This window comes from Cyrtonyx montezumae, unplaced genomic scaffold (assembly GCF_038088225.1).
Source record: "Cyrtonyx montezumae isolate F1298 unplaced genomic scaffold, pur_monq_1.0 scaffold_2, whole genome shotgun sequence".
NCBI classification, from domain to species: domain Eukaryota; kingdom Metazoa; phylum Chordata; class Aves; order Galliformes; family Odontophoridae; genus Cyrtonyx; species Cyrtonyx montezumae.
In genome coordinates this window covers 21234360-21378538 of record NW_027071936.1, presented here as the reverse complement: position 1 = coordinate 21378538, position 144179 = coordinate 21234360, and the positions used below count along the sequence as shown (strand labels likewise).

At 36.6% G+C, this 144179-nt stretch overlaps 2 protein-coding genes across 3 annotated transcripts; one reads left to right on the top strand and one right to left on the bottom strand.

Moving 5' to 3' along the window:
• Positions 1–29946: 29946 nt before the first annotated feature.
• NEIL3 (nei like DNA glycosylase 3) lies at positions 29947–46851 on the top strand. Of its 2 annotated transcripts, none has more exons than XM_065736572.1 (10): positions 29947–30108; positions 30925–31040; positions 34250–34384; positions 35509–35722; positions 36780–36854; positions 38703–38869; positions 42058–42227; positions 43135–43546; positions 45670–45802; positions 46631–46851. In XM_065736572.1, the coding sequence occupies exons 1-10, from the start codon at positions 29992–29994 to the stop codon at positions 46805–46807; spliced, it is 1716 nt and encodes a 571-aa protein (XP_065592644.1). In that variant the 5' UTR covers positions 29947–29991; the 3' UTR covers positions 46808–46851. The 2 variants fall into 2 exon arrangements, with proteins under 2 accessions (XP_065592644.1, XP_065592643.1); XM_065736571.1 differs by having other exon boundaries at positions 45628–45802.
• A 9858-nt stretch (positions 46852–56709) lies between these two features.
• Positions 56710–68675, bottom strand: AGA (aspartylglucosaminidase). Its single transcript, XM_065736570.1, has 9 exons — positions 68538–68675; positions 66918–67071; positions 66206–66318; positions 63911–64023; positions 62887–62998; positions 60814–60889; positions 60296–60403; positions 58052–58185; positions 56710–57261 (listed from the first exon to the last, which is right to left on the bottom strand). The coding sequence occupies exons 1-9, from the start codon at positions 68665–68667 to the stop codon at positions 57161–57163; spliced, it is 1041 nt and encodes a 346-aa protein (XP_065592642.1). The 5' UTR covers positions 68668–68675; the 3' UTR covers positions 56710–57160.
• Between the last annotated feature and the right edge of the window lie 75504 nt (positions 68676–144179).

The following is a 144179-nucleotide window of genomic DNA, read 5'->3' as shown; positions in this document are numbered from 1 at the left end:
CTATGTATAATATAAGGCTTATTTACTGCCTAACTTTCAAATCTGTTTTAAATACAGAACTAAGTTCTTCTTTTATTCATTCCCCCCCCCCCCCCCATAATTACATTATGCTTATTTCAAAACCTTCATGGACTAGAGGAAAATCACAACCCAAGCAACTTCCAACACGCCTTGCTGCTTAGATCATCATTCCTGTCCCATACTGTCAGTCCTGAGATTTCGTTTCATTCCAAGACAGGGCAGAATTCAAGAACTGCTGTGCCACATCAGCAGCAGTGCCTAGCTCTGTGTGCATGTTCTGAATTTCCTTAACAAAAAAAACCATCTGATTTCCCAGAAAATGCAATTCTGGATGTGCATATATATATATATATTTTAAGTACTGCTACACTTCTGCTTCTGCTCCCTTAATTGTTATGCTCTGCAGACTGCAAAGTGCCATCACCACCAGTTTACAGAGAAATGTACGTATACTCGGAAATCCTACCTCCCAGAAAAGAATGCCCTGCTCATCAGCTTAATGATGCAGTATTCCCTTCTGCATAGCAGGATTAATGGGGCCAGAAATTAAGTTTTGCAAGAGAAAGCACACGACTCTGTCTTAACAGTTAGCAAATGCCCCTGCAGTTTCAGAAGAAGCCAGACACAGGAACCCTTCAGCTGCAGCCTGCTGAGAAGTCCATTAATCTGCTTTGGAGTCCACCTTGATATCTACTTTGAAAATAGAACAGTAACTTTGATGCTTATTGATGCTTATGTAGCAGTGGCTACTTTAGTGTAAATTTCATCTAATCATATTATTTAGCAGAGGAGAATTTAGGTGATAGCAGTCTCTTTTCCTGAAAGTAAATTTCTTATCTTACACTGGCTAGTCACTGATTACAAGGAGGCACAGAACAAAGATCTGTAAGAAGAAAACTACTATCCTGGACTGGAACTCCTGGATCAGGAACCAGGATACAAATAGATGAATTGAAACTAGACTAAAGAATACTACCTTACTCCCATTTTCTCCTGGTTTAGTGAATCTTTAATTCTTTATAATGGTACAGCTTTCACGGGAAAGTTATTAGTATACAGATCTATGGGACAAGGGTAATATAGAAAAAAAAAGAAATTCAAGGATTCTGAACTTTACACATTAAAGGGGAAATAACTAAACCTAAGTCAATTTGATCAGATTCTAGTGCTTACTAGGATGAAGAGAAAATTTCATGTATTTAAACTGAGCTTGCCTGTATCACCACTACCCATTAACATGAAAATCATTCACACTGAGTGAAAGGAAGGACACAAGCACCTGTTAACAGGAGAAAACTGCATCCTGGAACTGTCAGACAGAGGAAGGTACTAAAATGGTCTGAGAGTTTAATCTATACCCTTTGGATAGCAGACCTTGTCAGGTGAAGAGATCTGATCTTACATTAAAAGTTGAGTAACTTAGCTGTCCAAGATGGACTGATTCCATTCGAGACATCTGATTTTGTCCATTTCAAACCAGACTCGGCATCTAACTCACTGCAGACTGAGAGGCAGAGCAGGTGCCTAAATGAGAAGTGGTACAATACACAGCACTGCCACACTGATATCCACTTGTAGATTAATTCCAGAGTTTATGAATTATTTCAAATACTGCTCATGTACAGCAGTACCGTACTGGACAGAGCCCTGAATAGGCACTGAACACTCACCTTATTTTCAAGGATGTTGTAGTAGACAACACAATGATCCCCGGAAATTCACTGGAAATTGTTAAGTTTGGTATTGTACTGAGTAGAGGAATACAGGAATTTAACCTGACAACAGGCAATTCAATGTTTTGATTATTTGTCTGCAGTATTTACACAATGGTATTTCTTTTTCACTTGCACTTACAGTAAAATACCAATGACAAAATTATCTACATGCTCAAAAAGATTTCAAGGTACAGTTTAGGTAAGACTCATCATTACCAACTAATTTAACACGATGATTCAGAAATAGTAAGGTGAGATTACAGAGGTAAAAGTTATTTGACCTCACTTAGTCAAAACAAATGTAACTTGATTATCTCATCTATCTTTTAAATCAATAGGTAGGAAGCATATTGCTTTACCAGAAGAGGCTTCATCAGTTCTAAATCTTCTGTTTACTTTCCCTTAACTTTTTACACTACAAAACTGTAATGACAAAACTATTGATTTTCGAAAGGACTACAAGCATCAAAGCAATGAACTACTACAGTTGTGAACTCTTAATTTTGCTTAATTTTTACAACCATAAGTTGGTTCCAAATGGCCTCAATTCCAGGCACTTACAGACTGGAAATAGCAACATTTTATTTTCATGCGTCTCCAGTCTCAAATTAAGTGTCTGTATATGCAAAGAGAACAATGCAATAATGCATGGTAGAGATTAATGAGAATACTACCTGGGGGAAAAAGCTTAAGCTTTATCTGCTTAAAGCTTTTCTAACAGTATCTTTCACATAAACATTACTGCTCATCCTTACAGAGCTATAACAAAATGAAAACAAACCAATTGAAATGAACTAATTAACTGAAGCAACCTAGACAATCAATCCATAGGCTACTTTGCATTAGAAAGAGAGAAATTTTATTCCTTCTTGGTGCTAAAGAAGATTGCACTTTAAGAAATGTTCCTCAGCTACTCATCCAATGAGACAGTCCAGGTAGGATATCAGCATGACCTTGCTTTTCTCTTGCTGTTTTCATACCTTGAAAGATGAGCTAGTTTAGAACAGAATTGACAGAGATGGGGTGACCAAAGATAAACCTATGCAAAGAACAAAATGTTTAAGATTGAACAGAGTAGGTGAAATCTATATGCACTCTCTCTCCTTCAAGAATTCAGTTTTTAACATAGTATCAGAGACTAAATTCTTATAGGTCATATAAAATACACTGAAACAGTTGGTATTTTTTTTGCAACTGTAAGTAATTTTTTCTTAATTAGCTGAAGTTAGAGAAATTCTAAGTATCTGTCTTGTTTAAAATCAGAAAAATCTCAACACCAAATAATAGAGGTTTAGGGAACAGAACTATGAAGTAAGTTTTGCAACATTTTTTCAGACATCAGTCTGCCAACGTGATTTTCCAAATAACTGAAAAACATAGATATATAATATTATAGATGGAAAGAAAAACAAATCAGATTATCTTACAGGTTCTTCATCTAGTGCTGTATTATGGATGAATTCTCTGAAATTCTTCAAGTTCTTGAAGACATTTTATTTCTCTTAACTCCTACATTTATAATTTTTAAAGTTACTGAAAGTTAATAAAAATACCAGGTAATTTTTGTTATTTGTTTTAGTTGTTAATATTGTGATCCAGCAAATTTTAAACTATGAACACCTAAGAGAATTTAGGAATTGTTCCTATTTGACAATCCAGAGTTTATGATACACCAAAATCAATAAGACTCTATTAACACAGTTGGTCAGGCTCATAATACAGGTTCTGTACAGAAGATCAACACTGAACAGATGATATCACACAAGAATGCCTGCCAAAGATTATCAGTATCTTCATATATTTTCTCCTATATAATTCTGTAAGTATTGTATGTTTAAGACTACTAAAGAATGTGAAAGGCCACAAATTTTTACTGAAAAAACAATAAAAATGAAGCTGTCTGTGCCTGAAAAAGTTACTAAAGCACACACTTACTTTGCTGGTTAAGTCTTTTCACTTTAGTCCAAAAAGGGAAAAAAAAAAAAATGAAGCCCAAACCTTTTGTATTCTTTTGTATTCAACCAGTAGATGTTGAACCAGCAAACAGTCTTCCAAAAATGAAGGATATTACTTTTCACCAATATTATTACCAAGTTATTCCCAATCAGCACAGTGTATTGTTACCCTGTCTGCTAAAGAGTTTTATATTAAAAGCATTTTATTGAATTATTCTAGAAAGATGCTAGAACTATTACAGAAAGCATTACCTGAGAAGCTTCCTTTGACAGTTAAATAATTTTATAACTATAAAGAATTAAAATTAACAATATGGAGAATACAAGGTAAAAAAGAGTAATGGAAATACATGGTGGTTAAATTCTGAACCCCAAAATAGATTTCTGAACTCCTCAGATACAGAACTACAATACAATTAAGGAAAATATGGAAAGACCAGTAGAAGTCAATGGGAATAAATGGTACTGAAGAGTAAGGCTTAGCTATACAACCTCACTGGAAATAACTATTCCCTTCAGCTGTGACCAAAAACATCATGAATTTGGTTTCCTAATGGAGGCAATCTGTTAACAAAGTAAGAAAATCAAAGGACTCTCCAAAACACAGGACTAGAGAACTCTCCTGGATGGGGAACCATAGCATCAAGCCTCCTTATTAATTCTACTGCTCTGCATTATGCAGAACTGCTAACCTTGAGTGAGGAGACTGACTGTTCAATTATTAAAGGGAAAAGGTAATCAGACAAAGGTTCTGCAAACGATGTTTAAGTTTCCAAATACTGAAGTGGTCATCATGGTGCAAGACAAGAGCAGGAATGATTATACCTCAGCTCACCTAGGATGCTGGAAGCCATATGGGTATCTTTTTTTCTTTATTCATTTATATATATCTTCTAAAAAAAATAAAATGGGTAGCTATACACAGGGTGCAATGAGTAAGTCTTTACAAAAAAGCTCATTTCCACAAAGAACATAAAGCAGATCTCACATATATGCTTCTTATAACTTAGTATTACAGACAACGTAGAAACTAAACCCAGCTATGCAAAAGCCTAACAACGATTCACATTTTTCTCTAGTCATATAAACTATGTCTCTAACAAAGTACAACAAAGCTTGTATTCTAGCAATTCATTTTAGTGCCTTTTGAACAGCTTCACCTCATTCTGAACTTTCCTTTGCGGTTCCTGCTTTGTAATTGAATAATTAAAAACATACTGTAGGGATATATCAACAAGAAATATAACTCTGCCAAAAAACATGCTTTGAAAAAGCAACTAATCTTTACAAAATGATCTTCTCAGTAACTACTTTTATATAGCAATAAATATTCTTATGTATGTATTTTGAATTAAAAATATTATTTCTTTCACACTGAGAAAATTCAATGATCTAGAAAATACCTTATGGTATATACAATTATAATCTATTTCTCATTTTGACTACATCTTCCTAGTGTCCAGGGCAAGGACAATTGCAAAATGCTGTAAAGACAGGTGAAGATTTATCTACTGCTAGTTCCACTTCACCACTACAGAAATAAAGACAAGATGTGCTGTCTGTATTATAATGACAGTCTTTGAAAACTTGACATATGTAAGCTCTGGATACTGAGGTGAGACAAAGAGTGGAAAGCTAGTTTTTTTGTTGTTTGTTTTTTAAACAAAGAGTAGAAACAAATTAAGTAAATCTATTAATGTAGTGTGAAAAAAATTGTTTGTTACATTGAAAAAGTAGCTAACAGTATTATATTTTTTGACAGACCATTAAGAACTTATCCAAAATTAGAACTGGCAGGAAGAGTTAAACTTCCCTTTAAGACTGTAGCTTCCAAGCCACAGCCTCCATTCTTTGATAAAAATGTTTAAAATAATAATTTTTAAAAAAAAAAAGTAATATCAGCAAACTATACTTTTTAACCTTGAAAAAACACTGAGTAACTACAGTAAAAAAAGTATTAAAGATGTCAAACAAGCATATTGTGGTTTTAAAAGGTCATATAAGAACCACGTTCTACACACACAAATCAGCACTGCCAATTGAATTTAAAAAAGCAGAGGAAACAGTGTGTTACTCCAAAACTGTTGAAAATGACAGACTATCTGATCTGAGCACCTCAAAGAGAATACTGTAGCAACCTTCTGGACAAATGTGTCACTCTACAACAAGTATCTAGCCCTGAAATAAGTCTTTATACAGAAACATGTACTGGTCAAAGTATACGGGTGAACTTGTGAAGAACCTTGTAATACATTCTTCTATTTTGCACTTCCATAAGATTTAGCCCACAAATTTTTCTGCAAAAATAAAATTGAAAGAATATTTTTAACTAGTAAGATGTTAGTGAGAATAAGTCAGTCATTGTGTGATTTGAATCTAGGGGGAAATCTTAAAATGATATTTAGAACCCTCAAAATTATTACTGATCATACATTCACTCCAGCCCTATTTATGGTCTTCTTTCAGAAAAAGTGTTTCACCTGTTCCATACAGCAATTTCTCACAACACTGAAACATTACTATGTTAAAATACTGCTTAAGATCATGTGCTCACGTCTCCCTCTAGTGCCTGCATCTGTTCTGTACACTTTTAACTGGATTTTTAAAAAGGTGAGTCAGTACAGACTGAAGTTTGGTAATGGCAACACAGAATTCAAGCCAGGAGAAATAGGATAGGAATGAAATATTTGCTATGCACCCAAAAATACTTGTTTGTTCACTTGGAAGAGGAGGGACGTTTAAGGTAAAGGGCAAATAAAGAAAATAAGAACGTAATTCTTAGTTTAGTCTCAGTGCTACTTCTCAATGAAATCTTCTCTGACTACGTTTTCAGTTAACTTCTCCCTTAGGTGGAAAAGCATGCTATTAAGTATTATATTTAAGCTTTTCAAGGTGAAAAACAATGCATCACCGTAAAAGCTGACTTGAAGAGTTCACGTTCACATTTTAAAAAGCCCAAAATTTGGTTTAAGTAGATTTTGAAAAGAGCTGGCTTCCTGAAATGTGAAAACCACAAGAATGTGAAGAGTTTTCCTTTTTTTCCTCCCTACTCCCTTTTACTACTGTTTAAATTACTACTGGCAGGAAAATAGGTAATTGTGTTTGCAGTACACCACATCAGTCATAACATCTACTACTATCAGATATTACACATACTAGTTTCTGCTGCTTAATGTCATATAAGATAAAGAGAAATAGACAAATTATTTTGAACTAGATGAAGATTGCTTCAATATCGCCATTCTCCAATACATTGCATTTGCAAATACAACATTTGCTTCACAGCTCTGTGGGTTTTCTGTTTGTTTCTTGGGTTGTTTTATTTTATTTATTTATGCATATGTATTTGCAGACTGCAACATAAAGGGCTCATGGCTCACAGAGCCAGTGTGGAATTACTGTAGCATTCTGACATCTTCTGTATTGAAAAAAAGTTCATAAACAGCCTACAACACTGAGTTATTTTACCACTATCAAAGTAAGTAAAATATTTCTGACTTCTGAATGTATGGATTTCTATTTTCTTAAGTTGTCTATTGCAACTGAAAAAAGATATTTGTTTTGTGCCAGCACTGAATTTGACAGAGCTCTCTCTCCAATATTTCATGCACAGTTTCTTTTGTCTTATTTTCTATAGTTGAAATAAAAAAAGAAAAAAAAAACTGGTTAAGTTCATAGCAAAAATTAGGTAATATTTCAAAACAATACTTTCCTGGGCATATCCATTCTGAAAAGAAAAACATTCTATTCTGCTTGTTGACACTTCTGTTATTCTTCTGTTATTTCAAGTAATTCTACACTCTATACTCAGCTTGCTTACTTTACAATTCACTAACTAAAATCAGCAGCCAGTATGTTAGATACATAGGTGAAATAATTCTACTGTGTGAATACCCAGGAATTCAAAGTCTTATCTGGTTACCCATCCAGTGAGATGGGTGAAACCATTTTACTTGAAAAGTATTGGCCCCTCCCAGGAGGCATTCAAGACCAGGCTGCATGAGGCTTTGAGCAAACTGCTCTAGAAGGAGGTGCACTTGCCTATAGCAGGGGGGTTGAAAGCAGATGATCTTAAGGGTCCCTTGCAACCCAAACTATTCTATGATATTTCTACTTTGACCTGATGATTTCCTGTATACCCATAATTCCCTCACATTTTACATGAATTTTTGTCAATCATTTTCTTTTGTTCAGTTTTTATAAGTTAAAGTAATATTTTTATATAACTACAAACTCCTCCTCTCTAGTCATTCTAGTCACTCTTCTACCCTTCAATTTAAAGCCTTTCTCTTTCTATCACGTCTAAATCAATATTAGAAGTAACACAGGGGTGCCTTCTGAAATCTGACACTACATACCCAGTCATTCTATGTGTATACAAATGAGACTCAGACATGAAAGCTAGGGAGAGTACTATTATATCAGTTACAGTACTCAACGAGAAATGGTACTTTAAAGAAAAATGTGGATGCTGAGACTGTACTAACCACTGTGCCCTCATGAATCCAATAAAACATTAGGGAAGTTGAAGTAAAATGTCAGATCAAGTGCTTTTTATAACACAAAATCTGTTTGTTTGTTTTTACAATATAAAAATGATTCTTAAAGATCTTTTCAACCAAATATCCCCATCAGAAGTACATAAAGAATAACAGCAAGATGCAGGCTTCTGTGCAGGGAGCTTTGCATGACTATGTGCTCTCCAATGCTGGAACAGAATCTGCTGTTTCTATCAAGAACATGAAGAAAAACCCCTACTAGTATCCCCTCTATGGGAATAGATACTCTGATGTCCAGTTATGCTCTCATCACCTACAACAATGAAGCTCCCACAAAGGAACACAGACAAACACACACTTCACTGTATTTAATACTGGACTTCTTTTGAAAGTTCAGTTAATTCAGTTATTTCTTCCATCTTGCTTCAATCAAAGGTTTGGGAAACAAGAGCAAAAGTCAAAAACAGAGTCTAAACAATCTCTTTCTTCACTCAACTCTGATGGATTGTGACAAAGTTCCTTTCTCAGCCCTTGCAAAATCAATAGAAGGCTCCATTGACTGGATCTAAACAAGCTCTAGTAAAAGTCATCAGATAATTAGATAACAAGTTTTCTAGTTCAGTCTGGTTTTCATTTCATTATGAAGATATCAGAAGATACAAGACCAAGGGAATTTAATCACTGAAGGAAGGTAGAGGCATCTCTCTGTGTCAATGTTTCTTTCTTACTGGGCAATTAAAATCCCTGAAATAAAATACTGTAACACTTGCTGGTGGATATATCAGTTACAACACATGCAGGAGATAATCAGCTGAGTAACAACTTACTTGGCATTCTCAAAACAGAAGCAGATCTACTGTCTGCATATCTGAATGCCTGCACAATACACAAACAGAATCAGACTAAAATCTTGACCTCACTAATCCTGATTCTGATAATACCATTCAAATAACACAGTTTGCTTACATATCTATTCTGTAGAAGGAAAAAACATCATTTTCCTCCCACTGAAATCAACCAGCTTGCTTTCTGTTGCAGCATATAGTATATATGGGTCAAGATCTGAACCTATGCTTAGATACTTGTATCACATTACTTCCTGTACAAATAATTGTATTTTACATTAAAAAAAAAACATTTTATATAGCATTGCATTTGGGAAGTCTCAGCTGTACCTATAAAAGTCATATAATCATTAACTGTCAACAAAACACAGTCGTTAGTAGAATTGAAATATTTCTATCTGTTCCAGTGTAGACTTTCTCTATCTTGTGAGGCCACATTGAGGCTAAGCTATCAATGAAGTATAGCAGTTGAAAAATTTTCTGCATCAGACAATTTTCAAGTCTGATACAATGTGACATGCATCAAGGCATGTATATTTCTGAACACATTCACATAGTGTTAATGATTTTCAGTATGTAAAAAAGCAAACAAAAGGACTACCTAATTTCACTTCATTTTGAAGCATGGCCATTGAATACAAAGTGTTCTTGAACATTTTTATCTACTTATTTTTTTACACTGTCAAGCTTTTTGTTTTGCTAGGAAGGAAGTAACTGTCAAAAGTTGAAGGTCATTTTCTATAGCACACACTCCTTTGATGGTTTAAGTCTCTTATGCTTTGTCTTTGTATTACTGGATAAATGCACACGCTGCTGTAACTCTTTATAGACAGTGCTTGTGCAGAAACTTAACATAAGGACATACATAACTGAAACACGCTTACAGAGAGTTGTTAACGTGTTAATTCTCATAATTGGTTACAGGGAAACTGAAGTATTAATCAGAACTGACATGACAATAGCATGGTGCTCCTCTCATTACGTGCATCTCCCCATGTATGAAAAAAATTATAAAAAGTATTTTTCAGATTTGAGCTGTGGAAAAATGAAGAACTCAACTGGAATATTGGACCCCTGGAATAACAGTATGGAATGTCAAGTCAGTGGCAGATTCCAATACTTATAAAGAAAAGTACTTTACAAATAATCTCACAGGCATCATAGGAAAGCAGAATGCAGCTTCAGGTGAATAAACTTACTAGAAAAATAGTTTTTCAAGTTGAATACTCATTGTTTGTCTTTTTCCACCCACATGTATGGAAGAGTGAGGATTTGACTCTTGCTAGCCAAAGAACCTGGCCATTTAAACAACAGCAACTAAACTGTTCCCTGCAAACCATCTTACAACATGGCAAGGAAAAGACACAGAAGAAATTGTGATTCTGAGTCAGAATTCTTTCCCTGACTGAAAGTGGACTTGCACATTGAACACTTCTCATTATCCCCACTGCATACAGTGTACCAGAGAAATACTATTTAGACAACAGATATTAGACCTTAAAATGTAATCAAGGGCAAACAGCAAGTCAGCTTTAACTGCTAACAAATACAGCTGTCTGAACACAAGTACCTCATAGAACCATTTGAAAAACCTCAGACAGAACCGTGCTATTCCAGAACTCTCTAGTTTCTATTGGAAGTCATACAAATTGTTCTTCACTAATGCTTGGCACAAAAATCCCTAGGTTTCTTAAGTCCATGGAATGAGGGAAGACTAAGCACGGACTACACAGGAGGAAACACTGGTACAATACTAAATTTACTCAGCTGTCAACACTCAGGCATTAAGTTATTAAGCTCACAGACAGGCCGGTTTTTGTCTTACATATGCTTTTAGAGAAAATACTTGCACGTTCTTATTATCACTCAACTCTCATGTAAAAGCAGAGTGCAGGCAGACTGTCCCCAAAGCATACATGAAGAAAAGATTTGTTTATCATTATGATCTCTTGCATAAAAACTTTCTAAATCACAGTTAAAAAGACAAAGAGATCTGCATTTGAAATCCTTCCTCCAGCTGTGTATTGTTCACTTGCCTGTTTTTCAAGGCATCCAGGAATTGGTATAATTAGACTGAAGGGACAATTGGCCATGCTCAACAATTAACTCTGCTAATATAGCTGGCATACCCAAATGTTTCTTAGGAGTATTTGTGTAAACATCTTCTCTTGATAATTCTCAACTCCACATTTCTTATCATAATGACTTGGCAGCTCCTTCCTATATCCTCAGTCCATCTAAGGTAAAGATATTAATAAAGAAGAAAATGCACCGTAATATATCATGAAAATATTGTGAAAAAGAATAGGATGACCAAAAAAAGCAGATTATGAATTTACAGCACTGCCAAGTGAATATCAAAGCTTATACTCATCTGTAAAGAACAAGTAAAATAATCTAGACTGATGAATACTTCTAAAATTGCATCTCTATTGACTCGAAGACAATTCAACTGTTATGTTACAGTCCTTAGATCATTTACATTGCTATTAGACTACATTCTATTCTTCAGTGAGCTAAGATTCAAGTTTATAAAGGTAATGGAACTTGGTATTTTAAAGAATTGGGCCAGAGACAGGAAACTTCGAAGCTCTCAAAGCACAGGAAGGGACAGAAATTTGTTAGAATAACAGAACATACTTAAAAATAAATAAAGCTATTTTGCAAAAAAAAAAAAAAAAAATGTACATGAAAGTTATACAGCTAGATGATGTATTACAACATCATCACCATCACAAAACATCAGAGAAAGGCATAAATAATTCTACCAGGAAGAATAGCAACAAGATTCACCTGTCACTACATTAATGAGACACTCATGTCCACCTTGTTTCCACTGAAATATAATAAAATATTACTCCTTTATTCTCTGTTATTACATTCTGCAGAGCAATTTTTCTCAGGTTTTTTTTTGTACTGTGCTTAACAGGACTGCTCCTTTATCATTATTATAATCATCAGGAATTATTCTCATATCCAAAAACACCAGCCACACAGAAATAACCGAAATGTCTGAATTGAAAACCATATTTAAAAATACATCGGTATGGACACTGGAAGTACCTGGCTCACTGAGTATCACTCTGCTTAGTTTGTTAGATTAGCACCTAACTTCCACATAACTGATGTCATAAATGGTATCATTCAAAAAACTGCATAACACAAAAGCTGAGTCCAGAGCTAGCAGGCATTTTCAGGTCACATCTAGTACACACCAACAGAAGTAACCTAGTTCCAAGCTTCACTGTGATGGCTATGACCATGTTTGTGGAGAGAAACAGCAGGAATGCAGCCATAGTCTTCCTATAGGAACATAGGACCTGTAACTTTAGTTATCCAAGTCATGATCCTTTGAGATCTCTACCTGAGTTCTGATCCTCTCTGGATTTCCTCTTGCCTGTGTACCAACAGGGTATTTTTCATAGAGATCTGCATTGTTTTGTTTTAGACCAACAGTGCACCATTTGTATGCATCTCCCCCCATCCCTACTCGCAGAGCCATGCATGAGATCACAGTTTTTCCATTTCTGTCAGAGGAAGCTCAGCTAGAAGGTTCAGCCCAGTTGTCATCAAGTACTCTCTATAGGACATTCTCAAGGGAAGAAACGAACATGGGCATGGTTGTTTTCTTTTAAACCTATGCTACACTGAGATACTTATAATCTAACCCACAAAGAGCTTCCTCCAAGACCGCTCTCAGGACTTACAAATACAAGATATCCAAAGAAGATTCCTTCAGGAGCTTAAGGATCTATTTCTCATAGGAATGATAGTACCCAGCCTAGGTGCTTTGATTACAAACTCTTTTTTTAATGCCTGCATTTTGTACAATACATTCCTCTCCTGAAAAACTGATTGTGTTTAGCTAGATGTCTTCAGAGTTAATAAACATTTTATCCAGACCTTTATACCAACAGTTTATTGCTGCAGTATTAATATGTCCTTGGTTTATACTGCTGTTCTGTTCATGAAGAAGCAAAACTACATTGCCTAACAGGTTCTACACAATATCAAGCAAAATACACATAGTAGGCCAAAAGTTACATACAAAAAGGCGACTTGAACTCACCCAACTGGTGGAATAGCTCTCCAGCCATGCAGCACTCTTTCTCAAGAAACAACCCAGGTCCCAGCAATCCTCCCCCTTCAGTGGTTAGCCCTTATATGAGTGCAGAGAAGGCTTCAACCTGGGTCCACCTCATCTGGGAAGCACAGGTGCAAACACAGCCAGCCACACCTCTCAATCAACAGTTCCCAAACAGAATATGGAAAAGTCTGCAACTTGTATGTGCTGGCTTTGTAGTTGTTACAGAATAATGCACAATGTTGTTATGTCTCCAGAAGCACAACAACTAAGAAATTAGATTCCATGTATAGAGTAGTAAGGGATGAGACAGATATGACTACAAGACAGGTAAACAAATATCTGATAAATATAGCTAGTATTTGAAATTTGCTGGCAACCACTATATAAGGAAATTCTGTGCAAATTTTGGGGTTGCTTAAGCTTGTGCAGTAGTACTGTTATGGCCTTTATGAAACAAATTAATTTCACTAAATACTTTTGTGATATGTTCATACAGTTATTTGGGCATACAGGCCTAATAAAATGATATTCATCTTCCCAACCAATTATAGAAGAAGTATGGGGAGGGACAGACAACATAGCTGAATATTCCTTGGTTGCCAGAACAGTAAGATGTAAAGCACTAGCACCTGCTGCATATTAGAGAACATCGCTTTCATTATAAAGCAAAGCATTTTCTTCAAGGTCTAAAAGTGTATATCAAGAAATAAAATTAGATGATGAAACTTTTAGAAGAACCATATTGTGCTGATTTGTCTTTACTAAAGAAGGACATCTTAATACTGAACTATATCTTTTGTTCTTATTTAAATACGGATCAGGCAACACCAGTGCAAGTTTGCATTCATAATTCCTTTCTGAAAAGATAATTTGACATGCTCTCCTTTTTCACTTCGCTGTGTATTCAGCTTTAGTTGCAAAGATCATTTACTGTGCTAATGCCTTTCCCCTTCAAAAATGCCTGTGCATGCCATGTCTCATGATGAATACCCATTTGTAAACAAAGTAGTGATTCATTATTATAGCTGAAGGGCATCGTTTTACCTGGATGTAAATTCATCATTTTTTAATGCTTCACAGCTTGATGCTTGAAATCTCATCAAGCACTCTAAAAGTTTTGTTGACATAGATTGATGTTCCAAACAATTAACTTAATAATGGCATCAACAACTAGAGGTTAGCTTCAACCAGAGAATGTGAGACAAGTTCATCCCTACTGTAAACCTAATGAAGTCAAAGGAGGTAAGCTAGAGTTCTATTTATTGCAGACAATGTATTTGACCTCCTTTTTTCCTGCTCTGAACTAATTTTATGTGTCTAGCTATACTGCATTAAGTATTCTGTAGAAAACAAATTGAAGATCGGGTCCTAGGCACTATAAACTGTGCTTTCTCAGAATAGTTTCAGGAAAAAACTAATAATCTACAAGTATTCTGTTAGGGTTAATTACATGTTAGCTGTTAATCACTACCCCCACCTGAGATGTGAAGATGTGGTAACTACTCACATGTGCTTTTCTTCTCATATGAACAGTTAAATAACATTCACTAAAACCCTCTCTGTTGCTTTCCTGGCTTATGGATTGAATCACGACTGTCTGAAAAAGAGCTTCTACAGACTTAAGAATTGTAATCATGACAACTGCCTCATTATCACTTTGCTATCAATCTTTTGACAGTGTACATTATATAAAAGAAATTTAAAAAAAAATCCGTGGCACTAACTTGAAATTGGTGATCTTGGTTTTTCCCTAGAACTCTAATAATTTAACAGTGAACTTGATGTTTTCTGTCAACTGATATAATCATACCTGGCAAAGAGAGCTTAGAACAGCCAGTTTCAAGCTGCAGACTGACAGATGAATAGTTTTTCTTTCTGAAGAGAGCCAGGTGTTTGGAGTTGCACGTTAAGGACTGAGGAACTGTCCAGAAGCTAAGCCATTTCAACTTCTCTTTGATAGCAATAAATGGGAGAAATTCACAAGTTATATGAAGTGCTCTGGCTCCAAAGATTACACTTTTCACAACCTGCCTGTTGTGTTTTTTGGTTTATATATATATACACACACAAATTTTATTATATTGATAATTTGCACACCCTAATCACTACTGTCCTCTAACAGAGTGATTTTAATTCAGATTTAGAACAAATTTTTTCCAGAAATATCACAGCATTTATATATTTTATATTTTATATTTTAATGGTACAGTTAAGGTTGCCATGTTAACACCACTGCTTTTCCATTGCAAATCTGCCACTAAAAAAAGTGCTTAGCTAAGTGATTTTCCTGACAATAGAAGACACTTCTATACACAGACAACTGCTTGCATTTGCCAAGTCAGTCACAATCATTGGTGACCTTGCATTTCTAATCCAGTTGTAGGAACAGCAAAAGCATGCATGTTAGATATGAAAACACTATTCAGTAGTTTAGGGATAATTACTTGGAATAATTTAGTATAGCTATTAGTACATTAGTAAAGCAAGCTCTGTGTAGCTGTAATGAACTTTGTCTTAAGATGCTAGGTATGATCAGTACGAGATTGTGCTCAAGAGAATCAGAAGTCATATAAAGTGACTGTACAGAAAGACTATTAGGGATGACACAGCATAGAGATGGAGATGATAATATTCCTTAAGAAGTCAAAAAGAAGAGAAAATATCAGAGAACACACTGACATACAGCAAGGTTATTTGTAGATCAACTTATGTTCCTAAAGCACAATAAGCTGCAGGGAGGACAAGAATGTATACACAAGCATATAATTTAAAGTCCTTTACCCAAAATCTTTCAGAAGTGGATGACATTCTTTGCTACTGCTCATAATTTCTGAAAAGCAATGAATGTAAATTGAAGGTTATGTGGTAAATCCACTTATTTTCTTTAGTTATATAAGAGCAAGAACCCATTTAAGAAAACTGAAAATGTATGAAGTTAAAAGACAGTATTTTGTAATGCACTTATTAAATACATTGAACTCTGCACCATAAATAATAATCGCATCAGCGGCAGAAAGTATACGTGTATATCTTTTACTACAGAAGACAGTAAAGGACCTGGCTCTGTGCACCCAGAGTAACTAAGTCTTTAACAGTGGTATGCATGTAGCTCATAGATTAGGTATATAGTATTTTCATGCTCAGTGATTTATAATAGCACAGAAACCAAAATTATCTGTATGGAATATGCTGTAGAAATCTTAGTGCTTTTGTATCGTACATGTTGCTTCTACTTCTAACAAGAAGTTGCAATTAAAATAGTTGTTCTTAGTTTGCACTGAGAATACAGAAAAAAAAGAAAAGTGGTATAAAACATGCTATGCCATTTTATAGACAACAATAATGAAAACATTACTAAGGCAATGAAATTTGCCAACTACTGATGAGACTCAGGAGAAATTCTTTAACAGATGTTTCCTACAACAAAATGATACTTTGCTTGCCCAGATTGTGATGATCATGAGAATTCATTATTTGATTCAATGATCAACACCTCTTCAGTAGTCTTATAAAAAACAAATTCTTGCAATAGATTTTCCTTCCACACAGCAGCTGGCAAATACATTTATGGCCCTGAGTCCCTTATGGCAAAGTTGTATTACAGCATTCTTGTGCTCATGACATAATTAGAATGGCATCAGTGCATCAGTCATACTCTGACAGAAGCACATCTTATTTTCTTTGCCTTTTTAGAAGCTACTATCCTTGCAGCGAGCAGTGACTACCATGCTATAAGCTGACCTGACTTCCAACATATTGAAAATTTCTACTGCTGTGCTCCAAGATGATTTATTACTATTTATTGCAAACTTACTTCAACAAGCTTCCTTTGACAGCTGTTATTCATTGTTTTTAGATGACCTCTAACCTGCAATGCACTATTCAGTATTCACTATTCCTTCTAGATAATTTCTTTTCTTCAAGTTTCATCCTTAAACGTTATTGAGGCATCTTTCCAAAAGAGATACTGAGCTCCAGAATAAGAATTCACTGTCAGAAATGAGGGCTTCAGCAGCTAAGACTGCAATTAGCCTATCAGAGCAAAAGTATAGTAGTTGGAAATAATAAGCTTAGAAATATGGAAGGTCAAATGAACATTGTTTTAACGCAATGTCCAGTATCTATTTGTCTCATGTTGTTGTTTTAATTTATTTTTAGGAGTCTTAAAATCTATGATCAGGCTAATAATCTTTTGTATCTATAACATACACTTAACCCCAACAACAGTTGCTCAGCTCACAAAATACACATGGCATGTATGACAGCAATGAAATGCATCAAGTTTTACAAAAAATGCTTTGAAACAATATCAGACACTAAAAAACTCTTGCCAAGGAAATATGATTTCAGATTATTAAAATGTTTTGAGTTACATTGTAGGGCTTTTTTTGTTTGTTTTGTTGTGTTGTTTTTTTTTTTTTCTTTTTCAAAATTGTTTAATCCTTTAATTTCTACTGATTTTCATAAAGAAAATAGCACAGCTCAATTCAGGTACCTTGCATGGCATGATTCTTGCTGCTTAGCACTGTATCTTATGACTGGGCTGAAAACAGGCATCCTGGGCCAAGACAAATGTCTTCTCTTAAAAATATACATCTTTATAGTAAACGTTTTTAATCAAATTAAACTTTTTATATTCAATAAGACAAATAAGGAGTAACTGTAACTGAAATTAATGGACCTTTTGGGCTTATAAGTGGCATAAGAAAAGATCTCTGAATTGCAACAAATGCTTCAGAACATACAAATCATCCCATTTAGGCTGGATCACAAGAGACAGCAAATCACCGAAAACTGGGTAAGTCCAGCAACACAGATTTTTCTTTTAATTACAGCATTCATCCTGGACAACAGTGAAATTGTATATATGAACTCAGCTTAACAGCTTAAAACATACACTTAAAAAAATATCAGCATGCCTTCCTCTTGCACATAAATCATGAAGTGCCACCTTGCCTTTGCAACCCTTACCTTCTCAACTGCTAAAAATTGCTGGCATCATTAACTCACTTCATATTATGCTATTTCTCTTTCTGTCCAACCTGTCACCTCCTCATTTTCTCCTGCATCCCATGGTTTGACAGATGCACTTGTAGGAGTGCTTCTCTATTTCTTGCCTTATTCAGATTCTGCTATATTGCAAGCTTCCTCCTGAGAGCGCTGCTGTACCATAAGCTGTTTCCTATGCTTATAAATACAACTACAGAGGACTCCCAAGCACCACAAGAACTGTAATATTGTGTCGTATGGATACACAATTAATTTCCATATTTCAAACGTAGCTTATGCTGTGTATGTTTATTCCTGATTCACAAAAACAACTGGCCTTTCCAAAGGAAAACATTCAGCCCAGATTACCATGGCATGGGCTGTTCTGTCTCCCTGACATGAGCAGGGAATACACTCTACACATACACAAACTATACAGAGCATTACACAAAAACTACATTCACAAATTCTTAAAAACCAAGCAGATTTATATTCTATGTTGCTTGATTTTATATGTTTGATTTTTAGCTACACTTTTGTGTACCTTAAATGGCCTTACATCAAAATTGGCATATAACAAATGAGTTTCACTTTACTTTTCAAGATACATTTAAAAGGGAAGTTAGACTATATTGGTGACTGGATGGACTGATATGAAACATTACCAAAATCACGAAACTGATGATACAACATTAGATCTGTAAGGAATTAAAGCATAATTAACAAGAAAAAAAAAAAACCAAAAAAACAAAACAAAAAAAAACCCAACCATAATTGCCAGCAAATCTTATAACCAAGCAAGTTTGATGATCAAGTAAGAAACCAAACCATGCAGCTAAAGGCAAGAAAACCCTATCTCGTGTAACTGTTACTCCTCTCAAGTTGATGACTCTTTAATTGAAAAACAAACAGTTTGAATGTGCAGGTGATACAAAGTTAACAATTCAGACGCCACTGCAGGTAAAGAAAACCTGTGTTTTCCCCATATTATTTTTATTTTCTTAATAGCAGCCTTTATTTTAGCCTGCATATCTTCTAGTTCAGCTAGTATCTTAAAACTATTTCTGTGTAATATCTGACAGTTTAATTGATGGTCTGCTTAAACCCTCTTCCAGATAATTAGTGAAGATTAAGACCAGCTCCAACAATAATCCCATGGCGCCTTAGCAGACACCTCTCCTCACAATATAATTCATCATATCTTTTGTTTGGACATTGTTTGGAAGATACAGCTGATGCAAAAGGAGGCCGCCCACCGGCTTAACTTTGTTAACCACAGGGAGCATGTTACAACAATTACAAGAAAACTTCTCTGATTTTATTTACTACTAGCTGAAAATCAGAAAACAGAGAATTTTGACAAGCTTTTAAAGAAGAGTTCTAAATCTTTGGTTATAAACACATGAGAGATAGTTCATAAATCAGATTTTCGTAAATACTTTGGATGATAATTCACAGAATCAGATCCCCGCCTTCCAAAAAGAAGCAGTACTGGATTACCTAAGATACAACTCTAAGTAAAAAAAAAGACTTAAAAACATGAACTTCCAGAGGAAACCAAGCTGTATTTCTTTGAGTAATTCCAACAAGTACACATTAGACTGAAACACACTTAAGAGATGTCAGGTTTCTCTGTATTTCTGAGGGCAAACTTAGCAGTAGTTCAACTATTTTGTACAGAGGTTTCTACAGATGAAGGATTCACAAGATAAGGTTTTTCCCCAAATAAAGACACGGCTAGCATTCTTACCTATGTGGTGTAATTGATTTCTTTTTTCTCACTGGTTGTTTGCATCTCTTCCTATACTGAACACTGTTGCTGTTTGATGATATAGCTTTCCTTTATGGTAAATCAACCTCCAGATGGTAAAAACATGATCTTTCACCCTTTGGGGAGAAAAAAAGTTATAAAATAAGACTACTTTGGTTTATTTTATGCAGTTATGTAGTGGAAATGCTAAGTCATAGCTTGAATCTGTGATTGAGCACCTGGTGGAAGGCAGAGCCAACCCAGGGGAGCTCAGATGCATGCAAATGTACCTGAGTGACCAGAAGATGTGGAGCCAGGATCCACCCCTTGCCAGACCTCATTTAAGGGCTAGTAGTGAAGGCTAGAGAATCTTTATGGAGATCTCTGTTTGTTTGAGTCCTTTTCAGGACTCAAGCAGATTTTTTTTTCCTCCTTATTTCTGTGCCTACTGCTGGTGAATTTTAGTAAATCCTCATTTGCTGTATTCTGGGACCTTGCTGCTCTGTTGTTGTTGCTGTGCTTTCCACTACATTACAAGTTTTTGGTTTGCTTTTTTTTCCTACTAGATTCTACTTATTAGCAGCAAGCATTAGTGTTTTCCTAGTCCTCTACTCTTCCCAATCTTTTATAGTGCTTATCCTTTTATTCACTGTTCTTCATAGCTTCTCTTTTCCCTAGGCTTAACTTCTCCTTAGCCTGAAACACATTGCATTCTATTAATACAAATATATAAACCTTTATGAAGTCTGTATGAAGGACCTCAAAACAGAAGTTGATATATTATAAGGAGAGTTCAGAACATCAAAAAAACGGAGGAATCCTTGTATTGCAATACTGGAGAAAAAAAATAATAAAAGCAATGCTTTGTCCTTTGACAGATTTTTAGTATCCTGTCAAACATTCTCCTTAACAGGTTATACACTGCCAAATAATCTTGTGCGCTCCTCACTTCACAAATTGTGAGGAACTTCTATTGCGCAGGAGCCCACCTCTTACTAGTATAGCAATTGAATCAGCAATTCTATATTGATAGTCCTCTGCCAGCACCTCTGAAAAATAGCATTTCAGTATTGGAAGGGGGGGGTTGGAAGGAGTTACAGTACATGTGGGACAGCATTTGAGATTCAGTTAATTGATGTGAAGAATTTTGCAGAATTCAAAAACAGTTGGAGAAATCTGGCTGACAAGCTTTTTGGATCTTGAATGCATAAAAAACAGGCAGACTGGAAGAGAGACTGTCAACCTAGTCCAGCCTGCTCCAAGCAAGAACTGTTCCCCAGCATCTTCCCTGAGGATGTTCTCCAAGGATGGATGTTTCATATACTACCTGGAAAGCTTGTTTATGTGATTAGCTTTTTTTTAATTTTTATTTTTAATTATACAGAGTTGAATTTTCACCTTTAAGAAGGTAGGGGAAAAAAACAAACAGTTGGAGCAATGTAGAAAGCACTACCTTTCTCTTCTGCTAAGCAAATCCTGCTCTCAGTCTAGTCACTGGTGGGGGCTGGAGCACACAAATACACTGGTGGAGCTCAGCTGGGCTGCCTGGTTTTTCAACAAACTTCCTCCACTGAGGAGACCAAAGCTAAATAGATATGGTCCATGTATGGTTTCATATCTGCCACTGTAAGAGAATTGTTTTCGTTTATATGATGGCATCCTCCTTCTAATGCAGTATTGAGTGCAGTTGGCAGTCCCAGTCACAGATGTACACAACTGGCTCATTTTCTGTGACCTATCACACTCCTGTAGACCCTGTCCTGCAGAAATGTGGTCCAAAGCTGCCTAAAAATTCAGGTACTGGTCTTGCTTTCAAAAAGAATCTTCTTTGCAAGCCAAGAATTCCCTGTTTCTGACTTTTCTCAATACTACGAAATACACTATTAAAAATACTTCACAACCACCCACTCTGAAACCTAGCAAGCGGTCTAATCTTTGACATTTGCTTTCTTTCCTTCTGCTTCATACTACTTCTTAGCCCTTAAGGGGAAAGGAAATAAATCCTGGCTGGTCCTTCTGCTCTTTCCAAGGTTCTTTTTGGCTTTCAAACCACGAACAAAATGAGAACTTAGCTGTAGCACTGATAGGCTGCTTCTTTCTAGCTAGGGGGAAAAACCTGTTTCTCTCTCCTCAAGGAAAGGAAGAAATTCATTTAGAGCTAAAGCTTTTTGTCATATTTCAAACCTGTCTCTAGCCTTTATCAAACTCATTCTTTCCTGCTATCCCTGACTGATGGTTCAAGAATTAAGTAGTAAGTATAAGGTTTTTGAACAAGGGCTTGTACAGCTTCATGAAGGAGCTGTACACCGCTTTTAAGCACAATGAAACAAGAAGTATTTCAGAAAATGAAAATAGAAATGAAGTTCATATGAAGGGACATCACATTATTTTCATGAGATAATTCAAGTTCTGTTGTTTTGTTCTTACCTAACTTACTGATGGGGTGGAAGATGATAAATAAATGCATGTACAGAAGCATCCAGTTTGTTTATTCATAGGCATTGTTTGAGAATCTATGAATCATGTCAGAGATTTAAAGAGATTACAGATTGAGAAGAGGTAACCTTCCTTCCAATACAACAGCTGTTATGAAAAATTTCCATAACAGTAGCTTTTAATTACGTGAAGAACTGCAAAGCCTTTTTAGCTCCATATCAATAATGCAGCTGTGATTCAGAAGTTGCTAAAGAGATAATTCTCTGGGGGTTTTTTTTGTTGGTTTTTTTTTTCCCTTTGGTCAATGCCAGTTTGTATATGGCCATGTTTTAAATCCTGAAGTCATTTTGTTTATTTTTCCCCTGAACATGGACAGGAAAAAAAAGTATAAATAATGCTTGGAAAATATTATTCTCGAAAGACTCATTCAAGAAATGCTACCAATGCTTTAACAAATATATTTAGAATAAAATCAATCAAAATACTGCACAGACATGGGGAGGAGGGGGGGAAGAATTGTAAATACCTAGTCTGATACTACTAGTAAGCCCTCAATATCTAAAACTGGCATAAGAAGGATTGCTTTTGTAATTTTTAAGACCCAGAAAAGTCAGTGTAAATTGCACTTCTTTATCTTCTGCTTTTCCTGCTTCTCTCTGCAACTGAATACTGGCTTTTGACTGCCTAACACTTACTCATTCCTCACTCCGAGCAGATGACTAGTTTGTGAAGATAATTAGAGACCCCTGCTATTCTTTCTAAGTCTCAAATCTTGAGATTAATTAAAATGGATTACTGCATGTACACAGGCAACAGGTAAAGACTTGCAGCAAGGTACCAGGAATTGCACTACTTGTGTAACTAACAGAAGAAAAAACTAGGTGCACACCCCTCAGACAGTTTCTGTTAATGCCCTTATTACACTTTCCACTATAAACCTTTCTTGCTTAGTTCTGTTTTTACACGTTCAGGGAGGACTTTGTAATATTGTTTACGTTTTTAAACAAAAATTCTCCCAATCTTTAATACTATAATTAAAACTACAACATATGAAGACAGCAAGCTCTTCTTTCCATGATCTTTTCCTCCTCTCTCTTCTTTCCTTGTGGTGTTACTTTTAAAAGTAAATATCAACAATAGGAGTATATACCTCAGAGCACTGTGTGTATAAATGCCATGCAAGAAAGCTATACAGAATGCTTCCACCCCTCTCCAAGCACCAATTTTCTCCTTTTTCCTGCTGTCTGTTTTAGCATGTAGATAGCCTAGGGGCACAGCTGGACACTTTTTCTTAAATATCTTAATGGATTTACTCTTTGAATAAACTACTGCAAGTTTTAAATATTGTCTTTCCTCCTCCAGATAAATACAGTAACTTCTACTTTATTTGGCAGGAGCCAGTGTCTGTCAACAGCAACAAAAATCCTACTAGCACTGAACAGTGTCTCAAGATGCAGTAGTTATATGTGCTGTTCTTAAGCTGCTGGATAGGTTGTCTGTACTTATTCCAAGAATATCCAGCTTCAATGAGATCTGCTGTTCATATCCTGAGGCATTTCCACATTGCTGTCAAACTTCTCCAAACATTTCTCCAAATGAAGTTAAACTATGACAATAAATCAGATTATGCTATTCTGAATGGGCAGGCAGAGGCACCTATCCTGATGGACCTGACTACCTGAAAGAAACTAAAGGATTTAATTGGGAGCAGAATGCCAACCTTGGAGAAGTTTATAATTTTCAGAACAAATCTATAAAATTTTCTTCTCCTTTTAATGAAACAATTTCTTAACACTTCATTTCTTAATTTAGGCTGGGTCTTGGTCCATTCTTCTCCAGTATTTCTGTTGTTCATGATCTGCAAAACTGTTTTTCCCCTTTAAATGAAATATTCTGGAAAAAAGCATTCAGGAAGGAGTTTGGATAGTGCTTTGTATGGTTATAGAGCTTTGAAATTACATAACTTATACGACACTGAACATTTCTGAGTAGATCTTTCTTTTTCTTGAGATCCACTTTATAACACCACAGAAAGATAATACATAGTCTCTTATAGCTTAGCATGTGAGATACCTAGGCATAACTGGTCCAGAAATGGGGCTTCCCACATTCAACTTTGACGGAACCTAACCCTGAGGATACTTAAGTTCCCAGGAAATTAAGTTTCTGTTGAGGTCGAATTTTTTCCTCCAGAATACACACAAGCATCAATACTTCAAGATAAAAGTTTTTTAGTACCTGCTGTGTATATGGAATTTACCAATTCATCACTACATGCCTTGTTTTTGGAGTCTGCTCCAAGATGAGGAATTTAACTCGTAAGCTTCAACAGAAACATAGTGAAGAGAATATTACAGCAGCCTCTGCAACTCTCTTTATGGATTAAAATGCATAGCAATAATGAAACAATATATGCAAGCTCAAAGCACTCAACCTTTTTTGGAACAGCACATGGATAGTTGGTCTGCTGCCACTGCCACTGGGTTATTAGGCTCTTTGATGCAGAGAGGAAGAGAGATCACAGAGTAAAATAAGAATATCCTGGCAGAGCTGGTTGTACTGTAGAAGATGAAATCTGAGGTGTCCCTGTGTAGCAGTCAGATGCCAAAAGTTAGATTTGATAACACAGATAATAATCTAAATGCCCTTGATTCCTGCCTTTGCTCTAGTTAAAGACTAAGTAGGCTATGCCAAACAAAAGCGCTTTGACGGAGGAGGCTGTGTTTGTAAAGTAAAGAAAAGGCGGTGACAGAGCCTTTATTTGAGATAAAGGCGCTATAGGACAAGATTCTAGAGAAAGGGGGATTAACTCACCCCTCCCGGCGACCGCTTAGGTTAAGGGATGCAGCCGCCTCGCACGTTGGCGCGCCGGAACTGGGCGCGTGGCTGCGCGGAAGCAGCGCCGAGAGGGGGAGTAAATAACGCGCATCGCGTTCTCAGGTACAGCTCTCTCTTTCGACGGCATAAGGCAAGTATCCAGCAGCTTGATGTAATGTAGCGGGGCGTACGGCAGCGGGTACAGGCGTGACTTCCTGCGTAGCTAAGACCTAATGAGGCCTCTCACCTACACCAGTGTCTGATGAGATGCCATTGATGATACAGGGAGTTCAGGGTTTGCTTTACTTTACAAATATAGCAACCGATGGACTGATGATTACTGAACTGTAGGCAAAGTGAATAAGTGTGCTTCCCTCTCTTCAAGCCTATGTCTTGTGGATGCAACTCTTTGATCTACACTATGTATGTATGCGGTTTTTTTTATTATTATTATTATTTTTATTTTTGTTTTATTTATTTTTGTTTTATTTTATTTCAAACAAAGCCTGAAAGTTGGGGAAAATATGTACAAATATTGGTATTTACAATCAATCCACATCTAATTTTCTATTCCTGACCAAGAATGACAAGATTACTCCACTGGAATCTAGTATGTCAAACTAGCCAAGGTTTTTAAAGCTTATTATTATTATTATTATTATTATTATTATTATTATTATTATTAGTTCATTTGTTGGGAAATCAAGAACTGACTCAGAGATAAGGAGATATTTTCACCAAGTGACTTGCTTACAGCCACTAATTTACAGATGGCTCTCTGTTAAACATTAGTCAAGGAAATCCTTGCACTGTTGTGACAGTATCAAAATATTGTACTATATACAATTCTGCATATAGTTTGCATCTTCTGTCTAACTCACATTCTGTTTTAGCTACCTAAATTACAATATATTAAACTTATAAACTAGAGAATGATTTTCTTGTTTAGCATATGCATTAGAATTATAAGAACACACTTCTGTGTGTCCACTTGTCAGCTAGTATAAACAGGAATGATTCTACTAAGACTCAACTATCCCTCTTACTTGCAAATATTTTCAGTCCATAATCCATGTTTAGTGAGAATAGTACATAAGCTCTAAAATTTTCCTGTGACTGCAGATAAAAAAAAATATAACAGGATAAATACAGGAAATTCCCAACTAAAACTGTCAATCACTACTTAATCATCTTGATACTTCACTGCAATTTTCAAAGCTCCTCCTAATATATATCTTTATTTTACAATGTGGAGCCGTTAAGAGTTACAGTAATGTGTTTTCTCTAACAGGACTTCTGACTCACAAAAGAGTCTCACCAGTCAAGACATTACTTATTTTGTGATAACTAACAAAAATTAATTAAACTATATCTCCATATCAAAATTGCATGACTTTCAAAATTCTCTAGCAGACCAGGAATCCATAACTAGAACACACTCCATGCACAATGTACCAATTTGGATTAATTGCATTAACAAATTTAATTTAGAAGGACGTTTTTTAAAGGGTTTAGGAAGGATTTCCTTAGGATTACATGATGAGTAACTTTGAGTGCGCTGAACTGTTTGTGTTAACTCTCTAGGCATGAAACAGATCAACCATCCATCACTGGAGGGATTCAAGGCAAGGCTGGATGTGGCTGTGGGCAGCCTGGTCTAGTGGTTGGCGACCCTGTCCTCAGCAGGAGGGTTGAAACTAGATGGTCTTTGAGATCCTTTTCAACCCAGGCCATTCTATGATCAACTATCCACTGCTTATTAATTCTCATACAAATTTTTGTCACCATAAATGGTCTATTTTTTAGTCTATTTTTGCCATACAGTAATATTCTCTTCTTTCCAAAGCTTTGTTAATTCCAAGCTTAACAAATGTATTTAAACTGTGTATCAGTGTTCTAAAGATAATACATTAATCCAAGGGAGAAAATGCACACAAAACAAATTGTTGGAGCATTTGGTTATTTGGAGCTCTACTCTGGCAGATTTATCACATCAATTTTATACTGAATGTCCTGCAAAACAAACTATTACAGCAAGGCAGGGAATCAGCGCTCACATGCAAGTTGGAAAATGGAAATAAATAAATAAAAAGGATATCTATGCTTTTCATAATTTTAGGAAACCTGATTTTTTTGAATAAATGTACTTTTTTTTTTATTTTCTAATGGGATCATAACTGCAGTAATATATCAGCTATGGCAGTAACAATATGAGTGTCCAGTTCTGAGCACATTGTTCTACAGTATGCTAATGTCTGAAAGTAAATATTGCAAATGCCAAACAAATCAAGAAATAGTGCCTGAGAATGACATTGGGAAATGCAACATGGGCAGCTGTGCAAAGAGCTATAATAACAGGACAAATTTATGAGCATATGTAGATATGCTCATTTTCTGCTACAAAAGAAGGTTTTACCTTGCACTGCAGGTGATTTGACATTATTTGCAGTATCCATCATCACAGTACAATAGAATGCTGGGATTTCATTGTTGGAACAGAAGACAGGAAGTAAAAAATAGCCAAATATTCAACTTACATTCTAGTGGAATTTATGTGCTACTTTGTTCATGAAATTTGCACATTTAATTACCTGTGGGAGAGATTATTTCTTGTGGCCATTGGATTTTTCAAAGTCAAAATAATGTATAAACAACTGCTGAAGAAATTACCAGCCACAAAATGTTATATTCTAGCAAAGAACTCTGACATAAATTAAACAAAAACTTTTATTTTGTATACAATCCATCAGCCACCTTTTAAAACTTGCTTCTTCCACTACACGTTCCCCATAGTCTAAATAACTTGGAACTACAGTGTTGAAATTTAATGGCAGCAATTGAGATTTTTCTGACTTGGAAAACTACTACTGCAAAGTAACTAAAATTATTCTACTTAGAACTCTGTAAAATGTGAGCAGTTATGTATTCCTATCTTGACTGTACATCTACATTGTTTAAAATCTTTATCAATTACTGTTGCTCGCTGAGCTGCAGTTATGGAGGTCCTTCACACTGGTACAAAAGCACTGATATAGAGCTCAGCACTGAGCGTTTGTTTTGAAACCATAAAACTGTCAGACTGGTATCTGTATCTCTTACTGTGCTGCCACTGCTCTTCTGTTTCAAATGCATTCCTAAATGCTTTTCTTAAACTAAAGGAAGTCCCAAATCTTTATCAACCACCACTGGACACTTTAATATAAAGCTCACCATCAATGTTCTGCGTGAAGCTTGAGTTCAACTTCTACTGAAAAAGTGCATGCAAAAGTTGAGTTATTGCAGATTCTGTAATTAAAATTCACTTTTGTACATGAGCAGGAATGGGAGTAGAACCTTATTAAATGGTTAGTGTTGGAACTTCTAATTGGAAATTAGATATGGAATTAAAAACTCAACCTGCTGTAACACATTGCAGAAGATATCCACTGAAACGTATCCAGTTATAAACTCCCTGATCACAAAATACAGTATATTTTATTTATTTAATTTATTTTTATTTATTTAATAATGGAAATTGTTAGTTTATTTTAAGGTGTTTATGTGTGAGTATAGGAACTTGTGTTAAGCACTGATTGCTAACTGCTTAGGTAAAAAAGTAAGATAGGAATGGAAGCAGAAGAATCAGTTTAAGTTTCTCCACATTTTGGATCTCTGCTCTCTGGCTATTGAGATTAATTCTCTTGTAGTTATTATTTAAAATTAGAATGCTAATAGAAAAAAAAAAAGAAATGTAAGGGGATTACATTTAGTGGCATATCCTAATTACATAGTAGCATATACTACAGTTATTCAGAAGCATATCTGAATTAATTTATATTTTTATTTCAGTAAATTTAATATCATTGAGTCACATCCTTTAGAGGGAAAAAGCGATCATCTTTTCAGGAATTGCACAAGTTGTATTCCAGGCCTGAGCCTCGATAGAAGACTGGGTGCAGACTGTTTATGTAAGAAATAATCATCACAGAGGTGCTTGAGTACACCTCACAAGGTGCATGTTAGGAAATGGCATCCGAGAGTCTACCTTTTATCCTAAGGTCCCTCAGTATTTCTTTAAGCTTGTGGAGTTTACTATATACATTCTTTCCCAAAGGGCACCGGGAAAAAGAATATTTTCTATGTGTAACCAGGCTTGAACAGGCTGCAAAAAGCCTGTTAAATACTGACTCCTTTAAGGGCAGAAAATGGCTTCCATTTGTGCATTAAGTTGGTTCTACAGAAAGATGTACTTGCAAGGCTGCTTGGGGGAACAAAAAGAAGCCTGGTGTTTTACAAGGATATGCAGCTACAGGACGAGGGGTAATGGCTTTAAACTGGAAGAGGATAGATTTAGACTGGGTGTTTAGAAGAAATTCTTTACTGTGAGAGTGGTGAGACACTGGAACAGACGCCCAGCCAGGTTGTGGATGCTCTCTCCCTGGAAGCACTCAGGGCCGGGCTGGATGGGGACGTGAGCAGCCTGGTCTAGAAAGAGGAGTCCCCGCCTATCGCAGGGGAGTTGGAACTAGGTAATCTTAAAGGTCAACCCAAACCATTCTATGACCTGAAGGCATTAGAATCGCATACTTAAGAACAAAAATAAGATATACCGTGTTGTTACAGAAGGATCTCGCAAAATAAAGCCTTTTGTTTAACGCTCGCGCAGCTTCCGCTCGCACACATGAACGCAGCTCCGGGCTCCAACCCCTCCACACGCCCAGCTTGGGCGGGGCTGCGAGAGCAACCAGCGCGCCAACGAGCCCGGCCCACCTCCCGCCACGGGTACGCCGGGACTTTCGCTGCCCGCGCAGCTGCGGCCGATCCCGGTAGCTCCTCCCTCGAGCAAGCGGGACATTTGAAAGGAAGGGGCGGGCAGCTACGGAGCGCTCGGTGACGCCATGGTGGAGGGTCCGTGCTGCGCTCTGTACGGGGAGCGACTGCGGGCGCGAGTGCGCCGGGGCCAGGCGGTGCGCAGCGTGCGGGGCAGCGCTCTGCCGGCCGGGGCTCGAGCTACGGTTAGTAGTCGCTCTTATGGTTTCATGGAGGGTTTCATTTCCTTCGATCCTCGTTATGTAATGCAGTAGCAGTTGCTTCTGGTTGCCTTTATCCCTCAGGGAGCGGCCATCTCGGGGCGCTCGTGCGTTGCAGCTCTCGGGTTTTTCGCCATGGCCGCTGCTGAAGCAGCACTGAGGGCACCCACGCTGCGCTGTCAGCGCTGAAGTGGCGGTGACTTAACCTGGAATATTTTGAAAGTCAGGTTTCTTTTTCATCCCTGTCTCTTCTTACTCTGGTTTCGTTTAAACGAACCTGAGTGGAATAAAGCAACAACAAAATCTTGTGTACTACCTTACTCGAGTGCTTTAATTGGGAAGGAAGGACAGTTGATGTGAGGGTGGAGTGAGGGTGCTTTCTTATTTTGATAATAGGCGGATGATGTTGATGTCATGCAAAAAAATAAAAAGTAAGAAAAGAAGGGAAGTTGTTTTTCTATTCAATTAAGAACTTCTAAGTTTATTTCAGAGCCCTTGAGTCCCTGTTCAGAAGGACCTTGAGCAGAATAAGCTGTCAGAAACTTTGTCTCAGCATTTGCAAAGTCCTCCACTTGGAACAGAATAAGAAGACAATGAGTTAAGTTACGATAGTAGAATGCCACTGTTATGAAGGCTTCCTTGGTAAATATTCTCATTGATTCTGGTAGAGCTAATTGAGGAGAAAAGTCTTGATGTTTAAATGGGAGGAAGAGTTCACGCAGCAATTTGCTGAATGCCTACTGATGCTGGTATCAAAGTGTCATAAATTCTGTTTTAATGTTTGTGTGTGCTGATTTTCAGACTGCTGCAAGAGAAGAGAAAACCTCTGATCATGATTTCCTTACTGGACAAGTTTTCAGGGGTGTGGAAACATTGGGAAAGGAACTTTTTATGTATTTTGATCAAAAAGCTTTGAGGTGAGAAAATGGTTTACAGTGCATTTTTAGGGGATCTTTTGTTCTTGTTTTTTGCATTTCTGGTGAAGTGTTATGAAGAAACTTCTGTGCTGCCTCGATTTAACTGCTTGAAACTTTGTCGCTTTCTGTAGCTGTTTGTAATGGAGTCTTTATTGTCTTAATGCTCCTGTCAGTAGCAGTTACTACAGTGTATCAAAAGATTCATCACTCAAAGCTCATTCTAGAGTATTTGTCTCGCCCCACTCAGTGGGTTTTGAGGGAGGTGAATCTTTTTCTGTCCCCTGAGTCGTGCCTCCCTAGTAAGCAAGGGGTCACTACTGCAACGGAGTCATCCAAGACTCAGAGGAATAATATGCATTAATTTATTGAGACCTTTCTTTACAACAACTACTTGGAGGCAAAATTGGCTAACTGGCTAGTTACAGTAAATAAGTATTACAAGTAAGGAGACTTTAGGCAATGTCTGCTACAAAGAGTAAAAGAATAAAAGAAGATAAAGAGAAAATATAGAAAATGGGGAAAGAGACAGACAGCAAAGTAAAGTGGTTCACTGTTCCTAGATCCAGTGATGCCTTGGTGTCAGGCGAGGATCTTCAGTAGTGGCAGGTTGTCAGAGATGGTGTTGCTCAGTTGATGACTACTAACAATGGTAGTACAAACTTGTAAGTCAGAAGTGGTGGAGTCAGCTCTTTTTCGAGTGGCAGCTTCTGGCTTTGGGATCTCAGCAGCAATTCCTTCGTTCCCATCTTCCAGGCCTTGCAAATTTTAAGTCAGCAGATAAGAGGAAGCAGGGAGATGCCAATTTGTATCCAGTCTTCATATCTCCCATATCAAGATGGAGTTATTTGCTCCTAGGCCAAGTCTTCAGCCTCTTAACACCCCTGTGCACTCCCTTTCGAAGGCAAACAGCTCCAAGTAAATGCTTTCAAATGTAAAATTGTCCACAGAGTGATGCTGGTAGTCTCCTGTTCATCGGAGAGTCCTTGCCAGTCTCAGACTGTATTACTTAGAGGTCCTGATCGTTTAAGAACCCATTAATGTTGTATAGCAGACTTCTAACTGCAGCTTTAAGAGGTTCCTATTTTCCAGATTTTCATCAGACAGCGTCTTTTCTCGGGGGTATATGTCGCTGGTGAGCACTTCGGCAACAAAGTGGCTCAAATAAGAGACTGACAATGCTGCATAGCACTAACTCTAAAAACTTATCTTTTTACTTTAAGACAACAAAAAATCACCATCTTACTAGTAGCTATCATTGAATAACAGATGCTAAGTTTAATTAGCGTTTTCGTGTATTTATAATTAAAATAAGAATTCTGTTTTACTTGATTTCAGCACATCAAGGTAATGAAACGGTGAAATCTTGTGATTTTCTTGAGGCTTTCTAATATAAATGTAGCAATGATCATGAATCATTTTTTCATGGCAACTAATAGTACCCACTTTAATGTTTCTTTTAAACTGTGTACCAAAGCTTGGTTAACAAACTATTAAGGTGAATGCAGTCTTTAAAAGGAACTTTCTGGAAGTTTTAGTGCATTCTCGTTTGATAGCAAAACGTAGCGTTTTGTTTATACTTTCCTTGACGCTTCAGAACTGTCAATAGGTAACAGAAGCAACAGCATCTGGAATAACTAAATTAACTGAACTGATTTGTGAATTGTGAGAACAGTGTGAGAACAACTTGAGCAGATATAAGCTGAAGGACAGGAGGCTTGTGTAAATGCAAGTTCAAGAACAAAATGAGGAAGCTGTAAGACTTGTTGTTAAGTGAAGATAAAAGGAAGTAGAATAGATATCCTGTTTTTGAAGATAAGATAGCAAAACAGATGCCTCAGCTCAATGTAAGATCAGTGGGAACAAATTTGGGCTGCCCCCTCTTAAAGGTTGGAGATTTACAGCAAAAATGATGATTACCTTTAATCTCATGGCCACCAGAGATGTCAATCATTTATTTGAATCTCTATGTCCTTGGAGTGTAAAGGATACATATGTGCTATGCCTGTAAGTATGTAGTTGTTTCTTTCTTTGGTGTGCGTGTTTGGTGAGTGATCTCCATGCACCCAGCACTGTAAATAAAGGGAATACCTGCCTGATGTAACTCAATGGCATGTCAAGTTACTTTGACAGTTTCCTTGGCAGCATTTGTAAAGAAGAAAGCTTTGGCCATGGATCTTTGAAAATTAATGAGTAAATGCTATAAGGGTGTTACATAAAGAGTTGGCTTTAGGCAGTGCCTGCTGAAATGTTGCCTTGACTTGATTATAATTATCAGGAAGGCTGGGCATTTTATATATGTGGCAAGGAGACATTAAAAAGGCAGACCTGATGCTGTGTTTATTTTGTCATGAGTAGTTTCATTTGTTAAATATTTTTGTGGCTACAAAATACTGCTCTTTTCCTGATATATAGCGTCTTTCATCTAAAAAACAGAGATAGTACCTGACTGTGTTGGTTAAATGTGTAATAAATAAAATTTATGGGCCCACAGTCAAACTTGGCCTTTGCTCAAGTATCCCAGTTCCCTGTAGAATATATAATATGTATGATGTCTTTAAAGCATTAGTGATCTGTAAAATGAATACTTCAAAGAATCTGTTCCACTCCTTTGCCATCTGTGCATTTTTCTGTTTATTTCTTGTATTAATTTTTAATTGAGCTACAGTTTTTGCTTTGGTTGCAGGTTAAGAAAAAATGAATTGTAAAAAACAGCTGGCAAATGTTAATTATGTTGTTTATAGCATATCAGTGCTACTTCTCATTGCCAACACTGTTATTATTATTAGAAGACTGAAATCTTTCCTTTTACACCAGATGAGTTCTGTGTCATTTATCAGAAAACCTTCTGGTGAAGTATCTTAATTTTTTTTTAACTTCTCTGAGGAATTAAGATCTATGTAAGGCTGTCAGGTCAGGTGAAATATTTCTAAACACAGTGTCCCAAAAAGCACGTCAACCAGAAGTTTGGATTGAATTATGAAGACAACCTACTATGTTTTGCAGTGTTGTGAACTTAGGGAGGGAAGGGATCTTCTCTGGAAATTGAAAGCTGCAGACATAGTCTGTTGCCATGTTTCCCTTAATTGCTAGAATTTGTGTACACACTTACTTGATTTGGTTAGGTGACAGCAGCTCGTAACTGTACAAACTAGACTAGCAAATGAAAATGTTAAGACTAAATACCCATAAGAACTTTCTTTCTTTCTAAGGATTCATTTCGGTATGAATGGTTCCATGCACATTAATCCTGATGGAAGCAAAGGCAGAAAGGAAGCATTACCAGTTTTGGAGATAAAGCTTACAGAAGATATAATTTGGTTTTTTGAGGTGACAGCAGAGTACAGGTAAAGCAGAAACTAACCAAATGTAAATGACAACAGAAAGCAACAAAACAAAAGAGGAAATAACACAGCTTGGTTTATAACATTCTTCTAAGAATGAAGTAAAAATAATATAAAAATCAGACCATGTTAAGAGTTTGGCTGAAAGCCATCACAGACAAAAGAATTAAATCAAAACTTCCGAAAATGTTTATTGATATGGAAATCTTAATGTTATTGCTTTTGTATCACAGTTTGCATACAACTAAAGTAGTTCTATGCCATAGCCTCATTAGGCATAATCAAGACTGGGAATGAAACTTGGATTTGATTCAGTCCTCTGATCTGAATGCTGAAACCTATTACATCTTCTATTTTAATTTAAGTGTAACTATCTTAGCAAGGATAAGTATCTGTAGCAATTACTGTTTTCAAACTTTTATGGCCCCAAGGTTGTTTGTTGGGCTTTTTTGACAGCATATTTGTATGGTTTTACTAATTAACGTTATGTAGCTATATTTGTCCATTAGCACTGTACTTCCTGCTGCTAATAAAACTAATGTTGCAAGCTTAATTTTAAAGCATTTTAAATTGCTGGGTGAAAAGGAACATGTAAATTCAAGTAATACAGATATAGCATGAGTAAGCTTAATACTATGGAACAGATACTTTTCTGCAACCCTGAGATAGTTGCAAAAAATATGTTGAAGTTGTATGTTCTTCATTTTGATTGTAGTTAGCCTCATAAAATCAAGGTTTAAGGAAATATCTTTTGTCATGTTGAAACCTACTGAAGTCATGTACCCATATACTTTTTTTATGGTTGGTGGTACCAACACATGATTCTTATGTTGCAAATAGTTTTAACAAGTTTTCAAGCTAATTTGAACAAAATGAGGATGATTTCTTGTATGCTGGACAGATATTTGCATGTTCTGCATATGTATCATTGAACTGTCTTGTAGGGAAAAGACTGTTGTAATTTCTGTGCCTCTTCCTGTGAGTGGTATTTGCATGTTTTGTGTTATCTGCAAATAATAATTTGTTACACTTCCATATATTGTTTTTAAAATAAAGCTGATATATATATATATATTTATTTTAAATTAGATTACAAAAATACATTTTACTTAGTTTATCTCTTCCAGAAATGTAGCTGAGAGTGAGCAAAAAGTGAGAAGGATGGAAAGCTTGGATGTCTGCTCTCCAAAGTTTAGCTTCTTAAGAGCAGAAAGTGAGGTAAAGCAGCAGAAAACCCAGATGTTATGTGATGTGTTACTGAATCAAACAGTATTACCTGGAGTTGGAAATATCATAAAAAATGAAGCACTGTTTGACAGCGGTCTCCATCCAGCTGTTAAAGTAAGTGGATTGCATCAAGATTGTTTTTAATTACCCCAAAGTATTAGGAGAATAAATATATATTTATAACATAAATAGATATCTATTTCATAGGTTTATATACAACATTTTATTTTCTAATCTTCCTTTTTCTCATCTATTAAGTTAACTAAATTCAGTTCTATAATTCTGATTGGAGAACTTGATATAGCTTCCCTTGGAACCTGTTACTGTTATTCTTGTCTCCTGGGTTAGACATTTATTGCACCAAGCCTGTCTTACAGCTTGGTACTTCTTTTCTAGAATTAATTTAACTTCCAAGTCCTGGCTTTGTCCAGCATCATGTTGTGCTGCCTTTTATTTATAGGCTGACAATTTAAGCTGAAGAATGCTTAGGATTTCTTTGCTCAGTTACTGCTCAAAATAGTTTGCAGGATAATTGCTTATTTTTGCAGCTCCCTCTTCTTACTGTCCAGCTATCCAGCATCATCTGCTTTTCTACAATTGTTAACTGTACTTTTTTTGTTTTAAATCCTCAAACATGCATTTTTCTGTAGAAAAGAAGTCTGAAGTTAGCAAAGGAAACTGAGATTACATAGAATGTAGAGGAAAGCAGGTGAAATTAGTAGGAGTTATTGTTTAACAATATTTCTTGAAGTTCTTCATAGGATCAGTCTGGATTTTAACCTTAATTAGAGCTGTATGATTACGTTCATGGATATGATGACTATCCATGTGAAGCAAGCTCTAGGTTTGAGGGGAGTCATCACTGTTCCCAGCAGAGGGAATTCAGAGTTGCCAACTCATACGATTTCTGGTTCTTAGCTCAGTAAAGGGCAGACCACTGAAGATTTTAGCTAATATTTTGCATGATTGAGGCAGAGTACATTGATGGTTATTCATGCAATGTCTGTGTGGTGTATAATAACAAAATGTACTACTTTTTCCTTGCTATGTATATAATGTGAGTTGGAGAACTCACTGAAAGGTATTTGGAGTGCCTGTGTCTATGCAGATCTCTTCACTGTTGTCAGTTAACATAGGAGTAATGTAAAAATCATACTTGTTTTATTTACAGGTTTGCCAACTGACAGATGAGCATGTACGTTACTTGGTGAAAATGACACGTGACTTTACGCTGCTTTTTTATAAGGTATGGACAGATATTTCTAAGAAACCTCCAAAACTTGATTCCAACATCACACCTGTATTTTATCAGCTATGGGAAAGAGGAAAATAAATGAAACAGTGTTTCAGTGAATAGGAGTCTTGCTTTGCAGGTTCTTTATTTATTGCAAATTGTCAAGAGATGGAAAAGGGGAATCTAGACTGTAAGAATGTGCAGAACTTTGGCCCAGTTGCAGCAAGAATCACAGAATTGTAGGGGTTGGAAGGGACCTCCAGAGATCAAGTCCAGGCCCCCTGCTGAAGCAGCTCCCTCTGTGCAGCCTGTGCCAGTGCTCCATCACCCTCTCTGTAAAGAAGTTCCCATGCACATTTGTGTAGGACTTCCTGTGCATCAGTTTGTGGCCATTTCCCCTTGTCCTATTGACATGCACTGCTGAGAAGAACCCAGCCTCATCCCTTTGCTTTCCACTCCTTAAATATTTATAGACAAGGATCAGCTGCCCTCTGGGTCTTCTTTTTCCAAGGCTGAACAGACCCAGGTCTCTCAGCCTTGCCTCATAAGGGAGGTGTTCTGCATCCTTTATCGTTTTGTGGCCCTCAGAAGAGAAAAACTCATGGGTCAGTTCAGTATGGTTTTGTTGTATGTGTGCTGTGAAATCACCCTGAATGTGTCAAAATTACTATAGGTTAAGCTTATGCATGTAAGGTGATTGTGGTCCCTCTTTAAACTGGGAACTAGAGGTTGCCCCTGGGAATTATAAAGGCAATTCAATAAATGCAGCTTTCTTTATGAAACTTGAAATGAGAAGTACGTTTCTTTAAGTAAATGCATTGTAAATCCTAACAATGTTTATTCCTAACTGTGACATTTTCTTTGGTTGATAAAGTAAAATCAACTCAAGTTTTCCCTGCTGCCACATCTTCAATAGAATTTCTTTCCTTCCCATGTCAGCCCTAAAACTCTTGGTTGCTCTGCCATTTTCCAAAAGAGGATGAAAGAACTGGGTCTAATTCTTGTATGTTGTTGCTTTTATGTTTGTATGCTTTTCTTTAAGCTGCACACAGAGAAATGAAATGCTTGTCTGCTTCTCAAAGTCGTTCATGAAAGACAAGGAATTAGTGTTGCTAGAAATTCTTTTTTGGTAGGCTAGGAAATAAAGGTTTAATGTTTCTAATATGCTCTTTCAATTTTAGAGGTTATAAATCTAACTCATTTAATAGTAAATTTAAATATCAGCTTTCTGTCAACCTGCCAAAGAGGAGTGTTTGATCTAGCTAGGGAAATCTTTTTATCCTCCAAACTTCATAGGAAAGCCTACCAATAAAGAGAGAGCAAATGGCTCTGCATCAGTGTATAATACTAGGAAGTGTTAAGTGTCACAGTCTTTTAGATTAGCAATAAACCATTTACATTTTCTGTATCTCAGTTTACCTGTCTTTTATAGCCTATATCTACCAGGTATTCACTGGTTAAGTAGCTTTAAGTGATGAGCTCACCTGCCAAATCCTCTTACAGATAAAGACATAACAATAGATTAATAAGTGATAGTGATGTTCACTGTTTATAGAATATTATTCTGTAATTACTGTAGTAGTAAAAGAGTACTTTGGATTATAGTTTCACACCTAACAAATAAGTGGGATCTTTTTCATGTAGTAAGGTGTTGATTTTGTCTGGTCTTAATGGAACGAAACTAATAAAAATGGACTTCTAAGGAGAAATCTACAGAACTTCAAACTGCTTGTGAATATGCAAACGCTTTATCATTAATTCCTTCTGACTGAGTTAATGGCTGCATCTCTTCTGGGCTTTTCCTGATTTATTTTTTTTCCTTCTGTCAGTAACTTAGGTTCTAAGTATGTTCTGTTTTAGTGCCGCAAAACTGGCTCTCCACTCTACAAGCACTACAGAGTATATAGGCGCCAAACCTGTGGTCAGTGCAATGAGAAAATCACTGTGTGTCGTTTAGGAGAGAATAACAGGATGACTTACTTCTGCTCTCGATGTCAAAAGGCTGATCCCCAGCTTGTCAATTTTAGGTATGACGATAACTTTAACATTTAAGTACTGATGTCCTCAAAGTGCTTCTCTGATAACAACAGACAGCAAATAGAATGGCTAAATGCAAACCAGTATGTGTTTTTTATCTAGATTTATATCTAGTATTTATCAAAGAAAAATGTTTTGGCCATTTTTTTTAAATGGTTAAAAGCTTTGATTAGTATAATTCTTTTAAAGATCCCTTCTGATATAAACTAGCTGATGAAATGTGGGAATCATAAAGAACAATGAAGAGTGCTTAATTATCCACTGCCTTTAGAAAAATTACTTTCTCTTCTCATTTAGAAATATAATAGGCTTGGATGCTTACACGAGTGAGCTAAATGCCATGAGGAAAGTAGGAATCTGTGTGTCTCTCTACCTTCTTATGGGAAGGCCTTCATGAATATCAAAGCAACTGCATCTATACAATTTTATTCTGGATGTAGAAAGCTACTGAGGAAAACTAAATATGTAAATTCAGGATGCAGTAAATGCTGTAGAACTTCAGTTGGTTTTTTTATTGCTTCCTTAACAGTTTTGGAAAGCTTTTACTGCAAGTGTGCCACAGATTTTTAGTTCCATGTAAATTGTGCTAGCAGCAGCCTTCCTTTTATTTTGGAAAAAGCACAAAATGCATTTGATATCACAAAAGAGCAAAAGGTAAAAGTTTCAAAAGCACCTTATTCACAGATTCTTCCACACCTACGTAATTCTTGAAGATTTTCATCTGAGGCCTCAGAATCTTGCTTTTGTTAATATTGAGTTCTGTCAATCTGATGAAAGACACAGTTTCCATTTAAAAAGCTTTGCTTTCATTAGTGCATATGTTTGTGTGTTCATGTATTTTTGTGTATAGAGAGAGAGAAAAGGGTTTTTTTAATAAGATTTAGAGAAAAATAAAGGAGTTTTACACAAAATTATCTTATTCTACCACTCTCACTCCTGATTTTCTTTCAAGATTCTGATGGCTAAAAGGATTTTGCTTAAAGCTTAAAAATCACTTCTTAGTACAGATCTAACAGAAAACTCCAGCATGGAAGATAAATATTTCACATGATGATAACATCAATCTGCTGGGTTGTTTTTTGTTTGTTTTTTTCTGAAAGTTATGAGAAGTACTTTGAAGAACAGTAGGGAGGTGGAAATGTTCCATTGAGTCAGATAAATAGGAAACTATCCAAGAAGAAATAACTTCCTTTCCATTCTAAAGTAAACAGTATCTTTCTGAAAACAAACAATTAAGCAATGGTATGTTTCAGTTAATGTTGTGGTAATGGTAGCTATAGAAACATGAAGGCTGCTCTGGAAGTAATGTCTTCTATTTTCAGCAGTGGCAGTAGTGAAGTGAAAGGTAAGCCACATTCTGAACATCTGTGCAGATTTTTATGAGAGTGGTGTGGGTTCTTGTTCATCACTGGTGAAAATGGGTAGCTACTGGTGGAGACTGTTGTAAAATAGTGTTTGTAGCTGCGAATCTGCCCTATCAAACAGTGTTGTTGTGCATTTTGTGTTTGTGATAGTTCCTCAGAAATAAACAGCAGGGCCTTACTTTCAGAGTGACCTCTTCACAAGGCTTCCAATACTGTTTTCATCCTTATGGTCAGACTGCTACATTCTACTGCTACACAGTAACTTTCAGCACTTAAAAGTATCCTCATCTCTTAGGTGGCTTCTCTGCAATTCCACCCCCTCATGCTTAAAGGTGAAAAGGAGCCCATGTGATCAAACTGACATGGTACAGATCCTGAACTGTAGAATTTAACTCAGTGGCCCAGTAGCCTACCTTTTTGTTCAAATGAGAAAATAAAGGCAGCAATCATTATAAGCAACTTGATCAAATTCAAGTATACCTTGAATCTAGGTTTCACTATCTAAAATACAAAGGAGGGGGGGAGTATTATACTCACTAAAGAGACATGCTGAATAGTTTGTCTGGTAATGCATTTTTGATAGCTGAGTAGTAGAGGTTATCTAATAATGTAAAAATACCCATTTTTAATGCTACTAGTTCAGCTGTTCTGTTATCTACCCAAGTATTTTCTGAATGATACTGTAATGTCTATTGTAACTGTTGATTGCATGGTATCTCTGATATGCCATCAGTTCTCACTGTCCTCTCTAGCTTTAATTTTGTGAAAATGCTGTGGTAGATATTTCCACTCCCTTCCAGTGGTAGAGATAAAGTTTTAGAAATCTAGCCTGTAAGGGAGAGTGACAATTATGAAGTATGTGATGAGACTAAAGAGTGTCACAACAGTTTACCAACTACTGAGATGAATGTTGTATGACTTAGCAAATTTAGTAGCTAGAGTTTTGCATGTAATTGAACTGATAAATTCATGTTATAAGTTGCATGTTAACAATGTTTCAATACTATAACAAAACTAGTCCATAGCTGGCAGTGACTAAAACAGTACCTATGGTTCTAAGTATATGTACCAATATAGAAGTACAGTAACTTAAAGGAAAATAACTACAGATAAACTGTCTAGAAGCATTTGCAGTACAGCTTTGTCTCACCAGTTATAATCGGGATGTTTCTGAATTCTGAAGCGAAGAAGAAAAGTGCAAAAAATAAGTATTTAAATCTGAACAAGGACCTAAATGTTTAAAAAATGTATATATCAGGAAATGGTAACACGAAAAAAAAAGACTTTAAAACTTCAACATTTTTATATCTGTTGGCTCTTCTGATGACCAAGTGGCTTAATGAGTGCCATTTACATGAGAGCAAAAAAAATTTGTTGAAATTTGTTAGACTGTGTGACTGCCTGTAGCAGCTTATGAACAGTTGTTCATTCAGTAAGTAATACATCTGTTAGTAAATATTCACCTACATACATTATACAGAACACATAGAAGTGGTTTTCCTTTCTTACCAAATTTCTTGCTACTTGACTCAAGAATAGCAGGGAATTTGAGAGAGGCTGGGGCATTGTGTTGTAGAGTGTATCAGTTCATTGTTAACTTTCTGTCAGTGTTAGTTTGAATATTTGTATTACTTGGGAAAGATTTGCCCTTTAGGTAAAGAAGAAAATCAAACTCCTACAGTGACATGCTGTTAGGCAGGTACAGCATGTTGTACTGCTTGTTCTCTAGATTCTTGCCTCCCTGAACATAGCGATGTAAGGTAATTTGTAGAGGAAACGTCACAAAAGACTAACATCATTCTTCTGTTTCACAGCAAACTGCCAACTAGAAATAGCCTAATTGGCTGGGCATATGGCAGGGGGTCATGTTCTAATGAACATGTAGCTCAGAAATGTGAAGAAGAGTGGACGTGTATGCGCTGTACCCTAATAAACAAGCCTTCTGCTGAAGCCTGTGATGCCTGTTTGACTTCAAGGCCTGAAGGTATTGAAAGGTTGCCTGGAGCCTGTACTGCAGAGAGAGGAGGGTTGTGGTTTATAGTGTAGTTTTTAGAACTACAGAACTGTAGAAATGACTGACTCTGAATTGTATTTATATAACTTTAGCAAACTTCAAGTCAGATTTGGAGGAAATCTTACACAGATGATCACAAACTGTCTTGTCTTAAATCCTAAAAACGTCTTGCCTTCCAGCTTTGTTTGCATGCAGGCACTATAGACAAGTCTCTGTGGTAACTTAGTTTTTAAACTCTCATTAAAATTGTTAAGACACTTGCAGCAAACACCTGGTGAAGAAGTCATCAGTGGTGTAGAAAAGTAATTCATTTTTTCATGTGAACAAAAACTGAAAGGGGACTAGATATTTTTGTTACCCTTTCCAAAGCAATATTGGATTTTTCAGGGCCTAGTTTTTTTTTTTCTTTGAGTTCAGATTAAGGATGATTTTGGAATAAATTTGGTATCTCCTACTGGAGCTTTACTGCTACTATTTAGAGTTCTTGGTGGGCAGAAAGCAGATGTGAATGAGACCTATAAGGGGACACAAAGGTTGCTACCTTCTGTGCAGATTTACGTAGAATTCAGATCTTAAGAAGAGATAAGAGACGTAGTGGACAGACTTTCCACTGAGACCTGTTTTCTGCCTTAAGAATATCTTTGTATTCTCCTTCACTCTCTGTAGAGAGAGATTAAAATGTTCAGTTAAGGGGTTTACAGAAGTTATTTGAGCCGAGAGTCTTGCCCTTTTTTTGAATTGCTATATGTATTCTAAGGAATGGAGTCTAGAGGTACACGTGTGTGGTTTTAGGAGTAAAGCTAATCCCATAATCATTCTGTACTGAAACTTTTCTACCTGAACAACTAATGCTGTACTTATTTCACATTTTGCATAGTGAGTTCTTCACTGAAGATAGAGAATGTTGAAGATTCTGCAGACTTCAACAGAAATCTTATTAAATACCCTTGTAATGACTTCAGAAAACCAAGCACAGAAATAAAGATCAACAGGAAAACTGCATTTGGAACTACAACGCTTGTCCTAACAGATCTTAGTAATAAAGCAGTATTAAAAAGTGATACCCAAGTATCTGATGGATGCTCTGAGTATGTTGCTCCAAAAGGCAATTTCAGCCAGAATCAAAATGATGTCTACCACTCAGGAATAAGCACAGGCAAGTATTGCTTAACAGAAGTAACTTCTGTGGCTCCATCTTCCTGCCAAGAACCTGTGTTCTTCAAGCCCATAAAGAAGAAGCAGAAAACTCATCATGTACCCTCTGTTCACCAATATAACGTAACAACTGGGTATGTATTCTAAAATATGAACGAGTTTTGGTGGATTTCCTTTTTGTAATTACATAAACTATCTTTATCCCGGAAGATAAATGGAATATTGTGTTGCAGAGTTCCCACAGTGCAGCATTTGGATTTCTGCCAAAGGTAATTTCCAGGTTGGGGACTCTGTCCATGGCAGGGGGTTGAAACTAGATGGTCTTTGAGGTTTTTTTCAACACAGACCATTCTAGGATTCCTCTTGAGTAATTAAAACTACACTGAGACTTCAAAAGCACTGAGTGATCTAGGCTGTTGCTGGAAAAGTCCTGAGTTTGGCATCTGGCCAGTACTGCTGTTAATTAAACACCTGTTCATAGTTCAGGTATTCCCTTTAATAATGACATTTGCTAAAATAGTTAAGCTAGCACAGTTCTACCAAAGGAGCTGTCTGATCACTGCTTGCTTTGGCTATTTGTTTGGAGAGAGATTCAACTCATTGTGAAAGATGACAAGTTTGTAAACTGATGTTCCTTTCTAAAGTACTTATTAGACAAGTGATTTTTTCCTGTCTTGGTTATTGTTTTCCCTGCGTAAACACAGGTTTTTTAATCTTTTGCTTTCATTCTGCAAAAGAATGTATGCTTAATGTTTCTATATTATAACCCAAAGAGAAACAGGTTGATGATGGAACACGTCTAATATGTGCTAGATGTCTAAAACTAAGAGTTGCTAGAGGTGGATTTACTGTCTTGCAATGTGTGAACTCTCATACTATAAGGAAAGTAACTGAATCATTTTTATAATTTAGTTGGAAGTATTTGTCAGATAGCAATTTTTAACTTCTTTCCATGATACAAACTTCTGTTCAAGGTAACTTGATGAGCCTACTGTAACTATTTTCTCTAAACTTTCCTCCCTATCATATATGCAGTTACTTCAATGCTCCACCCAACCTGAATTTTAAGTTACACAGCTTGTTCAGACACATCCATTGCTAGTCAAGAGAAATGTGAGAATGTGATAGGATTAAGGAGAACTTGGGTGGGCATACACAGCAGTAATGGGAGTGCAAGAAAGCTTTTACCTATGGAGGTAAATTAGGCAGGGTGAATGTGAACGTTTGTGACGTACTATGGAGTTCTTGGTCATGTGTTCTGAAATAAAGTTACTTCTTTATTGCTGAAGCACCAGTTTTGAAATAGAATCTTGCTAGCAAGTTTATGCTCTGCAATTAGTATTTTACTTGCTGTCTCAGTAGAAAGCTACAGAGGGAAGATGTAGAGTAGATGGAATGAGACTAAGAGAGAGCACAAAGAATAAACTGGATATCAATCAAAATAGGAGGTAGTTATCAAGGGCCACCAACTTACACATTACAGAAAACAAAGTTTGTAGCACAAACTCGGAATTTTGTGGGATTTGTTTGCTTTTTTTTCTGGTAGGGGATAGGGAGAGTGTTTTAATGAGGTATTGGAATAAAACTTTGATTAGACCTGGACTATAATCTTCCAGACATGAATTTCCTAAGCTGAAAATTTTACAAGAATGAAAATAACTAATTGATCTTTTCAGTTTTACCAGTCTTAATCTCTGCTTTTCTGCTCTATAAACACATTAGAAATATTTCAAAGAGCATAAAAATTTGTTTGTCTTTGTAGTGCGATTTTTAAATAACCTTGTGCTTTGCATTCAGATAATCTCTACCTCAATCAAGAGAGAGGAAGAAAGTAACTTTATCCTAGCCAGAGAGTACAGTTTTTCCCCACCCCTCACCCCCTACTTCCTTAGCCGGACTGCTTCTTGTCAGAATTCAAGCATTACAGTAATTTTTCACTAAAAGAATAAAAAATCCTGGGAAGCATACAAATACCTTCAACCAAAACCAAGGCTAATGCTGGGCAAAGCTGATAATATACCTTCTAGATTCACTTATTCACTCCCAGTAATCATTCAGCTTTAAAGGAGCAATAGGCTGCATTAGAGAAGCAAGCTCTTTGGCTGTCATTATGTGCAAATGTGCACTGAGTGTGCTATAATAACAGTTCTTTAGCTGTGGTGTTGGTAATCCCTTTAGCATTATGCACAAGTCATTTTGTAACCTGTCATTACAGAAAACCTCAAGTTAATACGACAGATGATATTCATACATTAAGCACAGGTCCTCCTCGCTGCAGTAAACATGGCTGCCTCTGCAAACTCAGAATTGTGAGGAAAGATGGAGAAAACAAGGGCAGGAAGTTTTACAGCTGTCCTCTACCCACAGAAACTCGATGCAACTATTTTCAAGTAAGTATAAGATTTCATTGCCTGTTTTCTAATATGTAATTAAGCACTTTTTGCTTAATTCAAACCCCTTTTCACTCAGCCACCATACCCCCATGATCTGTAATTGTACAGAAGTGTTTAAAATGACCTCATGCTTTTTCATGCTTTTAATGGATCATACCTGTTCACACTGAATTGAAACTAAGGGCACAATCATAGCTGTAAGCTTATTGTTTCAGTTACTTCTTTGCCATCTGAGAACATACCTGCTTGTGCAAATGCTCTTAATCTGTTTCAGCATAAAGTAAGACAGAGGCATAGTAGAATTATTGATTTGGAGGGACTTGTACAGCTCTGGGTTAGTTCAGCCTCTGGGTTGAAGAAAGACTGCTGCAGACTTCAAATCTGGACATCATCTGTGTCTCAGTCAAGCCAAAATCTTGAAAACCTCTGAGGGGTACACATCCTGTAGTCTGGCTGGACCAGTTTCCACAGCACTGCTGCTGTGCAACCCAGCCTTCATGGTTGCAACCTGTAGTCTCATCTTCTCACTGGGAAGTGTTTAGCTGGCTCACCTACCAACAGAAAGATAATATATTGAATTCAAGTCAATGACTTGGATGCCTTCATTTGTAGAAAACTGTGTGTTATCATCAATTAAACTTACAAAGCTAGTTAAACAGTACCAATACAGTGCACTGATCACCAGAGAGATCAAACTATCCCAAGTAGCAAGAAATTCTGTTAAGGCCTCTCCTCTAGATCCATCTCTCACTTTAATTTTAAAACAAAGAGCTCAGAGCCAACACATCTGCTGAAACTGTGCCTAAAAACTGTTTCTTTTGACAGTGGGCTGACTTGAATTTTCCATTTTGTCACCATGGCAAGCGCTGTGTTATGAAGACTGTGTTGAAGCTTGGTCCCAATAATGGAAAAAACTTTTTTGTGTGCCCTTTAGGAAAGGAAAAACAGTGTGGCTTTTTCCAGTGGGCAGAAAATGAATCTGATATACAGGCTATTCCTTGATGTTATCTGTTTCTCAGTATGTCTAAAGTACAACTTTCCTGGTTTTTCCTGGTTATTTCTCTGTTGTTGTTACTTCAGTTTTTCACTGAATAATTAGTAAAATAACTCCCAAAACTAAGTAAAAACTGCAGATTACTCTCACAGTTTTTAAGAGTCCTATAACAATAAACACAGCTTGTGCACTAAATACTACTTTTGAAATAAACATCTAGGTTGTAATACATTGTGATAGTTCAATTATTTGACTGGAAATATGACAGTGTTTTCTTTTTTCATGTAAATGTCATTGCTCCATCAGCACTGCAAATTTTCAAGCTGATATGATTTATGGAATGGGTAACTTAATCCGAATTTGTTCTTGGAAGTGGTAGGCTCTTTTATAAGCATATACACTTATCTAATAAATACAACTTAATGTACTCTTCAATATAGTTCTGTGCTTTATTTCTTTAGAGGTTGAAAAAAAAAAAACACCGTTAGAGAGTAAACTTCAAATTTTACTATAGCTGAATGTATGACCCTGCTGGATTTGGAAATAAATGCACACTGCCCCACAGTTAATAACATGACTCTGCAGTTTCCTTAATTATGCTTTAAATATGGATCTTAACATTTAATTCTGGTTGCCGTTCAATCTTTTCCCTAATCCATGTTAAATGTGTATAAAAACCATCCCACTTTGGTGGTTAAAAGAACTGAAAACTTGTAAGTGGTTTACCATTTAACATTGCTTTTCTTTAATTCCTGTTTTTTCGGTTGGAAGAACTGGCAGGGAAGACAGTACTGGCTTAGAATTAAAGGAAACTTAATTTTCCTGAGAAAGTTGAGGAACTACAGTCCAGGTTAAAGCTTCAATGTTATTCCGCAAGTGAAACCAATTAATTTTCATCCTAGCCAACAACTTCAGAGAAGACTTTCTTCTTCCTTTTATTCTGTAGCCTATGTCACATTTTAAGTCCTTTACATCTTTCTTTATGTGAAGGTAATCTATCTTTTTGTAAAATCAGACTGTAGCAAGTATAATCCTTATGTTTGGTGGATTCTTTCCAACTAATATATATCTTTCATGAAGCCTGTTATTTAAAGTGGGGTACTGAACCCTCCCTGGGAACAAAACAAGCTACTTCACAGGGTGAATACTTCATATGAAAAGACACCAACGATACTTACTGCTATGATGGTATGTCACTGTTCTAAGCTAGTTTGGGTTATACATCTAAATCTTTAAAATTGTCATTTAACCACTGTTTTTTGTGCAATTCATAATAATGAGGAAGTGATTATTTTTACATGTGGTTGGATGTCTTCAATGGTTCTTTAAAGATGAAAAATACAACTATTTTTGATCATTTGCCTCTAACAAATCTGAAGCTCTCAGTGAAGCCAGAACTTGAATGACTTTCAGACTTTGACACTTCAAAGATAACAGGCTGTTATGTCTCTTTTTTTTTTTAATCTTACCCGCAAGACAAGAAATAAATGAGCATTTGTTTACATATAACACATACTAGCTTTAAAGGATTAACTACTTTCATTAGCTACTGCAGTTACTTCCTTTTGTATTTCCTTATTTCTAGAATACGCTGTGTGTGAGAATAAGTAAATGCATAAGCAATATGGAAATTTAACCCGGACAATGGAGCAGTAATATATTAAGTACAAAATGTTGTTTCATCTTTGAATAAAAGTTTTGTTTAAAAAAAAAAAAGCTTCCTGCAACATCTTGTTCCTGCTGTTTACAGTTTGCATAACTACAGATGTGAACACATGGTAACTTATGTTTATCAGCTCAAATATAACATAGTAGGCCAGCACAGGCTATCCAGCTGAAATAATCAGAGCTGGCTGCACGTGGGTACCTTTCACAAATGTGTGTCATGATATGTCAGTGAAAAATACAAATGACAAACAGCAAGGATAGCTAAAGCTCATCAAACCAGCACACAGAAGAATCTAGATCACCAGTTCCCTACATTACTCACTGTTTCTGCCAGTGCCTTTTTTCCCCTCCAGCCTGCTTTTTTTTTCCTTCTCATTTAGGGAAAGAGAGCATTATGCTATTTATTTAACAAGCTGTGGCTGATATTCAATATTAAAAAAAGCTTTTGATAAAGAAAGTTGCAAGAAAACTTGAAACATATCCTCCTCAAAAGAAATGTAACCAAGAGTTCAAAGCAGTAGGTAATTCTTGAAAGGATCTAGTGTTTGTTCAGAAGTCCTGATTCTGCCTTTTGTCCTACTATTTTACAGATGGGGCTGTTGTGTTTTTGTTTTCACATCAACTTCTCTATTACAGTGCAAATGATGAAATACACATACTTCAGATTGTTATTTGCTTACCTTTTTGGATGTCACGTTGCAGCTGTGAGGGCTAAAAAGAGGGAACTGTCTATCCCAAAAGTTTCTCGATTTCCATTCCTCCTGAAAGTGATTTAAAAATGTAGTCATTTTCAGAAGCTTTGGGTTCTCTGACACAGAGTTATTACTTTAACGTCCTGCAATTGTACATAGCCAAGAAACAGACTGTTACAAGTCTCTCCAGGAAGCTGTCAGGACCGACAGGCCCACATAAGTTTCTTTGGCTTGATGCATTTCAAACAGGAAAATAATTGCAGCTCTATAGCTAGTTTTACTGGAAGATTTTGCTTGTAAATACTCTTACAATTTTTGGACATTTTTTTAGATATTAGCATTATAAATTGTGATAGCATGACCCGTAACAGAACCTTTTTCTAGCTTTGTATATGACAAAACTATCCTCATAGAGCATCAAATCAAGGTCACAAGATGTGAAGTAAACACTTCAAACCCAGCAAGTACTAATGCCATACCCATTTTCTACTCCACAGTAGGAAATCTAGTTACTATCACAGTTTAAAATTAAGCAGAGTAAATCTTTCACTTTCAAAGTAATATTTATTTTCTAATTGTGACTTTTTTTTTTTTAGAATCATGTACTACTAGTTTCAGCCCTTTGTACCATTATTTAAATGACTTTTATTGCCAACTATTTGTTAAAGGCATGTGTTTTTCTTAACCTATATATGCACAACTACCATTTGATGGTAATATGAATTCAGCAAATAGACTGAGGCCTGGAGTAATGCTCTTACATTACTAATTCACTGAAGAATGAATTTACACCTAAAATATGCACTCAAGTTCTGAGACACAACTATGTTGCAGCTGTAAATACAGACCGTTATTACTTTAATATTTATTTATGTTATTACTTTAATATAACAGACCGTTATTACTTTAATACTTTAAATGCAGAAATAACTTTATTTCTGCATCTACTTGTCTGTGTAAAATGTAGTGCTGGTTCTTGCTTCATTTTCTGAAGTGGAAAACAACTAAAAGTGTTCTAGTTTGATGGGAAAGGGGATGTTCAAAGAAGTGGAAGATGCCATCCTTTCATCTGCTAAATATGCGTATGATATGTTCGTTACTTCCACATGAAATCAGAAGGTATTGCTAAGTCTTTCACAGACTTCACAGCAACTGCAGGCCCTCTTTCTCTCTAAACAAAATCCCTTTGCTAGAAGATTTAAGACTGTTCAACTCTTCCCTGTGTCCTTCTGCACTATGCAATTTACCTTGCTGTCATCTACACTTCTATTGACATTTGCTGATGAAAGCTTTAGTTCAACATCTAGCATGTTAATATCCTGCAAGTATTTATTTTTATTCCTCTAATGTTTGAAAGGTTGTTTACTATGTCCAATTTTCACTTAAATATTCAGAACATACATTCAAGATCCATTTAGAAAAGGCTGGAAATGTGCCCTATGTTGTACTGAGCTCAGACTAAACAGTGTTCAACCTCAGTTTGTAAGTAAATCAAACTGCACACTTCACTGGATTAAAAACTGGCCTATGCATACATTTTGCAGACAGATCTGCACTTGAGGTTGATTCTAGCCACCTCCAAAAACACTCAAAGTGGGCCATACCATAGCAGCTTGAACACCACATCTTCAGGTAAGGACTCATTTGTACTCCATTAGTTTGTATTTCATGCACAGCAAATAAAGATTCTCAAAGAAAACTGCATATACATACTGCACTATGCAGCAACTTGAGTGGGAGCTGCTTCCACTGCAGTCAGGCTGCAGAGCTTCACACCTTATTACTACACAGCAGTGCAAAAGGAACCAGAGGGATAAAAACTTCTATACCCCTAATGTATTCAGGTTGGCAGATACTACAGCAACAACAGAATATAAACTGAAGCTTTTGTAAATTATTACTTGCTACAATATAGTAGGACAGGAATTATAATATTGAAACACAGAATTGGGATCCTATGTTTCTACAAAGTCAGTATCTACAAAACTTAAGGGGTAAAACAGGCAGAATAACACAAGGGAAAAACACAAGACCCTGAAATTGTAATGCATGCACACAAAAGGAGGCAAAAAAAACAACCCAGAGCAGTTAGATTACTAATTGTACACTCAAAACACTACTTTGCAAGTCCCAGCTCACAGCAGTGTGATGCTAGTTCACATGTATTAAATCAGGTACTGCTGCAAATCAAAAACTATTTTTTTAAACTCACTGCTGTGCACATTAATTTTGAAGTCTCTTGATTCCACAGATGAATTAACTTTATTTTTTAATACTATATCAATAAATGAAGCACATGAAAAAATTCAAGAACTTGAACTTCAATACTTAAGTCTCCAAAGGCCAGCTAAAGCATGTTTTACATACAACCACTCACCTATATCCATCGTAAAATCTCTTCAACGTAATCCAGTATGCAGGATTGACAGTTCTGATGGTAATAAACACTGAAAGAGGCCATTCTTTACAAAGCACTGTTAATCAAGCCACATTCAGCTACTTGGTCAAAAACACTAGTCATTTTGTTAATTGCAAGGCTTCAGGTGACAATCAGCTAGCAGGCTCTGCTGATTGAGATGAAGCTTTTAATGATAGCTTAGGTGATTACCTTCAATTTCTATTTAAAGGCTGCTTAGTCTGCTTAAAAGTACTGATAAAAATTGTCACTGAGGTTGGCATTGTTTCCTGTGGATGAGAATGACACTGGGCAGCAAACAAACTCTGCAACTCAGTCTGCTGCTCTCAAGCTTCCACTCCTGTGGCCTCTCTACAGGTTGAGCCATCAAGCTGCAGCAGAACACAATTCTATTCACTGCTGATGAATGATGTACAGCTCACTCATAACAGCTACTACTTGCCAAAAGAGCACATTGGGAACCATCCCTGTGATTCCCATTCATTCTCCATCCCATTTGTGATTACACAAAGGGAAAGGTTCTGTCTAGCATGGTTAGTCAATAGCAATTTGAAATGACAGTTGGAATATTTATCTGGCATTAGCACTTACATTATCACAATGACACAGTACATCATTGTTACACAACTTCGTGTAAGATTCAATTTCTACTCTCAACTCTGAAAAAGACATGATTTTTCAAATTATGCTAGAGTTGTAGATCTATTTTTGAATGCAATTGGAGATGCCTTAGCTCAGCTGAGCACACAGGTACTTATCTCAGGTCTAAACTTCTTTGTGATTCAGTAACCAGACATCCCTGTGACAGAGTCCCCTGAGAGCCCAAATACAACAGTCAGCCAAAAACCACGGTAGTGCAACACAAAGCATATATCATGGTGACTTTCAATTACATAGTCAAGAATTCACAGTGCTCACATTTTCACAAAAGCACTGTGAAACCTCAGTTGCTTCAAAATAGGACATTTCAAGTCATACAACCTCCTCATGGGAAAGTCAAATTTATATTTTAATCAAGAGATGGGCATTAAAAAAATTCTGTTGCACAGAGATTCTCCGCTTTAACATAAATTCTTCCATCTTCAGAATGGGAAAGAATTAACTACTTAAAAAACAGAAGAGGAAGATGTGACAAGAGAGAAGAGAAACACGACAACAGCTTGCTGATGAGAATTCTCTCTGAAGTGAGAATTCTTGATATAAATCCTGATTTCTCACTTCTCTGAATTTTACTGGGGAGAAATGGTTAGGATGAGCTTGTGGGCTGAATCATGAAACCTACTGAAAGTCAGGCACCTTACTTCAGTTTGCAGAAAAGCTGTGAAGAGCTTACTTTAGCCAATCTGAAAACTTACTGTCATCAGCTGAATAACTTGCTGCATTCCTCAGTTTCCTACTGCATATTTCGGCATTACGCTTTGTGATGATATTAGCAGCTAGGTGACTGTATGGTAAAGCAAAACAGACTGTTCACCCACACTCCTAGAAAGAGATAAAAAAATAAAAAATAAAATAAAATAAAATAAAAAAAGGTTAGTTGTCAGCCAGAGTAGCAAGCTGATGCATTTTGTGGAGCTGCAAAATCACCAGAACCAAATACATAAATGCATACTGGGGGATGGAAGCATTACTGCTCCCTCTCAGGCACCAAAATCTTGACCTAACTGAAATCACACATCAAAGACAGATAAAGCTCAAATCTTCACCTTATCCTCATTAGCTAATCATTCTCTGTGCAGTGTAGTGGCTTTTGTTAGATTTCATTACCACCACTGCAACACAATTAGTCTTCAGTAAAACCCAAATTAACAAAACATGACTGTATATGAATTAGACTTTTTTAATAATTTTTACTTTCATCCTTTTGATCTCCAATGTTGTATTTCATCTATTACTGTAAATCCTTAAGAAAAAAAGTAGCTTAAGAATTGACTAGGCAAAAAAACAGCCAAATTAATTCTGTGTCGCTTCTTAAATCTCAGAAAGAAAATCACTGTCACAAATATTATTTTATGGAAAGTTTTAGTTGCTTTGTACTCTTCTGTGCATCACCTTGCTAATCAAACCTTCCTGCCCAGAGATTATCCATTATAATTTGCCTTGGAATTTCTCTCATAACAATGAATATCCAGGAGCAGTGTTAAGAGAGAAGCACAAGCATTCTTCAAATAGCCTGTCACACTGTACTCAATAAATAACATATACCATAAAGTGCCTACTTATAAACAAGCTTTCATAACCTTAGTATAATCCTACATCTGTAATATTGTCATAGTGTAATCTACTGTGATACTGCCCCTCAATTTGCTCAGAAATGCAGCTTCTGTAGTCATCATTTAAATTACTAAGTCACTAACTAGTTCAATAGGTAACACTAAATATCTTTTTCTATTTACAAGCAAAGAAATCTTTGCATGGGGTAGGAAGGCACGCAGGACAATTTTGGTGACAAAGGAAAACAACTTACCTAAAAACCGAATTTATTGCACACAGTTGAGCAGAATCTAATTTACCAAGGTCCTGTGCAACAACACAGAGCCTGTTCAGCATTTTAACTGAAGGTTATGAATTACAGGAATGCAGTAACATAGCCTTTGGAAATAATCATGAAAGCAAATATTCCTGATACTTTCAAACAATAAAACATCCAGATTATAATGCTCTACATGAGAGAAATTACCTAGCTTGTATTTCCCATTTCACTTTTCCAATTACAAGCTGATTTAATATCATGGTTGCTTAATATTATAAAATATTACTGTAACATGAAAGTGTGCGTATGTAAATATATGATTTCATTTCTTTTAAATACTTCCCAATAGAGAAATATTTTAAGCATTTAATCTCATAATAACAAGAAGAGCTAAAGTTGGTGCACCATGCTCCACCTTCCGTGACTGGTTACCCTCACATACTATTAAGATTAAATACAGTTTGCAAATACAATCAGAAAGTCTCAAGCCAACATTTTCAAAGAAGCCCTCCTCCTGTTTGGAGAGTTAGCTTTTGTAATAACCCCTGTGTGTCTATCTTCTAAAAGTAAAAGTGTTAGGTTCTTTCCATGTGTACCTAAGATTATTCAAATATACCAATGTTACTGTATATGTTGCTAAACTGAAGTTCTTCCTCCTGAAGATCTTCAAATGACAAATGCTTAGAAAGTGTAAATTTAAAACACGACTCAACTTGCAACTACATTCAAATGCCAGAACTCACAGCTTTTTGTTTTACACAACAGAGGCAATCAAAACAAGCAAGATTTAGCAGCAAATGAAATTGCAGCTGAAATATAGTTTGAGGTCTGCCTACAAAATACGCAGAAGTGCTACAAGAGCTCATCATTTCTAAACAATAAAAAGCCTTCATACTTACAACACAATTGTTTTTGTAAAACTCTACCTGGGAAAAAGAACAATTAAAACCAAAACAAAGCGAACAACCCACTCATCTTTCAAATATTTTCTCCCTCTGTCCTACTTAGAAAACAAATAAAATTGCCAGTAAGAGGAAATCTCAACAACTGGCACACCACCTGTCATTTTAAACACCAACACAATCATCTAAAAGTGTTTGCTGCTTGACTCAGTAGCTCAAACTTTAACAATGAAACTAGTCATAAAATCCTGAGGCTCTGTCACATCTGCTCTGTGGTTATTTACCAATGCTGTTTTGCTATAAACTTGATGGAACTTACCTAGAAGAATGAATAGACCCATTAGTAAGAACATATGAAGTTCAATGCTTAACATATATCACTTCCATATCAGAATTAGAGTAAATGTAACAGTATCATTGATGTGTTTCCCTCCTCCATTATATCAGATAAAATAATAATGGTAAGAAGCATAAGAAAAAAGTTAGCTTGAACCTAATGAACTTAAAGATTTAAACAAAAAACCACACAGACATAGGCATTCAACCTAATCACTAATTTGCAAGTCTCATATTTTGTGCCATCTTCTTCTGCATTTTGTAGTGAAGTTGTGAACTCTGGGCTTCTAGAGGCAACAAAAATCCAGTGACAGAAGTGAATCCTCCAAATAAATGAGTTTGCTGATCTAGTTCAACAGCAGACCATTAAAGATGACTACTGTAATTCAAATGTTTTCTCCAGTTTCTAAACACACATCTTGGAACACAAGGTAAGAATCATTCTAAGGCACAATACACAAGCACCCAAACAACCCTACTTATAAAGAATACATTGAAGTGCTTTAATTACCAAAACATTTTATTAAAGTAGACAAAGAATAACTCAAGTGTTCACGAAAAGGTGTACTCATTTTGTTTGACTACTGAACTCAAGGTTGTAAACAGATCACAAATACATGCAGAACAATGCTCAAGATGCTGAAGAAAGTGATTAAATCAGTTGTTTGGGGTTTTTTTTTGCTATTGGTAATTACCATGCCTTAGATAAACAACTGTATGTTCACAGTGGTAACGTGCTATAGGAAAGTGTAAGCTCATGGCATACTTGTGACAAATCACCAGGATTAAGATTCATAATTTAATTTGCAATGTGGAAAATCTGTCTAACATCCCATTTACAGTCAACAGATTTCAACACTCCTTGAAATCTTGTCCTAGAAGGGATGTATGGACGTCTTCTCCACTCAGCTATTTTGAAATGTTATCTCATTTCTCAGTGTTTTAATTAAGACTTCAAAATCTTCAGCACTACACTTCAATTGCCTTTCCTTGTTTGCTAGCATTTGCATGTAATTTTCAAGAGAAAGGAAAACCAGGACTAAACCTCAGAACAACAATTAAACATTCTCAAAATAAATCTCCCATGTAGAGGTAGAGCCTTTCTCCTCCCTGCCCTTCATTGCAGATTTCTGACAAATGCTTCTTTTTAAATGGAAAAAGTGAATGTCTAGTCGGTGCTTATTACACACCGCTTTTGCTTATTTCTCTCTTAAGAAACTGGACATAGTAAAAGAGCTGTTAGACATTTCACCTCAGGACATGGTATTTGATAACCTGTTTACTTTATGAGCTGTCTTTGAAAGACATTTTTCCCTTTCCATAAAAGTGGGCAAAGCTTGGCATTACTTGGAAGTGAATATACAATAGATAACTTTGTTTGGGATTTAGAACCACAGCCTGTTAGGTTTGTGAATATTTGAGTTGAGATGTAAGGTAACATCTATTAAAGTCCTGATTTAAGTGACTTCGGTAGTGAGGCATATTAATTTCAGCCATTCCACTTAAATCTTGATTTTTAAATAAAGCAGCTAACTGTGAAAGTGCCAGCACTAACTACAGTTCTGCAGTTTTATCCACTTTCCTGAAACTACAGAGTCCATTTTTTAAAAGCTCACTTTAAAATGCCTCTCTGAAATCATTTAAAATAATTTGCCAAATTAATTAGATGAGATAACTACAGCTTAAGTTTAGCAGCACTACACAACATGAGAACAGAACATATTAGAAATAGTGAAGCATACACATCAATGTATTTTTATACTTGTTCACGTGATCATGAAACAATAAAATCAAAGAAACATTTTAAAAAGTAATATCTTAAGAATCTTGTCACTCCCCCCCTCTAAGTTTGGATGTTAATTGGGTAAGAGAAGTTAAATGCAATCTACTACTTGCTCAGCTGGCTGACTTAACGAAGGGCTATGAACCATGAAGTGAAACTGAGTGAATCCTGGAATTTTATTACACGCAGCACCTAGGAAAGAAAAAACATATAATTTGATAAATTTGGGATTAGTGTATTTATTAGAGTACTTTATCATCTAAACACCCAATTACTAATTCTTCTACAATGCTGTAATTATTCTTTTACAATCTGTTTAACCCAAGACATCTTGAAAGTATTTATTTTAAGTAAAAGCACTGTGCTACTGACTGTTGTATAATACAACTCAAAACAGTACCATAAGTTTGGAAAAAAAATATATCTATCTTTCAATCCTGATTAACTTAATGAGTTCTTCCAACTCTAATCTCTTAAACACAGAGCTATGAGAAATAAAAGATCAAAGAATAGCAATAAGCAGTCTAACTAAATAAGTCGTGTTGATTAGCAAATTATATTTGCTACTGATCTGAGAGTTTGCTAATGAGACGCCTGGCACAATAACTGATCTTGGATTGCTTTGAAGCTATGCTTAACAACCACAATCTCCCTGGCTTATTCCATATTTTTTAAAAACATTTAAATTAATCTTACACAATCCAGGAGAACACATGAAGGTTGTAAATATTTTTTGATTTTTCTAAGTCTTACATAAATTTTGTAAACATCTGAAATATTTTAATTTCTCCTCTGCATTCTGATATCTTAATTTCACACTAGGACAGCTGCCTGATAACCAGCATTGGATATTATGAATGGCCATACCACTGCAGTATTTAATGAATAATTAATGACTGCTGTTTTCAAGTCCACCATAAATATTGCATATCTGTGATCTAGTCAAGGTCAGCAAAATTGGGCTGTTGAACAAGATACATACCATAACTTCCAGTTGTATTGGCACATATAACAGCACCGAAGAACTTTGGAACATACTTCCGAATCCTGGAAATAACTTTCTGACAGGCTACTGTTGGGTCTGTTCCCATCCTCATATACTCCACTGCTTGATAACTAAAACAAACAAGTAAGAAAAGCAAAGTAAAAACATCCCCACATCCAGACAGTGAGCTAAACTCAGCTTAGATATTAATTTCAGAGATTTAGATTCCTTTGCATTACAGAAACAAACTTCAAATTAGCATTTATTATTCAATATAATGTGTTATTAGAAACAGTACTAAAAGGGATTTCAAGATGTCATTTATGCCATCTGATATTCTAAGGCAAGACCAAACCTGTGGCAACCTGATCATTTGCAGTAGAGTCTAAGCCACAGATCAGTTTAACAACTGCAAAGTAGTCAAAGAGTTACTGGCATTTATGTTTCATTGTATGACTAAGTTTCACATGAGAAATTATTACTAGTTTTCAAAATGACTTATCTGAAGGTATTCTCATTTGTTTGAAAAAAAAACAACAACACATAACTATAAAATGACCTCTGAAATTACACTCTGCCTTTCATTTATTTCAGTAATCATTAAAAACAGTTTTCAGGAGATGCAAGCTTCAGAAAAACTCAAAATTGACAAAACATTTCTTCTGTAAATATGACAGTATGATGTTTAGACCAAAACTCCAAACTACCTTCAAAATTTCTGTAACATAAAATTAAAAATAATAAATCTTACTCTAAAATAATCAAAATGAATTTCCTTAGTATCACTCAACAAATGACACAAAGTCTGAGACAGATGACTTGCATTTCTAAGATGCCAGAGGCAAAGCCAAGCAACAATCCAACCTTATATTGTTGTTTACTTTCAGAAGCAGAAGATTAAATGACAATGCATAATTTACTCAAAAGCAAACAACACTAAATTGTCTTGATGAAAAAATACATAAATAAATACCTCAACTTGTTACACTAACAAACACTCACTACAGGGAGCATCAACTATTCATGTTATTGAAGTGCCTCTGAAGGAAACTTTCCTTGCATTCTCAGACTCCCTATTACCCTTAATTTTTAAGAAATTTAGAAATCAGAAAGTTATAGTTAGATAACTATCTAAATACAAACCTATACTTCACAGGAGTATGTTCAATAATCAAAATAAAGTAAGATGCTGTCCTCTTAAAAAGAAGCAGTTAAAACTATTAGAAATTTTGCCCTTGATTTGACACCTCCTGGTTTTCTGATGGATCAGTTCTATCCTTTTGAGAATATATCTTCATTTTTATTCAGGGATATTTAAATATCATGAAATTGAGAAAGTTCTGATTTACAAGGAACCTGCAATTGTCTATTCTGAGTTCTCTAAAACCAACTGAAGTAAACCAGAAATGTTTCAAGCATTACAAACACTTTTCAGGCTGCTAAGGAGTAATGCACTTTGTTACTGATTAATCTCATAGTGGAATCCAACTCATAACTAGTACCAGTATCTGATTCCTTAAAATAATTCAAAGTCGTGAATGATTTTGCCTTTTACTTTAAGACTGTCCTGGAACAGCTTCACTCATTCAGGACTGTAACTTTTAAAATACACATCTGCCAGTAGGCATCCATAACTGCCAGAGTTTCAACTGCCAGAGTTTCAGGAGTATTTCAGTAATGTGAAGGCCACTGCTTTAGATTCCATCAAGCATCAGTGCTCATTATGTTCATTATAGGCTTCCATAAAGCTTTCCTTTTGAGACTGGCCCACTAGAATGACTGTCAAGACTCTGTGATGAAAACAACCATATTTTACAGTTCAAGCAACCACAATGACAGCACTAAGCCATCTCTTCCAGTTTCAAATTAGATATCAATTAGATAATACTGTTACAGAGACATCCCCTCACATTCCTCAGTAATTTGAGAATTGCTCATCATATTTTCTACAGTTTACAAGACTTATTTCCCCCACAGCAGAATACCTTGGAGCAGAAAGCTCATCAGTTCCATTAAAGAACACACAGGTTGGTAGTACACTCATTACTGCAGTCTGTTTGCTCTCAGCTAGGCAGTATCTAAGTGTTAAGTTGTAAAGATGACATCTTGCTACTTGTTCTTCCCCCTTATATTCCTTTTACTCCCACTTCAAGAAGTCATACAGTCTTTCAATCAATTACTCAATTTGCTGAGCTTATGTTTTGCTTCTGGAAGCTAGCAAAGTCCGCCCTAAGGTCAAACCTGGGTAAGAAGCGCATCATGGTGTCACCATCCCCAGTGGCTGCAGCTCCTCCTGCTGTACTATCAGCATAGGATCCTGCTCCGGCTATTGGAGAGTCTCCTACACGGCTGCAGTGAACAATGAAGAAAATGTATTCTACAAAAGAAAACTGAAATTTACTAATGCCAGTGAGATTATACTGATGTAATAGCTCTTGGCCTGATAGCAGCAAGTTCTTATGACTTGGGTACACATTTAACTTTGTCAACTTTATCACCTCCAGCTGAGTTAGTGTTAAACTCAAAGGAGAACAGAACAGGTAAAGAGGTGACTTTACTGCAGTCAGAAGTCTTGTCATAAAAACCAGCAACAAAAGTGATCTGTGATAACTTGACTGACCCGAGGCTGTTCCCCAGTACTTGGATTTAAGGGAGTGTCCTGCAATAACTCAGGTGAATTTGATATTGTCGCTCTCTAAAATATATACTGGAAATAAAACAACAAAAAAAGTTTTCTTTGCAAAATTAGAGATACTAACCCTGGAATTTTGTGAACGCCACCATTAGTAGATGTCCCTGAAGCAACGATTCCACTCTTGCCAATTACAACCATACCTAAAATTTCCAACAGGTATATGAAATATACTCAGACACACTTCAGACAGATTTGTTAAATGGTCGCTATAGGTATCATCAAATAGAACCACGATATACAGACTTTTAAAGTTACTGATACGCAGAAATACAGAAAAATTGTACTCTTCAAGAAGTTATTTGTAAAAACTCATTTGTAAACTTTATGGATGTGTTACACAAGCCCTAAGAGCAATCTAAAACAGTTAACCAAACTTCTGCTCAGAGCTGCACATTACTGCTGTCCGAGCAGCCACTTTCCCTGGTATGAACCTATGTTTCTTGATAGAGAACCAGGACCCAGTGTCACCATATTGTGCACAAGTACCACCAATTTAAAACCAATAAAGGTTTTAAATTCTTTAAATTGTGCTTGATGGAGAAGAAAAAAGTCAGAGGATGAGCTTAGATTCGACAGAAGGCTAAATACAGCCTACCAAAGAAACAAGAACTACACAGCAGGCAGTTAAATGAATGGATTAGCCTACTTGCTAATTCTCTGCTGATGAAGAAGCCATCGGTGCATATTATAGAAGTTTATATCAACACTTAGAATAAGTTTTGGAGTCAGCTGCTTTTCCATAAGGCAAGACTTAACCTCCTTAAGAGAGGTCAAAAATAGCTGTTCACTACAAAGACAAACCTAGAAGCAGAATCCAAACAGTTGAATTTTGTTTTCATGAGACAGCATTTCCTTTTCATAGAAATGTTCTCCTGTCAGTAAAATCTAAAAGAGGCACTGAGTCTAAGGCAAGCATTAGCATCTGCAAACAGACCAGAGGGGCATCAGTTCCCAACAACTTCCTAAATGCATCTTGAAAGAAGACGCTTCTCAAAATGTGTTCATTAGAAGATATTATATATAGAGAACAACGGCTCAAGAGAGGTTGAAATACAAGTACAATCAACATTTAGTATAAAACAGCTTAGGGCTGCTTAATGACAGAAATACAATTCAGGACACGATATAACATATTCCCATTTCATCTTGACACTCCACAATCTGAGTTTTTGAAAGCATACTGAAGAGCGCACACTAGTAAGTAATGCTGCCTACCACCCTGAGAATCTGACAAGTTGCTCAACTTTTGTACAACACTGATTTGTTATTAGTAGGGTAGACTAGAAGTGAATAACTAAAATTCAGACTTGAAACAAGTTGTTAACCCTCAGCAAGCAGAAAGTTCCAAATTGCAAAGCTGAGAAAAAAATCCAAGTTAAAGCAAGAAGTACAGGGTTTAAGACTACAAAGTATGAAGATTTGAAAGACATGAGTGTGTAACTGCTTATCTCTATTTCACTCCCTCAACAGCTGCTGCCTTCGTCAGGCTTGCTCATTAATCAGCTGATAGGCTGGTTATTAACAATTAACAGTCCTCAGTCAGTAAACTCTTAGAATTCTTTAGGACAACTACTGGTAGCCCATTTTAAGGATAGCAGTTTCTGTAGAAATGCATTGATTTAGCCACAAGCCAAAACAGAAGAAAAATGCAAGTATGCTTTATGTTCTAAGTTTAAGAACAATTTGACGAACTCTGCCTTTGGCAACAAGTCTAACTTTTTACTCATTTGTCCCACTTCTGCAAAGCTTTTCAAGTTGATCTGACAGCTACATGGAAGACATGACCTAACTTACCTACAGACAAGATGAAAACCAAGTATTTTTAACCTTGATCAGTTTCCTAAGCATATATACTTGCCCAATCAGTTGTGCTATGATATCTGAGGGGGAAGCAGTAGGGTAATAACAAGTAAGAGATGACAGAAGATGAAGGAAGCAACTGTGCAGCCGGTGCACTGGAAAAATATATCATACACTTAGGAACTTGATCCTAACAAATAAATAACACAGTCTTGAAATCACTATAAATAGGAACAAATGAAATAAGATTTTTATATTAAATATTTTGCTTTAAACACCGCATGAGTTAATGAACAGAGGAATGAGGAAAAAAATAGAGTTACCAAAAAGTTGTTACCAATAGTATCGTGGTTACGAATGTTTCTTTGTGAAATGGTCCCTTCTTCACATGAAGATTTTTCAAGACGCTTATATGGTCCACAGGATTTTGAAGAATCTGGTACCACATTCTGTAATTATATGAATGAATAATAAATTATGCTTCATTACACTCACTATTTATACACTACTGCACATTATGTGCCTGATAGGTAAAGTTTGCAGCTGTTCTAATATCCTGAACTTGGTTTGCTTAGAGAATGAAGACTTACTTCTGGTATTACACGGTAAAAAGGTTTTTCTAATTGTTGATGAAATCAGATATTCTCTTTTACTTAACTGACTGGTCAAAAAAAGTTCATTCTTCAGCAAAATGAAGAAAATTCTTCAGTTTTTCTTTCCTTTTAAATGATAACTTGAGTTTACTTCAGTGATGTAAAGATATCGCATCAAGTCAGTTGTTAAAGATACTTTCACAATTGAAAATGGGAATATGTACTGGTTCAACAGGGCTCAGCAATGCAGCATTTTAGATGCAAGAAACAATGAAGACACTACACAGATGTACAAACCTGCAACAGCTATATCAAAACAAAACAAACCCACAACAGGCAAGTTTAACACAGACAGCTGCACTGATCTGATGTGTCCATAGTTCTGCATAAAGCCTTTGTATTTATGGAGGCTAACTGCTATTGCAAGATTTCATTACAGGAATTTATACATGCTTCAGAAATTACTCTTACTGCTTTGTTTAGATGAGAAGTTCAGCCCAAATTTAGAGCTTAAAAGAAAAAAATCCCATACCAAAACCCAATTACTGCAAGCAAGGTCAAAACTGTAAGATTTAAGAAGTAGGAGCTAATCATATACTCCTCCCAAGTCTACCAAGAGTTTGACTACTCTATGTTTGCTCTGTATTATTATGAGGAACAGATATTTTCCACATGTACAAAGCAAAACTTCAATGTAAGCTGAAAGGAAGAGGTAATGTTGCAGTACTGACTGCCTAATACTGCCCCTTAACCACAATGGCACCATACCTTCCAGTAGTTTGGCTGACAGCTTTGATTAAGCCACTCTGAATACACTGAAAGAGATTTTTGGGTAGTTAAATCTTCATATGGAAATCCCATGCGTACGGCAAACAAGGAAGCTTTAGAAACAAACAAAAAAACAACAACATTGATTTATTCATGCTGTTATATATTTTAAAATACATTCAAGTAATGTTAACTAGTATTCAGGAAATTCTACATCCTCAATAGCGATGATAAACGTTTACTTGAAGAGCAATTCCAGCCATTATAGTGATGCACAAGTGCAATAACAAATTCCCCTTTCACCAGTGAGATCAAGTTGCTCCAATTCACTATGACTACACTACCATGTAAGCTTTACCAATGAGACAAAATTTCAACCCCATTACAATTACCTGGACCCAAATGATCTCGAACATGAGTAGCCTGGGCTGTATTTTTTTACTTTTTATTTGTCAAACAAACTGTACTTTCATTGTTAGCTGTAGACACCTTTGATATTGCTAGATGCAGATGCATCAACAGTTTGTATTATCAATGCTTGATAATCAATGTCACTATAAAGCAAAGCTGAACAAGCTCCTCCAGTTCAAGTATCTTAAAAAGCCTTCCATTACTCCTGGACAGCTTTTTAGTGTTTGTCTTAAATTCAGACGCAGTCAAAGCTTCTTTACACATAGAATCACAGAAAAATGACAACAACTTACAAAACACACTGATGTTCCCAACTCTAGAAAGAATATTTAAAAACAACAACAACAACAAAAGAAACAACTGTGCTTGTGCATGTTTGTCAGTCATCCTTTCATGACTTTTGAAGCCCTGTTTCTATTCCAGGAAACCGAGTTGTTAATTTTTTGCTGTCTGAACTTTCTCACTTGGATATTGGTCTAAGCACTGCCTGAGCAAAAGAAGAGAAGGTCAGCCTCACTGTGATTATGAAACTCTCCAATCTATTTGAGACAGTACTGAAAATTTCCCAGCAGACAATAAACAAAACAATGTTGTTCCTCACTTGTAATTATCCTGCACTGAGCGTACTTCACCAGACTCAGTTTTATGTTGGTATAAATCAATATAAGAGCCTCATCCACATGATTTCATTATGCAAACACTTATCTTTCAAAACTGGAAAATATATTTTAAACCAGTATTTAATTCTTCATATTTTATCCTTCACCTTTCTCCTCTTCTCTGTTTATTCTATAGTCACTAATTAAAAGTACTCCAATACTTGCCTGTGATGGGGAAATTGAGCTTTTTGAACATTTCTTCCTCCTTTTTACCACCTGACTGATTTATTTCTCAACATCATCCTTTAAATCTCTTACAAAAGCCACTTGTAACCTAAATGGCCAAGTGCTTGAATTAAATAGTATCTGGAAATCCATCTACTTTTTTTTCAGATCTTCTGTCAAAACAGTCATCACCACCTCTATTGCCATACTTTACTCCTCTGTAGAGTAATAGAAAAATTTGGGTTGCACTAATTTCTCTATCATTCTGTACACATTAACATCTTCAAGAATCTTGTCTCTTATCAGCTTCAAAGCAGTTGATTCATTTTTAATGCTCAAACATCTCTTCTTTTAAAGTCCCAACTTGTCTACAGATTTCTTTTGGAGCAGCTCCATACCTTTTAAAAATCCTCAATAATAAGCTAAGAAACCTTTTTTTTAACTATTCAATACCTTCCTGCAACACATCTATTTTGAAACTAGTGTTATCCTAAAAGCAGCAGCTTGTTTTTTACAACCTAACCTATTCCTCAAACTTGCAATTTTATGCTTTTGTAATGACTGGGAAGACACCTTCTAAAGTGATTTTCTACATTCAGACATTCACCAATGTTTTTAAACCATGAAATATAGTATTTGTGCCCAATGTACACTGAAATAGTAATAGGCCACTTTAGCATCTTATTTTTGTCATTCTTCATTCAAAGTTACTCCACGATGTTAAATGAAATTTTTGCAGCTAGAAGCTTCAGCTCCTATAGCATGCTGTAGCAAGCCATTTCATTTTTTTGTTTGTTTCTGTTATCAGTGCTATTAGCTAAGCCTTGGGATTAGAAGTTAACAATAGGAGTTAAATTGCTAAAAAACCATAAAGCTGTATTTTTCTTTTCACATGGAAACAATGGAATAAAATCTAATTCATACACATGTAATAATAAATGCTTTAGAGCTATTTGACAAGATTTGTTTGATAATCCTAATCCCTCCACTTAAGATTAACAAATGACAATTTTACAAAATAAAGAGGTTAAGACTCAGAAATAGCAAAATAAATAATTACCTGACTCTCCCACTAATAATGTATGCTTAGTGTGCTCAATGACCTTTCGTGCTACACCGATTGCATTTTTCACATGTCTGAGATCTGCAACTGCCCCAACTTCCATAGTGTTGCTGGAAGCAAGACATATTTAGAACTTATTATTGGGAAAAAAAATGTAGCATAATTCATATTCAGTAAAATCTGTCCTCCCACAAACCATAAAATCTATTGCTTTAATTGTCCTGTGCCCTGAGCTAGTAGGGAAAAAATTCTCACATACATTGATACATCATAACCTTGCATAGGTTCAGGGATGTTGCCCGAGTAAGTTACTCTACCTAGAATAATATTTTCAATAGAGTAACTACTTTGTTAAACAAACTGATAACCAAACCAAACACCAGCTATTACTTTCTCAGCAGGACAGCCTGAAAGAATAAACAAAGTACAGAAGACAATGGCTACAGAAGTTAAACATACACAGGATAAATCTAAAAGGAAAGCTTTATGATGCTACAAACTCTTTCTTTTGCAACTATCAATCAAGAGCTGGATTACCCAACAAAGTGCAAAAATTTGGTAATAGACACACTTCATTGTCCTTCTACCATGTAGAAAAAAACTTGCCCATAGTTAGCTCTAAGCCAACAAGAGCTCTGCGACAAATTTTACATTAAAGCATGTTAAAAATTACAAAGAACTTTTTTTCCTTTCTCCACAGTTACCTTACCCATCCATAATCATTGCATCCAGAGTTGTTTCTCCACTTTCATCTGGGCTTCCTCCATACCCCACGCTCCCATCACACTGGTCAATCTCACATTGACCACAGCCTTTCTCAACAGCATCCAGCTCAGAACCACCCAACTGTAACGTTCTCCATGCTGTAATCAACACAAATAAATCCGTGTCACCAATTAAAATAGTCTCCATTACTCCTTTAAGACTATTTTATAGATGGAAACAATGAAAAGGCACTGTATATGTGGATTTAAAAGAAAACAAACAAGAAAAACCTCACAGCGCTATTATATATGTTAAACAAAAGCAATATATAAACATATTCAAGAGAAAGTAAATTATTAATTTTCTAAACACTGTTTGTTCTTTTTCCTTTAAATATCTAATCAGTGTTTCTGACTGAGAAATAAAGCTTTGTTTCCTGACTGTGAATGTATTACTATGCACTATTTAATTACAATTTATTATTTATTACTTTATCATTTAATAATTATTATTTAATATTATTTATGCATTATTTAATAATGATGTCAACTTCTGTATATTAAATAACCTCCTATACTGAGGGCCAACAAACTCTGTATCAGTGTCTATTTAAAGCTTTCTGTGGGCAGTCAGAAAAACTTTCACCAGAGCAAAACAGCAGAATAGAAAGGTCTAATAATTTAAAACAGGGATCTAAAAGCTCATCAGTAACCACATAAGTACAAACAAATGTCAGTGTACGCTTTCTCCGTTCAACTCTTAGTCTTCTATTCTTTTTTTCTTCTATTTCTTTTCTGTTCACTGCACTATTTTGTAAGACATCACAGATATGCCAACTGTACGTGACTTAAATAATTTGGGCCTGTAGGTTCAACACGCGTGCAGCATTTCACAAGGTTGGACCTCAGGCAATATTTCTAGGATGCCTGAGCATGCTGCCACTGATGGTTGCAATCCTGCTTCCTCCTCCTGCTGGCACTCCACTACCTGCCAGATGGAGCACAGCAAAAGCAGAAGCACACAGCTCAGCTCCTTGTGGCAGCAGTAAAGTTACTCAGTCACAGCCACCTCCAGAAGTCACATCCTCACCAACACTGAACGCAGCTGCATGAAAACTGACCAAGGAAATAGTGCCAAGTTAAAACAGAAAACATAGCAGGCAACTTATGTTTGTCTTTATTATCATAACATATGCTTGTCTTTATTATCAACTTGAGCGTGGGGGAGCACTGCTCCAATTCACATTAATCATTTCTATTGCTCTGAGCAGCCTTAACAGGCTTTCCAAACCTCCAAACAAGGGCCTTGCAGTTCTCAAGTCAGTACTGTGAATGACACTAGGCTTCACGGGTAACTGCGACTTCCCTAGTGAGTTGTTCACAACTCAACTATGTCAGAAGAGCCTATAAGCCCCTTTCAATCAGTACGTGCATTTAATTTATGCTTTCCTAGGCAAACCTGCTTGGAGCATTAATAGGAGCGAGCCCAGCCCCACACCACAGCCCTTTAAAGAGACCCGTCCTGGCCCACGGCCTCCATCAGCTCGCAAAACCCCCCCCACCCCGATGCCAGCAAAACGAACTCCCAGCAACCGGCACCACCCCGCCCCTCTCCGCCGGGACACCTGTCTCTGTGGCTTTCCTAAACGCCCAAGTGTTGATGACAACGGGCAGCGAGGCCGAAGTCGCCCCACAACGACCCGCCAGCTGCAGCGCGATCAGCACAACGCGCACAGCCCCCGCGACCGCCGCCATCACCGCGCTCCGCCCCGCGGCGCCTTCGCGACGAGGGGGAGGGGGCTGGTGCGCATGCGTGCGGGGCCAGGCGGTGTCAGCCCGCCGCTGCTGTAGGCCGTCCTGGTTAGGGGTGGGCTGCTGCAGTCCCCGAAATGTCCTCTGGCGTTGCCCTAGCATTGCCCTAGCGATCTGAGGGATCTTAGCTGATAAGAGGGATGCACCGTTGCTTTCAGGGCTGAACGGCGTCGCTCAGCAGCAGCAGCCGGCTCTGAGCAGTGTTAAAAAGCGTGGTTTCTGCTCCCAGCAGAGGAAGTGGGAGATAAAGCACGCTACCGAAAATAAAATAAGAAGAATAAAAATTGAGCCCAGTGTCCCCAGTACTTTGCGATAGGTAAAACTCGTTGTATCTTCCCAGTGTTTTCCAGAGCTTACAGGCAGGAGGGAGACTGATTTTTTTTTACCCGGTCTGATAGAGATGGGATAAGGAGGAATGGCATTAAACTAAAAAAAGGGAGGTTTAGATTAGATGTTAGGAAGAAATTTTTTACTCAGAGGGTAATGAGGTGCTGGCACAGGCTGCCTGGAGAGGTTATGGATGCCTCATCCCCGGAGACACCCAGAGCCAGGCTGGGTGTGCCCTGGACAGCCTGGTCTGGTTGGGGGCACCCACCCACAGCAGGGGTTGGAACTAGGTGGTCTTTAGGGATCCTCCAACCTAATCTATTCTAGATGATTCTACGATACTCGGTTAACACTTTACCAGCACTGTAGCAAATCTTGTATTTGAAGTAAGGAGATAAGTGGATCTCATGTGCCTGTCAAGATCAATACTGCAGGCATGCATAAATTGTAAGTGTGCCCGAGCTCGTTGAGAAAGCCTGAAGCAGTATTATTTTTATTGCGCCAAAATGATCCACAACCCTTTGTAATTAAATGGTAGTCACAGAACAAATGTACTATCCTTTACTACAGAAGTCAGAAAATAATAAAATACAGTTACACTATTGAGTTTGAGTTTAGTAATAACAGTCTTGGTTTCTGCCAGTTCCCTACAGTAAAATGCAGGTAGAGAAAACTCTACTCAGGTAAACCACGTTAGCTGATTTATTTCTGATATTACTATTCTGATCTCTCTATTTCTGTCACATATTTCTTCATAAAACAATTAGGGAAGAGAAAAGGGCCAAAATAAAACTCTGAGTTAATGTTAGCTGAAGGAAAACGACAAGATTTTCAGCAAAGTAATTTGAGTAATAAGTGAAGAGGAAAATATAATCAAACCTGCTCTTTAAGTTGAAACATTCATGATATTTTTCAAATATTTTCTTTTAACCAGATAAAATGGACCATTATGAAATAATAAAACCCAGCCACTGGGCCAGCCACAATCCTTTCTTGCTGACATTTGCAGTGTCATTCAAATAGAAGTATTGCCTGTGTTGGATGCATCTACAAACTGAGGCTTACAAAGCTATGAAGAAAATACATTGTAGGACTTCAAACAGCACAACAATATGCTTCAAGTCTTGTATAAAAACTTGGTTGTATTTCTGTGATATTCTAACTTACATTCAAAAGCAATTGATTTCCTGGTAGGAATAAATGCAATAATGAATTCATATTCTAATGTATACAATGTTATTTGAAAGCATACATTTTTGTACTAAACGTGAAGAAAAGTCACAAAGCAAATATTGCTTTGTGTAAGATTCTCTGTAAAATTATCAGCTGGGTTGATAGTATTATTCTAGTTTTATATGTTAAATTGTAAGGGTAATTAGACCATTATGTGTCAAACTCTGCAAGTCAATTCTGCCCCATCTATCTGGATGCTTGATGTGCCCTCTGTCTCTGATACAAAGTATTTAAAAACTGGTCTTTGAATTTAAAAATTGTTGGTATTAGCTGGTCTTTTCAGTCAGTTCTTTCTACATCAAAAGTAAAAACGTGCTTCATATCCTGATATTGGTATTATACAGTCTGTAACTAAATAAATGGTGAAACTTAAGTGTTTCTGCAGCTGGAAAGCATATAAGTGGTTCCATTATCAGATTCTTTCCTCAAACGTATAATATTGAAATGATATTCTAGAAAAAGACTTCTATGGACAAGGGATTACTGAGGGGATCGACAACAGAAAGCACTGAGATTGCATGGCACTGAGTAATTAATGAAAAACACAGGAAGAAATTCACATCTCTCATGGAGAGTGAGTGTTTATTCCTACAGTGACCATAATCTGACCTCAATTACATCTGTGACCTTATCTAACACCATCTGTTTAAAAATGCATGCCTAGCTCCTTTCTGCTGTCTCAATTTTTCCTAAGTGTGCTTTGAAATCTAATTAAGTATTGTAGTTATATTTTTGTTTTCATATTTATCTTGATTTTACTTCCGTGTTTGAATATTAACAGACAAACATATAGAAAACAAATCTGAGAGTAATTTCTCAATAAAAATAATCTACTATTTGATGTGTTTGCTATGGAAAATTAGAATTTTGAATCCATTTTACTTGCAAATAAAATGCAATTTTAAATCACCCTAAGCTGCAGTTTTATGCTTTGGGTAGATATGTGGGAGCATGCTCTCAGTTTCTGAAATCTTTTCTTTTTCCCTCTAATGCCTTTCATGGCATTGTCTCTTGTTATGTATTTTCTCTCATTGACCAAATGACACTAGAAGGTTGGAGAGATTATTTATCATGGGTATCTCAATCATCTGCCTATTAAATCTTCTGGGAAAGACCCTTAGCTCTCTCTATCAGGAACAGTGTGAGAAGAGCCCTCTGCACATATTTTCAAAGCTACTTAGTTATCCTTTTCTGAATCCTCCTTAAAAATCAGCATCAGCATGAGATCAGATAAAATGTGCAATGTTGAAGTCACAAGATTATCATGAACTCTGCTTCCCATACTCCTTTCATGTTTTCTTTTCTTCCTCTTTTTCAATGTGTTATGCGTGATTTACTTGCAGTGTAAGCTATTTTGGGTAAATGGTGCTATTTCATTTTAAGTTTGTACAGCATGTAGCTCTGGTGTGTCCTAGTTTAGCACTCCTTGATGATATATTAATGAGCATTAATATATATAATAAGAAAAAATACAGATACTGATTAAAATAACCTAGCAACTATTAATAGTGTCGAAACAACAATTAAAATTTGTATCTCCATTGCTAAAGCTGTTTTTTGTTACCAGTGTTTTATATCAGATTGCTCAATTGCAATGGCTTGCATTCTTACTCTATAAGCTCAAAATAATTATTATGTGTTACAGAATATCATGTTCATACAGTTTTGGTTTGGCATGTTGTAGTGTTCTGTCTCAAAACAAGCTAGGTGTAATATATTTCTTTCTCATAATTGTTACACTGGACCACTGCAGTAATAAAGTTGTCATATGGAACATGTAATGGGCCACTTTACATTGTTGAAACTGCTTTTTTATTACAACTCTTTGTAACTTTATGATGTCTTCATAAATGTGATCCATGGCAATAATAAAGATGTTGGACAAATACAGCAAGTTACTTTTTGCTTCCTCAAACTCTGGAAGTTTTCTCAACTTTGTTAATGATCATACTTTAAGTTTTCAGTATTCACTGAATCATAGAATTGTAGGAGTTGGAAGAGACTTCTAGAGATCTTCTAGTAAAACAGATTATAGCATCTATGTCTATTTCAGGTGACTTGAGTACATCTACCAAGACTTTTAAACAGGATTGTCTTTGAGTTACAATTATCTAAGACAAGAGAGCCTGTCAATATGTGCAGCACCGTAGTGTTTTCAGGGTGTGAACACTCTAAAGTAATAAGTAATTGTTCTGGTATATAATTTAAGATTTTTGAACCCTCTTTCCAAGGTGTTTTCTCTGCAGTAACTGTTGCTTAGGACCCATTAATACTTCTCTGTACTGTTCTGTAAATTCCCTTGTTAGTCTGTGCATACTACTGTATTGCCCTTGTTTTATTCAATAGTATTGAATAGTGTTCAATGTAAACATGGTTGAAAAATGTTAAAGTCATTTTAAGAATGGGGATGTGGAGTGGTCAAGTGCTAGTTCCTACTTTGTGATGTCTGAATTGAATCTATCTGCAGCTCTGCAGCTCTTCTAAGTCACTGCGGAAGTGTACAAATCAGGTCAAAATCCTTTTGAGAATCTATTTCAGCAACATAGCAAACATTCAACTATTGCCCTTTGGAAGTTCCTCTGGACTCTGATACTAATGACTGGGGTTATTAAGTAGAAATTGCACTTTTTTGCCTTCAGACAGATGAACTTGAATCTCTGAAAAAAAAACCCATTCTAGACAGTATTTTACCAACTATATTTTAAGTTGAAATGGCTGAGATACAAAACACAAAAATACAAGTTTATGATCTAGCACTACATTTTTAAATTTGGTTTTGTGCCCAAAATAGACATTCTACTGGTTAAATCATAGGATATGATGCCTTGAGATGACAGGGCAAGCCAACAGCAGCAACTATGAGTTTGGGTTTACTTATTTTGTGAGGATTTAGTCTGATTGTTTGGATATAATAATCTCAACCTTTCATGTTCACACCATTGTAGAGCCAAAGAATACAAAGGAGACTGTGTAGACTGAAACAAGCAACAGTTTTTCTTCTGATTTTGTGTGTTTTCATCCATTATAACAGTTTCTCAAATTCTGGAATCTTTTTCTTCAGGAAAAAGAGTTTTCTTATACTTGCTGTCGTCTTTGATAGTCACTTTTGAAATAATTTCCTGTGTTAAACTCACCACATACCCTAGATAAATCTCAGTAACAATATATCCCTTCCTCTCTCTGGGGTTGTGGTTTTATACTGCATTTTAGATTTAGTCCTTAGAGATGCGTTTAAAGGCTAGGATACATTGCTTTTGTAGTACAAATGTGAATTCTTATTGTGAATAAATAACAGTTAAGCAGACCATCAAACCCTCACTGGTGTAGATGGTCCTATTGGCCTCATTGAAGAAGTATCCAGTAGATGGCTACACTTTCATCAGCAGAACTAATTCAACTAAGAGATGCATAGGACTGTAGCCTGGAGCTCTATGCCAGGCAGGGGGCATAATGTCATTTAACAAGAAAGGGACACATATCTTACCTTCTGACCTGGAGCTCCATTAGTCAGAAGCAATACATGTAATGGCATGCTAGGTGGCTATTACTAAGTCCACTTAGGATTGTCTATAGTCATCTTTTCAATGTCTTGAATTTTATAAACACGTTCATATATACCTTTTCAGGAAAAAAATGATCTTCTAAAATATTAATCAAAAGCATCACTAAGCTAAAAATTTCTATTGGTCAAGTCCAGTGTCCTTATTATCTATTCATCATCCCAATAGCATTCTAGTTCCTCTTTATTTAGAAGAAAATGTAGTTCAGCTCAAAAATTTGAAATTTTTCAACCTTGCCAATCACTATAACAACAACACCTGTAGACCCATTAAAAGAGGTAACTTCTTCATGTAGGCTTTACTTAAAAGAGCTGAATGTCATAGATTTATATTTCCATATTGTTATGGATCCCTTGTCATTGCTTTTTTATTTCTAGGAAATACATTTTATTGCATGTCTGTTACCCAAATTATTATCCATATGTTTTGAAATGGCAGTTATATCCTCCTTTCTGCTTAGTCTTTAGTTTATGCATCAGTTATTCTATGCTATTAATCCCGTCTTACACAAGCTAAACACCATTAATTTGAGTGATGAACATAGGCATAATATTGATATAAGAGACTATGGAATTAGAATGTATATTATCTGACTTTCTTGGGTTTATCTATTAAATTTAGTTTTTGTACACAATAATGTGGATTAATTCTGGAATTTTGATTAAGAAGCTTCAGAGCCATCATAAAAATGTTGAATAGAAAACACAGTACTTCGCCACTGGTATCACTGCACACAATACAATCTTTTGCTGTTCTTTCTCACAGAAATTTCCCATACACATGTGTACACTCACACATTTAAATAACTTGCTCAAATAGGCAGATCAAGTTATAGAAAAGTGGAAAGTTATTAGCACTTTGTTTTGCTTAGCATATTTAGAACATCCTAAAACTTAATGAAAAGCTGAATGTCATACTTGGAGTTACTGTATAGACCTCCATCTAAACAGGTCTGAGCTGCTGTGGTGTAAGATGCCTTATTATGATTCAATAAAAATGATCAAGATTCAAAATAGAAATAAGGCTTTTGGAGTATATTTGTAAAAATAATCTGCCAGAATTTTCACTTAAAACATGTATTTTCTAAAAAAGATGTATTGTCAAGAAGAACTACATTAAAAACTTTCCCCCATTTATCCCCACACATTTCTTGTATTATATATTCTACCATGTATTATTTGTACTCTGTATGGGAACTGTTTAATCATGGCCTGAACTACTGATTGATCACCTGAGGTGAGCACTGAGACAGCTGCAGGAGCACAGGTGAAGGCAATGCACTGTGTGACAGGAAGGGGTGGAGTCTGACTCCACCTCTCCCAGACCCCATTTAAAGGCTGACCACGACTGCAGAAGGGTATCTTGCTGGAGATCCCTCCTCCGTAGAGTTGTAGGCATGCCTTGACAGTCAGTGATAGGTGAGCCTTTCCTAATTTACCAGTTGTCTTTATACCATCCGGCTAAGCCATGTAAGAATATACTGTCCACTTTCTTTATTTTGTGTGGGTGCTATTCTTTTGGGGTATTCATTCTACCTACTTACATATGAAGAGCAACTCTGTGGCTTTGAGATTCAAATTCATAATCACATGGAATTAAAATGTGGGTGTCTTTTATCCTACAGGCATTACTTCATTAATTTGTTTTAGTGAAATCCATTTCAACAATAATAGGTGGTGCACTGGTGGTTGGATTAACCCTTGTACTGGTAATTTGCTCACCAGAAAGCACTCAGAATTTGCATGAATATGTTACCTCACGTAATAGGACTAATTTATCATACCTGATTACCTTGTAGTCAGAGTAACAAGACATATAATGAGAAAACATATCATTTATATTTACAAGATTATATTTAGAAAGAGTATTGTATGATATTTCAAGTAGATGATAGCTTGCAGTTGTCAGGTTTAAAATGTACCTATCCTACACCCACAAAGCTATTTAAGCTCCTGCCTCATGCTCAGTTTCTGAATTGCCAAGTATGTGAAACTACAGACACAGTAGTAAGCAGGAATCCAAAACCCTTTTTGAGTGTGGGTAATAGCTGTTGTCTAAAATTGGAGACTGATTGGAAGTAAGTATTTGGGGGTTTGTTGTTTTGAACTCAAACAACTGCTCAGCCTAGACTTAAGTCTGCAGCTATCTGGGCACTCTGGCTCTAGTTCTATGTCTTTTAGTTCAGAGTTATGCAAAATGACACAGAGCTTCTTTCACATTGGTAAGGTCTGTATAAAAGCATTTTCAGAGAACTATCCTGCCACCCACCAGTACCTGCCCAGCATCTTTGAGGAAAGACTTGTGGTTTAGTTTGAGTTTGTGAATCATTTAAGAGGAGCAGTACATTAAACAAGACATACCTGTGCCAATACCTCTATAGAATAGCAAGTAGATGATTGTAATACTCCCACCCTATATTTTCTTTTCTACAAAAACCACATTAATTGAATTTCACTGATTTCTTATTCTTTCTTTAGTTGTATCATCTCTTTTCTGTCTGTCTTAAATAGTATGGACTCAAAGCAGAAAATGTTTCTAATGATCTATTGTACTCCTTTGAAGAATTGTATGTGTTGCTTGGCAGCTAGAAAAGGTTGTGGAAACGCCAATATAATGAACTTTAATCAAACAACAGGTTATTGGGAGTGTGTCAGCAGATGAGAGGAGCAGGTTATCATAAGCAATTGTCCTTGCCCTATGTCATAACAACTCAAACAAAGTTTCATTGATTTTTTTCAATATCTTTGATTGTTTTTTTGTTGTTGTTGAATTGTAAGAATTTCCCATAAATACTGAAGGATTGACTTGATCCATCGATGTCACAGTAGTTAATGGAATTTTGTTCAAATGACCTATCCCATTAACCATTGCTTAAAATGATACTACTTGCAGACTTTCAGAGAAAATACATTATTTGTACAGAAATCTTTCCTAACATTTTTTGAATTTCAGTAATCCTCGAATTGAAAGCATGATCATGCCTAAGTAACTTACCTCCTGGGAGCTATTTTAATCAGTAAAATCATTATTGGAACAAAAGTGCTTGCTGTCATTTCAGCTATGACTGAAAAAGTGCCATCACTTTTCTCTAAGTGATTGCTAAAGTTGTGTTCTATGCTATATTTATTGTTGTTATGAGAGATTGCTCCAATCAAGCATGTATTCTAATAGACTTTAGTGTACAATTTCATATCAGGCATACAATTTGTTCCATTTTAAACTAAAAAAGTATGCAGAATCAGGGATTGTGCTATCTTCCAGATCCAAAAATGTGTCACAGTATCCAGTGCTTTGTTAAAAACAGCTTCATCAATGTTAGATAGTGATGGTGCATTCTTTTACATGCTTACTCATGCAATTGATTCACATTCTTTGTGTGAATGACTGTTGTCAATTAGGTTTGTGATGTCTATCACCTCAGCAATTTTAATTTTCTTTCTGTTTGCTTTCAAAATTAAACTGTTACAGTTTCTGTCCTTCTGGTTCTTTTTTCTATGATTTACCCACAGAGGTTTGTGTACTACTAAACTGTCATATAGCATGTGACACTCTCAATTGCTACATGGGTTTTTAAAAGTAAATGAGACTGAGTCTGTTCAGCCCTTTGAAATAAAATCTGTTGTACTAGAATATTAATCAGGTATTAAATAGATCAGATAATGCGAAAGGAGTACGTTTGTAGTTTTAAAAATTTAGTATGTCCTTTTTCTGCAATTTATTTTTTGATCTTTGAAAGATATTCCACCGAAAGTGTCATCTTAGACTACTGTTTACTCGTAAAGCTATTCAAGCATTAGTTATAAGCAATGCTTCTGCTTGTTCTTAAGATCATACATTCATTAACTTTGCACATATCTGACTTTGAAGTAGCAAATACAGACTCCTGCTAGTCTACCAAAAGTATGACATTATGATTCTATCTACGGCATGTCTGAAATAGCTGAAGAAAGAGAATATCATTTCAGTGTCTTGCTCATGAAAATGGGTTTCAGTCAAGGAGAAAAACAGATTAAAAATCAATTTGTGTACTAAATATAATACTCAGAAGCTGAAAAATGTACTATTACATCTAAGATATAATAAAATTCCCTTGAAAACCAGATGGGACATAGAACTTCCTCTGTATTTGACATAGTCAGATATGTGTGTGGACCTTCAATCATCATTTTTCAGTGTTTGTCTTGTGAAACAAAAGCAGCATTTGGGTCCATGAGCTATACATATTTAAATGAATTTTAATGATTTTAAACTAACACAAATGAATGCAATTGGGTAAGGATGCCACTGAGAATGATTCCTGATTGACTTTGTAATTAGGTACACAGCTGGATCATCTGCATTTGGTTGTGTTGTCCACTACAGTTCTGTGGAACAGTAAAGATTAATAAATGTTTCTGCATATATGCACATAAACAAACAGGCTTTGAATCTGAAACCTATGAATTATAGGTTACCGCTTCATTTCACTGTGATGCCCATATGTATCCAGTTAAAATTAAGGACATCACTGCAAGAAACGTCTTTTATTTACAGCTGATAGTTAAGCATATTTCACTTCTTACTACTCCAGAATTGTGAAATTCCAAATACCAAAATTAAAAATTTGACAATAATAGGAAAAAAAAATCCAGGCTGACATAAATGCTGTGAGTAATTTATACTTGTTTCATGTTAGGAGTTTTGATTTTGTATGGTTACGTTTTTGTATATGAACACACAAAACACAAATGATGAGAGCTTTAAGTTAGAATTATTTATTCGTTATGCCAAACAGATAATTGCAGTCATGTAATTCATTTTGTCATCTTTTAATCAGGATAATCAGGAGCTGGATTTTTCTTCCAGGTCCTTAAAATTTTCATATCCTGACCTTGAATTCTTGGAGGCAGTGAAGAAGATGTTATCTGAAACAACTCTGTTGGCAATCACAGTGATAGAGCACATTCAAAAGTTTATGCTGCACAGCACTGCCTGATGCCTTCCTAAGCTCTGATCAGCACATTTTCATTGTGTCTAGTCTTGTCTGGCATTGCCATGTCCTGTGTCAGTCCCTAAAATGCCTTGAGCATGACACAAAAGCTCATATGGAGGTTGTCAAGATATAACTTGCAATTTGTCAAGAACTTCACCATAGAACTTTTATCCCCACAGTCCTTGTTGGAAGCTGTGTCAAATCTTCTGGTAGGCCAGCTGGTTGGTAGCAGAGTCCAAATAAACTAGCAGAGTCTGATTGGTGCTACGTTTTTATCTAAGCAGAATTTGAGCTGTCTGTGCTCTGAACAAATCCTAGGTAATGTCACCTAGGCATAGGTGGGGTGATGGAAGCATGGCAGACAGCACCACGTAATATTTCTGTTCTTCCTTGACACTAATGGCAGTAAATGCATATTTTTAAGGTAAAACTTGCATTCATTAAAGGGATTCTTCTGCAAATACAGTCATAATTACCCATATGCACATTACGGTTAGGCAGGACAATGTAGAAATACACACACATGCAGACTCAACAGATACGATGTCCAGTGAACACCAATTCACAACATATAGTTTCCACGAGGGAGCCACACATCTGTGAATTTACAGGCTACAGTATAGTAAAATTACTGCTGTATGCTGTTTTTTGTTATTTTGGTTGCATTTACAAATTTACTCACTAGGTGGCAGTGTAGTATGCAATTTGTAGCAAATTTACAGCAGTGCTGTTCTGATCAGAGATAATTGCACCAGGTAATTATTCCACTCTGGACTGCAATTAAGAAATGTTGGTTAATTCAGTCTTCTTTTTTTTTTTTTCTGATAAGAATTAAAACCTTCAGTAGAAAAGATACGAGGTCAGGGTGGATTGCAAAGCTCACAAGAGCTGCATGATCTGTCTTAAAGTAACTCCAGAGGGCCAATGGACCCTCTTTACCTCTGGTCTTAAGCCTGAAGTGTCTAAAATGGAGTAGAGTATCAACGGGAGCACATGCAGGTCAGTCAGCTCAGTGTGAGAGAAACCAGGCTATCAACAGCAATTATCAGTATTTGCTGATTAGAAGGAGTTTCTGAAGCATATCTACTCCAATTGCATTGGTGTTTCAAGCATGGATGAACAGAACAATGTGGATAGTGTCTATTAAATCCTTTTATTTTTTATTTGTTTGGAGCCCAGAGGAGTCTTGGAGAAATGAGCAGGGGGCAGTATGGGCTGAAGGTGGTGGGAGCTGGCAGCTCTCTCCTGGAAACTTGCAGCAGAACTAGGTCTGGTGGAGCCAGAATAAGGACTGCAGTGCTGTAGACAGCCAGTTGGAGCAGTTGCAATTTCCCTTTTTAAGATTCACCATTCATACAATGGATAGGCTGCCTACAGGATTTGATCATCTCAACGTTCAATCTCTTCCTTTTATGGACATAAAATGTGAAGTGTTAAAATGCAGATACTATCTTTCATAGTCTCACACTGTTCTTTCTCTTGTCTGCCTTGTGATTTAATGAAATACTTTATGTCAGACAGATTTTAGATTTGCTGGATTAAAGAATGGCCTCCTGTAAAGCAAAATGCCTGTTTAGGTCTCCATAGGAGCCTTTTGTTTACTTAAATTTTATTACATGACTTGATTGGTTAATTTTGTTGTCTTGTATTGTCCATATTTTTTACTCCAGGGTAATAGGCAATGTTTATGTGTAGGTGTGTTTGTTTCCATGGTGCTTTATTATCCTCACAAATTATTTTGCCTGATCTAGCATTGTTTTGGCCTGAGAAATTTCTGTCAAATTGTCTGTTATCCCTGCATTACTTTAATAGATTTTTCCCCTTCTGAAGTTGTCAAGTAGACAATAATTTGGAACAAATCATTATTTTTGGACTAGGTCTGCTATATATCTCTGAGTTTCTGCTGGTTTTGGTTTGTTTCTTAGAAGACTACCTTAGAAGTAGCCACTGGCTATTGTCAAAATGTATGCTGCAATTCAGCACGACTCATACTATATCTTATATGTCTATATTAAAGGCAGACCATCCCTCCAGACTTCGTGAGTCTTCTGCAACCAGAGGAGACTCTCAGCCTGTAAAGATCAGGATGTACCCCCACCAGAATGTTATGAACCCTGCTACCACCATTCATCATTATTTCCTGTCTTAGTAGGAATGTGTAGTGGCATCAGAGTTTTAAGAACAGTGTAGGTTGTTCATAATCAGAGTAGAACTAATAAAGCATGAGTATCAAGTCATTAACTGCTTATTAAGCAAATATTAAAATGAACACATATCTGCACAAGGTTCTCAATTACAATTCCGTTATTACTTTTTTTTGTTGTTTGGGGTGTGTGTGTGTGTATACTCTTTCCATTACAACTCTTTTTTTGTAAACAATTCCAGTGTTCAGCTTAAGCTGCTGCAGGTTCTACAGGTGTGGCGATGACCAGTGCAGCTCCTAACATGTAATAGATTGTATGCAATAGATTTCCATGCTGATGTATATATGACTGTAAATGCACAGTTTGGGGGCACTTCTGAGCTTCCCAGTAGCCCTGAGTGGAATATCCTTTGATTTATATGTGTGCAAACACAGGCACGCATGTAGGCACACACAAGCCTGCTAGGAGTTTTTCTTTTGAGATTCCCACTAGCATCCTTAAAATGTATTATGTTCTGAATTCATTTGTACTTCAAAATATATAGTTATAAATAACTTAGTTACACAGGAACCTTTTATCGCTGAGCAACTCGATATAAATATCTGTCTTTGCACTGAAGAACAGGAAAATATTTCCCAGCATGGCTCTAGCAAGGTTTATTTTTCTAGCAAGATACTTATCGCTACTTTTAGATATGTATGTAGATTAGTTTTCTCTAGATAGAATTTAAAACAGGATGTTTGGAGAGCAGGATTGGTTTTATTATCTTTATACCTGCCAATGCAAAGGCAAAACTTTTTTCTTTAGTAAGAGAAATATATATGTGTTACTTTAATTGGAAGAACAAATATTTCTCATATCTTCTGCTCATTTAATACATTTTTTTCCTGTAGAATTAGAAGGGAGATGTGCAAATAATCAATTTACTGTCTGCATTTATATTTCCTCTCCACATGGATGAAGTGGAGACACCCAACTGTACTGACTGTGGCCCTAGTTCTGAAAAAGTCTGTGTATATACTTACTTAATATAAAGCCTATACTACGACACTTTCATTATGAGTCTTGTTAAATCTGATGCTCTTGCTCTTAAAACTCTTTGTGAATCATGTGTTCAAGAAAGAATCTCAGCTCTCAGTTAAGCAAATATGTACACTTCTATCTACCCATTAACTGAAGGTTCGAACATATGAATTGAATATACCAAAAGGCTTTTAAAGTCAGAATATAAAAGAAAACATTTTCAGATGATTATGATATTTAAAGAAAAACATATTTTTGGAAAGCGCTGATTATTGAATCCTGGGCATTCAGGAGACAGACAAAAGAAGAGCTACTAAGTGGAAGTAAGACTTTCAAAAATACTAGCAGGCACAATTATTCTGTGCTGTGCCGATTTCAGTGAAGCTGACTTTCCAAGCAGATGATAAGAAAACAACTGTTTTCTGGTAATGATAGAATTAGTGCCCTATACAATCAGTATGAACATAACACCTGCCTTTTAGAGTGACTAACACTCCTGGCATATAATAGCAACAGTATTTACATATACTGGGAAATGAAACTGGACAGAGGCTACTGCCAGGATTCTCTGAGCTTTTTAGCATTGATAACAGAAGCTCCTGATGGAGTATACAGCTGGTAATAACAAACAATAGATGTTCTCTGTTTTATATATTTGAATCCATATCTGTTGAGCTAAGTGGAGTTGCTGATGCATTTCACAAGTATTATGACTTTTTGAAAAAGGTGAAGAATGGAGAAGAAAAGGCTACATTGAATCTAAGATATAGAAGATAAAAGGAAGCTACAAAATTAACAGTTCTGAATTTATCTTCCCTAGTTCTGTTAGAGGAAAATACATTTTGATGGATCTGACATCCTGAGAGAGCTGCAGCTCTGTGCTCTCAGGTCTGACATGTACTGTTTCACATTGGTACACTAGGGATGAAGCTCTTCTGGGACAGCCCTGTGTTAGACTTGGACAGGGTGTTTGTTTCTTGGAAGTGTGTAATTCATGTTCCTGCCTGCCTTTATGCCTCTGTGGTCCTCCCTGTTTGTGGAGATGGGCTTCTGCTGAGCTGGTGGCTTCTGGTGGGTCTGGGAATAGCACAGCAAGTCATTTTGGATCTCCATTATCTCCTTGGATTCCTTTGTGGATATATAGAGGGGCTTTTATCATATATTCTAGTATGTTGCAGTAGTACTTGCATTGAAGCAAGTATCCAGGATATCTCAGTTGTTGTATGTTAAAAATATTTGTAGATAGAAAATGTTGTTTGCATGAACTCTGCCACCTAGAAGAATATGGTGATACCACATTGAAAGAACATTTATTGCCTTTTTTTTTTTTAACTAAGAATAAGTTGAGAATACATAATCACATTTAGTTGCTGCACAGGAAGTGCCAAGCTGTGATCTGACTGAGCACCAGGTGAGAAAATGTGGCTAATCCAGGTAGTTCAGGTGCAAGCAATGTACCTGATTGCTCAGAAAGGGTGGAGCTGGATACGACTGTCCTCACCCTCATTTAAAGGTTAGCAGCTGGGGAGTCAATTTTCTGGATAGGGGAGAGGAGAGAAGTAGTAGTATTCTTTCTGAGCTGTCGCAAGTCATTGGAAAGGGTGAGTTACTTTTTTCTTTTTTTGTTATTTTCCATTGCTTTGTAGTGCTTATGTCCTAGTAGAAGGTTCTATCATTCTCTTCCTTTGTTTCACACTTGCTTTACAAAAATTTCTGAAATTTAAAACTGATGAACGTTAATTGGAGGTGTAGTACTTATGTCCAGTGTTAGACTAAATTTCTTAAGGGTCATTTTAGCTCTGTTTCCTAGAGTGCTTGATGAAAAGAAATTTTAAAAGTGTGCTCATTTTAATTTGTTATGAAATCACTTTACTAGTGGCAGAAGCCTAGAGTATATGTTGTTGTTGTTTTTTTGGTGCTGTAAGCACTACCAACCTCATTTAAAAGCTGTGGGTCTTATAAAATAATTTAATAGTTAATTTAGTTTACTTTAGAAATGCTGCAATGTTAACGATGGCGGGTTTTTTGTTTTTTTTTTTTTTTTTTTGGTCGAAGAGATTTGTGAAGCAGAAGATTTAGAATTTCTTACCAAGAAAAATTGAAGTGCTGTTAAGTAGTATAGCTCATTTGTTTGAAAGATGCTTGGAAAATACCCCAGTAACATTGGTATGGAATGGTAGTGTTTTGTAATATAACAGAGTTGACTTTCACTCTCTGGAACGCTTTTTAAAAGAATGCTCTTAAAAATCTGAACTCTTACACTTTTAAGAAATTATAAGAAGGTCAACAAGGGCCAAATCTTGAGGTCTCTACTCTCGTTTTATTTGAGCTTGCCTTCGATAAAGCTCTTACTTACTCCTGTGCAGTTTTGCCAGATTCAAGTGCTGTGTAAAGGTTACAATGCCAGGATTTAGCCCATAAAAACTTACTAGCTCAGGTCGCTGTCTAGGCTTTCTGCTATAATTTATCTATCACTTACTTATTTATAAAAGTGCAGAGGTGATAAAGAAGCCATCTTTCAGGTCATATAGCAGTTTAAACTACTGTGTCTCTGATTAAGCATCATAGACAAAAAAAGGAAAAGAAGATAGAAAGGAAGATAAGAGTCGAAGTAAAAAGCTTGCACAGCTATTGGAAATAAGACATTATTTTGCTCCAGACTCAGTAGGAGCATCTGATCCCCATTTCTTATGAAGTCTAGTTCTGAGTGCTCCAAAATTGCTTTAAACATGAAAAAGATGAGACCACTGTGCTTAATAATGCTGTTAACACTGTGTCTAAAGATTTGTCCCTTCGCTGTACCGCACATAAATACTGCTTGGTCTTCGTCTGTGCAGAATGTAGAGGTAAACTTTAATTGAGGGTTTCTCTTTGGGGATCATGTGCATTCAAGGGGAACAAAACTCTTATTATCAACCTGGAAATATAACAAGTTTGAGAGCATTGTCACATAGAGATACTGAAACGTTAATTCATGCTTCCGTGACATCTTGTCTGGATTACTATAATTCCCTGCTTGCAGGTTTCACTCAGCCCTCCTTTCACAAAATAAGAACTTGTACAATAATGCAACCACTGAGATTTTAAGCATGCACAATAGCCGGTCATCATACATCTCTGTGCTGAGATCTCAGTGCTGCCTGCCATCAAATACTGGATCGATTTGAAGATCCTGGTGATGTGTTTTAAAGCACCACATGTATCCAAATGAGTTTTTGATTCCCTATTGCCCAGGTCCAGTTTTAGCGAAGTGTAAAAATATTGGTCTTTCATTTGCTCAGAGAGAGAATTATACATTGCTGTGTCCCATATCATTTTTGTGAAACTATGGAGTGCACTTTGCCAGAACAGGTTTGTCATGTTAACCTTGTCGTTGACTTGAGGTCAGGATGATAGTGGGTTTCTTAACTTTTCTTTCTCTCACCAGTGTTACTGCTGGTGTTGCAATGTTTTTAATAGAGCACTGTAAGGCTTCTTTTTTAAAAGATGATTCAGATTTGCAGCATCCCTGTACTTTACAAGAAGGCTTTTCAAATTTGTATTATGACTTTTTCTTCTTCCTTCTTTTTATATTTTGAACAGGATACAAACTGATCTGTTTACATTGACTGTACATTTCACTCCAATGCATAGAGAATTTGCTGTACAGCTAGAATAGTTTATAAAAAGTTTTCCTTTGAAAAACTATCATTACACAGGCTTTGGCCACTGTAGTTCAGTCTTTTTTTTCTGTTCCTGCACTTTCCACTTCTTACTGTTTTATATTGCTCATCCTATGTCCTGAATCTACATTTGAAACACAATGTTTCTGCTACTAAGCTTGATTAGCACTAAACATCATATACATGTTTAAGCTCTATTAATAAAGTTGTCATCAAAAGCAAAAAATAAAAATAATTTTAAAAGCCTGTAGACAAATGAGCAGCTAGTTATTTAACTTTCCGTTGAAATGGATGATTGTAGGCAGCCTGACACTTAAATAACCCTATGAAGTGGTCCTTTAGTGCTTTACCTCTATCGTCGTGCAGGGATGATATGTCATATAGTACATTTCTGTTTTTTAGTAGCATTCAACTTTCAATATGGGTATTCTCTTAAGTACATATGTAATATTCCTTTTTATTTAATCTCCTGTCTAGTTTCTTTCTTGTCAGTTGCTGTTTTGATGATTGTGACAAAGTTTAAGAAAAAAGTTATCCTCCAGAATAACTTGAGCTTGCTGTCACTTGGAGATATTACCTACCAGAGATTGTTGGATTTTATGAGATTTGGTGAAAAAACTGTAAGGTCTGTATTTGCTGTTATTCCTTGTTTGACCCTGAATGAAAGGAAGGAGGTATCCTCCTCCTCGCCATGCCCATTCATTTCTGCACTGCCTACACAAAGTTTCTCCACCAGCAGTTAAATTTTCCTTCCTGCGTTTGCCTCTGTGTCTGTATTCAAGGCCGAATTCAGAAGTGGTACATGTTACTCAGAACAATTCAAAAGGTCCCTTCAGACTCTGCCAGATCTATTTATACCACCACTATCAGTGTATAACATAGTCTGTAATTTACATACCAAGGAATTGCAAGAGGATTTCAATTTAAATAAGAGCCTCTTCTTTCATTTACACCTACTCACAAGCCCTTATTATAAAAGCTGTAGCAAGTCAGATTGACATTTGATGAACAAAGGGCAATTGTCTTCAACAGAAAAGAATGATAGTGTTCCAGTAGTTTTTTGAAGCATGTTTTCACTTTTATCACTGTCATTTTTATCTTCTTTGAAATTTGGTGAGTCTAACGTTTCATCCAGTGAATTGATATTGATCCTTGCTGGTTAGTATTTTGCAGTTATGCAGAGATGATAAAATAATCTCATTTCTTTTACTTTTGTGCATTACCTGAATGTATTTCTGTCTGGTTGGTATGCAGATCTTTTTGGATGTCCTTAGCTTAGTACACTCTAAAGTACACTCTAACTTTCTGTTGCCAGTCTAATTTTGCTCAGTGTAATGTTATGGTGAATACAGAAATACTTTTGGCCAGCGAGACCCTGTGAGTCCAGGAATGAATATATGTGGACCTGGATTTTTACACTGTTTAAGGTATGAAAAACTTAGCTAAATTCCAAAGCTCTTGTGTGCTAAGTCTTTCACGCTTCTTCCCCTCATGGTAAAGATGGTTATCTCACTGAAAACTCTGGAAATTGCTTGAAACCTCTCTGTTGTCAATCCTTCTTGTTTGTTCCTAGAGAGCCTGACTTCGGGTTCTGTCAGCTGGGGGGAAAAGGATTTCCTCTCATTTCCTCTGTCTTTGTGGACATCTGTCCTTGCTGTGTATCAGACTATGCAGCCTCTATAGATGAGATGATTTAAGAAAGCATTAGTGATATCCTACTCAAATTAAATGTTAACTGGAGGTGTTCTTCTAATGTTTAACTTAACATTTTTTTGGCTCTGCTTTCCTGACTCTGTCCATGACCAGAGAGGAGATTTACATTGTGGCCACTAAAAGTATTAAGGATTTTCAGTGAAGCATGTAGGCTCAGCATAACCAAAGCATTCCCTTCATACTTACCAACTTCAGAGAGCCAATGGAGAAAATAAATCTCAATCTTTTTTCTTTTGTTCCTTTTTCTCTCCGAAATCCCTTGTGCAGCTTCAAACTGTCAGAAAACTTAGAAGGAAAACAGTTAATTTTCAGCAGTCTGTACTATTTAATGAATATCTCGCAACGTATTCCCCTGAGGCAACCTTATCTTTGTGCCACGTTGATTATTTGTGACAAAAAGTTTTACCACAGATTTGAATGATATACTTTGGTTTCTTTGCTGGCTGCCTTAGTTAACAGTTTGCAGTTTATGTACCCTTAATAAAGCCAAACTGATCATTAAGGCTTCCACTGAAATCCTGTATGAAAAGATCTGGTCAGAATAACATCTCATCATAGAAGGTAAATGTTATCTCTGAATTTAGCATCAAAGACTGAAATGGAGTAGAAATCTCAAAACATTTGTACTTCAAAATGTTAGATATTATTGCATTCTTCCAAATTCTTCCAAGTTCATGGTAACATTAGGCTGCATCCCCCACGTATCTTTGCTGTAGTTAATCTACTTACCTGTTGTTTTGTGTTTTTTGTTGGTGGTGGTGTTGGGTTTTTTTGTTGGTTTTTTTTTTAAGTAGACTGAGAAAGGTCTGCTGCAATGGCCATCTTGCAAGCAGGGTATCTTCTGAATTCCTTACTCTATGCTGTCTTCTGGGGAAGAAGGTGAATGTCTGGTTTGTCTGTCAGTTATGTCAAAACACATTTCTTTGCAATTCTGTGTTTTGAGTGGGACTTGAAATGCATGCTGTTTTCTAAGTCATTCAGATTTGCATCCTGCTGAGTATCTTTTTCAGTTTATTCCATGTTTACTGCCTATTGGCTTCAACAAGATTTAAAAGCACTCATTACTATGCAAGATCAGATCCTTTTTGTTTGCTGAATATATATACATTTATATCTCACCACTAAAGAATGCCTTATGAAATTAGAAAGATAAATCTGCTATAAAGCTACTTTTATCCTAATGACTTAAAAAAAAAAGTGCAGGATTAAAAAAAAATCAAGTAAATAAAGCAGTGCCCCATCACCTTTCAAATCATCCATAAAATTGTGTGAAAACAGATGTCCAACTAATCCACGAATGAAACAGTTCAGATTATCTCTTAAAAAAAAAAAATCAAATGAATAGAGGTGTTCTTCTTTGGATGATAAGCATTGTATTTTATAATTAAGGGTTTGGGGTGTTGCTCTTGCAATGAAGCCTTTCAAGTAACTTTCCAGTTTCCAGACCGCTGAATCTTTGTAAAGTTAATTTTTGTTATCTGCAAATATAGGAAGCTTAAGACAACAATAGCAGTTCAAAGCCTCCCAGGTAAGGAGCCTTCAAAGAGTAATTCGCAATACAAATTCATAAAAGTCAACAGTTTAGACTGCTCAATTGCTTTTAAGATTTTCATCAAATACAACTCAGCAGTAGAAACTTACCACTGATGCCTCCCAGCTGAGTTAAAATCAAAAAACACTGACAATGTTACCTTTATTTTTCTGTATGTTTTAGACAGCAAAAGATAGTAACTGAACTTTGCCATAATTTACTTCCTATTTTTATGACTCTGACCAATGGTATCTGCACAAGTTGCATCTTCTATTTAGTACAATAAATATGGCATTTCATGCTGTTATTAAGTTTTTTAAATACTAGTTAATAGCATGTGAATCGCTCAAATAATGAACTGTATAAATGTTATCTACTTTGTGTTTCTACTTCGTGTTACTAAATTTATTTTAAATATGAGTAAGTGCTCCCAGAGTTCTTCCTGATATCTTAAAAGATGCATATTATAAGATCAAGATTATTTTAGAAGATATTCAGTGTTCAGTATTTTGGGAGCAGTCTAGTTTTTCATAAGGTGAGCAATCTTCTTATCAGTGGGACAATACTGGATTTTTTTCTTCTGGCAGTAGTAGAAATTTTCCTTTAGATGTTACTGAGTTGTCCAGTTTTACTGATTCATTGTGCATTATCTTGACAGAATCAGAAGTGCAATTAACCCCTCTGTATCTGGGATCCTTTCTGTTGTGTGAGATTTCCAGACCACAGTTTGAGTGTATGGGAAATGTTGAATCATGGCCTGAACCACTGATGGATCACCTGAGGTGAGCACTGAGTCAGCCACAGGAGCACAGGTGAACGCAATTACCCTGTGTGACAGGAAGGGGTGGAGTCTGGCTCCACCTCTCCCAGACTCCATTTAAGGGCTGACCACCAGTGGGGAAGGGTCTCTTGTTGGAGCTCCCTCCCCTGTGGATTTCCAGGCAAGCTTCGACTGTCAGTGACAGGTGAGCCTTTCCTAATTTACCGGTTGTCTTTATAACATCCAGATAAGCTGTACAAAAATATCCTGTCCACCTTCGTTATTTTGTGTGGGTGCTATTCTTTTGGGATATTCACCGTACAATAAGGACAGGCTGAAAAATCAGTGTCTGTTCAGCCTGAGGGAAGGACTGAAAGGGGATCTGAAAAATGTCTATAAATATCTAAAAGAGAGGTGAGAGGCAAATGGATGAGGCCAGGCTCTTCTCAGCAGTGTGTAGTGACAGGATGAAGAGCAATGACCTGAAACTTGAACATAGGAAGATCCTTATGAAATTGTGGAAGAATTTTATGGTAAGGGTGACGAGGCACTGGGGCAGTTTTTCCAGAGAGGTTGTGGAGTCTCCTTCTGGAGAGATATTCAAGACCCATCTGGATGCCTACATGTGTGGCCAATTTTAGGCAATCTATTTTAGCAGAAGGATTTGACTCAATCTCTTTAGATGCCTTCCAACCCCTGCAATTCCGTGGTTCAGTGAAGTTTGTGATCTTCTTGAGTAATGGGTTCTCTGTTGACATGAGGCCTTCATTAGTGTTGTTTTGGTGTTCTTTGTTACTGCAATTTCAAGCAGATCTCAATGATTTAACTCATGACAGAACTGTCTGTTCCTATGAGATATTTAGGTTTATCGTAGGATGGTTTAGGTTAAACGCTTATTTGCTTAATAACTAGAAGGACAATGCCTTGGAATATAAATACAGTAGTATGTAATGATTATAATAGCAGCAGGGTATTAAGTAAAGGAAAATAAGTTAGCTTTTCTTACTTTTTGATTACTAAAGGGTAAAATGTCAGTATTAATCCAAACCTTTGAGACCAATGGTCACAGAAGACTGCAGAAAGAGAAGAGGCTTCCTCATGAGAATTCTTTTTCTTTTTTTTCTTCCTTTCAGGAAAAAGAAACCAAAATAACCAATAAGCCCTTAAAGTATTATTAATTTTTTTTTTTCATATTGTGCCTCCTTCTGGGCAAGGCAAAAGTGTAACTGTAGAATAAAAGGATATTTTTCCCCTTTGCTTGGCAATCAATCTTGATGTTCAGTGGAATTTGACTCCTCTTCTGTTTAGCCTTGAGGAAGCAGAAGATTTTCTGTGCAGCTCCACAATCCATAAAAAAATATCCCAGACATTCTCTGCCCAATAGGTGCAAGGGGAGTCATTTACATTTGGAGCTTTCTTCCACTTGTGGATTTGGCAGTGCAGGATTCTTTTGAGGTGGTGTTCTAACATATTTCTAAAAGGCTCACACTCCAGGGCATGTCTTGGTGGATTGGCTGGGAAAAGATTACTTACCCATTTGGTAAAAATAGGGAGTGATTACAATCTTATTGTTACTGTGGGCTGGAAGATTGCGTGTGGATGTTGATAGGAAAAAGCCCACAGCACTGTGCTGTCTTGAGGCCTTCTGGTAGTTAATAGCTCTGCTAGGATGCTTCTCTGGCCATACTGGCAGTTTCCTCCTTTTAAAAGTTGTGCCTCTCTCTCACTGTCTGCTTGGTGAACCCTGCAGCTGCTGACTCACCTGTAACTATGTTCTAGCTGTACCCCCAACAACTTTCTCAGTGCGCAGTCATTTCATTATGGGATTTGCACCAAAAATAATCAGAGCTCCCTGCAGTTATACCATGCAACCAATCTGCCAGTTAAAAGACCTGAATGTCTTTAACATTTGAACCTGAATAATTCACTAGCCGAAAGTCTGATCCTTCAACATGCTGAAGGGAAAGTGCTGCTTGTACGGTCTGCCCTATAAAAATCATCAGAGTATTTGCATTACTGTGGACAAGGTGAGACCCAGAGCTGGTCAAGACATCATTAAAAGATAGAAATCATAATGAAAGCACTTGAGGTTTGAGTGAGAGAAAGGAAGATTTGGAAAATAAATAAATAAACATAAGATTTCAATTAGGATTTCAGCAGTTGAGCAAAAAGAACAATGTGCTAGGATATGGTAGGGATTTGCTCTCGGGGATTCATGCTGAACCTATATAACATTGTAGTAATGAAAAGCTGTATATCAGAACATGAGCTGGCTCCCTGTCAGTCAAAACATTTCCTCTAGCTATCAGTGCAAATAAGAGAGGAATTTGGACTTCATATATGTTGTATTAAAATTCTTATCGGGAGGTGTCTATGCAAAGTCACAGCCAATATTGTTTCAGGTTTGTTTTCTTTTCCTTTTTCCCCTTTTACTCATGGTACATAGCCAGGGCATGTCAAGTTTGACGTGGCCTCTGGCTTTATCAGTCTGGTGAGGGACCTGAGTTTTAAACTCTAAAACCTAGAGGGTGTGTGGTGGGATTTTCTTGTAATATAGGTAGAATTCCACTGAGCCCTCCTATCTATCACTAGGTACTTGCACATCTCTGCCCCTTTCTGTAGCTGATGCTCCGTACTCATCCCACTGAATTGTCATGGGAAGCACTGCAGTTGCCTGGCAGTGGGGGGGCAGGGATGTGAACCATAGTGAACCAGTCCTTACCAAGACTGGAACCGAGAAATGTTTGGAAACTTCCTCGCACAAGGAAAAGTAACAACTCAGCCCCCTTCTTTGTGTACTCCCTCTATAGCCTGCTTTGCTTTTCTATCAATGGTAAAAGCATTCTCTTCCCTAAGATTATAACTTAAGAGAAATCTATCTGTATTTTTCCACACGATTACCTCTGAATGTACTTAGGCTCTTTTACCCCGTTCTGAGACAACTGTTCTCTTTATCCTTGGTGCTCCTTCCTTCCCTCACTGCCTCCCCAGCCTGCCCCATGGGAGCACTGCTGACCCAGACAGAGGGGCAGGGACACAGTTCCACCCTCCTCAGCTTCAGCCACAATGTAAACCCCACCTGCATGAAATGATGCCCTCAGCAAACTGTATGGGAGTTTAAGTTATAATGGCATGCAAATTCATATTGTTTTTGTTCAATAAAGCTGGTTTCAAATTCTGATCTGAAATGGCTGCATGCTGCTCTGATTGGAAGACTGAAACTTGAGGCTCAGAATAAATAACAAGAAATAGTTATACAAGAAATTCTTAGTATTTAAGCAATCAGTTTACTCTTCAGTCACTACAGAATGCTTATTTGATGGTGAGCATATTTAACATCATCCTTCCTTTCCCGTTCATTTTCCCCAATGTTTTCCATCAGATAATTTCTATATGCAACTGATAATGTTTTGTGTTACAAGAGCACTTGTGCAGATACCATTTGTATTGTTTTTAGCCAGATTCATGTGTTCAAGCTTCCTGTTAGAGTTAAGGAGCAAGCTTAGTGAGAACTGTTTTAATGCTGCAGAACCAGCTGTAAAGGAGTATGTGTATGTGTGAAAGTTCACATTTCAAAAGAAGATTGTGGGCTGGGATGTGTCCTGTGAAAATGGAACAGGTAGGGAAAAGACAGCTGTGGTTTCCTATTTGCAGCCAAGAACCTGGGAAAATGGTGGAGGGACATGAAAATATATCTTTGTGACAATTTATCAGATGAAATGTAGGATGAAAAAGGTTTTTTAAATGAACTTACTTAAATTAAATGGGATTCCAGAGTAATTCTAAACAAATAAACTGAAAATAAAATATGTAGAAGGTGCTGAATTTGGGATGCTATTTTGCTATAACCCATGTGCGTGGAAAAACTTTTAGCTGGGTGCATGGAAGTAATTAATTGAGATATTAGAATCAATGAAGTGTTTTCATTACAAAGGTCAGATTTCCAAATTGAAGAAAGTGCCAGATACAGCTTGTGTGTTCAATGCACTGTTACTTTATGTATTTATATATGTACATAGATATCTGTGTAAGCAATTGTATACCCCATATACATATACCCTATTTTTTGTGGGAAGTATCCATATTTTCCAGATCCAACAGCCTAGTTGCTATTCTATATAGCCTGTCTAAACAATGCATTTGGAGATACTCAGCAGTCTTGTCCTTGAGAGCCAAACATTTTGCATGTTCTAGTCAAGTGCATCTTTCTCAGCCTGACAAGGTCGTGGGCACTGTCAGAAGCAAAGACCCTAAGCAAGGAGTACAAGATTAACAATAGACAGTTTAAAATGATAGGAGATTAATTTCTTTAGCCTGAATAACATTGTCACTTGCAATTAATTTTAACTCTGAGCCCAGAAGAGTATGTAACAGATACTTTGAAAATGAAGAACTGAATCAAGCAGTGTGTTGGAACTGTTTCTACTATTGTTTTATTACTGCATTATGTTATCATACTCAATTCTGGCTTTTCTAAATACTACACCTGCCACGGAAGCTAGATGGATTAAGATGCTAGAGGGATCTCTCAGAGATGTACTTTAATAAGTGTTCCTTATTACTTTATTTTTGCTATGATAAATATGTTGTTTTGTTACTTATTATGTTAATAACTGCAGAAAAAAACAATGTGTGGTTCTTCAGCATTCAGTTTATTTCTCAGCTTCATTTCCTGGATCCTTTAGTGGAGTATTTTCCATAGTGTGCCCTACTAATGAAAGGGACATCCTTTCTTTTTTCCTAAATTCCTCCTTTTATGCACTTCTGTCTTTCTCACAGGTTTTCCTCATTGAGGAATCTTCGTAATTACCAGTTTCTTAAAAGGCCAAAGTCTATTAAAACATTGTAAAACAGCGAACTGAAATCCTGCTCAGGTATATCTGGCTGTTCAGTATTTTCATATATATCCTTCAGCATAGTCTCCATCTATTACACTAAGGGCAGGTGGACACGTTTTTCTCTTTTGCTCCCTGGTAAGCAAAGGTTAGAGTTCAACTTGTCCCAAATCAGCTTATCTTTCTACGGGGTAGTCAAAGCCCACTTACAAACACTCTGCCACAGTTTTACATTTTTGCCTCCCACCAGCATTCAAACCTGGGTGAATGTCTTTCTCTGTCAAAGCAGCAGTGGGAGGTGAAAATGAAAGTCTTTTTTTTTCTTTTCCTGAGAAATTGGACTGTAAAAAGCTGTCAGTTTAAAAATGACATAGTGGCACAGCATTTCTATAAGGTGGCTCCTTTCATTTTTGACTCCTGCTGTCTCTCTGACAGTTGAAGTTGCAGCAGGAGGTAAAAACTAAAATGAGCACTGCTGGCATTTGCCCTCAAGCACAAAATTAATAATGGAAGAAACAGGACGACGTCCAAAAACACCCAGTATCGGATGTCAGCCAATGAGGTTTCAATACTCCATAATAAGGTGACCAGAACTATGCCCATTATTCCAAATATGATCTTATTTCCTATTACTTACCTAATGTTGGATCTATTTTCCCCATTTTATATTTGATTCCCTGTTTTATGAGTTATAGAATATTTTAAATTCTATTAAGCAACATGCTATGACTTTATAAGTTTCCCCCTCTGCACCCTAAAGCTGGTCAAAATTTTATGGATGTTGTCTGTACTCAAGCTTTATACATCTCAACCTTTCTGCACAGAGGATTCATTCCTGAATTGCTGTTTGAAATACAGTACTATGTCCTATCCCTATACATGTGCAAAACTCAGAATCTATTAAGTTGATAGCCTTTGGAGTAAACAGCCACAGGATCAAAAAGCTGAGATGTTTTTATTCTCAAAAACTCACTTGAGCCAAGCATTTCCTGCCATCATTAAGAAGAAAATGAGTTGTTATTAGGAGGCTCAGAGGAAGAAGAGGAATCAAAGTTCTTCTAGCTGGCTATTAGCACTCCTTCTTACATGAAGGACTCAGTGGTATGTGCAAATCTAATCAAAATTAATGTAAGTAGCCAGAAAGAATTTTAGTCGTTTTCTGATTTTTATTGACATTTTGGTTGGATTCACTATCTCATTTTTGTCTGTTCAAGAGATAATATCTCAGGGTTGTGACTTACTGGGATACAACATTCCTATATTGCATGGAAAACACACCATGTCACAGGGTCCTTCTGCAGAGCTTAGATTTGAGGGTAACCTCTGTTGGCAGCACACCTAACTTTTCTTATCAGAAGCTACTTGCATCTTGCTATATTCTGTCCCTTTTCCTTTTCACTTCCAGCTTTGCTACTCCTTTTATTGGCATGCACATTTCCCTTTATACAGAACAAGAAAGGGGGTAAACTTTGAGCGTATCAGTGATGTGGATAATTCTCAAGAGCTGACATACTCAAAATAAATACAGCATAAAGAAAGCATCTTATTTCTTCACGTACTGTTGATGGTGTAAAGTAGTTGTCTAGCCTACAGTTTAAAACAGCTTTTGTCTATTATTAGAGAGTGGGAATGACTCAAATGCTTCAGCTGAACCCATTGATCTCATTGATTTCAACATCTGTTAATGACAAAGGGAAGCTGGACTGGATAAACACTTGAGGTCTGTCACAATTATCTTTAGTGGTTCCTTCTGAATTTTCTAAAAATCTTTTATTATATGTTTCAATCTCTTCTGCAATTTAACTTCCATTCTTGTCTTTTTTTCCTTGAGTCTTCTTTGCAAACTTAACAATTCTGTAATTTTTTTTATTCTCAGATGCTTTTCATGCTTTTTTTTTCTTGTCATGGTTGTTTTCTCTACAAGTTCATTCACTGTGGAAAGAACCACAGAGCAGTTTGGCATATATACTATTTGGCATTCTCTGTTTTTCTTTCATATCCTTTTATGCTATTGCTCTATCTCACTCACTTCTCCCTGCTGTCTTCCACGTCCCTCTCACATTTCTTTGCTTAATGCCAGTTCGTTTGCATATGCCTGTATATGCTCACCACTGTGACTACAAACACAAATAATTATGGTTTCTGTTGTGTAGCTTCACCTTCACAGTACATCCCTAAGTATCACAAATTGATTCATTGATATAATTTTTTTCCCTTCTGTTTAATGCACTCAACTTCATAGACTGGGGAGCTCCTTGGAAATTAACATTGTCTGTAGAAGTTTTGTCTTTTAAGAACCCTTTTACATGTATTTTATATCTCATCAGAGCTTGTTGCTTGTTTGGTGACATTTGTTTTCCTTTAATTTCAAGCTGTAATTCTGCAGAGAGTGATAGTATATATTTTTTTCTCTCTACCATGAGCATTTTGTAGCATTGCTCAGTCAAATAACTCACGTCAGAATTCAATCTGATCTTAGATTTTGCTCTTCTGGTTTTATTCATATGGTTTTCCCTTTATCTTGATATTGAACTTTGGTAAAATAAGCAGGATTTGGTTCCCTGTCACTGTGATTACAATCGCACTATATTTCCTTTAATCTGAATTGCTCATTAACCTCACAATACTTCTGTCTTTTGTTGAGTTTTGAACTAACCTACCACCTAGACATTCCCTTTTCATACACGTGCTTTTGAGACTTTCATCTTCATAGGTCTTAAAAAATCTCTCCTAAGAACTTATTCCCACCTAGGGGTTTGCATTATCTGTAGAAGCAGAAGATGTTTCCAAATTTTTGGCTGTCAGACTTCATAAAATATTTGAAAAGGATATTCCTTCTGGTGTGTGAAGGAATTAATTTATCTGAAAAGGCAAACTAAAGAAAATTTATCTTTTTGTCTCTGGACCTCAAATTCTTCTCTAAATTACTAAATGTGTAGAGGCATCTACTCTCATTTCTACTATTTTTATTCATTTTAACATTTTTATTTTAAGCACATGGAATGTTGTAAAGGGGTGATTATCCCAGGTAGTCTCAGGTGCATGATAACACACGTGAGCCTTCCAAGTGCACTTATGTTGTCAGGGGGTTGCTGATAGCAAATTTACTCTTTCTTGCTGTGATCTGAGGGTTGGCTTCCAGCACAATTTTTTTATTTATTTTACTGTCTGGTATAGCATAGGACAAGCTTTCGTTGCTAAGTGATCTGAAGGGTGATCTACACACTGGAGTTCAAAGCACTTGATTTCTTGAATCCTATCTGCACCCATTCCCAACTGGTGTGTCTGCCAGACCTGACCATGCCAGCTCCTTGTGGACAGCATGCCTGAGGGGCAGGTTTTCATCTCTCCTCCACACAGGACCCTGTAGGCCCAAGTGCTGCTCTTCATGAATCAACTCGAATTGTAGTGCTCACTGACCTGCTCAATGAGATGCCAAGGCCTTATACTCAAGAGCAAATAGGAGCTCAGCAATAGAGTGAAAGCCTTGAACAGTACTCACAGATGCTGAATGCATAAGTCTTGTGAGTACAGAACATCTGCAGAAAAAACTGACTCCCTTCACCTCAAAGATAGGACTGTTTCCCTGACAACCCTATAGCTGGGTCCTTATTTCTCTGAAAAGCCATCCAAATCCTGTGAGGTATGTTTTAGAGTCTGACAGTGCAACACACAGCTTACAGGACAGGAAACAGCACCAGTACCTATCAACACTGGTATACACTGATTAGGTTTAATTTGATCTTAGTGCCTGCACTGCATTAGCTTTTCCTATTCTCCCTTGCTTACTTGGCCGCAGCTCGTGCATGTGCTTTAAATGTCCCCAGTGTGCAGTGAGTCCTGCTCCACTCAGTAGGCATGAAGGAGTAACAGCAGGAGACTCAATTTATGGCATATGACCGATTAGCCTAGGATTTCTACAAAGTGATTAATAACCTCACAAACTGAATTGCCTGTCCAGCAACACTTTAGGAAATGCTTTTTTTATTTCTACTATTTGAAAATGCCATCTTCCAAGTGCCAGTCTCCTTGAAGCAGTCTCCCTTGAATATTTGATAAATCGAAGTACCTCAAATCATGACATATATCTGACAAATTGTGCCCAACTGCCATGTTAGGTACACAAAGTATGCTGTAAATCCCAGCTCGGTTTTTAATGAGGTTAGAATTAACATCTTAGTTGAGTAGGTAACCAATGACAGCAGTTTCTTTTAAGTAATGCCTTTCACAGGTTGTTACTTATTTGTAGATTCTAAATTTTTCTATATGTATTATTGCTACTGTACTATAAAAATAAAAACTTGCAAATAAGTCCTGCATGGGGAAAAAATATACTGTGGTACACTGTAGGAGTGGATGTTCTGTCAGTTCCCACTTACAGGAAGTGCTTCTTTAACATATTTGTTGAACTAATTAGCTTAATGTTAACAGGTGGTTAACATTAGTCTCTCTGCTCTGAATAGACCAAGATTCAAATTAAATGGTTAAATGTCTCAATTTATTGCTAGTCTTTTTGAAAGTTACAAAAGCCAGAATATATTTACGTTCTGTAAATGATACCCTGGTCTGATGTTATTTCTGGCCCATAGAATGTTGTTTCCCTGAGGAGTATACTGAAATTAACTCTAGTTGAACATGATTATCTGATAAGCTTTAATATTAGCGTGCTTTAACAGGGTTCTGTATAGGGTTAATTGTATTTGCAAGTGTAAATCTAATGGCACATATTAAAAGAATCCAGACAAATTTTTTGTAGCAGAAAATTATGGGAAGACAGCATAAAAACTAAGGAAGCTAGAGATAAGAAAATAACAGATATCTCTGAATTTATAAAAATTAGGATTAAATTTATACTTTGAGTTAGTCACTTCAGAGAGTGCACCTCTGTGTTTGCACTGAAGGAAGCACAGCTTACGCAGCAGCTGTTACACGTTGCCTTAAAAGAGATTTCCTTTCTTTTTGTCAACTGCAGTACTATTGTCCTTCCTACTGGAAGACTATTTCAGTGTGAAACTCACGCTGAATGGAACAGCTGAAGGACCGTCATTCTTGAGGACTTCGTAAATGCACCTCTTTTTACCTGTCACATATTGTATTTTTTTCCAGCTGTGGCGAAGGGAAGACAAAGAGCCTTGTTTCTTTGTGATGTATATATATGTCACCTCACAGACTTTTTGATTTTTTTTTTCGTTCTGTTATTTCTTTACGAAATCTGGAAGACAGCTTTTCCACTCAGCTTTCTCAGTTCTAGTCCGTGGGATTCATTCAGCCCGTGCCTTGGCTCGGCTCAGCTCTGGCCTCTCTGGCCACCAGAAGGCAGCAGAACCCAGAAAGCTGCATTTAACAGGCTTGCAGCTTTAAGGCAACGTTAGGATCTGAATGCTGAAGAGAAAGCTGAGGGGGAATCTCATTGCTGTTTAAAAATACCTCAAATGCAGGAGCCAAATTGATAGGGCAAACTCTTTTTGGTGGCGTAAAGCAATAGAGCAAGGGGCAGTGGGCGGATCCTGGAACACAGGAAGTTCCATACTAACATAAGGAATAACTTCTTTAAGATTGATTGAGAACTGGAACAGACTGTCCAGAGGTTGTGCAGTTGTTCTCTTTGGAGATATTAAAGACCTGTCAGGACTCCACCCTAGATCTATTGTAGGAAACTTGAGCTGGGGGGGTTGGACTCAAAGATAATCTCTTGAGGTCCCTTCCAAACCCTACAATTCTGTGATTGATTGTTCCCTAAAGTTTTTCCTCTCTTCTCACATAAAAGCTCCATGGTGTGATCTCTATAGCTCTGCAAAACCTCAGAGTGAGGTTGCTGTCCCATACTACTGTGGGCTATGTAAAATAAACTTTGTTTTAAAAACTAGGTTATCCTAAGTAGCTCAGTTGCTGGTAGGTGAGTTCTCAGAGGCATCTGTTGGAACAGTGTCTATCTCTTGGCATTATTAATAGTGGAGCTGAAAGAAGTTATTCCAAGAACAGTACACCAGGAATAGCTCTGCATACTTTTTTTTTTAAATGCAGCATGTGCCTCAGATCAATGAGAAGTTCTGCCATGATGTAGGAGTTACTCGGTGAAAATCTATGGTCTGTGCAATAAAGGAGGCTGAGATGGTGGTAACAGTCTACAGTGACCTTAAAATTTATGTATGAAGGAAATGTCTTTTTCAACATGGGAGATTCAAGGCTGCATATGCCTTTCTGAAAGCATCCTGCCATTTTTCATTTTCTCCCTGCTAGAAAGGCTGATTGTCTTTCCATTGTAATTTCTACTTTGTTACTATTAATGCTAAGAGTCTGATTTTGGTATATTAGGTATATTCATCTATTATGTTTTATATATAGCTATGTGTCTGTCAAACAGTGAGTATAACAGCCAAAAGAATAAAGAAAGTGAAGCAAAAATCATATCCTTTCTTTTGCATCCTTTCTTTTGCTATTCCTGTTAACACACGTGGATATTTTGGAGACTCAGAAACCTAAAATAGAACTTCTTTACAGATTGTGTGAGCCACCTTCTTTGCTTGATTCACCAACCTCAGTTCAGTAGGCTTTCATCTGCTGGTTCCCTGCTCTTTGGATCAGTCCTGTGCTGCGTTTTATGACTGCCAGCTAAGTTATGCTGGGATACATTGAAATACAAGGGAAGAGTGCAGTGTTCAAGTGGGTCTTACAAATGGGATTGAACTAAAGGAAGAGAAGTAAAAGCTTGCTTTAGGGGAGGAAGAAAGATGAGTGCCCCCCTTTTGGGGATTAGTACCTAGCACTTTATAAATTGGCTCGCATCAGCTAAGTACAGCACAAAATGTACTGCACATAAGAGCAGCTATTATGTACAGTAGCCAATTCACTGATTGCAATCAATGTCACAGATTAGAGTGATTTTCTGGCTTGAGATGTGTCAGAGCTAAAGTTTGTGCAGAAATTCACATTGTCTGGACACTCAGCTTCTAGGCACTCTGTCTTATCCTCAGTAATTTTCCCTTTTTTTCCTTCTTTATTATTTAAATGAATCTCTGCCTGTTCTTCCTTTTAAGTTTGTACTGATCATAATTACCTCTAAATGGTATTTAACACTAAAGAGGAGCTACTATCATTGCTTCTTTAGCATATATTGAAAAATATATATATATAGTTATTTGCTTTTTAGGAGCAGAATTTGACTTCAGAAGTGGCAAGATCTGACAGTGTTATCCAGAACTTAGAACAGAAATTTAATACTTATTTTCTTGCTGTGTTATTCTTTTTCCCACAAGCCTGTTGATGGTTTTTCCATTCCAGTGACTCGCTCTCCTAATATTCATGCCATTCTCTGAATACTACTTCTGTTACATCCATTTGACTAAATCCAATTGTAAATGTAATGTTTTGCACACTGTTTTGCTTATAGCCCTCATATTTTTGCCAATGTCAGTATTCATACAAGGGCAAATATACAGTTTCTCTTCATTCAGAAGTGTGTGACTAGAAACATTTGGTCTATTCAGGGAGAATAATTTGGGGAGCTGCTTCGCAGAACCTTGCAGCAATGCTCATACCATCTAGATCTGTAACATTACTTGGGAGGAGGTGGTACACAGTAAAACCTTGCTTCAACCCACTCATGACTCAACAGTTTCTGTAAGAGATCCTGGTATTTCTTCATGTGTGAAAATGAAAAATTTCATATCAACAGGCAACAAAGGGAAGTACAATTACTTCTACAAATTAAAGCATTGAATTAAGTACTAGTATTACTGAAATCAGTGGAAGTTAATGAGATAGGCAAAGAATATAGTTAGTTTCCTAATAATTAGGGAATTGTCATGCATGGGTGCTGGGTTAACCTGTGTTTTTTTTTCTTGCCATACATTTTTTGCCCATGTCAATCCTCCCACGTTAAGGAATGCTTACAGTCAGTGGAGGTCTGCTGTAGAGCTCTGAGCTCGTTCTCACTAAATCTCAATGTGTCCATTTGAAATAAATCAGGAAAATGACTGCATCTGCTATTGATTTTTCCACTGCTTTATCGTGGTTGTCAGCGTTTCACATGCCACTGCCTCTGCAGCTCACTGTGGAGGAACTTCAAGTGCAATGCTCATGAAACACTTCTGCTTCTTGTTCTGAGAGGGGCTGGGCTGGACAGAAGTTGCTTAGGCAACCTCTCTTCTGCAAGCTGACCTGAGTGTTTAGGCGTGGTTGTTGCTAACTGGTTACCTGAGCTTGTTCTGCCATGAAGAAATAACAGTGCCATTGGCATGGGTGGATCTTTCATCCTCTGCATGGCTTTGTGTTCTCAGTTTATTGACACTTTTTCTCGTAGCCTTGTTAATACAGAAGTTCGTTATAGTTATAGGTCTCCACCTCCATTTATTCATTTGCTTCTTAACCTATTAATTAATTATTTATCTGGCATGAGCTCGGTTCACAGATATCACAAGCATTTAATTGAACTTTAATAGCTAAAAAAAAATTAAAAAAAAAGGATCTTTCTTAAGAATTGCTTTCTTTCTCTGAGTGGTAATTGCAGTACTATAAGACTTTGGTGCTAGAATAACTTCTTGTGTTCTCTAAGCTGTGAGTAAAAAATTTAGGAACAGTTGGTAGGCAAGCCGTTCACCCCAAGATGTCCTGAATCAAAGATAAATAATGCTGCTGGTCTTTTGCTGAGTTTACCAGCCCTGACATAATTCAGCATGCAAGTTAGGAGAAAAATAAGAAAGCAACACCTAAGGGAGGGCCAGACCTTTGCTTGTCACACAAATATTCAGAAGGGAACTCTTTGCGCCTTCAGCTGTCCCTGGGCATTGGAGAGCAGGGTGATGATACTCTTTGCACATCTGCATCCTGTCTTTCCGGAGTTCTTGATCTCTTAAGGACTGTATGGATCTTGGAATCTACTAATAATGATGAAAGAGGAATGGACTTGGAGAAATACATTATGCTGTCTTTGGGTGCAATGTGATGACTTCCTAAAGCAGTTTAAAAGAGAGGATTAGCAACGCATGGCTCAGAGAATGTAAATTATGTGGTGATGGGGATCAAAATCCACAGTCAGACAGGATATTAGTAAATTACTCTCAATCAAGACCATTTTACAACTTCTTAAGAATAGAGCAGGATGATACAAAAGTGAAATGAGACATGAAAAATAGTGCCAAATGAAAACTGTTACAAAGATATATGTGAGGAGCACCTTTATTTCCTCCTTACAGGACTTACAGCCATATTCCTCACTACTAAAGGCTACTCTGCCTCACTGCTGACAGTTAGCAGCTAGCAGTAATTCACTTCTTCAGCCTTATGTGAATTTCAAGATCATTCTTATCTGAAAGCAAGTTGTTTTGAAGGTATATTCTTGTTTTAGGCTGATTCTTCGCAATTTCCAAACAAAGGCAAGGTCCAATTCCAGTCTATGGCTTCACCAGATTGTCTCTACCTTTTTGTCTCTTGGTGTATAGGCGAGATTATCAGACAACAGATAGACACATTCAGGAATGAAGAAATAAAACAAGAATATCCAGATGTTTGGGAGCTTGCCAATAATGATGTAATTGCATATGAAATTTTACTTGTCATCTTCTGTCATTCTTTTTGTTAGATCAGTAACTGTAATCAAGTATAAGATAGGATCAGTATGGCTCCTGAAAGGTGGAGTTACCCAGTCATCTACATAACTTCCACTTTGAATGTTTTATTAGAAAATCAGAGGTCAACCAGAGAAGAATATTTCAATATGAGAAGAGCAGCCAAGGAGGATAAATGACTTAAACTATGAGGACGTTTTCCAAGGAACATCAGCAGTTTATATAAAAAGATGGGGAAAATATAGAGGAAAAGGAAAACATTTCTAATTTAATTTATGATGACAGATAAAAGAAACGTTATATAGTATGAGACTGCAAACATAGCATGACTGTGCACCCCCAGAGGAGTCTGTAGACAGTTTTGTACTTAAAAATGTGTAGCTTGAGTCTGCCTATCTTATTTCTGACTGCAGTGTGGTTAACTTTCATCTCCTCTATATTATCATTTTGGTTTGCTTTCTCTTTTTGTTTCAGTCACTCTCTAGCATAATATCTGACCTTTTTTTTCCACATTGCAGTGTGCAGTGTCTGGTATTTAAATTATTGCTGAAAGATATTCTGGCATAAAATCACCTTTTATTTAGTTTGAGCAGACATGTTCGTTTCTCCAAGAAGTCTCAGTAATCTAATGTCCACTTTGATTTTGATCTTTGCCTCATTTCCTCCTCTTAATATATGCAATTTTCCCCAATCCATTTAGGAAACAGAGTACACTCTAGTAGCAGAAGGACGTTTTTGACCTCTAGAAACATGGAGTTAGATAAATCTAGGGAATGTAACATGAACACATAGTAGAATATGTACATGTAATAAAATATGCTGTGAATATCTTCTTATGTATCTATCAATAACATACTATATGAAGATCATGACTAAAAAGTTCATAAGCACAAAATGTGCAGTGCACATGGGGTTTTAAATACCTGCTTCAGCTCTCTGCCATGTGGTCGATTTAGACACACAATGGGATTTATTTAAAGGGACAAAATCAACTTGAAAATAACAGTTCAGTCTGAAAAATTGTTACAGAATGTAATTATAAGTAACAACTAAGATTACTATAATTGAAAAAAGTTAATGAAAAAAACTCTGCTTTTCTGATTAGTCTATTTTGTGCATTTGACAGCTCTTGTAATAATTATAATACCTACCTTTTATACAGCACTTTTCATCAGTAGACCACAGAAGCTTTGCAAAGCTATGGTTTGTTTCCCATTCTTTATAGTCACTTTCACTGTCTCCTGCACAGTGAGTCAATTTCTTCCTGCCTGAAAGAATTTTATAAACATTGATTCAGAATTTAAAAAAAAATCAAAGCATTTTATGAAATGACAAATGCACTCTTTAAAAAAAGGATTGTTATCAGCTGGGTTCAATGAGCCATATCATAAAGAAAAGGTTGAAAATGCAGTTGAGATTGTAAAATTGGAACAAGAAGTCGATTGTTTTGTACCATGATAACTTAAAATCTGTCTTGGATTTCTGGTGTTCTTAAGTTATTTTACACATTCCATTACTCTCCTTTAGAGTTGTATTAGGGATTCAAAAAGAGAACATCACAACCACCAATATTGATGTATACACATCAGAAATGAAGTAACTGGGCATTCTTTATGCTTCTAAAGGCGAAGACACCTAGAAACAAAATCTTTTCCTTCGTTCCCATGAAACCATGTTCTCTTTTCCCTTTATCTCTGTATTTCCTATTTAGAATCCTGAGCTTTTAACTGTTTGCTGCTGTTGTTTGCAAAACCTCGCATTTCCAACTTTCAGTCAGAAAATGTCTTGACTCTTGAATGTGAAGTTTGTCAAGATTGTTGCCTCTGTGCAGGAATGCACATGAAATGCTTCTGAGCTGTTCAAGTGATGAAATAAATGCATGGAACAATGTTTGGTACATTTTGCTTTTTCAAAAGATGTTAGATCTCATAACTATACTCTCTTAAAAGCTTTTGCTATACACTCAGCAGCATGTTCTGCTTTTTTGTTAGATTCATCTTTTTGGCCTAGTTTTCAAACTGTATTTTAACTCTAAGTCAAACTCTTATCCCTTTCCTCCTGTTTGCTGAAGCTAGCAATCCCATGCTGAGTAAATAATCTATAGTCCATGATCTACTGTCCTATCAGCCTTGTTATCCTGGCTCCAAACCCCAAAATGTTGGATATCTAGCTGGCAAGTATTCCCAGGAAGGCTTCCTAATGACCTTCCCCACTGGTTGGTATCATCATTGCTTATACACAGATAGAACTATCTTGTAATACACTGACTATATTTGGAAAAATTAATTGGGAGTTCTTATGGTGTTTTTGTTGGGAAAAGTGACATTTTTGAAGTTGAGAAAAATATCCCAATTCACTGTCTTTCATTAGGTATAGCAAAACAGTACTAAAGAATATATATTCCCAGATGTAATGGTACTTCATTCTCTTTCAATAAAAACAACTTGGGATCCAAATCAATCAGCAGATGAGATTATTGCAGTCATTTGGCTGCTCTGCCATTTTTAAAACACATTTGACTGCATTTATAAAGCATTTAATATATGCTTAAGTGTAGTGCAAACATGCTATTACTTATTAAATTGTAGAACATAATGAAAAAAGCTTTATACATACATTAAATATTAGGAGAATGAAAATGACTCTCTGTAATTGACAAGATGTTATTTCAGCTCATCTAGGAAGCGTATGTATAAAACTTATACCTTTAGTAATCTGACTTGAAAAAAAAAATCATGAACTATGGTGGGAAAAAAACTTTATCTGGGCTAAATAGAAGCATTTATAAGACACCAAGGGTTTAAGAAAATACCTTTCCTCAAGTATAAGAATGAGTGGTGAACTTCTTTATTATTTTGTGTAGTTTCTGGATAAATGAAAAAGTAAACACGACTCAACCTGTGAGAAGAAATGAAGACAACCAAATCATTCTGCACTGCTGACTATCCAGGTAGTGCCACAGTATACTGCCAGGACTATACCAGCAGTGACCTTCTATCTGTACGTCTGTGAAAAATATTTTCAAAATGAGTCCATACTTAAATCCAACCAGCTAAAGCTTAAGCATGTCTTTAATAATGCATAGGGCGTAGGTGTGGATTCAGGCTTTTATGATTATCTTCTGTTTTTGGAGCCTTTTCTAAAAAAGAATTTCAGCTTTATCTCAGCTATTTAACAGGTTCCCCTTTGCTATTAGTCAGGAAAATAGAAAACACTGGAAAAGGTCAGTTATATACAAATTGAATAACTAATTAGACTACATAGTTACACTATGTAAGGAAGGGGTTTCCTGAGTGCCAAAACCAAGGTTGCAGTGGCATACTGAGGTGCTGCCCAGCACAATCCATCTGCAGAGTGATTGTGGGTCCTACAGCTGTGAGCACTTTATGTGACTAGGATGGATGCCTCACACCACAAATGACTACAAATTTCTTAGTGACAAATATACCTCAAGATATATAGTTGTAAAATAATAATGTTACTGCAAACTTCAAGTTTCTAGCTCAAGGGTCACACCTTGGAAAAGAACTTTTTCCTAGTCTACTTTGTGGTAGGTAAACATCTAAATTTGACGGAGATTTCTAGGAGTGGTTTTGTGGCTATCATCTGTTGTACGAGTTCCCACCTTATTTTCTTGTTTCCTGGAGTGTAAATTCTGCCAAGGTTTCCTTTTTTCTTGCTCTACAGCATGTATATTTAAATGTAAAGAGAAAGTATGATAACAGTGACAGAAGTAAGGCTTGCAAAATTTTACTATTTTAAGAAATAGTAATTAGAGTTATAGAGTAAGATTTTTCCTGTTTTATATTGTCTTTCTGTGAGACAAGTAGACCTGACTGTAATGTATATGAAACAGAGTTCTGTGGGAGTTCTGCAGGCATAAACACGTGTAAGCTGTCAATAGCCTCAGTGTTAAGAAAAACAAATCTGTACAATAAATCAAAATCAGTGGTTAGTGAATGGTGACAGTGACTAATGTGTGGATATTTTGATTAATAGAATCTCACTCAATATACACATGCTCTTACACACGCTCGTGCACTTTTCTGGCATGAGAAATGCTTTCCCATCTTTGCTCTCAGCCTGAACCATTGTGCATATGTTATTCAGTCATCTATTTTTACACTCCCATCTATTGAGTTCATGAACATTATGAATGTGGGTAATAGAGTGAAGACTCCTTGTTTTAAGGTAAGAGTTGATGAGGTGTTTTACATGTTCCTGATTGCATCCATCATGCAGATGAAGATGTCCATTATAAGTGCATTTTATCAGATCTTGCAGTCAGAAATGGTAATTGTTTGAATACATAGAAGGTAGACAACTGTTTTTACAAAGCTCTTTCTTAATAGCTGGGATTTGTAATAAATTTTGTGGCCAGTATATGATCAGATAATTGTATACGTTTAGTGAAGAGTGAGATTCATTTAAGTTAATTGGATAGAGCAGATATAGTATATTTTAAGGAATATATATTTAAGAAACAAAAAATGGTCTAGATTTGAAAACTATAGATAATAAGAATGTTGGTATTGTTCAGACAGAAAAAGAAGATAAATGTCCCTATGAAAAATCTCCTAGTGGGTTACTTGTTTACGATTATACCTTTTGAAATATTGCTGTATTATTTCTTTTTCAGAAACACTGAGGTTTAGAATTCTATGACATCAGTTGGTTTCTGCTTTACTTTATCTTTCTGCTTTCATAATTTGGCTCTTTATAGTAGACTCATTCTAGATTTACATTTACAGTGTCTGGAGAATCAGGTTCATTACATTCCATTGTTAGCTTCAGGAAATGTAGTTTAGTTAGAGTATCTTTTCTGGATGAGATAAGAAAATGATTTGTAAGGTTCTCCATTTCATCAAACTATTTTTTCCAGAATCTCTTAAGATTTGGAAGCCCTCAGTCTATGTCTCTGTTTCTTGAAATGTTGAAAGATGACACCAGGTGCATTAGTGAAATCCAATTCTGCAGATAGATATCTTTGAGATGTGGTAAGTTTTTCCTTCTCATGAACTTTAAATAACTGTCAATTGTTTGATGTGAGGAGGATGATTACAACTGCCTCAGCTGGATGGCATGCTATTTCCAGTCCATCCTATGCAACATTATCACCAGCCTATAGGGAAATTAAGAGTTCAAAATAACAATGGTTTGGGTTTTCTCAGAGAAACCACTACTCAAACAAATCCAGATTGGATTGTAGAAATTACGGAAATATTTGAGAGGAACAGATAGTGAGTAGTCTGGCTTAATTTTTAGTAACTGACCTAAAGTTATACAAAATGAAGTTGGTCATTTGTTGAAAGGAGCTTTAACAAGGGAAAGAGTAATAGGGAAGTAGGCTGAAAGAGCTCTGATGCCTTATATTTGGAAATGATTAAAATCATTTTTTCTGTCTTTTCTTAGTCTAGGAAGACTAGTACAGCCCATGATATGTAACTTAACTGTGTTGCTTTCTTTGTTTTGAAACAAAGCTATGGGCTAGCAATATGGCGTATGAAGAAAACTGTGCAGTGATGCTTGACTGTTCGTGCTTTTGAGCACTTCTACTTTCGGTTGAACTGGTTTTTTGTCTAACAAAATTTTTCACCTCAAAAGGAATAGTGATTTTTCTTCAGAGAAAGTGTGAAGAGTTAGTTTATCTCCTAGGTAGAAGATGCTGCAGTTTAACTTGAAACTGGGGCAGAATCGTCTCAGAACAAGAGCTTGTGCTTTACTGTATATTAGAAGAGGTTACACGTAAGTTTCAGGTGTAGTCATCAAATTGTTGTGTTAGAAATACTTAACAGACCTTTCTAACATGGATTGGATATCTTTTTTCTATTCATCTTCTTGTGCTGTGTATGGTCAAACTCACATCATCTCATAGTTATCACAGCACAGATCCATTTGTTACCTGGTGGTGCTCTACATTTTTTGCTTTCCCAGTATCTATTAAGGAATTAATATTTTTTCTCTGTAAGCAGGCATGAGACTGCCAGTTATGCAGACTGTGACCTCTCCATGAGGAATAGGTCTTCTCTTGCAAGTAAGAACATTTTTGGTTCATGCTGGTGTACACAGGGCAGATAGGAAAGTACAGTGTCTGTGCATTTAAATGCAGATGTTTTATAGAAGTCCATTAGTACTATCAATTTGTTGCAGTAAAAATAACTAGAATTCTGTGTATTTCCTTTCCATGAAGATTAGGCACACTCTAATCTATATCTACAGTTCACTAGATCCTGATGTATTTGTAGTTTACATTCATACAGAGGCTGTTAGCTTAATTCACACCAGTTTGCACAAGAACAACAGGCAGTCGTGTTGTCAGGGCTTGCAGGTCACCAGTGCAGTGCTGAATTGTAAGGTACAGGCTGTTCATCTTCCTTGAGTGTGAGAAGGAAAAGCACCCTGCTGTAGCCAAGGTGCCCTTGGAAATACATGCTGTGGAGATCAAGTTTGCTCCAGACAACCCCTGTGATGCCGACAATAAAGAGTGAATATTAGTGAAAAGAGGGCTATAACAAGCTGCAGTTCAGTCCCTATGAATAATCCACTGAAGGATCAGAGGATCATGATGAAATTGAGGACAGTCAGGAAAACAGAACAATGTAATGTCATTTTCTGTCATGATCAATGCTGCAGAGAAGAATAAAAACCAAGAGCAATAGTTGCAGTGTAAGACTCATGCAGTAGTTCATCTACTTCAGACCAGAAAACAGTACTGTGGATTTCCAGGAGTAAATTTTACTTAAACAGGGAAACAAAACAGTCATCTCCTCATCACGTTAGGGAACAGAGTTGAAGTTCAAATAGCAAAATAGTGGCCCAAATCCATTTTTCTCAGATGAACAAACAGCTGCTGTTTTATGTTGTAGTAAAAAGAGCTGTATTCTTTCCTGTTTTCTTTGTTGTTGATGATGTTGTTGTTTTTACAAACTTTCCTAACAGAAATAAATAAATAAATAAACGGAAAGAAAGAAAGGAAGAAAAATTTGTCCTCTAATTTAGGGAGACTGCAAAATCAGGGAAACTTTATTCTGAAAATGTCCTGAAGATGGCACAATAGGCACGTGCTACTGTGTGTCTTGCTTGAAGCCATACTGTGCAGCGAGCGAATTTTTTCTAAAATATGAATCCCTTGGAAGAGCTCTTCAAAAAACAGAATGAAAAGTGGAATTTAAACCTTTTTAGGTTTACTGATAGACTATCAATTAAAAAAATAATCTTACAAGTGGGCCACAAGCTTTTAATTTCATACTTCCTTAATGATTGATATCAACAGATGGGCAGATAGGGACTATAGTCAGGTGTTCCGGGCAAGAATGCGCTTAAATTGTGCTGTTTATTTTTTATCAAAATATTTCCTTTTTAGTTGTAAAATAATTGATAGCCTTGTCTGTTATCTCCAGGAAAAAAAATTAAAAAGAAACATTTAATCCACAACTAAGTGCCAATTTTTATGAGGTTCGTTATGACTTTGGAAGAGAAAAGATTACTTTTCAATCTGTAGTTCTTAAAATAAAGTAATGCCTCCTATTTATTTCCATGGAAACTAGAACAGATGGAATGAGCAAAATGACATTATTTGACAGAGCAAATTCTCAGCTACAAAATGCTATTTTTCACCAGTCATTATCATTAGCTATACATTTTCACCAGTGATGAACTACATATCATACTCATAAAATTTTGCACCAGTGGAAATGACCCACTGTCACCACTGCTGAAATATACCACCCACCACCTTGCTGTGCTCACGTCCATTGCCTGGTTTCCAAAAACATTTAGCAAGTACTGAGGAATGTTAACAGGTACCACTGTTTCTGCATGGAAGAGTATGATGGCATATCTTTGCTTTGCATGCTCTTTCATGTCTGACACCATTCTGCCAGAGTGCCCCTCTGCTGCCATCTGTCACACAGCAACAATATGTCATGGAATATTGGTAGGAAGATTTAACCTTTACTACCATACCACTAACATCTTCCTCTCACGTTGTGGGCCAACATCTTAAAACTGGAGGCCTTACTTTTGGAGCAGCCCTCTGGTAAGAAATATTATTGAAATTTTGTATTAAAAATATGTCAATTGTTTACGGGCAGGTTCGGCCCGGTTCTGCGACAATTGTTGTGGGGGACCCACAGACCCACGCCCCAGGAAAGGGGAAGGGGGAAAGGGAAAAGGGAGATGGGCCTAGAAACAAAACAGTAGCAACGATCTGAGGAGGAAAGCTAATTTACTAAATAAGATATCGGAAAGCAAAATAACACAATATAATACAATATAATTGGAATTAAAGCTAATAAATCACATAAAATGAGCAAGAGAGAGTGTCCGATAAACCAAAGGCCTTACACTAATGCTGAGGGTGGACGGCAGCAAGCACCCACTGCTGAGTCAATCCCAAAGGGAAGAGAGCATCCCGTGACCGCAGTTTTTATCTTTCCCTCTGAGTGTAAACACGTAAAAATCGCAAAGTTCTCTGGGGAATGTAGTTCTTCTCTTCTGAGACAGATATACCTGGAACTATTGATGATCCATGGAGCTGGAGCATTAACGCTTTAACTCTAAATGCACTACATGATGCTATGATGTGGGCTATGATGTGGAATACCAGTACCAAAAATGATAAAACCATGACAAAATAGAAAATACTGAATGTATTAGTGAATTAATAAATCTATATCATAGATGAATTAACTATAAATTAATTCTCTTCGACATTCTTAGGCACCCTGAAAATATTGAGTTTCTAGAATGTGAGAGTAATTTCACACATTTAGTAGCTAATAGCTAAGGGAGATTCAGCTGATATGCTGTACTTCGGTTTTCAAAATGTGTCTAACAAAAGCCCTGCACTGGAAGCCTATATGGAATCATATCTGTTGCATGGCAAGAGAGAAGAGTCCCTTTGTGGTTTGCTACATGAGAGACAGAGAAGCAAGAGGGTAGGATGAACAATCTGTTCTCCAGTGGTAAAGCGTTATCAGTGGAGATTCACAGGAATCTTTACTGATACCTTTGGTCTTTCACATGCCCATAAATATTAAAGAAAGGGGGGAAGGAAGTAAGCTGACAAAATTTGCTAGGGAGACTACAATAAAAATAGAAGGCAACATTGGAGAGGATCTCGTGTCATTGGATGATTGAAGAGTAAAAGGGTAGCTGAAGTCTGATATGGAAATGCCATGAGATTTGAATGGGGAAAACTAACTGTAACTGTACAGCAGTGCTGTATTTTACATTAACTATTATTACTCAGGAAGGTGTTGCACTGATATTGTAAAACACTGATTCCTAGTGTCAGCTTCAACAGAAGTTGGTGACAGGCAAGATCAGGGCCGCATAAACAAAGGAAAAAGGCATCTGAACGAAGAGGCACAGTCTCAAAAACAGGCCTGGCATGTACAAAATATTTTCTCAGCTATCTGCTGTGGCAAATTGTATGAATTCCTAGAGGTAGAAGTTAAATAACTTCAGTAATGCAAATATTATATATATATATGTAATGGTATTTAGTGTACTTTGATAACAAATGTAGACAGCCATGTTCTTTCAGGTCATCATTCATCCCATCCTGAGTAGCTGTCTAAAACAGATGCAGTGAAACACCCTCCATCCATCCATGGTCTGCTCAGTGAACAAAGACATACTGGATTGTGGTTTAACCCGACAAGCAGCTAAACACCACTAAGCTTTTCACTTCCTCCCAATGGGATGGTGGAGAGAATCAGGCAAAAAAAAAAAAAAAAGAGAACTCATGTTGATACACAAACTATTTACTAAGACTAAAAAAGGAAGAGAGAAATTACAGTAATTGTAATTATGTGTATTTATATATGTATATATACACAAAATGAGTGATGCACAACGCAATTGTTCACCACGCGCCAAGTGATGCCCAGCCAGTCCTTGAGCAGTGGCTGCCTCCTCCTCAGTCAACCCTCCTACTTTTATAGTTCTACATGATGTAATGGGGACAGAGTATCCCCTTGGCCAGCCCTGGTCAGCTGCCCAGGTTCTATCCCATCCCAGCTCTCTGTGCTCCCCAGTCCTCTCACTTGCAGGACAGTAGGAAAAGATGAGAAACTGGAACACCCTTGGCTCTGCACAACACCTCTCAGCAACAACTAAAACATCGGTATATTATCAACATTGTTTTTCTCCCAAAGCCAAAACACAGCATCACTCCAGACACAATGAAGATAATCAGCTCTGTCCCAGTGGAAGCCAGAACAGACTGCAACTTTACTGTTTCGCTGTGTCTCACATTTATGCAGATACAATCAATTAAATGAGTGTCGTTCAAGGGACTAAATTTCCTCTGATGAAGATACATAGGCTCAGATTTTGCCCATGGGCAGCTCAGTCCCATGATGCTGTAGGTCCATTATAGTGGAGAACCTTTATTTATTTTTCTTATTCTTTGTTTGGATGCTTTTGAGGTTATTTATTCCTTTCTCTCTTCCTCCCATCTACTTCTCTATGCTAAAAAATGCTCTCCTTCTGCTTGTTCCCACCTGAGTATTGCAAATCTCTAAGCCTTTCTGCATGGTCTCACAGCTGATTGAGACTATGCTGTTTGTCAGATGAGTGAAATGATTCCAGTCAAATCAAATTATTTGGGGGGTGATAACTTAATTGCCTGTTTTATGGCAGAATGGCCTCACAGCAGCATTGCTCTGCACCCAGAGATGTGTGAATGTGAGAAAGAATGAGGGGGGAAAGGAGAGAAGATGGGAACTTCTTCAGCAGCTCCCTCACTGAAACCAGTGTACTGTAGGCTCTTGACAGCAATGAGCAGTGCTTAAGTGCCTTTCTGGTGCTTAATCCCAAGCAGGGTTCTCAGAGGAGTATTTTTTAATCTCTCCTCCAGGAGCTTTTTCTCTTTGTGTAAATATTCATCGGAGCACTGACTGAAATGCTGGTTTCCCAGGAGAAGGGAGTACCCACAGGACTGCAGCATCCTTCTCGCTCTGCAGCTTCATGTATTTATTTCTATATTTTAAAAGTGGTGAAATGGCTTCAGAAAGGGAGGCTGGGGGATCCCATTGACAGGGCGTTCTCTTGCCCTAGGTAAAGAGGAATGTGGATGCTTGTTTTCATCCATATCAGTGATTTTAAGGTATGGTGTTTATAGCCTAATACGAATGCTGTAGCCATAGGGTATTAAATGCTAGTTCCTGTATTGTGCTTGTTTCTAAATGAAAACAGCAGAGGTTCCTGATAGAGGATGGTGAGAGGGAGAATGTTTTATTCCACCAGATTCATATTAGGGGGATAGAACTCTTTCCCCAGCATCTCAGCCTTTCCTATGAACTGGTTAGCAGCCCTCTTTTCAGTGCAAACTTCTTGGTGATTCACTCTCCACAAAAATAATTCTGCTGTTTTCAGAAGGAGTAGAAGGGGAAATGCTACTCTGAGTAGAAGAAATGCACAGTAGACAGTAAGGCTGAGAGCCACACAGAGCCATGTCCCACATGGGTGTTCTTTCCTGCAGGCTGTGGATATGGCACATTTCTTCATTTATTTTTTGTTGCTCACTGTGTACAGTTCAGCTGGATGAATTTCTACTTACATAGGTTTTTTAGAGCTTTGGGGCAGTTATCTCCATTTGTGAGCATAAACATACTCTTCTGTAGAAGATTTGTGGTGACAATTGGGCTTCTTTGCAAGGATGGGAGCTGAGGGTGCAGTCTCTCAGTACCCAAAGGGAGAGAAGGATGGAGTGAAGTGAGCCACGGCTGTAATGATGGGGCAGCTTCAGCATCAAGCTGGGAATCATTAGCATTGGTTGCGGATGGACATACCAACAGCAAATCTCAGGCAAGGATGGAAAGTGAGGGTCTTGGCTTTGGTGAGCTCCTCAATAAAGAAGGGAAGGCTAGCCTCCTGTTAGTTTCCAACAAAACATTGATTGTTCTCACATTTTTTTGCTCTGGTATTAATAATTCTACTATCTCAACATTATCCTGCTCTGTTGCCAGAGTTTATTCTGTTCCCCCAGAGGTGACTGAAGCTAATCTGCTTTCCGTGGAAACTGACTATAGCTGCCTGTATGGATGATTAGGGTGTTCCAGCTGTGTAAGGGGTGTAATTTCCAGCTGTGGGGTGGTAGTAAACAGTTGGGGGTGGTAATTTCTCTAACTGCTCCAACTACTTTCACAGCATATGTCTATGCCCTGAGGACTTCCCATGAACTAACTGTAGTATTTGCAGTATTTAGAGCATTCTTTATTTTAAATGTACAAAGTAAAAGAAAATACTGCATATTCTGAGATAAGTTAATCTTACTGTAAGCAAAACTGCCAAATATTTAAGGGCAACAGCTGTGGCTAGTTCTGCTTGCAAGCATTTCCATTACCAGCTGGGAAGGGAGAAAGTAAAATACAATGAAACACTACACAAATCTGCAGCACACTTTCTGAATCTACTCTGCCACTCAAATTTCCTAATCAATCAAGTTTGTTAACTGCGCTGTTAAAATTTATAGCATGAACTGAGTGCAGTGCAGGTCTGAATAGGCAGAAGTGGAATTCTTCAGGTTTTCCTGAGAGTTGCTGTGTGTTAATACTGAAACTTTCACACTAATGGATTTACTATGAATATTCAGTATTATGCCTCCATAGACTAATTTTGCACTCTCTTTTTTAGATATACTTTCTCTGGAAAAAAAGAGCAGGTATAGAATGCAATTATAATATAACACATAAAATAGTCTATATTTTACAGTAATCTTGTGCAGTATCCTATAAAGCTAAAATATTGCTACTGAGATATAAATAGCAATTCCTAGTTAGTTGCAGAGACCAACGTGGTAGAGCAGAGCGCTGCTCTGCACACCTGTGACTGCACAAGACTCAGGGCTGTGGAGGATGAAAACAACAACATGCAAATGCATAAGACATTGGGTGGTGGCACTTCTGCCATGATGAGATTGCTTGTGTCATGTAGGGCAACCAGAAGCGCTAAGTGTCTGCGAAATAAGGCCCCTGATTTAGGGTCCTAAATATAGCTTTTGCGACTTGCTTCAGGCTCTTAACTTTGACTGTTTTGACTTAACTACTTGCAGCACCATGGCTGATCGTTTCTGGTGAAATTTTTCAGCCAACTCGTATGAGTTCATGCAGAAAGAGTTGTTACCGAAATTCTGATGCACCCCAGCATGCCATGCATGTGCACTGTGCAGTGGTATTATTGTCAAGAATTCTCAGGAGAAATCATAGCTACCTTGCCTTCTTCCACTGCCTGAAATTTGTCACACAATTAAAAAATATTGTGGCTGCAGAAAATTCTGGTTCACTTGAGCTAGGCAGCAGCTGTGATGGTTTTACATATTCTGCTGCTGTATAATAAAACGGATTTGTTTATTAGCTTCCGCACGGTAATATTCAAAAGGATTTAACAACTGATGTTTTCAAAATACCATCTTCTGCAGATTCTTTTATGGTTTCAAAATATTTTTGATATGGAACTGTAATAATAATAATAATTCATGTGTATGATTCCTTTCAATTCTGAATCTCAGTATAGCGCATTAATAAATTAAGCCTCACAGCAGCTCTGTAATTTACAGGGTTTTTTTCATCCGAATTTGACAGATGGAGAAACAAAGGTACTGAGAATTATAGATGCATTTACAAAGGTGTGATTAGGCTGTATAGAAGAGAATATGAATGCAGCATTCAGAGTGCCCCAGAATTACAGAGAATTTTAAAGAATAGGAAGTATGGTCTTTGGAAAAACAGTCCTCGCTCCTCAGGGTATGTAGGCAAGTCAGCATGCCACTGCACTGCTCTTACTAGTGTATCGATTTCACTGTGCTCTCTCCATTGCTGTTCTTTTTATGTTATAGATCAACACTCTGACACTCAGCGCAGCAGCAGATGAGTATTTCATGACTCCTCTACAAACTCGTTCCCATACTTGAATCCATCTAAATGATACTTATCAATATTGTGAATAATCCACACAGCACCAATAACACTGCAAATACCCCACAAAGCAAATAATTGCTCACAAGCTTTCTGTCACTAAGCAGTGTGATGGCAAGAAAGTGATGCTCCTGACCCAGTTTGGGCAGATACCAGCTCTGAGGACAGAAGACATCCTGCTTTGTGCCAAGCAACATATGCATGCCAGCATACATATCAGATAGCACACACGTGCAGCTGAAGATGTGTACCTCATTGCAGATCTGGGATGCCTGCTCTGTGCTAGGTCAGGGCTTCCCTTGCAGCCCTCGTGCAAATGGGAAGGGACAGCTCGGACACGACACAAGTCCCCTGGCTCTGTGCAGATTTGGTATGTTTCCCAAGGGACAGAAATTATTCTCAGCTTCATGTTTCGTATCTTTGGCAACTCACTGACTCCTGGAAATTATTTAGCAAAGGTGAACAAATAAGCATTAGGGTGCCATTAAGTCCTATGACAGCTTCCTTCTAAAAATCCTAGTGTCACTTCTCAAGTGCTACAAGGCAAATCAGAAACCAAATAACCTTTTTTTTTAGCTCCAGAGATCATCTCCTTGACTGTTTGGAAATATAAGGAAAAACATTCAATTCTCATCTTTTGTTCTTTTTCCATGCAGAACTAGGACACTATTTTAAACCTTGAATAGTAGAACATGCGTGCAAAAACAAATGAATACAATGGCTCTTTAGTCTTTGATAAAATATTAATTGCCACTCGTCAGAGGTAGGAAGAAATGATTGAATCTAACAGCACTTGTCACTTAGTGTTTGTCTTATTCTCAGACTCTGAACTTCTCATTTTAATGTCTCTGTTGAAGTGAATAATGTTAGTATATTAGAAAGAAAAAAATAGTTCCTTCAGTTGTTCTGTGCATGACTAAAGGCTTCTTTAAAAATCACTGTAAAGTGATTAATGTTTACTTGAATATTCATTTTGTTCTTTCGGGTCCATCAAAATGAGCTGAGGAAACAGTGCTGTAAACAAGTTTTCATCCTTGTTACATGCAAATTTCTCCCTTAAGAATAAGTACGCTAAAACTACATGTGAATTCTGAATGTGTGTGGGACCAATAAATTGAAAGGATAGCAGAGACTGTTCATACTCTTGCTGGAATCCAACATCACATACTAATTTTTGTATTTGCTATTTCCTAACTGTTAATTAGCATTTTATTGGGATAAAGATGAATTTAAATGTCAGTGGTTCTGCTGACCAAGACAAGCCCGCCAGGTAATGAAGGAAGCTGGCGTACCTATCTTTGGATTCTAAGATGAGTGACACATCTGCTCTTCTGCCCATGTTCCCGCTATGCACTGAATATATGTTTGTATCCAGTGAGTCTGTGATCTGAGTCATCTGGGAGTGATAAGCAAAGGTGTAGATAGTAGAAAGGAAAGCAGTTCTACTCGCTGCCTCATTATTCAGTCATAAGGGAACTGGGCTCTAACTTGCTGAGATCTCCTTTTGGCTGGCTGGGGTTTGGCCAGGTGCACTCCTGTAGCCAGCACAATGTTGCAGCCAACCTCTTCCCCTTCAGCCCTAGAGTGTCTCTTCCTTCCCTTTTCATTTCCAGTTTCCCGGTGTTTAAAGAAGGAAGCAAAACTGGTTACTCTGTCTTTATGCAGTCAAAGGACTCCCTGCTCTGAAAAATTGCTAGCTGCTCCTTCAAGGCACTGCTAAGTGCCCACTGTGCTACCAGAGTTAAAACACATTTAATTAAGGCTGAGGCACTTGTTCACTCATTGTTTTTATTTTAAAAATATTTAGGCTACTGATCAGCTGGACTGCCTCTTCTCTATATCTTTATTTAGAAGACCTCTTTGAGCTTCCCTGGTGTGTGGGATGTTTTTCTCCCCCACAACCATGCTGTGCATAAAAATAAACATGTTAATTATGTCTCAAGCAGGCTTATGAGCAATGCAGATAATATGAAAATGAACTCAAACCAAGAGAAACATAATATTTATATTAAGGCAAAGTATTGCAGTAAATTTCTTCACAATTAATTAAGAAATAAAGTTCTAGGCTTCCTTTACTACATCCAGTGCACCGAGTTTCAGGGTTGTCATTTTCAATTCCTTCTTTCCTTTCCTTTCTGCACCTGTCTGGTTGATGGATGGATAACAACAATGAGCTATCAGCCACCTTCTTCCAGTACTTTTCCCAGTACATTCCCTCATCATTATCATCCCGCACTTGAGAGCAGGCTCTTTTCATTGTTTGCCTTTTTAATGTTTGAATGAAACAGAATTGCAACACTTTCAAGTGAGTTTATGAAAAACGCTTTGGTGTCAGTGAACAGATAAGAAGTTTCTCTGTTCTGCTCTTGACAAGTTGGTCATATCCTAAGCTGAACTTACTGGAAGTGGTGCCTGCTGGTGGGGCAGCATACTCCTTATGTGAGTCTTAATTGTTTCAGCTATCTCAGTACACTGCACCTCTCAACTCTAGTTGATATTTTACATTTTAATTTGCCTCTTTTCCTGTCCTAGCAGCTCTTGAACTACAGCATGTCAGTGGTTGTGTGATAGTTTCCCCCTGATAAGCAGCTAAACACTGCTCTCTCACTCCCCATCCTCAAAGGGAGAGGGGGACAAAACATGATGGAAAAGGGCTCAAGGGCTTTCCCCATCATCACTCTGCGCTCCCAGAACATGTCTGGCCTCTCTCACAGATCAATTCTGGCAGTGGTGGGTCCACTGGGAGCAGTGGGAACCGCTCTGCTCTGCCACGGGCAGTGCTGGGCTCTGCTCTCCTCTGTAGTGCCTTTGCTACCAAAAGCTTGCCACATAAAACCAATGCAGGGTTATAAACTACTTTTTTTTTCTTGTTTTTTAACCTTGAGCCATTTTTGTCCTGCCCACAAGCTATTTTGTCTCGCTTTCAGCTTGCTCCTCCTTGTTTTTCTTTAGAAGTTTCTCATTTCCTGAGGTACTTACTGTATCACCATGTTTCCTCACAGCTGAGACCATATCTAGTGTCTTTTCCAGCTTTTTTTTTTTTTTTTTTGCTATTAATTCCTAAAATCCAACCTACCTACATATTCTTTCCATCTGAAGCAGTGCTGAAGATACAATCATTTTTATTTGCTGAGGCAGCTAAAATTTTCCCAAGCTTCTTCAGTTTTCTCTCCAGCTGTGACCTCTTTGGCATCTTTAATTTTATATTATCTCAGCCTTCCCTACCCTTCCCTAGCACTTCATTCGAATTGCTTCTGTTAAAACATAGCTCACTGCCTTCATACTGCTCTTTGAACCCTTGTTTTTTTGTTTGTTTGTTTGCCATCCTGATGTCTGTTTTTTATTTTTAATTGCTTTTAATTTTTTCTTGCTTAATTGTTGAGAATTTATGATATTGTCAAAAACTATGTTTTTTTTTCCATCTCTTCCACTTTACCACCTTTTTTTTAATTGTTTTTCTTTTTCTTTGTGTGTTTTTTTTTTGTTTGTTTGTTTCCCAATATTCCCTTAGTTTGCTGAATTCTTCTTTATCTAATCTGTAAAATGTTTAGCCTTTCTCTGCATACTTTTGCATAGGAGAGTGAAATAAGTAAGAGATAATTTAATGTAAGCAACAGTCCCTTCAAAACAATCAGAATACATTGGATTGGAAGGAACCTGAAGGTTCATCAAGTTCCAACCTTCCTGCTACAGGCAGGGCTGCCAGCTTCTAGATCAAGCACTAGAGCGAGCTGCCCAGGGCCCCATCCATCCTGACCTTTGACACTTTCAGGAACAGGGCATCCACAGCCTCTCTGTTCAGACTGTGCCAGCACCTCACCACTCTCTCAGTAAAAATCTTCTCCCTGACTTCTAATCTAAACCTCCCCTTCTTTAGATTAAAACCATTCCTCCTTATCCCATCACTGTCTGTCAGAAATTAGCCTTAGTAGACTAGCTGCATCAGGCAGATCCCATCCTTATACTACCATTTATCTACAGTTATGGCATACTCAATTCCAGCCTTTAGATTCTTTGGAGAAGAGTTCCTGATTTCTAATTTGGACCAAATGAGGTACACTTATGTATGCAAATCTGCCCTGGACAATGAATGGACACAAAATGTAGACAATTTATTCTGAGGCCCTTCTGTAACTTCAGCTCATTTCTGAACACAACAAAGACAGAGCCTTACTTCTGCTGTTCTGCAATTTTCATATTCATCACTGATATGTTTAGTGCGGGTTTATACAATCACATGGAAAAACTTCTTTTAGAAGAGAAATAGAGAGCAGGACAGGAGAGGAAAATAGTGTTCATACGCATGCTTGCACACAACTATAGTTGATTACAGCATTTATTTGCATGAAAGTGATACATTTTTGTAGGGAATACAGTGTGAAAATAAACTCAGACCCTTAGCACTAGAGGTCTCTAAACACAGCAATTTTAAAGGGTGTGTAAACTGCTCGCTTTTTTTATTTTTTATTTTGTAAACGGAACACTTCATTTACATTACTACATTTACAGCCCTCAGGAGATAGCAGTAGGTTAGCAGCTGTCAAATCCTGTTTATAAACGGTGAAGATGGGGACAATGCAGCTGCTCAGCTGCAACCACTCTTCGTGATGCAGCAGCCTGTGCCTTGTTGCTGAGTGATAAGTAGCAGGAAGAGATACATGACTTTATTTCACTTTTATTCCAACGTTGCAATCCAGGCATGATATAAGGAAATTGGGTAGGTGTTCAAACAGGTAGGGGGTTATGCGCTTGAGGGAGAGAGTGGCTTGGTAAACTTAGATTCTTCTAGAAAAATAAGTTTTAATTCAAAGTCAAAGGAATAGGTGAAATTAAAGAGAAACAGACAGATTTTGATGCATATTCACAGCTTGATAGCACGAGAATGCATCTTAGATGCATATCAGATTCACCAATAGTATCCTAATAGCAATATCTTCTTCAGATTCTTTCTATATTTAATGGGAAATTTTTTCACAAGACTTAAGACCAGAAGAACCCACCAAGGTTCTCAGTCATCAAAAAATCAAAGAACTATTGGATATCTGGCTTTGATTGTATTAGAAAAACTAACAATGTGTGTTAGCCATTTAAAACAGTCATACTATCTTGAAACTTTTTCACAACTATATGAAGTTATGCTTCATCTTTTATGAAGTTTCTGTGAGGTAGAAGGGGATTATCACAAGAATAGATGTGGGGAATGAGAGGAGACAGTGAGTTTGGGATCGCACTTGTGAGGATAGAGAGATGCAGGCAAATAATGTCTTGTTTCCCAAAGAATGAGGTGCCCTGCAAGACCCGTACTGAAATTTAGGAGTGACATGGCATTCCCCCAGTACTAACAAAGACCTGAGAATCTCACTCAACTGTCTTGTTCCTTCCTCTTTTCGGTCCACATCACATCCCATAAATTATTGCTGCTGTCAGATATGCTCTCAGCTGAAGTAGCACGAAGTTTTCTCATCCTGATGCAAACCCCTGGTGCTGTCAGATTTGCACCAACAGATTTTTTTTTTAATTACAGTTTTAGATATTCTCAGTAAAAAATGAGCCCTTGTAGAGATTTTATTAGCATTGAGATGTACAATCCTTTCATAATCCATTTCAGAATCCATTCTACTTTTCTAATGTTAGGTTTGCCTTCTGCTCATGCTACTGGCTTTAACTGTACAGCATCTACATGTTTTTAATAAAGGATCCAAGTCTCTGTACAGGAGGAAAGAAATACGAATTAAAGGATACTATCGTATAAAGACACCAAATTAGTAGACCTTGTTGACCTTAATTTCTTTGCCCTTCAGTGCTCTGTAGCCTTTCAGGAGTGTTATGAACACTGGTTAATTAATATTTTTAATTGTTTAGGTACTGTGGTTTTGAGCACCAGAGAGAAACTCTTGAGGAAATTAACAATTCTGTCTTGAGAGAAGAGTTTGAATAGAGTCTAGTAAATATGGTCTCAGGTCACACATTGGAAAATGAGAAGAAAACAAAACATTGAGTAGTTGCTCATTATGGGAACGTTCTGTGAATCGAATGAAGCAGAAGTCCATAGAAGAAAAAAGTAATTACATAATTAAATTTTGTCATGATGTTAATGCAAAAAGAGGGCTGGAAGAAGGATACACAGGGAACTTAGGCATGAGTATTTTTTAACATTTGAAAGCTTTTCTCAGTACTCTCTTGTGGTACTCTTTCAAAATGATTTGGGTATTGTTAATTTTTTGGTGTGTGTTTATGCATTTGTTTTGTGGGTATGTGCAAAAGGAATTTCTCATTTCTTTGGAATGTGTGAACTTTTAGGAACTGACATGACAAATCCTGAATGAAAATTTAGTGTTAAGTCCAGCATTAATAAGGAGAACTGGAAAAATAAATAATAAGTTGAAGAGCACATTCTGTGTCTTTCAGAATATTTCACACCTTTTTCTTTGGCCTTGTTTAACATCAGCACTTGAAATTTTTAGGAAGAAAAAGAAAATACAAGAAAATGACTTTTCTTTAAATTATTCTTCCAATATTTTTTCTACATAGCTTTGTGGCTGATGGATTGATCTGACTATACTCTGAAAATGCCAATCTAAAAAGAGCTGTTCTCTGTCAAAAATTACTTTTCAAGTAAACAGTTAGGTGTGATGACATTAAAAAATGTGCACTTCAACAAAAATTAGTTTGAAGACCAGCAGATATAATTCATTTTTTTATGAGGCAGTAAGGGATTATTATATCTATTATATAATAATATAATAATACCTATATTATTATATAGGTGTGATGATAATGCATAGTCACACCTACATGTGTGATACTAGCTTAATAAATTTCTGCACACTGCAGGAAATACAGTTTTCATCTTGATGTGTGTAAATAGTTACTGGGTTCTCTGTTGCAAGGTCTAGAGGAGAGGTTATCAGATAATTTATTTGAAAACATGGCAAAGAAGAGAAAAAAATTTTTTAAGCTTTCTTTTGAGGGTAGATGTTTTTAAGACTTTTGGAAATTTTTAGGAAAATTTTGGATTTTAAATTAAAGGTTGGCTACTGCGAAGAACTAAGTATTCCGTTCTTTTTTCTTGAAGAATTATTGTCACAAAAAGCAGAAGATTAAGCTGATGTAAAGCAAACAGACATGTTCAGTAGTTCTAGCTATCAAAATCTGCTGTGAAGTACAATGGGTTGCATCCCAGCTTTCCTATTAATATCTCTCGACTTTTCCTAGGGCTTTTGTACTTGATATGGCTCATTCAGCAATATATTTAACACATCTTTACAATAGTTTTTGCCAATGAATACACTCATAAAAATTATTCATCAGTCTTTCAATGTCAAATTGTCCTACTGAGATTACCTGTGATTTGGCAATCACCTTAAATGCTTAGTATTTCATAGAGCTGTAGGGTTTCTTCTTTGCTTGTAATGTTGTTTCAGAAATCAGAAAATAAGTTTTTAAGATTGGTGATTTGAAAATATTATCTACCTTAAAAAATAGAGCTATTTTCTTCCCAGGGAATCTAAGGAACTACACAGAACAGGAGGCTATACCTTCAGTAATATTTTTCATTGTGTTTCAGGAGGAGACTTGAATGCGTGGACATTTCTGTCACATATTATTACTGGGGAGCAACTGGATTTTCTGGATTATTTTGGCAGTAACTGTAACAATGGCTATACTTCTTTTGATGTTTTCTCCCAGATAGTTTATTTTTATCTTGACATTTTGCCCATCCTGTGAATTTCATCATGGGAAAGCAACAGCAGTTTGTCTCAGAGCAGTTCAATTTCAATCTCTAGGTGACAAGTTGATATTTCTTTCCTCTTGAAGAAGCTTTTAATATGATGTGTTAAATGTCAAGGAAACTCTTCAATATATATTGAACTTTACTAACCTTATTCCTCTTAATATTAATGACATATTGACAGCATGTTTTGAAAAATGAACACTTCTCACAGATGTCAGGATGCTATACTCACTTTATTCCTATAGGAATCCCACATTCCAGTTGCTGTTGCTCAGAACTGTAGACTTTCACAAAGACTTTTTTTTTTAATTTTATCTTTTAAACAAAGAGTTTTGGAGACATTTAAAAATGAATTTCACAACTTTTTTTTTTTTTATTAGAGGCTGACACTGAAGAACTAACAGATGAAAGATCTTCAGTTTGTTTAGTAAGTACACACATTTGTTTAAAAAAATGTTTTATTTGGCCCTGAGGTTTCTGAAATAGAGTCTCTTATGATAATTTTCTGATTCTGTTAATCCAGGTGAGAGTGTTAATCTAAGTGAGAGTACTCTGTAAATTCTATTACACAGGAGAAGGATGTAGAATTTTTATCATGTAAAGCAGCTAGTGTCTGTATTGAAGTTGGTTTCTGGATAAACAAATGTTCATTCATAGCAGAAGACAATAAAAAAACCACAAGGTTGGTGATCACACAAAGCTCAGCCTAAAATAGGTGTTGGCTGAATTGCCTAAACATTGATGACTAGGCCACTTGCTGTATTGCAGTCTGAGACACCTGTATTGGGTGGGCAAATTCAGCAACTCATTCAAAGGTATAAATTCATTTATATTTGGTCGTTAATTTGGTTTCAATATATATTTTTTTCATGGACCTAAAAAAATGCATATATATTTATCCTTTTGAAATATAAAGCATGATATAAAAATATGATATCCTTCTACAGAAAAGCAGCTTCTGCTACCATTTAATGTACTTGATTGGAGCTCTAAAAACATTTGTTTGGAATGCATGTTAATAATCAGAGTTAGTAGCAATGTGTGAAATCCATTTATTTATTGTGAAATATTCTACCCTGTGTCTGGAAGTCTACGTGAAAAATAAAAGTTTCAGGATAAATATTCTTAATAGAGAAAATCATGATTGCCCAAGGCCACAGGCAATCCGAAATTGGCTTACTTAGATCCTAAATCCCATAGTATGAAAAGTAATGTAAAGTCATCAGATGCCTCAGGTTACCACCTGAGAAAAATACAATAACATACAGTGGTTGCCAGTACTGGTTCATGGACGAGTATGGAAAAGTTAAGAAGACTGTGAGCAAGAAGGAATAAAATATGATCTCTGAATGTTGGTTGCAAGAGACCATCAAGATCCTGGAACATGATGAGTTCCCTAGCACCACTGACACTGACACTACCACCACCACTTTGCATATAGAAAAGAGAGATTTCAATTTCTGAGCACATTTTGGTTTCCTGGAGAATGTGGAGAACGTGCTTCCACTGTTGTAATATTATGTCCACCCCAACACATGGGCTGCCCATACATAATGCACACCAGGAGAAGGAGAGATGTGAGAAGCTTGGCCTCTTTCCAGCATGTTATAAAGGCAGGGCTGGAATTCTGCAGCTGCAGAAGGGGATCCTTGTGATTAACCAAAGCTTTGGAGATCAGTGTGTTATTAGCAGCTAAATGTCAAATCCTGATCTCAGTTACACTACTTATAAAGTGAAGCAACAGCAGAATTCACAAAAAGTGGTGTAGCCTTAAGTGAACGCATCTGGGGACATTATCTGGCTTTGCATTCAGACGCAAACACATTGTTTGCCTCAGCTTTTCCGAAATAAAGGCTTCATTTAGTGGCCATGTAACACAATGTGGTTTTTATATTGAGCTGTATACTTTAAGTATTCAGAAAGCAATTTGTGGCTATTCATAATCTTGCAAACCGGATCGACTGTTCTCTTCCTTGGTGTTCCATTTAATGTGAGAATGATGAAGAGGAAGGCATTGTCAATTTTAATAAAATTAACTTTGTAGTGTTACTTCAGTGCTTTATAATAAGTTTATATGATGCCCAAAGGGCAGTTATGTGTGTACTGAAGTGTCTTGATCACAATTTTGTTAGGGTAGAATCACTTGGCTTTATTTTCCTTTTTTTTCTTAATAGCCTGAACTCAAGCTGTTTTGTAGCTGCCCTATGATACAAATAGATGCACTCTCAGGGCACTGATTATGATTTTTATGTTTTAGAATTATGGTTCTACAAATGCGTTGGTGCAAGTGTACCTCAAACAATTGATATCCATGCTATTTTCAAATCAAGGTGCAAGAAAAAAAAATATTCTGGACCAAAGATAACTTATATTTTTCTTAAAATACTATTGTTGCATACTAATTAGTTGTAACCATGGGAAGCGGTATTAACAGTATACTTTTCATTTAAAACCAGGCTCTCTTGTGCTCCACTTGATTAATTGTCACAGAGTGTAATTTTATCATAGTTAAAACTAATTCAAGCCCATCTCCCTATAGTAATATATATATTTTTTATGGGAAAAATTAATATTCCTCAAAAACTAATTAATGATCTCCAAAGAATCATTTGTGTAAAGGCTGTTAGAGTTTAGCAGCAATTATGCATTGCATGTAACTCGTTAGAAGGTCCATTTTCATTACTGAATTTAGCAATGAGGTGACAGGCATAACCACTCCAAGTGGCCAGGCAAAATTCGCAGTGAGCCTGGAAAATCCTTCAGAGTAAAGCCATCATTTTACCCAAATTATTTCTCCACCACGAACCTCTGAGGAATAAAAAAGGCTCTGAAATGAATGAGATCATTTGAAGGTTACCTCTTCTCTGATAAAAGGTGGTATATTCCATTCAAAAGTGCATGCTTCTGATAGTACCTCGAGGAGCCCTGCTAGTGGCATCCAGGATGAGAGTAACTCATCCTGGATGAGTTACTCTCATCCTCACTGTATAATATCTCCATCAGCAGTCACTTGAGGCCTCCTGAAACACAGGATGCTAAGCAGTTGTGAAAAATAGTGGAGACAGCCCCTAATGGGCTGTAGGTAAAAGACTCCATTTTGGGCCCAAATGTTTCACATCCCTGTCAGTCCCTCTTCCGATGAAGAGTGATAGTTTGCATAAAAATTTTAGGTGATAGTTCTCATCAAAACTTGGCTCAGAAATGGGCCAATCATTCTGTTGCACTGAAAGTGACTGTGCATCACAAACTTTAATATGTTTCATTTGTCTGAGGTATCATTAAAGCCCACCAGGCTAGCTGTGCACAAGGCAACATAATTCACAGCAGACAGAAGATCCATTCATTATTCCTTCCATAATTACAAAAAGAGCATTATTGATAAAACAAACACAAATAATAATTCTTTTGAGAAAATGCAGTGCTTGTGTCCTTCTAACGAAGCAGAAAGAGGCTGTATGTAAAATCAGTCTTTCCCATGTCACGTTTGTTGGGACTTCTGAAACACAGAACAAAAACATTCTCAACTTTTCCCTGTATTTCAGGCATATATTTAATCTCAGGCAATATCAATATACAAAGAGTCAGATATTACAGCTCAAAACATGCATTTTTCTCTCTTTCACACCCACCCCCACATTTCCCAGTAAATCAGTGTTAATAATATCTGAGACCCTAATTCAGCAAAACACTTAAGCGCATACTTAACCTTAAACACATGAGTAGTCTCATTATAATCAGCGAGACTCCTCATGCTTTAAAGTTAAGCTCATTTTAAAGTGCTTTGTTGAATCGTAGCCAAAATGAAGTAGTACAAACCAAGGTGTTTACTGCGTTGAAATAGAAATACAAAGACAAGATATTAACACTGTGCTTTATATTGACGATAGAAAGCACTCCTGGAAGTGTGAATTACAGGAGCACTATTAATTCACCCTCATGGGGTTATCGCCTAGCAATGCATGCTCTGTAGATGGGATTTTCAAGGCTGAATGTATTTAAGAGTGCTAAGCACAACCAAATAGAAAAATAGTTATGTTGGCAATCACCCGTGATTTCTGAGTCCACTGTGATTTCTATCACGTTCCATTACACCTGTCTCTATTGCTATCATATACTCAGTATTTTTGTTTCAAATCCTAGAGACTATGATTCCACCAGGCAGCTAATATCATAATGTTATTTGTACAGTGGGTCCCCAATGATGTTCGGGCTTGCAATGATGGAATAAATAAGAACAATCTTTAATTTGGTACTCGAAGGAGTGCATCCCCACAAACTCCCTGCCATTTTTTTTACTTTTTATTTTTTTGGAAAAATACCTTTCTGTTCATATTCCCATAGAGCTGATCAAATTGAACAAATTTGCTCCAAGCAGTAGGAAATTAATAAAAACATTAAAAAAAATCTCAAATAAAATGAGGTTTTTTTTTTTTCTTAATAGTTAAAAAGATGCATCCAACATGTAATTCACTTCAGAGTACGAGTTAGCCTAATAGTAATCCCACTGGAATTTTAATATTTTACAAGTGTGTTCTAAGGCTAATTTGTATCTGCATATAAAATGAAGGCAATTAAAGAAGGAGGGAAGAAGGAGGATCTGATGATGAAGCCCCTTTCTTATTATTCTTGATTAATTTGGATAACTCTTAAGGTCTAATTATTTTCTGTACTAGGATATTGGCAGTAGCACTTCCTTCTTCTGGGTATGTTCAGTTATAGTTTAATTCTTCTTAAAGCTGACTACCGTCTGCAGATAACGTATGCATCTTCACAGAATCACAGAATTGCAGAGGTTGGAAAGCACCTCTAGAGATCATTGAGTCTAACCCCCTGCTAAAGCAGGTTCCCTTACACCTGGTCACACAGATGGGCATCAGACATGTCTTGAAGAAAAGAAAACAATATAGTCTGTAAACAATATATCTCTGCTAACAGAGCTAAGGAGAATGTTCAGCAAGTTGCATCTGAAAATATAATAGTTTTGAAGGTGAAAGAGAACTACTAAAACAACAGCCTCCATGTGAATACCCCTGTTCCTTGTCAGTGGGAGAGAAGACAGCATTCACCCTTATTCCCAAGCATATATTGTGTATTAACGGTAGTAAGCATGACCACTCGGGGTCTGGAGAAGAAAATCTGACAAACGTCTGGATCCAGAGTCGGCTCTGCCTGTAGTGTTTAGCTGTCAGTCAGTGTTTTTAAGCAAAAACATCCTTCATCCAGGTTCCCCAAACAAATCTAAGAAAGATACAAAGGAACAGATGTTGTCAACTCACTATGTGAGCAACAAGCAACAGCTGTTTCAGCGAAAGGTAAGATTATCTGCTTGCTAATAGCAGTTATGAAAAGTTTCCAGTGGAAAAAAAATCATTGTACAGCTGAAATACAAAGGTTTCCATCTCTCTTATGTATTTTAAAGCTGTTACTGTCTTAAGATTTTTCTTTTTCTGTACCTATGTCTTTCTAAAACAATGACTATTTTGTGGTAATAATTTTCATGCAATAATTATTTTTGTGAAAATGTTTCATCTTTTTTTTTTTCTTCAGGAGAAAAAATACTTACCCACTTTCTTTTTTTCTTATGTTTTATATGTGTTTTCCTTATTTCCTTGTATTTTTCTTCTCTCTGAATGAATGTGTGCTAGCCTTTCCATTCTCTCTGTAAACTGTGATTTTATGAAGACTATAATTATTCTCATCATCCCCACATGTAGTTTCTCTACTCACAAAGCAAACTAAGTGATCAATTTAAGACACTTCCACATATGCAGTGATGTCAGCACATTCCCTGAGTGTAAATTATTTTTAGAGAGAAATTTTGTGGTATCTCTTTCACAGATTTTTTTCCAACTCTATCATTAGGAGAAGTGTCTATTCCAAAAGATGAGTCAGGCACTGGAACAGCTCCTCTGCCTTGAAAGGCGTTGCAGTCACCATCCCTGGAGGTGTTCAAGAATTGTGGGGAGATAGTTTAGCGGGCACTGTGGGGATGAGTTGACGTTTGGACTTGGTGATTTAGAAGTTTGTCACAGCATTAATGTTTCTATGATTCAAGTTATTTATTTAATGCTTTACCAAGCCAGGGAAAACTTCTGTTTGTCAAGGAAAGATTTACTATTTTTAAAGTGTTTTATTTGATGGTCCTACCTGATCATCATTCACTGAAGATGTTTGAACATTTAGTTGCTTTAAACTCTTTCAAATGTCAATGGGCAGAGATTGGGTCTTCTAAGGGTATGTTTCAGGTCTCCATTGAGGGAGATTACTTTCTGGAGGTGTTTTCTTTTTGAAAATGATCTGGATCTCTAGTGTCTAATTTGAATGTCTCAGTAAAGTGTGATTAGGCTTGTAGGTATACTGGAATTAAAGTTAGACTGTTCATTTACCAGGATTAAAAATAAGTACCAACCATGGGATTGGTTAAGACTCTTGTTGTATCTAGCCGCATCAGTGTAAACTAGTGATTTTTAGGTGGAAGCTATTATGTAGTCTCAGAAATTTATCATATACCTTTTTGAAGTCACCACAGATATTCTTGTTGGTAGCAGCTATCTTTGAGACTTTCTATGAGTTAATAAATATATTAACTACTTGAACAGAATGTATTAAAAAAGAATCAATTAATTGAGAGTCTTCTTTTGTTTGGTGTAGTATTTGTTGTCCAGTCATGCATGCTGAGAATTGATTAAACACAAATGCTTGCCTAGTAGAACGTGCAGATTATTCTCATTTGTAAGATATCTTCAAAATATTCACTGTTCATTTGATCTATTGTTCAGTCATACTGTTGTCAGTGGGACAGCACACTTTCTTCCAATGGACTGCACACCTAAAAGCTATTAATTTGTGCACAACAAATAATGAATCAGTAACAAGGAGTAGAACTCCAGTATATATATGGAACTCCTGAGATTTGCAAATGGTTTTATGACTGTGAGCAGTTAATATCAGTATTTCTGAAGGATTAATATTACAATGCCACGGAAGGAGGAAAATTGAATAATTGCCTACTGGGGGGAAATTATTTGTTATTATTTCACTTGCTGAGCCATGTACAAGGACTGCTCCAAAAGCAATGCCTCTTATTTTACTACGTAGACCCACAATGTCAGAGGACAATGTTGGTATGACAGTAGACATTGAACCTTCTGATGAATATCTGGTTACATTTTGTTGCCATGTGACAGATGGACAGAACGACAAAATGGCATCTGACATGGAAGCATGCATGTGAAGCATAAGCGTGAAATTTAATTCTTCTGCGTGGATAAAATGGCACCCATTGACAATCATCAATGCTTGCTGTACATTTATGGAGACCAAACAGTGGATGTGAGCACAGTGATGTGGTGGGTGTTACATTTCACCTCTGCTTCTGCAGACTCTTATGCATGTGGTATGCAGGCTCCTGTTCATTGCTGATGAAAATGCCTTGCTGATGGTGGTGACTAGGCTGAAAAAAAGTGTTTTGTAGCTGAAAATTTGATCTACAAAGAAGTGCTATTGTGCTTTCTGTTTTAGTTTCCATGGAAATAAATAGGAGTCATTACTTTTGGAGCAATCTATGTAGATACGTGTATTTGTACATTTTTTCTAATACATATGATAAACACAGATATTTTTGTGTGATTTTAAAAACATATTCATCAGTAATATCTCATTGAGTACATATGCTTCTCATACTGAAATCCTGGAACATGTATAGATACATTCTAGGCCAGTTCTTCAAATCCTTTAAAGGAAACCATCTGTTGTAACATGCTATTTTCCCTTTGAAAAGGTCAGTTTCAATAGGGAACTGTTTGAGCTACGAGTTTAAAACTTCTATCTCTCTCTAGAAGTCTGGATTATTTGAGAAAGACGATGAGACTGTACTATGTGGAAATATTCAAGCACTTCAATCTTTTGACTTAACTAGACAGAAAGACCATGGGAAAACTTACAAATATGTTTAAATCTGATTTAAATGGACACAAAATGGGGATGTAATTTTGAGAATGACATAGATGGTGTCCCATGCCTGAGTAACACTATATATCCCTAAATATGGCAGACTGAGCACATATCATATAATATATATATAATGTATATCATATTATACATAGACTGAGCTTACATAGAAAACAGAAGAAAAACTGGAAAATGAATCTTCTAAGTTTCTTAGAGTAGAAATGTAGAAATGCAAGGTGGAGAAGCTGCCCAACTTTTTAAATGTGAATATGATTTTAAACTATGATTCTGTCACCACGTGGACAGGTCTAAAGAATATGATATGTACTACTTAAATTGGGTGTCAAAATAGCTCTAAGTTTTTAAACTGGTATTAGCAGGAACATTAAGGACTAAAATGAGTTACTAGTTGTCTTTTCCCTACGGAGTAAAAGGTTTTTTGCATACCACTTAGAAAACAGTAGAGTACAACCAACTCCATTTAGACATTAACATTAACTGCTAATGGTTTCCTTCTTACAGATTCTAAATGGTGGATTTATTGAATCATACTAAGCTTACTCCTCCAGGGGGTATGTAAGAACAAGCTTTTGTATCCTTAGGAACAAACTGAAAATCAGCAGTTTTAATGCTGCCTAAGATCCTCTGTTGTTGGTTGGATATTTTTTTCTGTGTTTTGTTTTAATTACTAACATACATCAACTCTATGTTAATAGTATGAAAACACAAATATTCAGTAACATTTAAGGAACTTAAAGTAGTTAACCTAGTTCTAAGCTGCAAAGTATTAGAAGAATCAGCACGTTAAAGGAGATGCAAAACTATAATGGGAATGTTTGCCTTTACTGGTGTTCAGCTTCTACATGAAACTAAGTAAAACTTATTTTCCTAAATATGCAAATGAACATTCTCCAAATATCATCTCCTTTCCCTTCTTTCTTAGTCCCACAGTTTCCCTTTATACCCTTGTGTAATCATCTAACAAATTACCTTTACTTAATTAGAAATTTAACTTAAATTTTTTTCTGTTTCCTCAGATGCACAGTACAAAACACTTATTTTTTCATTCTGGATTATAAGCTTATAAAATTTTATTCAGAATGATAAAGAACAAACATTTTTGTAAGAGAAAAATCACTCAGTGGCCGGTCACCCTACAAGAATCAGTGCAAAAAGTCTGGTGTACCACTCCCTGGTGTACTCCCAGGAGTGCTAATGCAGAAATGCTCCACATTCTGCACAGCAATGTGCAAATATGCAAAGGAAAAAGAAAACCTTACTTCTGCATATTCACTTACAAGGGCAAATAGATTTCAGTAATATGAACTAATGTTTACTTAATCTCCTAGAGTCTGGGTTCATTACTTCCTATGAAAATCTAAAAAGCTGCATGAATTGATGGCTTTCATAACTGTGAAGTAGATTATGTGGCTACAAGTGGTAGCTCAGTATAATTTCCAGGACTTCAGACATCACTGAGCTATATACAATTCAGCTGCACCTTTTCTTATGGCTATCGACAAAGAAGTTTGGATTTAATTCCCACGTATTTGCTGTTAATTTTGTTAAAGTAAATGTCTTACTTTGAAATACCTCAACCTTTGCATAATGCACTGCAATATGTCAAATTAAGAAACTTTTACATGGAAAAACATGAATTAACTTTTGAATTAAAGGCATGCTGGTAACAGAAGTAAGCAAGCTTCTGTATTTTCAGAGGATGTTGATGTTTTAAATTTATAAGCATAAATTACAGTCTGTGTAGGCTCAATAGGTCTAGTAAAAGGGTTCACATTTCCACATTATGCCAATGCTGAGATATCCTCATGCTGAGTTATGGAAAAGGTGAAACAGGAGAAAGAGAGAAAAAAGAATGCCCTACATTACTCTGGGTGTTGCAGAAATACATGAATCAAGATGTGTTTTTATGTTACTGAAAATGTATCTGTACACCAATTTTAATGAAAGCATTCTGAAAGATGATGCTTATCTGCCAAGTTAGAAGTCTGTTTAAAAATAAAAATAAAGATATAGAAAGTTACCATGCAAGCATTTTCTTTTGCCTGTTAAGACAGAACAGATAGGGAATAACAAAGATAACACAAACAACCCACCTACCAGTGAGTACTTTCAATAAAAAGTATGTCTAGCTTCTGCATTGCAAAACTGCTTGAGTAAGAATGCAAAAGTCATGACAAATCACTTTTTCCTATAATGTAAAAACATCGTTTTCTCCTTAATTGGTCCCTGTGAAAAATCTGTGGCTTTGCTTGGAAAGTGGTCTTTTTGTTTAGTTTTAATGAATACAGTGTCTCTGAATGGTCCTATATTGACAACCGTGAAGACTTTTATAATCTCTTTTTATCTACAGAAGCGTATACCTGGGGCAGTGACACTGCTTGTATCACCAAGGTGCCATGCTTATACCTTTATCTCAAATAATGACAGGTTTGTTCTGTCTCCTTGACTTATCATTTCCTTAGCTCCCTATTGTGAGAGAGACTGAGCTTATAGCCAATTAGTATCAGATGTTGCAGTGATGGTTCCGAGCCTGAATATGTTTGGCCTTTGGGAGCTGAGATGAACTCTCCAAACTCCTTACACAGGGAATGTAAGCAGTTTGTACATAACTCCTATTTGATTGCAATGTGATTTGCTCACTCCTTCCCGTTGGACCTGCTACTCTCTCTATATATAGAGTCCTTCAATTCCTTTGGAAATAGATAGTAAGAATTAACAAAAAGATTAGGAGGCATGATTGTTTCTTGCTACAGCCCGTAGGTAAATTTGTGCTTTAGCAAGAAAATCAGAGAAGCTGGAAAATCTTTTTGGTAGGTAATGTTCATATAATCAGAATAGTAAACATTTTTGCAAAAATATTTTTTTAAATACTCATTTCAAAACAAATGAGAGTTATTTGCTTATTATGTAACAAAACCAAGCATGGTTTCTCTAGAATTATATTAGAGTAAGTTGTAATAAGTCATTTGGTAAAAATCCAAGCTTTGCAGTTCTATCTCTCAGCAGATTTTTAAATGTAATCTTATATATTCAAAGCATAGTGTTTGCATCATCCTGATTATTGTTAGATGGGAATAAAAATGGTGACAATGCAGAAATCTTGTGGTTTAATTTGCATTTAAAGCTCTTGCAAATGCATTTTAATTAACATTATGTTCCACATCACTTCTTACTGACAAAGTGGTTTTAATCTGTACATTTTTAAGAGTGCTATACAAAACTAAGTTATACAGTAGAGTTTTGTAGTGGAGCTCAAAGAATTAATTTCTTTTCAATATGTTAATAGTCTGTGGGAATACCTGTGTCATGCCTTGCTAGTGACTGTAATTAAGACGTGTAGAATACAGTCCAGACTCCTTCTGGCTGTCCTGTGAATACTTAGAGGAGAAATAATGCAAGGAACATTCCTGTGGGCAAAATTCCTGTTCTACTGCATTCAGGTACCCATAAATGAAGAGATGAAGAGGACTGCCCACTGATTCTGTGTCTGCCCTGCTGCTGATAGTTGAATAAATGTGCATGAGAAAGTATAAGTGATGTGCCAGGAATTCTTTTCCTCTGAGTAGGAAAGACAGTTTTCTCAGGATGCAAATCTTAATTTTCACAGATATTGCCACTGCCTCCAAACCTGAAGTGGTCATGTTCTGCAGAACAAAAAGAAGTGGTCATGGTCTGCAGTTTTGCTAAATCTGGTTAGTGCAAAATATCATCTTAGCTAATTTTAAGCAACTAATATGCTGCTCTAAATATCCTTCTCCTCTAATTCTGAGATTTCTGAGCTGGTAAAAGATGGTAGAATCCTACTTCTCTTGTTTGTCTCAGAAAATAAAGGATAAAAATGGATTTGTAGGCATTCTCTAGCATGGGAATAACAATTCACGACTAAGTCTTTCTTCGAAATGCCTTCTTTCTGCCCCTTTCCCTAGTGGCAATAGCATTTTAGATCCTGATCTCCTTTCTGGTCTTAATTTCTGGTCTTCTTTCTCTCAGTTATGCCAAAAATGTTCATGGGACTGCACTGGGAACAGGATACTGTAAGTGTCTGATGTTAAAAATGCTCCTACAGGGTAAACAATAGACAGATTTCTTAAATTTAATTCACATAAGAGTTTCCAAATTGTACAATTAATATGCTGGTGGCAGTGGGTTTCCAAGAGTGAAGTTGAGAAACAGAATACACATAAACAGCAACATCTGCTATGGAAAAAAGTTCATAATATTAAGAATTCTGATGTGTGTGTTAATGGAGATACAAAGCTTCTGGCAGAAGTTTTGTGTTTCACCAAGGGAAGCCTAAGTATCTCCAGAATCTCCTAAATTTCAGTTTTAGATTTTTCTTCACATATTTCCTTTCTTTCCTTGATGTTTGATTATGGTCTATTTGTTCAGGAGGATAAGTATGTAAAATAAAAGATTGAAATGTATTCAGTTGTGCAGATCTCTATTACAAGCTTATATTGCATGTCTAACTTAAAGGCTAGATACCTACCTGGAGGACATGGGCATGCAAGGAAGGGTTTACAGCTTTATCTCTAGTTTAGCAAAGTGCCTTTGAAGTAGGTTGACTATAGACTAAGTAGACTTAAAAGTAGAGTTTATTTAACTTGTACTAAATGTAGGCCAATCTCTCTGTAAACATTAGCTGCTAATATTGATGGAAAATGCTTCTAATCCTGACTGATAACAACCACAAACCTTTCTCAAGTTGGCAGCTGAAAGAACTGATGGCAGACACCTGGTTCAACAACTGAGGGGCAACTGAATGTGTGATAAATACTGTGATTATGAGCCAGTCATCTTACCTGGTAATGAGTAACTTCAAGGGATGAACCCCAAGTGACTGTTCATGTGAGCCTAAAGCACACACCCTGTGCGGCAATTAAGCCACAGGGAGGAGCAAGCTGTCCCTTTCCTTAATTTGACTGATGTCTCTACGACTCCTGGAAGAGTCTGTACAATATCTGAGGAGTAGTCAACTCACAAGAGATGGCCTTAACTAATCCTGGCACTGTAGTAAACTACAATTATCAAGAGGGACTAGGAGAGACTTTCTCTTCCCTTTCTGCACTGGTATTATAAATAGAGCCTGGGGAGGATAGGGAAGAGTGTGTTGGGTTTTTTTTGTTTTTGTTTTTTTTAAAGAAGGACTGTGAGGAACTGCCATAGGTTGGCCAGAGAGTTGATGCATGTTCCGTCCTTGGAAACATTCAAATTTGGGCTGAATGGGGCTCTGAGCAGCCTGATTGAGCTGTTCATTGCAGGGGAGTTGGACTAGATGGGCTTTAAGTCTCATATCCAACTCAAAACATTCTATGATTCTGTGAATGGATCCAGTGACAGTAAATAATCAAGTGTACCTTCCATTTCCAGTCACTGTCTTACAATTAAGCTTTGTTGTGTTAGTAAGTAGCTCTCTCTTATGAGTGCAGTGTAGTTTTGTCTGTGATAATATCACATAAGTCTATGTATGATTTGCATGGTTTTTTGCATTTATTTAGTGAAAAATAAGAACATTTCAAGTCATTCTAGGAATGAAATACTATCTTTCCAATTTTCTGAGGGAAACAATTTGTTTTGACTCGTTTCAAAACAGATAGAATATTTGTCAATACTTTGAGGGATGGTGAAGGAGGAGAAAGCAAATAGATTACATTGCTTCATGGAAAAGGCTTTTGATAAAAAATTCTCTATAATCTCTTTACTCTTGACCAGTCAGAATGGAAGATGTTAAAGAGCTTGTATTTAATTCTGTGGGGACTCAGCTCCCCATACTTCTGTAGGAATTCAACTCTAATCTTCCTTCTATTTCTTAATTGATGGTTTTACATGACTTTATTCTTTTGATATTTTTTTTTCAATGTTCTTTACTTTGTGTTGCCTTGATTTGGAATTCAGTTGAGTCTGATGCACAGTGCTGGCATGCAGGTAGTACAGGTAGACTTATGTAAGCTTTGCAAGATTGATACTGAAAGGAACAGATTGCAAGTGCCTCACTTCTGACAATATTCCAAGATTCAGTTCTTCTGTTTAAATTACAGAGATTGCCTTAAGGCATCATTACCCTGAAAGACTGGCATATATTAGGAAGAAAGAATGTTGGTGGGTTAAAGCAATGTGGACAGATTCCTTCCCTAAAATGGATGTAGGCAACTCCTGCATCATGTGTGGTTATTTGCTGCCATCACTCTGTATTTTAGTGTGTTTCAACCAGCAGGACATGATGACATGCTGACAGTATATCCGACTCCCACGTAACATCTTTCTCACTAAATTGGAAAGATATGGATATCAACAGTTTACAGGCTGGTTCAGCCCAGTTTCATGACTAAAGGGGCAGAGGACCCACGGGCCTGTGCCCAGAGAAAGGGGAAGGAGGTGATGGAAAAATGTAGGATGTTTAGGTCACTGACATTCTAATACATGTATTTCCTGTTCATTTTGTATCAGTTTACCAGTTGCAAGATCCTTTTGCAGGAAGTTTATTACCTTACTAATATCTGTATATTGCAATAACATTGTCCTTCACATATTTGCCAAGTTGACATTTTGCAGATTTAGCGTCTAGGTATTTGAAACGATCCAAAATACATGTAATGCAGTTTCACTTCTGACTTCATTCCTGCTAACTTGAAAGCAGGGTTTTTGTAGTAAGGGTTGCCAAAACAAGGTACTAGAATGCTAAACTATTAAAAATGGCAGTGCTGACAGGCAGAAGAGATTGCAGTGCACGTTTCAGAGGGTTCAGTCATAGATTTAGTCTTGCTGTAAGTAAAACATCAACTTTAAGAGATTTTTCTCTTGAGAATTCCAGTCTTGCTCTGATTTAATTTGATGATGATCTAAAGTTATGTGTGTACACGTTATGTACTTGTACATAACTTGTAAAGTTACATGTACTCTACTTGAAAGTAGAGTATAAACCGTGTAGCTGACATCTGTGAGCTCTATATGCTGCATTCGTTCTACAGATCAAGTGTTCAAAGTAACAGCTTCAATTCTTAATATATTAGATACAAGAAATAGCTATATTTCACCACAATAAACAGTGATTGATGTCAAAAAGGCATCCTACTTCTGCAATTTTCAGTGCCTTTTTTCCTCCTTTTCTGTTCTCAGTTATCATTCATCAAGACAGGGAAAAACGTAGTAGGAAGATGCTCCACATGTACTGTTTAGGTTGAGTGGGGGTTGTCTGACAAGGGAGATGGTATTGACCATTTCTTACTCATGTGGGAGTGGGTATTTGCTGCACACAAAGATTTCTTTGACCTCTGCTTGCTATCAGGCAGAGAAGATAGAAGCATTGAAAATATGCTTACAGCTACCAACATTTCAGTTGAGACTTTTCTTGCTTTGCTGCTGAATCCTAAGTAGCAAAACTGATAGGCATCTTCTAATAGATTCAGTGTCATTAATGGAATTACACAAATAGAGTATTTCCTAGAAATTTTATTGATTGGAATTCAAAATTTGTTAATATGTCAAAATGCATTTGAGTGAGGGCAGAAAGTGCTTTGTTTTTGGCAAACTCATGGTAGTCACATTTCTTTTAGGAGTGTCCCTGTGCTATGAGTGTCCAATTTCTAACGGCAGTTATTCAAAAGAGTTGTATGCTTTGTCTTCCACTATACATCAGCTATGCTGAATGTTCTGGCAGATTTCTTCGGAAGAAAATCTCTGATATTAAAGCCAGTATAATGTCACTGACATGGCTTCAGTCCTTCAGTTAGAGTCTTATTTAATGAGAGAGTACAGAGAAAGCTACAGAGTGATACAGGACAGGAAAGGAAAACTACGGGAACTGGAACACAAGTGAAAGGTACCTGAAGTAGCTTTAAGCCTATGCGAAACAGTGATGGTTTTGCTTATATTTTTGTTTCCCTTAACTTCACTGCTGACTTATTTGATAAGTTTTGCCTTGTATGAAAACTAAAAGTGAGAACAGAAGGAAGGAGGAGTTAAAAATCAAGAAGACAGTACTTACTAGAAGACTTGAATTTCCTTATACTTTCTGAGCACTGGTTTTATAGAAATAGCAGTTGCAACAGCTGTTTATCATTGCACTGTATTCAGGATGAGGTGTGAAGTACTTTGAGCTTTGGACAAATAAAAACAGCCATTCTGACAATTACTGGGTAATGGAAAGAAGTGTAATTGAGGATATTATCATCAGAAAGGACGCAGAAGTGTTAAATAGCTCTTTTCTCTGTATCATTCTAATACCATTTTCATAATCTGTGGAAACAACCTTAGAAGGAATCATGTCTACCTTGATTTTGAATCATGTCTACCTTGATTTTGATGTGCACCTTCAGGCTTGCAGAGATCTTTCCTGTGATTCTTCACTGTTCCTCCTATGGATAGGTTCTGCACTAATATTTTTGTGGATACTGATTCCTTTTGAACTTTGAGAGAAAACTTGATTGTCTTCATTTGTGCAAATACAAAACTGAAAACACTGTGAGTAGGGTATTTCAATGTCCTGAATATACAGGGTATTCTCAGCAGTATCAACTGGTCAATATGTGGACAGGCACATTCAGTGAGCAGGATGCTCAAAAGGGCCATGCCCACAACTAAAGTTGAGAGGACATTTCAGCAATGATTTTAAGGAGGAATTTCTGATTTATGGTGTTAACAACCAATCAGCTTGGCTGGCCGGATGGTGGTAAGGTGCTTAAACTAGAACCCTGTTTCTTGTCATTTTAAGAGCTAGGATAACATCAGGGAAAAAATACTCTGACTAACCCAAAGGAGAAAATGGTTAAATTTTGTAGTCTAGGGAAAAACATTATGCATATAAGCAGATTCAGATGGATGGCTGAATACACAACCAACTGAGAATAGGTGAGAAGTAAAGCTACAGGCGAGCTATTAGGGTTTTGTTATTTGTTTTCCAACATATAATGGTCTCTTTCAATATACATTATAGGAATGTAGTGGCACTGGCTACTTAACAAGCTGCAGTTTCAATTTGGATTGATTTTGTTTTGTTTTGTTTTGGCTACAGTTTTCTTCCTGAGCCTGTTGTTCCCTAATCAGACTGAGAGTATGGCCTTAAGGCTACTTGTCCAGGTGCAGGGTCTGCTTCAGCCGGGAGATCTGTTTCAGAGGTTAAGTGCTTTTCCTCTACATGATTTATTGATGAGCTTCCCCTTTGATGCTGGCTGTACCTTCTGCCTGTTGTGCAAAACATCTGACTAACCCTGCTTGAGGGCTTGCCATGCACAACAATTAACTTGGAGTTGAAGGCAGAGGCCAGCACACATTTGCACTTCCCACTGAAGGGAGATGGAGAGAAAGTGTGCCAAAGCTCACCATTGTACAGGCAGCCTGAGGTTTTTGTAATGCTCCTTTCATTGTATAGCTGTGCATTTAATTCTTGCCTCTGCCAGGCTTTTCAATATACTTTTGTGCTGAAGGTGATTAAGAGTGCATTTCCCACGGTCATGTTTGCAGCACTAATGTGACAACATGGCTGGGTTCCTTTGGTGAGGTAGAAGACATAAACAGATCTCTATATACAGTGAAGGTGAACACCATAGAAATGGAGTTGGCTGAGTGGAGTGACTAAATAGCAGTATATGAACACATTTGTGGCCTCCAGGACATTGGAGCTCAGAGTACAAATCAACATAGCAACCTGGACAATTGTGAAATGGCAATGAAAAAGAAAACAAACTGAACAGTTTGGAGGCTGGATAAGAGACTATTTATAAGTGATAATATGGTGCTGTGATACAGAAAACTAGTATGCAATATCTCCTGGAGCTGAAAGTCAAAGTTCTTTCATCAGATTATTCTTTAAAGAAAGACTTTTCACATTAAGAAAAAGCTGAAGACCTTCTTTTTAGAATGCTCCCCTCTAAGAACTATGAAAATTAAGATAATGACATAAAATTATATCCTTCTAAAATTGTATCAAATTCAGAAGGAATAAACTTTTTTTGTTTGTTGGTTTGTCCATTTGTTTTGGATATAGAGATCAGTGAGACCATGTGGATTGACATAATCATTGTGAATGATTAATCCATTTGGAATACCAACCATAGGTTGGTATAAACAGCAACAAGGACTTGGTTCTACCTTTGAATAAGTTTAGATCCAGCAGAGCTGATTCTTATTGCATTTTGCTCAGGGTGCCCTGGCACAGAGCATATGCAAGGAAGCAGGGCTGAACCATCTCATTCCATGAAAAGGAATTTAAACTTAATGTGTTAATTTTTAGACCAAATATTTTTCTGATCTTACAGATTCTCCTCCTCCTATTTGATGCAGTGTTGTCTTGGAAATACATGACTCATAGTGAAAACCATACATGATTCATTGGGAACAGGAGAGATTCAACTAGGTTGATAAGCTGTTGCTTGAGAATTCAGAAGCAATAGTAAGAGCTTGAAAATACATTTGAAGTGTTGGAGATGGATGCAGCAACTGTTACCAGTGTTAAAACTTTGTGGGTACTTAGTGTAAAAGAAATTCATTTCAGAATGTGCAG

Coding starts and splice junctions, on each gene's coding strand:
- AGA (XM_065736570.1), bottom strand. CDS start 68,667: ATGGCGGCGGTCGCGGGGGCTGTGCGCGTTGTGCTGATCGCGCTGCAG. Junction 67,072..68,537: donor TAGGAAAGCCACAGAGACAG/GTGTCCCGGCGG, acceptor TGTTGATTACAG/CATGGAGAACGTTACAGTTG. Junction 62,999..63,910: donor GTCAGCCAAACTACTGGAAG/GTATGGTGCCAT, acceptor ATATAATTACAG/AATGTGGTACCAGATTCTTC.
- NEIL3 (XM_065736571.1), top strand. CDS start 29,992: ATGGTGGAGGGTCCGTGCTGCGCTCTGTACGGGGAGCGACTGCGGGCG. Junction 43,547..45,627: donor CAATATAACGTAACAACTGG/GTATGTATTCTA, acceptor CTGTCATTACAG/AAAACCTCAAGTTAATACGA. Junction 45,803..46,630: donor CTCGATGCAACTATTTTCAA/GTAAGTATAAGA, acceptor TTCTTTTGACAG/TGGGCTGACTTGAATTTTCC.